Source organism: Delphinapterus leucas, chromosome 6, assembly GCF_059928025.1.
Source record: "Delphinapterus leucas isolate spDelLeu-1000000601 "Yukka" chromosome 6, BTC_Dleu_Yukka2, whole genome shotgun sequence".
Lineage (NCBI taxonomy): Eukaryota > Metazoa > Chordata > Mammalia > Artiodactyla > Monodontidae > Delphinapterus > Delphinapterus leucas.
In genome coordinates, this window is record NC_143134.1 from 23,663,515 (window position 1) to 23,803,259 (window position 139,745).

Here is a 139,745-nt window from a genome sequence, read left to right on the forward strand (position 1 = left end):
TTAATTTATTTATTATTTAATTTATTTATTTTTGGCTGTGTTGGGTCTTGGTCGCTGCGCGTGGGCTTTCTCTAGTCGCGGAGAGCGGGGGCTACTCTTCGTTGCGGTGCGCGGGCTTCTCATCGCGGTGGCTTCTCTTGTTGCAGAACACGGGCTCTAGAGCGCAGGCTCAGTAGTCCTGGAGCACGGGCTTAGTTGCTCCGCGGCATGGGGGATCTTCCCGGAACAGGGCTCGAACCCATGTCTCCTGCACTGGCAGGCGGATTGTTAACCACTGCGCCACCGGGGAAGCCATGCTGGGTTTCCTTCTGTAAAAATTTATTGTGATCGGGCTTCCCTGGTGGCGCAGTGGTTGGGAGTGCGCCTGCCGGTGCGGGAGACACGGGTTCGTGCCGCGGAGCGGCTGGGCCCGATGAGCCATGGCCGCTGAGCCTGCGCGTCCGGAGCCTGTGCTCCGCAACGGGAGAGGCCACAACAGTGAGAGGCCCGCGTACCGCAAAAAAAAAAATGTATTGTGATCATTTCCCGGGTTGCTATCTAACCTTTACTTTAAATGGCTGCGTATATTCCCTTAAGTGGCTTGGCAGTGATTTCCATAAACATCTCTCATTTTTAAAAAAGTTAGGTTTCTTCATTGTTTACAAAGCTAGGTTATTTTCATTTTTTCCACGGGATAGGAAAAAAAGCAAAAAGAAAAAATTAAGGAACTACTGCACTTTATGTGCCAGGGATCTCACTGAATCCCTTATCACAACTTTGGGATCGATATTACTTATTTCCATTTTACAGAAGAGGAAACAGGCAGGCCGGGGTTAAGTGTGTCACCCAAGGTCACACAGCAATTTTAGTGGCAGAACTGGGACTTGAACCAAGTTTCCTGACTTAAGCCGCCTCATTTACATTACAGTCTTCGCGTTTAATGGATTTTGCAGATGGGCTTGCTGTCCCCTCTGTCCTCCTCCTTCCGGTACATGCACTTCAGAGCTGATCACGTTCCAAGTGGCACGGAGTGACCCATCCTTACCTACACTTCACCTTGTATAGCCGTGTCCTGATGTCACCCCAGAACCCCAAACACGGTGTCCTTCCTGAGGGAAGATGGCGATGGCCCCGGGACAGGCCCTCTCTCCCCTCCAGGCCTCTTTGAGGCCTCCCCTTTCATGGCAGGTCACAGCACCCTTGAGGGCATATTGGGTCTGGCTCCTAGCGAGCAGCAGGTGGACCAAATGTTTCAGAACTCGACCTGGGAATAAAACCGGTCCAGGTAGGGACTGACCCTGAGACAGCTTGGGGCACTTTGTGGCCCTCTTCCTCAAGGAGGTTCAGCAGGCCACCCCTCAGTCCAGCCCTGCACTTTGGGCCTCTGCTTCCCTGTATCCCACTGTCCACCTGCTCCAGCCCTGCTCACTGGCTCGGATATCACAGAGGCACAACCTCAGAGCTGGAAGTGACCTCAGGGTGTGTATATCCAATGCTGCCTTTTTTTTCTTATCAAGTACTTTTTTTTTTTTTTTTTTTTTGCGGTACGCGGGCCTCTCACTGTTGTGGCCTCTCCCGTTGCGGAGCACAGGCTCCGGACGTGCAGGCTCAGAGGCCATGGCTTACGGGCCCAGCCACTCCACGGCATGTGGGATCCCGGACCGGGGCACGAACCTGTGTCCCCTGCATCGGCAGGAGGACTCTCAACCACTGCGTCATCAGGGAAGCCCTCAAGTACATTTTTTAGACTTTTTTTTTTGGGCCGTGCCATGCGGCTTGCAGGATCTTAGTTCCCTGACCAGGGATTGAATCCGGGACCTGGGCAGTGAGAGCACAAAGTCTTAATCACTGGATCGCTAGGGAAGTCCTATTTTTTTTTTTTTTAGACTTTTAATTTTGAAATGATTTGAGGTTTCCAGTTGAGTCACAAAGATACTACAGAGAGTTCCCAGTTACCTTCATCCGTAACATCTTATAGAACTGTGGCACAATGATCGAAACGTAAGAAATTGATATTAACACTACCATTAGCTAAACAACAGATTTTATTGGGATTTCACCAGTTTTCTGTTTTAGGATCCACCCAACCACCTTACAGATGGCCTAGAGAGTAGATGTGGCTCCTGCAAGGTCACCCAGCAAGCTAGTGGCAGGGCACAGGCTGAAGCCAGACCTCCTCCTCCCCGTACTCTGGGCTACTGTCCTTCTCACCCTTCCTGCTTTGTCCAGGGCCAGGGCTGCTGCTCCTTTAGCCTCACAGACACCCTTGCCCCACCCTGCCTGCCCGGCCTGTTTCCGAGGTTGCCTGAGCTGCCTTCCTGTTCACATGCATGTGTGTCCACAGGCCCCAAAATGGCTGGTTCAGGCCTGGCTCCTGTGGGTGCTGGGAGCACTGCACCGCGGGGCCAACCAGTTCAGCCACTTCCGTCCACTGTGCTGCTCATCCACCCACACCCGCCAGTGCTCTGCCCTCTGTGGGCACGGAGGATGCAGAGCAAACCTGATGGAGACCTACCTTTGTTTCAGATTCTGGAAGTTTCTATCTCAGCCCCCCTCCCTCCCTTGGCTTTTCCAGTTCTGTCTTGGGGTCTCTCCTGACTCAGTCTGGTGTGTGCTCTGTCTCCCAACACCTTGAGAAAGTCTACTTTCTGTTGTCCCTCTCAGAATCTGCCAAGGCCTGGGTACACTCCCTCAAGGGCCTTCTGCCCGTGGGGCCCTTCACAGTTTACAACTGGTTTTCAAGTTTCTCATGTGCTCTTCATCACAGGGGTGACTAGGTCCACTTAACAGGAGAGGAGCGCTTTTCCCAGTGATAATGGGGGGAGTGGAGACACGGTCTGCTGCAACCTTTGCTCTTCCGGTCAGTTAGGACATCTGGTATTTATCTTCAGCTGCCTCTGAGACTCTCAGAGCCCTGCCCAGACATGACCTCACTCTCTCTCAAATCATCCCTGGGAGGCAGAAAGGAGTCTGGGACTAACACTGTCCCCACTTCACAGATGGGAAAATCAAGGTCTAAACACACACACGCACACGCACGCACGCACGCATGTATGTGCGGCAAATACATCGTCAAGTTGCTCTGCAGCCCTGCGGGCCTGACTTCAGCCCTGTGAGTTCAGTTGTTTGGGACGTGACAGGTCTTGGATAGGGGTAGGGGCAGCAGCGTTCACCAACTGCCTCAAAAGATTGCGGGTCCCCCGGGGATACTCCACAGCCTAATCCAGCACCCTGCCTCCAGGGACCTTGCAGTAAGTTCAGTATGTGAGAAGGGCCTGAGGAGGCTGATCTGGTGTGGCTGGAATTCCCGAGAGTAAGGTCTAGTTCACGGTGGCCCTGGAGGCACATTTCATGAAAATGAGCCTTTGTGTGGTAGCAAGAAGTGCTGTGGCCAGGGGGGCCCAGCCTGGAGGGTTGGTGGGCTGCCTGGTGGTGGTGACCCTCGCCAGACAGCCCACAGAGCTCCTCTCATGATGTCTCACCTTCCCGACAGCCCTGGGAAGGAAGAGCTGTTAGGAGCATACAGGATGAGTGAACAGGCCCACAACTTACTCAGGGTACAGAGCCAGCCAGGGAGCAGTGGCTGGGCATCCAGCTCCAAGTCCAGCGCTTTGTCTGCTCCACCAAGCTACTGTTCCCCCAAAAGGGACATGCCCAAAGCCAGCAGGAGGGAAAGGGGAGCCTTCACTGGGGCTGAAGAGCTCAGACTTGGCTGATTTCAGCTTCATTCCAGCTGGCCCTGCCTTCCTGTCCTGAGAGGAGGTTAAAGGAAGCTCTGAGGAGGAAAGATCAGGCTGCGGGGGAAGCAGGAGCTCCCCAAATCAACCCACACACCATCTCTCAATATTCCAGGGCTCCGTTTACTGCGGGGGCGGGGGGCGGGGGACAACAAAGAGCAGGACGCGGCCCCTGCAGGAGAGAGGGCCCTGACCCTGCGAGGGAAATGCGGCAGGCAGGGCGCCGGGAGAATACTGAGGGCTGGGCAGGCTGATCTCTGCCCCAAATCCCGCCTTCCATCGCCAGGCACACCTTGAGCATCCCAGCTCTGCTCCCTCACTCCTCTGAGCGCCTGTAGCATCTCATGCCCAAACCAATCTTTTAGTCCTTGGCTTATAAATCAGTTGACTTTCCATTATATGTCTATGTCCACGTCTCCAACTAGATCAAAATCCCCTCCAAGGCAGGAGCTCGTGTCCTCCCTGCCACGTGACAGCCAAGTCCATTTTTAGTGAAGAAAGGTTATCTGGGAAGTGTCATTTCGGGCAAGGCCATGGTTTGTTTACGACAAAAGCTGGACAGTGGGTCCAAGCCTCGGGCCCGGGGACGTCCTCGGGCTTGTAACGTCACCGTCGCTGGCCGCTGCGGCGCTCCGCAGCCTGCGGGCAGGATGACATCATCGTCGGAACCGGTGCAGACAAGTGCGCGCGGGAGGAATTAGCTTGGCTGGCGGCTGGCTGCGCCGGGAAAGAGAGAGGAGAAACCAATACAGAGGCAGAAGCGGGGCGGGGTCCGCACTGCCAGGGCGCGGTGCCCAGCCCACTTACGGACTGTCCCCGCCCCTTTACGGACTGGCCCCGCCCCACCGTGACAGATGCGAGCCAGCCAATCCGGGCCGGTCGCGGTGACGCGCAGCCTATCAGCGGCCAGGGCTCGCCGGGCGCTTCCGCTTTGCGAGCGCGTCTGGCCCGAGTTCGCAGGGGGAGGGTGTGAGGGCGACGCGTTCCACGGTCACCCAAGTTCATCCCACCCGGCTTGGCCGGTCTGCGGGGGGCCCGCCTTCTCCCTGGGGACCCGATGGCCTCGGAAGACCTGGCAGGGACACTGGCGGCCGTTCTGGGGGGCCGGGGGCTGCGCGTGCAGAGCTATGACTCGGGGCCGGCCGGGGAGACGCCGGCGCAGGTGCGGCTGCGGAAGAACGTCTGCTACGTGGTGCTGGCCGTGTTCCTCAACGAGCAGGTGAGCGTCCGCCCGTCAGGCCCACCGACCAGGCCTCCCGGGCTCGCAGGCAACCCCGGTGGGGACAGAGGACATACCGGCAACAGCTTCCTGGTGTGTGGCTCTTCCCAGTTTTGCAAAGCACTCTCACAGTTACATCTGAGCCTTGTGCAGCCCAACCCTGCCATTGTCCTGATGTACAAAGAAAGAAACTAAGGCCCAGGAGCCTGCCTGTCCCATCCCTCTAGGCCTCAGTTCCTTGAGGCTATCTTACGCCTCTTCCTTTCCCCAGAATCTAGCACAGTGCCCGCCGCGGAGTGGGCTCTCTTAAAAGACCTGTCCAGTGCTTCAGAGACCTCCCCTGGGTCCCGTGGGCAGTAACTGCACAACCTGCGCTTACACTCAGGCCTTCTGACCGCCCTGTGATGCTCTTTTTGGTGCTGATCCCTGTACAAGTGGCTGTGACAACAGCTAGAAGGGGCCGGAGCCATAGGTAGGAGTTGTACGGGGTGAGGGTTTGGGGTGTGTTTCAAAGTCTAGACTCCAGTGTGAGGACTGGCGACAAGCAGTTTATAAACCACAAGGGGAGGTGAGAGATATGCAGTGACTTATGCAGACACGAATCAGTGCAGGACACATGGCAGCCCTCGCTGGGAGGCCTAATGTCCAGCCCCTGAAGCAGCTCCCAGGAATCTTAGCCCCTTTCTGAAATGGAAACTTGAGTGCAAAGAAGGATGAATTGCAGAGGCAGCTGCAGTCCCCAGACACACAAGGGCCAGTCGTCTGGAGAGCGCAACAATTTCAGGGTGTCCCCCAGAATGTGGGTATTGAGCAGCTATAGCTGAGATTTGTTAGGGACCCAGGGCAAGCAAAGGCTGCTGGCTGTGCTGCTCCCCAGGAGCTCCCATCCCGGCTGTGGTGGGTGAGGATCCTTCCTCTCCCCTCAGGATGAGGTGCTACTGATCCAGGAGGCCAAGAAGGAGTGCCGTGGGTCGTGGTACCTTCCCGCGGGGAGGATGGAGCCCAGGGAGACCATTGTGGAGGCGCTGCAGCGGGAGGTGAAGGAGGAGGCCGGGCTGCAGTGTGAGCCTTTGACGTTGCTATCTGTGGAGGAGCGGGGCCCCTCCTGGATCCGCTTTGTGTTTCTCGCTCGCCCCACAGGTATGGCCCAGTGGATGGCAGTGTGGGCAGAGGGCAGTTGACACCGTTTCCCCAGCTTGTCCTCAGGTGAGATGAGCCCCCGTTCTGGCTGGTACAAACCTGGCATCTCCAGATTCCAGCCTGAGGACTTGACTCGGGCCCCCCCCTGGGTCAGGGCTAGATCCCTGGGTGGCCCTTTACTCTGCCGGGCCCAGCACTTCCCTCAACATAATACCTTTCCCCCTACCCTGTCACCTACATCACCCCCAGGTGGAATTCTCAAGACTCCCAAGGAGGCAGATGCGGAGTCCTTGCAGGCTGGCTGGTACCCACGAACCTCGCTGCCCACCCCGCTGCGAGCCCATGACATTCTGCATCTGATAGAGCTAGCCGCCCAGTATCGCCAGCGAGCCGGGCACCCTCTCCTTCTGCCCCAAGAGCTTCCCTGCAGTCTGGTCTGCCAGCGGCTCGTAGCCACCTTTACCAGTGTCCAGACAGTGTGGGTGTTGGTGGGCACAGTGGGGATGCCTCACTTGCCCATCACCGCCTGTGGCTTTGCTCCCATAGAGCAGAGGGGTGGCATCAAGATGGCCGTCCTGCGTCTGCTACAGGAGTGTCTGACCCTGCACCACTTGGCAGTGGAGACCAAGGGGTTGCTTGGACTGCAGCACCTGGGCAAAGACCAAACCGATGGCATCTGCCTGAACGTGCTGGTGACGGTGGCTTTTCGGAATCCAGGTATCCAAAATGAGCCCCCGAAGGTTCGGGGCGAGAACTTCTTTTGGTGGAAGGTGGTGGAGGAAGACCTACAAAGCCAGCTCTTACAGAGGCTTCAGGAATCATCTGTTGTCCCAATCAACCGATAGGAGGCTGCCGTCAGTGGGCCAGGAGCTGGGTTCCCATGGGCAGTAATTGCACAACCTGCGCTTACACTCAGGCCGTCTGACCCCCTGTATGATGGCGTCTGTGCTTCAGAGGAGGCTTTGCCTCTGAGAGGCACAGGGGGTTGGTAGAGATCTTGTTGCATGGGGAGCAGGGCAGTTCTGGTTCCCAGGGGGACTTCCATCTCTTGTTGCCATGGAGCAGGTCCCTGCACTGCATCAGAAGGGACAGTGCCTTCATCCAAGCAAGGAGTCCAGAGCTCGAGGACCCAGTTGCCCTGAGGACACAATGAGGGCACGACTCCCTAAGGGGATGTGAGGACTTTCTGGACCTGAGGTGGCACCTCCTCATCGTTTTCCGTGCCCGCCTCAGTAAGGGCCTCATCCAGATTCTCAGGCACTTAGAACGTGGAAGGGGTGCTGGGGGAGGTCATTGCAGGGGAGTGGGTCCCTGGCTGAGTAAATAGGTGTTGTTTACTTTGCCTTCCCGCCTAAATGTCTCTGTGGGTTGGAAGTGAGCAGGAAAGGGGGGCTGCCATCAAGAGAAGCTCCTTCCCTCATCCTGCTGATACCACCCAGGCCTTCCCAGACAGCAGGCGACACTGCAGGTGACCGGCTGGCAGGCTTCCTTTGTCTACCACAGCCTGTCTTGGGCCCGCTGGGGATCCTTCATCTGCCTGCCAGGTGGGATGTGACTACATCCCCTCCAAGGTTTGAGCAGTGAGAAGGCCAGGAGAAGCTTCAGGTGGGCGAGGAGCTGAGAGAGCTGCCCCTGCCTCTCTCCCCCAGTCTTTCTGCCTGAGCTTCTCCGACAGATCCCTCCCGACCTCGCTCTGCCCCCCAGGCTCCTGCCTCTGCCTTGGTACAACTCCAGCCCAAAGCCAGACCAAAACCCTCTCTTCATTTCCCCTCAGCTCAGCTGAATCATGGTAGGAATTATTTTTAAAAAGAATTTTACTAAAGTTTAAGGGAAAACCAAAGGAAATGAGGAAAATATTTCACGCTACTTACTGCTATACACTCACCACTAACATACAGGTTTTGTTCTGAGCAGAGAAATACTTGACTGGGTTTCCCTTCTGAAGTAACTCCACTCTGACACCGAAGGACCAGGATAACCTCAAAGCCCCCCTTCCCTGCCTCTCTGGGCTGCCATCTTGTTTTTCTGGCCTCTGGGGCTGTGGTAGGAATACTCTTGTTCCCTCTACAGACAGACGTTTTCCAAATGAGGGAGACAAACCCTTTCATTCTGGTTTCCCTTCTCTCAGCGTCTGAGAGACCCGCCGGTCCACATCCACATTGAAAGACAGTGATCTTCCATTATTTAGCCTATAGTAGTTTTCGACCCTGGGTGCCCATTAGAATCACCTGGAGAGCTTTAAAAACAACTGTGGGCCCACCCTCAGAGACGTGATTAACTGGTGGAGGGCGGGATTGGAGCACTGGTATTTTTAAAGGCAACCCACAGCGGGATGCTTTTAAAAAGCAACGAGGCGAAAGCCACGGATCAGGCCTCACTCTGCATCTTCATCTTCCCTGCCTTGGAGTACTCTTGGGTACCCCCCCTCAGAGGGTCGCCACACGCATACACTTAGGGACAAGATCTTTTAAAGTATCATCAGGCCCACTGTTCACCACTAAAGCAGTCATACCGCTCACAACATAAACACTAAAAAGGAGACTTGCATACAGATGCCTCAGGTGGCCCATTCCCTCGTGGCGTCTCCAGGGCTGCCGGCTCTCAGCTGTAGGCAAGCCGCGCAAAAATAGTGCTGCTTGGCCAAGAGAGGCTGGTTCCTGGTAGGTGCCGGGGAACATCAGATCTGCACTGCCAGAGCCTGTCTCTGTTTACCACTCCCCCTCCGGCCCCCAACACACACACACACTGCCCCCTTACACCCCTGTGCTGGAAAAGGAATTTAATTCGCCTCCCTTAGGAAGATGGGCCTGAATCAGCAGTGGAGCCCTGGGCAGAAGGACACAAAGGGTGCAGAAGAACAGGGCAGCTGTGTCCACACAACCACACCATTTATTGCCGTGCTGTCCAGCGGGGGACACGGTGCGAATGCCCGAGTGCATTGGGGAGCGGAGTGTCTGACTCCCAGACGCTCAAACGTTTTCTGAATCGAAGAGTCCAGACCCAATCCGCCCGTTGAGCTCGGCTCCCCTGTCCCACACCAACGCCCACGTGCGCACACACGCGTGCAGGCACGTGCACAGTGTCCTCCGGGGCAGCAGTTAAATCTTCCTCCGCTTGGAGGGATGCAGGAGAGGTAGAGGTCACTGAGTTTCCTCCTCTTTCACGTCGCCTCTTGGCAACCTGTGGACGGCTTCTAGAAGCAGCATGGGCAGGAAAATGAAGCGAGTGGGGCTCTGGCCTGCTCCTCCTTGCCCAGGAGTGAAGCCAGCAAGTGCAGTTTGCTGTGAGGTAATGCCTGGCGCCGCCTGGGTGCTCCTGCAGGTTGAGACAGATTCGGGCCGGGCCGGGTGGCGGCCCCAGCCGTGGATGTCATGCAGGGAGAACCACACCATGACCGGCTGGCTGCCTGTACCCCAGCCCCACTCCCCGGCCAAGCCTTGGGGTGGGGCCTACGGTCCGGTGGGCATCTTGGCCTCACCCGGATCCAGAGCTTCCAGCACCGCTGGGATTGAATTCCATGGAGAACCCTGGCAGGATGCTAAGGGCAAGGCCTGGCCTCCCCCGGTCTCTGAGCCCCTCTGCCCAGGTGTCGGGGACCTGCCGAGACAAGTTCAGAAGGCGCCAGAGAGAAACCAGCTGGAGCTGGAGCCTGGCATCCAGCCCCCCGGGCTCCCCAGGCCCTCTCCCACCCTGGCTGCAGCTGCATCAAGCTTCTCATAAGCGGCTGCCCCCAGCTGGGTGCGGAGCATGCTTTGGGCATTTGCCACGAGGCTGTTGGCAATTGTGCAACAGTCCAGGAGGGCTGAGCGGGAAGAGGGGCTTCCCCTGCTGTCCACTGCCGCTTCCCCAAGGGTTAAGCCAAGGCGGGAGAGAAAACGTCAAGTCTCGGCAGCATTTATGGTACTTGGTGTGGCAGAGACAGGGTCGTGCCCGCATCTCTCTGGCCTGTGGTCCTGACCAGCCTCAGAGCCATCAGCTCACTCCCCCTCGTGCCCCTGGAATGAGTCTCAGGTCTTGGCCTTCGCCACAGATGGCCCACAGAGACAGGTGACAGGCACAGGACACATGAAGCTCTGGGTCTGGGGGCTCACCTGGCCGTCACCCAGCTCCCCAGAGAAGGCCCCGAGGACACCATGCTGCCCAGAAAGCCACCTCTTTTGCTACTTGGCTTCTGATACCTCGGAGACCCACTCCTTGAAACCCAGTCTGGTGGAGCCAACAGGCCAAGGTCGTCTTGAGTTAACCCGAGAGTGGAAGCCCAGACCTCCACCCAGGCGGAGGTCCCCGGGATGTGAAGGAGACGGAGCCAAGCCCCCACCCCGGGAGGACAGTGGTGGCGGCAGTGCCAGGCGGGAGGCAGCTCTCGGGCAGAGGTGTCGTGTTGCTGGTTCAGACGTGCCCTTCCGGGGGTTCAGAGAGGCGCAGGTGAGGACCATGTGGGGGGAACTTGACGAAAGCGATGGCAGCCAGCTCTTTGCAGAATTCCTCAAGGACTATCACGCCCTGGAGGAGGGTCTGGTGGTCCAGCCTGAAGGAGACAGCATGGCGGGGGTCACGGCTGGGAGGTGTGGGGAGCGTGCCAGCGTGGTATCCCAGTGTCTGTGAGGGATCACCCGGCGGCAGCCACCTCTGTCCGTGAGGAACCACAGGCCTCAGCAACGGGCCCTCCTCTGTCCCCGGCCTGGCGCCTCCCGCACCCGGAAGCCCTGGATCTCCCACCCCAGGGCTCTTCCTTGGGCACCCGCTTCCCTCCGTTACTTACTGCCGCCCGGGGGCCTGGCCCATCAGGTGCCTGCGCACCAGCAGCAGTTTGCCTGGGAGCTGGGGCAGCCTCTGAACTCTCTGCATCAAGTCCCCGATCACCTAGAGCGGGAGCAGAGGGGACTGAGGAGGAGACCGGCGACACCGCCGCAGGGCCCCTCGCTCTGTCGCACCATGGGAGGGGGGTGGTACCAGTGCTTTCCCCCGGAGCTGGCAAGGGTGCCCACTCCTGCAGCCCCCAGCACCCCTGTCCTGTCCCCCTCGTTCCTGTCCTCAGCACTGGCATGCTCCCTCTGGCCTGGGCATCCTTACCCTGACGAGCACAGAGAACAGGCTCCGGCAGCCAGGGGCCAGGTTGATGTAGGGATCCAGGAGGTACTCGTGGATAAGGGGGTGGGGGAAGAGGGCGAGCCGGGACAAGACTGAGGTCACTTGCAGGTTCAGGCTGTACGGCTGTGGGGAGCACGGTGGACGAGCAAGGGTTGGCACAGGCGGTGAGCACTTCTGCGCCCCCCACCCCCCAGCAAGGCGCCTGGCCAGTGTGAACGCGCGCGGGGGTTGGAGATGCATGTGATGTGTGTGTCACGGGTTCCCTGGGGCTGAGGACCAGGGCACGTCAGGGCATGTGGAGCAGAGGCGAGACGGGGCTTCCCGCCTGGGGAAAGGTGGCGCTTGAGGAGGGTCGTGGAGCCAGAGCAGAGAAGATGACTGGACCCCCACGGCTGGGCCCTGCTCTCCTGAAGGACTCCAGAGGCCCTCGCCCTGTGGCAGGGGCCCAGCCCTGTCGGGCACCTGTTCTAGAATCCGGGATATGCGGTCGAACAGCATTCGGAGGAAGTGACCCTCAAAGAAAGGCCGTTCGGGCTCATGGGGGTCCAGGGGTGGGGGAGCTGGTGGCCAGCCCCAGGGCGCCACTCGGGAGCTGCACTCCTGGAACTGAAACAGGAGGGGAGAGTTAAAAGAGGTGGACCCAGCGGTCAGGAGGCACCAGCAGACAGAGGGAGCCACGCAGGCGGGTGGGGCTCGGGCACTTGGCCGGAGCTGGGAGCACCTCGGGCGGGAGATCGCAGGAGCAGAGTGTATTAACCCCACGCTCTGAGCGGTGAGAACTGGGCGCGGGCAGAGGCCTTGACACTCACCAGTCCGTAAGCATCGTGGACGTACGTGTCATATCCGGTCTCCTCCAGGAAAGCCGAGGTCTTGGCTTCCTCAGGAACGAGGCAGAGGAAACTAAGAGACAGGACCCTAGGTGTGGAGGTGTCCCCGCCTGGGCCGCCCTGCTCTCCCCGCTCCACCTCCAGCCCCGAGGGAACACTCTCCCAGCTGCACCCCAGCAGGGCTGTGGCCAAAGACGGAACAAAACTCAGGCGGCTCAGACTTCCTGACCTGCTCCTACCTGTTGACAACCTCGGTCACCGCTGTTTTGCCATCGGGGTTGGTGACGGGGGCAGGGGGAGGCTTCATGGAGGGTTGAAAGCCAGAGTCAAGGAAGCCATCCGTGAAGTAGGGGTCTTCCTCCAGATCTCTGTGCCAGGGCAGACAAGCGAGGCACCAGTGAACGCAGGAATGGTGTGGGGTGCTGGGGGCCGGCGGGGGCGGGGTCCCGAATGGTCTGAGGCCTCCCCGAGGCACTGAGTTTCACTTACAGGGTGTCCTCGTAGCTCTCGGGCTCGGGCGAGCCCCGGGCCACGTAAGGGCGGCCCTCGAGGTGGCACAGGACCAGGCTGTGGATGATCCGCTCGTGGGGCTTCTGGAGCAGCTCCTCGAACAGCCGCAGCGTGGCGATGCTGATCTGGGACAAGAAGCGGTCAGCAGGACACCCCTTCCCCACCCCGGCCTCTAGGGGTGCCTGGGAAGTGGTCACCCAGATAAGAGGAGTCCCCCTAGGAGGGGGTCACCTCCTCCAGCCGGGGGCTAAGGTGGCAGGTTTTAAGGGGAGCAGATGGGTGTTGGCCCAGGAACCAGAAGTCTGGCTGGTCCCTGTCCCATTACTAATTTGAGGTGTGGTATCAGGCAAGCCCACTGGCTCCTCGGAGCCTTAGTTTCCATGTCTAACAAATGGCCCGGAGCTGTCAGCTTCAAACAAGCCAAATGAATATAAAAGCATTTTGTAAGATAAAGAGTGCCATCACAAGTATGTGATCACAGAAAATTAACTGTGTGACAAAAGCAGTTTGGCTACCAATCACTGGGTCACTGCCTTTTTCTGCCTTTTTTTGGCTGGGGGCGGGGGTGGGGGTGGGGGTGGGGAGTTGGATTTCAATGGCCTCAAAGGTAGAACCACCTGGAAAGCTAATGCAAATGGAAAGAAACTTCAGGAAGTCCCTTGGGCAGGGGTTGGGGGCCAGGGAGCGGTTAGAGAGGAGGGCCCGCCCGCCTCACCTCATCAGAGAGGTGGTCGCAGTGCCTGACGAGGTGGCCGCCCAGGGTGTGAGGGCTGTCCTCGGGGGCTGCAGGCTGCTGGTCCGTGCCCAGGAGGAAGGCCACGGCCTCCCGCAGCAGCGCAGGGGAGCGGAGCTGGCGCAGCATGGCGGTGAGCAGGGCGGTGGAGGTCAGGATGCTCTGTTCAGACCTACAGGCAGAGCGCGCTGAGCCAGGCGGGGCCCTTGAGACCAGAGTAGGGGCAGGGAGGGAAGGGGTGTAGGGGGCAGCACACTTTCCTGGTTCCCTTGCATTTTCGGCTGGTATTTCTCTGCTCACACCCCACCCCCTCCTGAGGTCCTATAGTCCAAGGGTGGGAGGCCTTTGTTAGCCCACGTAGCTCTGAGCCACGAGGGTGTCAGGGGAACAGGCAAACATCAACTGACGGAGCCCACAGACCCCCATGACCCTGGACAAGGAGGTCCCTGGTCTCAGGCGCAGGAAGGGGCTTGGTGGGGTGGGTGGTTCGCCCAGACTATGGCTACGCCCAAGGGAACTGCACAGAACTTACACATGCAGGAGCTGGGGCTGCAGAATCTCCACAAATAACTTCTCAGCCACAGACTTTGCCAAGGCATCCGAAACCACCTGGGCGCCAAAGAACACGTCTCAAACACATTTTACCTCCGATCGACAATTTTCCACTGAGAAACAGCTGTGTCCTTGCCCAGAGCCTAACAACAGGTAGAGGGTCTCTGCTGACCCCGGGCCCCACCCTGCTCCCAAGAGACCCCCTGGGGCCTTGAGGTAGAGACACAAACAGAGCACCATGAAGCGGGGGACACCCAAGGAGAGCCCTGCCATCGCCCACCCCGCTCACCGTGTGTGCCTCTGTGATGAGGTGGTCGCAGTAATCAAACCAGCCCAAAAAGGCAGCCAAGGTCTCCTTGCCGGGGAAGGAGACCTCATCAGACGGGGCACTGGGTAGCCTGAGGGAGAGCGAGGGAGGTCTGTGAGGCCTGCTTCAGCTCTGTCCAGGAAGCTGGGCCCTTTGGCCCTCTGCCCGAGAACCTCTGTTGCGGGGGGTCAGTTCTACTGGGGGCTCTGAGGGCAGAAGCCAAAGTGATGCTTTCCTGGGAAGGCAAGAAGGCCCTTGGGCATGGGCTGTAACCTCAGGAAGACGGTGGCCAGCAGGGGTCCCCATGCCCCCTGGAAAACAAGAAGAGCCGCTACCGGGAACATGACGGGCAGGGCTTCTGAAGATGCAGCCCAGCCTTCCCTGGCCGAGCGCCTACCTCCAGCTGATGCCCTCTAAAGTGGCAATGTCTGCGGGGTCCAGGAAGCTGGGCAGGGACTGGTACAGCTGGCAGAGGTGCTCGACGATGGCAGGGCAACAAGGGCTGCTCTGCACCAGGTAGGTGGCAGCTGCCTGGGAAGCCACGCTTACCAGGAGCAGCAGGTTCTCCTGGGCCTTCAGGGCCACCCGACCTCTCTAGGGGATAAGGGTACAACTTCAGTGACGTGCGGCGGATCCCCCAAGTGCCCTCCCAGCAACTCGCCCTCCCCATCCCTGCTCCCTGCGTCTCGGCAGCCGGCACCTTGCTCTTGCACAAGCCAATCAGCGAGGTGATGAGGTTGCTCTCCCCAGTGCCTCCATCTGGCTCCTCGGTCTCAGCAGGCAGCTGGGTGCTCAAGGCCCGGGCCCCCCGGGCACCCCTGTCAGGAGCTTTGCTGTGGGGCTGCTCCTCGTTCTTGACGCCAGCTGCCTCTCTCGGCAGGGCGGTGGCTTCTCTGGATGCCTCCTTCCTACCAACGGTCTTTCTACCCTGCAAGGGAGGCTGCGTGAGGCCAGGCTGTGGTGCAGACCACTCCCCATGATGGCCCCTTGGGAATACGGGGTGGGCGGCTTCAGCGTGGAGCTGGAGGGGAAGCTGCCTGAGTGCCTCCCCGGTTCCTGCTCCATCCTTCTGCTTCTTCAGAAGGGCCACGGGGGATTGCCCTGGGGTCTGGGCCCTCCCGCTCCTGTTCCCCAGAGGCGCTCACTTCTAGAATATAGGTGAGCAGGGCTGGATCCTGCTGGATCTTGGAGCAGAGGACAGTGGTGAACTGCACCTCCTCCTTTTCTGTGAGGGATCCAGGAACTGTCCCACCAAGTCGGAGAAGTTTCTGGAAGCGGAGCAGGACAGAGACAGAGGGGAATGGGGTGGCAGGGAAGAGAAGGAAGAATGGGGCGGCAGAAAAAAAAAACCCGTGCACGACCGTGGGTTCAGACTCAAACCTGCGGCACGGGTCCTGATGGAGAAGCTGGATTTGGGGGCTTTCTTAGAGTCTCAGAAGGTGTTTTTGTAGAGAAAGGTCCGGTGCTTTGGGACTGGCCTAGGAGCACCCCCTAGCTTTTCTTGAAAGCATAGGCCTCACCCCCAGACACCCCTTAGCTTCTGGGTCCCTCACCTGCACAGGCCTGTGGACGCTGAGGTAATGCAGGAGGGGATGCTGCACCTGGGCCAGAACCTTGCTGAAGAACTGGAGCACCTGCTGCCGCATGCCTGGCGGGTACTGCGGGTCGGGGGAGAGTGCCTGTCAGTCAGGCGGCGAGGCCACGCCCCCGCCCGGACCGCTCCGCCCCTCACTGCGCGGAGGGGCCTTCTCCGCCAGCCTCCCTCCCTCACGCTTGGAAACCGGCCTCCTCTACGCTGCCAAGCCCGCTTCCTGCTTTTTTCCTTTTTGGCCGCACATGCGGGATCTTAGTTGCGACCACGGATCCAGCCGTGCCCCCTGCATCAGGAGCGCGGAGTCTTAACCACTGGACCGCCAGGGAAGTCCCGCCCCCTTCCTGCTTTATTTTCGTCCATAACCTTGTCCTTATTGAACATACTATACGTGGGCTCCTTTGATTATTCTGCCTCTCCCCACTAGAGTTTTCGCCTGTTTCAATCACTGCCGGGTCCCCAGTACCCAGGACACAGACTGGCACACGGCTGGTCCTCAGTGCATCTTTGATGAACGAACGCGGACTGAACAAAAGGAAACACGTCCTCAACCCCGACGACAGCGAGAACACGCCACCAAAGCAAATAAGCAAGGGCCCGAAGCCTCGGGGTGTTCTGAGACAGCCTCAGTGCCCCGCCCCCAGTGTGGGCACCGGGAGGAGCACAGGTAGACCTGCCGGACACCGGCTCAGGTGGAAAGTTCCAGAGGCACCCGGGGTCCTGCCCACCTCGGCCTTGCCCAGCGTGCACAGGGTCTCCAGGATCTTGTGCTGCAGTAGGTACTCCAGACACGGCCCCGCCTCACCGGCCGCCGCCTGCTGCTTCTCCTCATACACCAAGATGTCCAGCATCTGTCTCAGCCGCCAGGGAATATCTGTTTTCTTGGCCGGGGTGTTTTCATCTAATCAAGATTCAGCAAACAAGGTGAATGGGGTGAAGAGGCGCACTCTGGCTGGATGGGGTCAAGCCCACAGGGCCTAGGGGGCGGAGGGAGGTGGAGGCCAACTTGGAGCAGGCCAGGTTAACACTTTTCGTCAAAGACCAGAGAAAAGGGGAGTTTACAGTTGATGCCTCTCTAGTTAAAAAGACAAAAGACCTCCTAGATGAAGCCCAGGATACAGCCCTCTGACGGAGCATGTGTGCAGGCCCCAGCACTTTATGAGAGGAAAGCAGCATCATTTTTTCTCTGAACCCTGGGGCCTACAGAAGGACACCTGCTAGGGCTTCAGGCCTGCTCTGGGCCTGAGTGAAAAGCTGTGGGCTCAGGGGTCTCTGTTATATTATTTAGAAGCCATCTTCGATCAGCTTCCAGACAGATAACCTCCTGGGGCCTGTTTATGTCTCTTTTATACTCAAGGAAGGCAATACTCTATTTTTTTTACAAAGCAAAAAAAAAAAAAAAAAAAAAATCCATGCATGACCATGGGTTCAGACTCAAACTCACTGCACAGTGCCCAGGTCCTGATGGAGAAGCTGAGTAGTGGGGTTTTCTTAGTCAGTCTCAGAGGGTAGAGTATTTTTATAAAGAACGTTTTGGTACTTTGGGACTGGCCTTGGAGCACACCCTAGCTTTTCTTGAAAGCATTGGCTTTTAAGCAGGGCAGCTCACCTCGCCCGCCCCTGCATCTCCGGTCCAGGGACCAGTCTGGAAATTAACGGATTGGGCCCAGGTGAAGCCCCAGGTGGACCCAAGGCAGTTCTAGATCTTTTCCTAGTCTCTGGTAGCTTGGGGCTCCCTGCCAAGAGATCTTCAGTCTAAAAGCTGCAAACTTCCAGATGTAAAATAAGTCCTGGGGATGTAATGTACAGTATGGTGACTACAGTTGATAATACTTTACTGTATGTTTAAAAGTTGCTAACAGAGAAGATCTTAAAAGTTCTCATCATAAGAAAAAAAAATGTAGCTATGTGTGGTGACAGATGTTAACTAGGCTTATTGTGGGGATCATTTCTCCGTATTTCCATGTACTGAGTCAGTATATTCAATCGATTACAGCAATTATATTGGCTTGGCCAAAAAGTTCGTTCGGGCTTTCTTTCAGATGCTACAAAAACCCAAACGAACTTTGTGGCCAACCTAATGTGTCCATTATATCTCAGTTTAAAAAAAAAAAAAAAGGGATCTTCAGTCTAAAGCAATTGTTCTTAACTGGGGGTGATCCTGCCCCTGCTCACCAGGATATGTGGCAATGTTTGGAGAGCTATTTATGGTTATCACAATGGGGAAGGAAGGGGTGCTACTGGCCTTTAGTGGGTAGAGGTCAGAGTTGCTGCTAAACATACACTGTACCCCCCCCCAGCCCCCTACAACAAAGAATGATCCAGTCCAGGTGTCACCAGTGCCAAGACTGAGGAACCTGGTCTAACAGAACGCTCAGAGGGTCCCTCAGAGTGTCCAAAGGCCACTTTTAATTTCTTGGGTTGGCTCAGGCTGGAAAAAAAGCCTTTAGGAAAGGTGCAGGCTGGAATCAAACCCCAGTCTGAACTCCAGGCGGTGGAAGGCTAGGGATGCAGGAAAGGTTACCTGGCAACCAGTGCATCTCCACCAATCCCAGCATACTGACTACAAAGCAGCCAATGAGACGCTGCCCCCTCGGTGAGTGATCCTGATGGGCCCAGATGACCCAAGGCTTTGGCTTTTTAGAGTGTTGGCTTGGGGAGAAGGACCAGGTGTGCTACATGCCTTGCCAGGTCTCTACAAGAGAAATGCCCTGTAAGTTGGCTCACGGAAAAGAGGAATTTATTCCATTTCTTTTCTTTAATCAGTAAGCCCTAGGCACAGGGCCCAGGCACTTGGAGACTGAAGGCCTGGACATTCTGCCCAACTGGAAGCTGGGGGCAAGCGGCATTCAACCTCTGGGCTGCAGAGTCAGGCCAGTGAGACCTCAGCCTCCCTGTCCCCACTCCTACCTCACACAGGTCCCCTCCCAGAAGGTCAGGGTGGGGCAGCCCCCACTCTGAACTCGTGAGCAGCGGATGTCACCTTCCTCAGGACACCTGCATCTCTGAGCTGCAGGGTGACTCCACCCACACCTTCCTCCCTGCTCCCTCCAGGGATCCCTGCGCGGAAGGAGACCAGGCCCCACCTGTGCTTTCAATGTAGTAGTTCGTGATGCCCTTCCAGTGTTCCACGAAGGCCTCCAGCAGGTCAATGCTGGGCTCCCGCTGTGGAGAGAGCAGACACAACCTAAGTGGTCGCCGCACTCATGAGAAAGGACATTCCGGGGCTTCCCTGGTGGCGCAGTGGTTGAGAGTCCACCTGCCGATGCAGGGGACACGGGTTCGTGCCCCGGTCCGGGAAGATCCCACATGCCACGGAGTGGCTGGGCCCGTGAGCCATGGCCGCTGAGCCTGCGCGTCCAGAGCCTGTGCTCCGCAACGGGAGAGGCCACAACAGTGAGAGGCCCGCGTACCGCAAAAAAAAAAAAAAAAAAAAAAAAAGAAAGGACATTCCACCATCTGCTAAGTGTCGGATGTGTGCTAGGCCCTGGAGGAGGCACCGTGATCGTGGGTTCTCAAATTGAACAGGTAAACATTTTCTCCAGGACATTTGCACATTGTCTCCATATCTGCCAACAATCTCCTGGTTCCTTTCCTCAGACCTCCCTCTCCCTCCTGGAAATGCTGTGACATGAGCATGTGTCATGATTCTATATCCCCTGTCCCAGAGCAGCTAAGACTGATGGTAGGGGAAACAGACACAGAAACAGATCATTTCTATATATCGTGGTTATGCTACAAAAGAGATACATAGAGGGAAACAGGAGAGCACCACCAAAACAAAATCAAAATGATACAGATGGAAAATGTGGCAAAGACAAAGCTTTCAGGTCCCTCTTGGTCTGAGAGTCTGAAAATCCGGGTTGAAGGCCACGACAGCTCAGTTCAGCCAGATGGGTAACGTTAGCGGAATATTAAGAAAGTGCCTTACTTATAATGTGCTGCATCTTTTGTCCACGGCTACAGGCCGTGCACCCCTAGCTCCTCTCCGCTCTGCTCCTGTCCACATCTCCTCTGACTCCTTCGATCGCCCCGGGGGAATTCTGATCTGCTGTGAGCAACCCCCGAACCTCCTCCCTTTCCCAAAGTGCTCTCTCCATTTCCATGCCCCAGCTGGAACTAACCTTGAACTGGTAACAACCAGTTCCCCTAAAAACTTCTCCAAAAAAGCACATTTCTTCTCTTTTCTTGCAGGGTAAATTTTCGCTGGAGAAAAATGCATAGTCCCTACCTATATCCCTACCTCTTAGTCTTTGCTCCGACCACTCCTCTGTCCAGGAGGCCCCGTATCCCCCTATACCTGTCTAGGTCCTAGCAGTCCCCAGTGAGGTCCAGCTCAGGGCCACCACCTACCTAGCCATCTCTGCGGCCCCCAGATGCATCTCTAAATTCATGCTTTACTGCACCACAGGACCGGGTGTCTCCTCCTTCCATAACTCACTCAGTAGGTATCTGTTGAGTGCCTACCACGTACAAGACACCATGCCTGATGTTACAAGCCATACAAGGCTGTCTAAGAGCCAGTCCTCCAGAAACATGCCGTGGAGGAGAATATAAAACACGCTGAATAACTCAACTACTGAAGTAGTGTGAGAACATAGGAGAGGTGGAGAATGACCTTCGGGCGAAGAGGGGTCACTTCCAACAAATGGAACAAAGAGGCTTTACTGAGGTCGTGCGGAAACCAAAACCTGAAGAGCTGGGTCTGATTTCAACAATTAGAGAAACAGGAGAGACATTTCCTGCAGAAGGAACTTTGCAAAGCATGTCGGGGCCAAGGATGGATTGATGAGTGTGTGGGGCCTTGAATTTCTTGGCCAAACCAAGAAGTCTGATTTTATTTTTAATTAAAAAAAATTTTTTTTGCAGGCCGCCGGGTGCAGGTCAGTGACATCAGAGCTGTGTGAGGAAGAGTCATCTGGCGGGTGTGTAGGAGACACAGGATGAATGCTTAGAAGACCATTATGACAGGAGGAAGCAATCACACTGAATCAGAGGCCTTGAAGTATTCCCCCAGCCTTGGCGGCCCAGGCAGCCTTGTCTTCTCTCAAAGTTTGCTGTGGGGACCACGACTCTTACAGGAGTGGCACCTCGCACAGTCGTTCCAAACACACCATCCATATGGAGTGACTGCATCTTATCACATTCTACGTGATGCTATTGTTGTTGAGTGAGCAGTCATCTCTCTGGGAGACTGTGAGCTTCCTGAGGGCCAGGGTTCTGTTGCTGCCTGCCCCTAAAGGGCTCTGCACAGTGATTACTCATTGATATTTACTAAATATCTCAGCAAACTCCTTCAGCCCCTTCCACAGTTCCTTGTCTCTGGGAAAGCCCTCTGACCCTTGACCACGCTACAGTCATCGCACAAACCTGTGATGGGGTCTCATCTTGCCTTAAAATTCATTTATAGTCTCCTAAAGCCTTAAGCTGGACTTAAATCAAAAAACAACAATCCAGGGACTTCCCTGGTGGCACAGTGGTTAAGAATCCACCTGCCAATGCAGGGGACACGGGTTTGAGCCCAGGTCGTGGAAGATCCCACGTGCCGCAGAGCAACTAAGCCCATGCACTGCAACTGCTGAGCCTGCGCTCTAGAGCCTGCGAGCCACAACTACTGAGCCCGCGTGCCACAACTACTGAAGCCCGTGCGCCTAGAGCTGGTGCTCCGCAACAAGCCACCACAATGAGAAGCATGTGCACCGCCAATGAAGAGTAGCCCCCGCTCGCCACAACTAGAGAAAACCCGCACGCAGCAACAAAGACCCAACGCAGCCAAAAATAAAAAAATAAATTAAAAAAAAATCCAGCAAGAAAAGGAGAAACAGGAGAACAAAGGTTAGCCAAAACAGACCGTTAGAGCTAAGAAAGCAGGGGGGTAATCTTTACCTGAATCTGTTATTAGCTACTGTAACTCCAGCCCAAGGAAACTGCACCAAATGATTAATTTTTTAAGATAATATTATATTTACAAATAACACTAAAGATTGCTATTCTATTTTGTCAGAAGAGGGCAGGAAGGAGCACTCTTCCTCCTTAACTAGGAGTCAAGCAACTTGCTGGGGTTTTAACCTGGTGACCCAGCCCTGGGAAGATCTATGCTCAAGCTTGGGGGTGGGAGGGAGAGGGGTCCCCATCTCTCCTGATGGTCGCACGGGGACAGCCAAATTTCCAGGGCGTCATCTATATGTTGTTGTATACTGAGGGGCCTAAGATCACCTGCCTAAAAATATCCCCCTTGACCAGCAATACTCCTGCAGCCACTGACACTGAAATTTCCACATAGGAAGCATGAGAAATTCACTTCTCAGGGCTAGGGTCCTGTCTATCCAGTCCACCCACCTTGTGTATGGAGCTTTCCCAGAGAGGTATGAAGGAGTGTCAGATTACTTTCTAAAATGACAGTTATTTTGATTGGGGATGGGGAGGAAGGGAGGAGAGATCATTTTGGAACCCCCTCTGAGGTGGGATGGCCGGAGGCTCCTGAATGCCAGCAGGGCAGGCCTGGGGCGGGTGGGAGAGGAGAAGGAGCTGAAGCTTTTCACTTTCTTCACAAGTCTGCTTAAGGCTGAGACTGTTCTCACCCATTAACAAGCTCTGATTTGGTGTGTGTGTTGGGGAGGAAGGGGATGCAACCCAAGGGTGTTTCTCCTGAGAACATGTGATACACTCAACTGATCAATTAGGGGGAGGGTTTATACTGTGAGACAAAAGAATTGTTAACTTTACTGGCAGAATCTTGGCAGGGTTGCTTTAACTGGAGGGCATCCCGCCTACCCTATCTAAACGGCACTTTTATCTCGCTCAATGAAGAGAACAGCCGCCGTGGGCGCCTCTCACCAGCCTTCAACCCCAACAGAAAATGGCAGAAACACACACTCCTCGTCCCCGCTGGCCGCCCCAGGCCGCACCGCAGCTGGCCTCTCCTGACTCAAGGTCAGTGGGGCTCGGGCTGGCCTGGTGTTAAGACAGTATTCTGGAAACCGCGCTTGTACCCTGCAGACGGCTGTTTCCTGGGCCAGGCGACCCCCTCCCCGCCCCCCGACTGTATCTGTACCCTTCCTGGGGACTTGGCCAGTCCGGAGCCTGCACTTCCCAAGTCCAAGGTGAGAGGGCAGAGTGCGCCTGAGCGTGGTCTTGGAGGCGGCCGAGGGCTCGGAACCAGGGTAAGGGGCAGCTATTTTTTAAGGCCGGGTGACCAGGAAGGGAGGAGCGTGCGGGAGGAGGAAGGCACCCAAGCTGGGGGAGGGGCCTTGGGGGGAATTTTGGGAAGAAACTATTGGGTGACTAGGGATCACTCGGCACAGAGGAGTTTGGGAATTGGAAGAGACTTGGGGAGCAGGAGAAATAAACAGGAAGCAATCCGGGGAGAAGGGTTAGGGGCCGGAGCGACCTGGAGAGGAGCTGGGAACACGCACGATTCGGAAAGAAGCCACTGGAAGCGGGGAGCGCTCCGCGGGAGGGGCGCGGCGGGGGAGCGAGGAGGCCCGGGAAGGGGCACCACGGCCCGGGTGGGGGGGGTCCCTTCCTGGAGGCGGCCCGCGCCCTCCGCCCGCCCGCGTGCCGGCCGGCTCCTCCCCCGGCCCCGCGCCCGCCCTTCCGGCCCAGGCCCCGCGCGCCCCAGCGTCCCCGGCCTCACCGCCCCCATGGCCTCCTGCAGCAGCGCCCCGAGCCGGCTCAGCATGACGGCGGCCCTGCTCCCGGTTCCCGGGCGACGGCGGCGGCGGCGGCGGCGGCGGAGCTCCCGGGCGCAGGCGGCGACCCGGAGGCGCGGCGAGGGAGGCGGGGCCCCGGTTGCCCCGCCCCGCCGCCCCCGCCCGGCCTAGCTTGGGGTCGGAGAAGAGGCCGGCAGCGAACGTGGCCGGGCCGGGCAGCAAGGAAGGGTGCCGGGGTCGGGGGCGCCGGCAGCCGGGGCAGCGGAGGGGCAGGGTCAAGTCCGCCGGGGCCTCTTGGTGAACCAGGAGGCAGCGAGCGAACTACCCTTAGAGAAGGGCGAGTGGAACCAGACAGGTTTTTCCCATGAGGGATGAGAAGGTTTGTGGGTTCTGGAAGTCTCTAGACTTTCTTCGTGGGACCCCATAATGCCTTAGCCTCCCATCATGTGACGTCGAGGATCAGCAGAAATACATTTTGAACAGCTGACTGCCATGTGCTCAGGAAGAATTTCTTTCCATTCCTGGGGGAATGGGGGCGTGGAGCGGGGAGATGGGGAATGGGCTTTGAACTGGCAGAGCTGGCTGCTAGAAAGCCCCCTCCCTAAGGTCCCAGCTTTTGACATTCCAGGAAACCCCGCTCTGGTTGAGGGTTCTGCCTGTGTAATTCTTGGCCATAAGTTTCCCAGTGTGTCCCCCCCAACAAACACACACACACACACACACACACACAGGAGACACACCTGTTTCTTTCCTTGATACGTCTAGAAGGGCAAAACGGGGCCAGCGTGACTTCTTTCCCCCACCCCTGTCCAGCACAGTAGCCACTGGCCACTCGTGGCTATGGAGCTGAAACGGGCTAGTTCTAATTAACACGTGCTGAAGACATGTCAGACAAAGGAAAGAATGTAAAGTAGTCACTAATGATGTTTTATGTTGATTACAAGTTGAAACGTAATCTATTAGATAAATCGAGTTAACCAAATATAGTATAAAAATTATTTCACCGGTTGCTTGTTAATTTAAGTGGATACAGTGCTGGTCCAGAGGTCCTGCAGAGGAAGTCACACTGGCCTCGTTTTGCCCTTCTAGATGCACCAAGGAGAGAAACAGAAGGTGGGTCTCCGGTGTCGGGGACACACTGGGAAAGTTACACCCAAGAGTTAAACAGGCAGAACCCTCAACCAGAGCAGGGTTCCCCGGAATGTCAAAAGCTGGGACCTTAGGGAGGGGGCTTTCTAGCAGCCAGCTCTGCCAGTTCAAAGCCCATTCCCCATCTCCCTGCTCCCATCTCCCACCTCTACGCCCCAGGAATGGAAAGAGATTCTTCCTGAGGACAGGGCTGACATCTGTTCAAAATGTGTTCCTGCTGACCCCTGACACCATCTGATGAGAGGGTGAGGCACCAGGGGTCCCACGAGGGAAGGTGGGTAGCCCCTGTCACAGATCTGAGGACCTGGAGCTGTGGGGTACTAGGGTTTCACTGCACTGGCTCTGCCTTTGGGGCCCCTTTCACCAGTGGGACTAAGGCCCAGGAGGCAACGCCTGCCCAGAGTTGGCCATGTGCTGTGGAGTGGAGCCTGTAGTCCAGACCGAGTCACGGGGAGGCCAGGGTTCGGCTGAGCTAGTATTTGGATCTCAGTTCACTGGCAGCTGCTTAGGGAAAACAGATGTTTCAAACAGCTCGTCTACAATTGGTCCCAGGTGAGGAGCCTGCGGGAAATGAGAGGAGGCTTTTAGGCCGAAAAGTATAAGAACAAAGGGAAGAAACAAGCCTATTTTGTGTATCAAGAAGCGATCTAGGGGACTTCCCTTGCGGTCCAGTGGTTCGATCCCTGGTCGGGGAACTAAGATCCCGCATGCTGCATGGCTTGGCCAGAAAAAAATTTTTAATAATAAAAAAAAAGCAATCTGGAGTCAGTCCAACACTGTTCTTCTCTGGGTCTTCTTCCTCATAGGTAAAGGAAGCAGGCTGGATGGATTAAATCTACTTGTTTTCCTTCAAGATATTTCAAGGAACTGTAGAATATAGGGGAAGTGTATAAAAAATTTATAACCTTTTATTTGGTTTAACTTTTAAAATTTTATTTCAAAAGCTCTAATAAAAGTCAGTGGACATACTTGTATATATGATACAGCCCACCGATGTATTTAAATTCTGTTGCCAGTTTAGCTCATTGGGAAGAAGATGTTTGAATAAACCCTTCCCTCCTGTCAGCGTAAATGAAGGTAGAAGGCTGTTGCAGAATAAACAGTTTGAAAGAGCAAGGCACTAAGCCCAGATTCAAAGAGATGGGGCTTAGCTGCTGCCGCTCAACAACGTGAGGAATGTGACCGTTCACATTTGCATGCATTTTTAAACCACCGCAACTTTGTAACTACTTATCTGTGTGAATCAGAATTCTCTCCTACTGTGCAACCAAATACAAGAATAAATTAGATCCTGTGCTTGGTGAAAGGGCGGCTGTCATATACAACGCTTGACTTAAAATTGTTATATCCATCAAATAGCTTCCTTGTTCTCATTGATTGATTTCATTAATAATTAACATTTCAACTTACAGGGAATTCCCCGGCGGTCCAGTGGTTAGGATTCTGTGCCTCCACTGCAAGGGCCACAGGTTCTATCCCTGGTCAGGGAACTAAGATCCCGCATGCCGCGTGGCGTGGCCAAAAAAATAAATAAATAAAATCAATTTATAAATGTATTCTAATTGCTAATAGTAAGATCTAATTTTTTAAAAGATTGACTACTAAAAAGGTTTGGAAACCAATGGACTAAATAATCACCAAGGTTTTATTTTAGGACCGACCTCCACTTTGAGCCGCTCTAAATTCTCAGGAACTTCAGATCCTTTAGGACTTCGAGTCCAGTCTGCTCGCACCACAAACATTTCCCAGTGCACTGTGATCAAACACTCCTCACACCCCTTGGTGCTCAAGAGCTTGGGAGCTCCGTGGACAGGGGGGTGCTGGCCTCGTCACCCGTTTCGCTCATGCCGGAACGGGATAAGCCTTCCAAATCTTTGCTGAACACCTAATCCTGGGTACGTGTGTGCGGGTACCATTCCTCTTTTCGCTGCCCCTGGAGAGGTAACTGTGTCGATACTGGGAATGACCCAGGTTAGCGGTGAAAAAACTGGGATGTGTTTCCAGTCTGCAATCCTTAGTTGCTTGTAGCTTCAGGCTGGTGGAATGTCTCCCTTCCACGGTTTTCTCATTCTCGAGGAGGATGAAAACAACCTGTGCTCTTGACCTTGCAAGTTTGTTAAGACGATCAATGTTGTGCATGTAGCAGAACTCCTACAGTTTAATCATTCACACTTGAGCAGTTCTTATCCACTTTGCTTTTGTTTCAGCCAGAGGGGCTAGAAACTCCTCCAAGGGCAGGAGAGTTGATTCAGGTGCCAGGTCCAGTCTTGGGTTCACACGCAGGGCCCCCTCCAACTCACCGGGTCCTCTGGACTGCGTACCTCTTCAGGTGCCCAAACCCAGGTTCTGTTCCCCGCAGGTGAGCCGGCCCCATCCCCGCCGGCCCTCACACCCAAAGTCCTTCTGATCTTCCAGTCCCGTCTTCACCCCCTCCACCCACTGCAGCAGGCCCGTTCCATGTCTACTGCCCCTGGGCGGTCCTGCCAAGTCATCCAGGACCAAGCTACTCCTGCTCCCTTGGCCTCCACTTGACCCTTGCTCCTGCTGGATTTCCCCCATCATTTCTCCACCCCTTAGTTTTCCCCGCCTGACCCTCGACAATTAGCTCACTGCCCACTCCTACACAGTTGACCTTTACTGGGTGTTTGGCCTCCCCATTGAACTGTGAGTATCATAGACCTGGAGGGGTACAACCATGTCAGCTGTTGGTGAGCCTGACCGCCAAGGGGGTGCATTTAGGGGCCCAGTGAAGGGCAGAGCCTTTTCTCCCAGCTGGCTCTATATTCATGCTCCAGAGTGTGAGTTTCTGTCCCCTCATCCATGTCACCATTGCACAGCCCCTGAAGGAGAGGAGGCAGACAGGACCTGCTAGACTGCCCCCGCTTTTCTGGCCCAGGGATGGGGGAGGGTAGGATGTGTGCCATCGCTCTCTCTCCTCCAACTCTGTGTACCCCGCCATTCGAACCCTCGCTCCGTGGCTTTTCTCAGCCTGGCATCACCTGTCCCTCTCACTCATATCTGGTGGCTCATAAAGAACAAATAGATTTGGGGCCCCGATGCAACCTTTTAATTCCAAGCAGAGTCCCCCTCCCCCAGCATTATCACACACACACGGCGGAAAGGGATGTCGGGGTCTGGGCAGGAACAAAACCCAGACCCCGGCAAAAATATATATATATAATTATATACACGTGTATTTGGAGAGGAGAAAAGCTGGGAGCGTGATTAAGGTAGGGCAGAGAGTTAGGTGAGGAAAGCAGCTGGGGGGTGCCCCAATAAATTACATTCTTTAGAGAGCATGGTGGGGGATGCAGGGGTGTGGGTGGGACCTGGTAGCCAGGACTCTCAGCCTGGCTCCTCATCCCGTCCAGGGGAGCCCAAAGGCCTGGGCTCTGCCCGGGCCCTGGATGCTAGAAGGTAGCATTCTAGCCGACTCAGCCTGAAGGCTGATGTTGGGCTGGGGGTCTGTATAGGCGACATCTCCACTCTAAGCCAAGGCTTCTAGGGAAGCCTCAGGGCTGGAGCAAGAGGCTTTGAAGCTTGGGGGTCACAAGGAGAGGACAGGGTGAGCTAGAGGGCTGGGTGGCCTCCCTGCTGGAGGCTGAGAGGCGGGAGGCCCAGGTGCAGGGGAACCCGTCCCAGGTGAGCTGCGGAGGAGTGCTTGGGTGCACCCAGGGTCCTGGGCGCTCCCTGCCTGCGTGGCTGCTTCCCACCCTCACGTGCCTCCTACCAGGCCCGAGGGTTCTTCCCACCCATTGGTCAGGACAGCAGACAGGCCTGACCACTAAGTGTCATGTTCGTGTCTCATCACTCCCTTCTGGGGACCTTCACATGGGGGTGGGGGCAGGGAGAGGGTGCAGACACTAACTCTGCGTGTGCTGGAGTGCACGCTGGGTTTGCCCGGTGCAGCGAGGACCAGGGATGAGAGAAGGGGCCCCCACCCCTAGCTCATCATGGGGAAGGAGGTCCACGTCCCCAAGCCCCAGCACTGCAGAGGCCTTGCTCTCCCTCGACCTCGGCAACGGAGCCAACCCCACCTCTGCCCCACCACCCTGCTCCCCCCAGAGATGATGCTTTGGGGTCTAGTGACCCCAGCTCCAGAGCCCTGAAGCAGCAAGGGTGAGGGTCAGTCACAGAGCAGGTGGGGGCCATCAGAAGAGAGAGGCCTTTTTCTTGAGTTCGTTTCGCTTCCATAGAGCCAGCTTGCCAAACTCTTCGGGAGACATAGAAAAGACCCTTGAGAAGTCCTCTGCTGACAGGTGCCTCTGCAAGGGGGACACACAGCGGCAGTGTAGGGACAGGAGGCACAGGGTGGGGCTGGGCCACCTTCCCCCACACCGGGCAGGGGAGGCTGCCCCGTCAGTAGCCCCTCACCCACCCAGCACATTCTCCCTGCGTACCTCAAGCCTCATCCTATCCACACCTGGAGGCAACTTGGTTCGCCCCCTGTTGGTCACCACCAGCATTTCGTAAGGATAGATCTGGCGGGGAGGGGAGGCGGGCAGTAAGTATCAGGCTCTTCGAGGTCCCTGTCAGCGTAACCCCCTCCATTCCCCAGGCCCCGTTATCAGCCTGCAGGGGCCATGGGGGCTCATGCCATCTTGCCATCCAACTCCCCCAACTTCCGTGCTGCCCCTCCCATCATCAGCCAGGAGGACCCCTCAGTGCATTCACTTCCCTGGCTTCTCCCCAAGCTGGCCAGCCCCCGATAGAGACGGTTCTGTCCCCTGCCCACCATCCCCTGCCTCTGCCCCTGCCCCTCACCTTCTGCTCCAGCACACAGGGAAGGGAGATCCCCCGGTCCATCCTCCCCCTCTGGCCCTCTCCGTTCTGGGGAGACCAAAGCCGCAGTGAGCCAGAGTGGGGCAGGGAGGCCTCCCCAGCCTTACCCTAGGCTTCTTATGTCCTCACCAGGTGACTCCGTAGCCCCGCACCCCTCCCCCAACGCTGCCAGTCCCCCGTCCTTCCGTCCTTCCGTGGCTTCCGCGCTCCACGTGTCTCCCTCCAGAAGGCACTCACCTGCAGGCCTGTGGGAGAGAAGAGCCATTGTTCAGAGGCAGCTCTGAGGTCAGCAGGCTTCCAAACCCGCCAGCTCAGCCTCCCCAACCTCCAGCCACAGAGCCCTGCCCACATCGCAGACACGGGCTGCCCCAGGGGCCTCCTGAGCCCCTTTCCCAGCATCAGGTCGGCCCTGCCTCTCACCTGGGCTTTCGGTCTCACTCCCGGATGGGCTGAAGTCTGTGGACTGAAGCTGGAAAGGACACCAAGGAATCAGAGGAAGCTGGAGCGTTCCACATCGTCTCCCTTCACTGTAAGGGTCTGGCCGCCCCCCCCCCCCGGGTGCCCACGTAGCTCAGTCCCTCACAGGCCCCACACGCACACTCTTCCCACGAGGCCTGTGACCTCCGTCCTGGGACCTTACCCGGCTCAGGGTGGTCCTGCCGTAGGCGGGGAGGGAAGAAGACTTCGATGTTCCCACGTGCAAGGCTGGAAGAGAGTAGGAGGCCCTGTCTCAGACCCTTTGGCCTGACAGTCATTCCGGAGGGTCATTCCCTGGCCTTCCCTGCCAGGAGCAGGGCAGTGGAGGGGGGACTTGGGGGAAGCCAGTGGGCCTCTGTTGGCTTCCAGCTCCTGCCCATAACCTTCAGCAGGTGACGTCGTGCTGGCAGCTCTGAACTATCCCTAATGCCTCCCCTCTCTCTAACAGATGTGCACAAAATAGACATTTGGGCCAAATGTCCGAGTGTTCAAATTGATAGTCAGCCAGTGATAGGTGATGAGGCTCACCATCATAAGATGGACCTCTGGAATATGAAAATAAATCTAAAGTTTAGTCAAAACAATCGAATTATTACAATTTTATGTTTAGCAACGTTGGTAATCAAATTTCAAATGCCTGATGTTATAAAACAGATGCTGCAGTTTTCCCAGCACCTTCCGCTGCTAGATGGCACCGCAGTCACTGGACTTGACATTCGCATGACCAGATGTCACTTTCAACTTGACGTCCAATAATATCACTAAGCTTTCAAGCACTGCAGATTGTAATTCAAGAAAATTGGTTTTCGGTAACAGGTTTTCCTAGAAGGATTCTTAGTTTGCACTCATCTCAAAATTCCTTCATCTCCAATGACTAGAAATTGCTGGATGGTATAGCAATTGTTTTGACTGGTGTTTTTTTGTATGAAGGTTTAGCCTGGACAGACTCAAAAGTATAAGGAAGAATTGTTTTCTTCAAACGTTTTAATAAAATATGTTATTTGGAAGTTTGGTGAGAACAAAATGTGTTTTGGGGACCCTCGTGGTTTTTTTTTCCTTAATGCTTCTTATTTTTGTGTAGAGAATTGTCTACTTTCACAGCCCTCATTGTTGAAGCACTTCTCTTTTGTGATAAGTACACACTTCTCCCTCAACTGACTGAAAAGATTGTTTTTTGGAAAAATTTTTGGCCATGCTGCATGGCATCCCCAACCAGGAATTGAACCCGTGCCCCCTGCATTGGAAGCACGGAGTCTTAACTACTGGACCGTGAGGGAAATCCCTAAAGTGTATAAGATTTTCACTCTAATGACTTCTAGACTGCTTATTTACGTTCGAAAGTGACCGTTAATTCCAATGTTACCCTTAAGTCAGAATGACACGCCTGTCCGTAATTCTGAAATTGTTCAGGTTGATCAGCTATGAGAGTAATCTACACAATCATATGACCATTGATCCCATACGAGTTCAAGGATGCCAACAGTGACACTGAGGCAGACATTTTGCTACTCAACTTTGCAAGGCCAAATGCACATTAAAGAGCTAATTTTGCCAAACTAGCAAATCCTGGTGGAGCATGAAGACTGAATCCAACCTTCGGGGCATCTCTCTCTCTCTGCCTCCTTCTTCGGGCCTTAACTATTTATTCCACATTCTCTAAAAAGACCTATTAGAAGCTCTTCCCACCCACAATGAAATATCATCCTGGTGAAATATCATTTCGATGACCCTATGGATGTCCCAGCCATATATGAGCCTTAACGGTTCCTTGAGTCCCCCAGCCCAGTGGCTTTCACCTCCACTCTACAGCATGCAACCCCTTCCGGTGGCCGGCCCCTGGATCTTGTCGTCCACAACCGCTTCGCTTTGACACTGAAGCCTGGGTATCACACTTTGCGGGCACAGCGCCCTTTTTTTTTTTTTTTTTTTTTTTTTTACGGTAAGCAGGCCTCTCACTGTTGTGGCCTCTCCTGTTGCAGAGCACAGGCTCCGGACGCGCAGGCTCAGCGGCCGTGGCTCACGGGCCCAGCCGCTCCACGGCATGTGTGATCTTCCCGGACCAGGGCACGAACCCGTGTCCCCTGCGTCGGCAGGCGGACTCTCAACCACTGTGCCACCAGGGAAGCCAACACAGCGCCCTTTTTTGTTCGCAGCTTTCCCTCAGCCACATTCCTGGCACATCTGCCGGTCAATATCATGGGGAACCTCCAGTGTCTTGATCCCCCACTTCCCCCTGACCTTTCACCCATAGGTGGGTACATAACCACTTTCACCCACACTCAGCAGCACCCAAACTCTAACCCTGCATCAGCCCAGGGCTCCCCTTTTGCCCGCAGGCTATGGAGATGAAGCCCACAACGTGTACCTTAGCATCACTAGAGACCCTAAAGCCTCTCATCACTTCCCTTTCCCAGCAGAAGCTGTTCCGAACCTTCGCCACTCTCACCAAGCCTCCCCCTCTGTGTGCTCACAGACGACATCAACTTCTCTTTTTTTTTTTTTTGGCCTAGCCACGCAGCATGCAGGATCTTAGTTCTCCCCGACCAGGGATCGAACCCGTGCCCTCTGCGTCGGAAGTGCAGAGTCTTAACTACTGGACCATCAAGGAAGTCCCTAAAGTGTATAAGATTTTCACTCCTAATGATTTCTAGATTGCCTTTTTATGTTTGAAAGTGACCATTAATTTCAATGTTACCCTTACGTCAGAATGACACGCCTGTCCGTACTTCTGAAATTGTTCAGGTTGGAGCTTGGATTCTTAACCACTGGACCACCAGGGAAGTCCCGAACCTCAACTTCTGATGTGGGCTGCTCCCAAAGCCAAGTCCCCGACCCTTTCAAGGCCAGCCTCCTGCATCCTGAGGCTGGGTCTCACTTCTGACCTCCTCCCAGCCAACCTTCCAAGGGGATTGTAGTGTGAGGGCTCTCCAAGGAACAGCCCTCGGCACCCTGCCCTTCCCTCCCCTTTTTCTACACAACTGGATTTTTTCTCATGGTCCCACTACCACGTATAAGCTGAAGATTCTGCTTGAACCCTGACTTGCGCCTCAAGCTTGCAACTCAGTCAAACTCAGCTCCCACCTACATGCACTTAAAACCCAACACATCCCAAAACAGTTTCTTCATCTTTCCCCCGAAACCTGCCTCTTTCATGATCTCAGCCCCAGGTCTGTCATCACCCAGCACCCAAGACAAAAACCCCAACTCGTCTCTCCTTCACCACCCATATTCAATCAGCCACTAAGTCCAGTTGATTCCATCTCCTCTACAGATCTTCCTCGACCTACGATGGGGTCACGCCCCAATAAACCCATCGTTAAGTCAAAACTGCATTTAGGGCTTCCCTGGTGGCGCAGTGGCTGAGAGTCCGCCTGCCGATGCTAGGGGACATGGGTTCGTGCCCCGGTCTGGAAAGATCCCACATGCTGCGGAGCGGCTGGGCCCATGGGCCATGGCCACTGAGCCTGCGCGTCCGGAGGCTGTGCTCCGCAACGGGAGAGGCCACAACAGTGAGAGGCCCGCGTACCGCAAAAAAAAGAAAAAAAAAAATGCATTTAATACGCCAAACCTACTGAACATCAGAGCTCAGCCCAGCCTACCTTAAACGTGCTCAGGACACTTCCATGAGCCTACAGCTGGGCAAAGCCTATTTTACAATGACGTGTTGAACCTCTCATGTAATTTTCTGCATACTGTACTGAAAGTGGATAACAGAATGGTGGTTTGGGTACAGAACGGTTGTAAGTGTATGGGCTGTTTCCCGTTGTGATGATGTGGCTGGCGGAGAGCTGAGGCTCGCTGCCGCTGCCCAGCATCTCAAGAGAGCATCGTGGCACTTCCCTGGCTGTCCCGTGGTTAAGACTCTGCGCTTTCACTGCAGGGGGCGCGTGTTCAATCCCTGGTCAGGGAACTAAGATCCTGCATGCCACACGGTGTGGCCAAAAAAAAAAGAAGAAAAAAAAAAAGCCAAGAGAGCATCATACCGCACATCACTAGCCTGGGAAAAGGTCAAAATTCAAAACTGGACATACAGTTTCCACTGAAGGCATATTGCTTTCGCACCATCGTAAAGATGAAAAATTGTAATTCCGGGGCTATTTCTATACAGACTGTGCCTGTATAGTTCTCAAACCCATTCCGTCTTCTCTGGACCTATGTATATTTTTAGCCCTTACCCAGATGATTGGAAAGTGTGGTAGACTGTCTCTGAAGATGGCCCGCAACATTACCTCCCAGCCTGTGTGCCCTTGGGTGGTTCCTCTCAGCAGGAAGCAGAATCTCTTTCCTCTCCCTTGTGTCTGGGCGGCCTGGGAGCTGCTCTGACCGTCAGAAGGCAGTAGAAGGATGCCCTATGGCTTCCGAGGCCAGGCTCTTAGAGGCCTTGTAGCTTCCAGTTTGGGCTTCTCAGATCTGCCCCCCTCCTCTGCAGCCATCATGCTCGAAGGAAGCCCAGGTTAGCCTCAGTGATGTGCAGCATGGCACCAAAGCCCCAGCCACCACAGAGCACGCTCTGTGCGCTGTAATTCCAGGCTCCTGGAGGTCCTCTCTGCTGGCTGGACGTTTGCTGCTCCTGGCCTTTGCTCCAACACTGTCCCTGGGGTCTGTGCTGCCCTTCTCCCTCACTCACTTTGTCTTGTCCTTCAAGACCCCAACTCTGGGACCCAGGCCCTATCAGCGTCCTCTCAAAGCACTTGAAGTGTACCTCTCACCTGCTATGCTGCACTGACACCCCAGTGTCCACGTCACTTTCCCCGTGACCAGAAGCTACTGGAAGGCAGCACTATGGTGTTTTACTCTTTATATCCTCAGGGCCAAGAGCATGGTAGACACCCAATAATGTTTGTTGAATTAAACAAAATGTGCTAATTCTGCTTTAGCTGATGCCATCCTTTGTCATCTCATCTTGTTCCATGACTGGAACATGGCGCCAGAGCCTTGAGCCAGCAACCGAAACTTCTATGTCTCTTATACCCACAGTAGCACAGCGCTGGGCGTGTGACAGACAAACTCAGCAGACTACTTGATTCTGGCCTCAGGGTCTGGCCAGGTGATTCTGAGCCCCCTTGGTGACACTCACAGGTATGGAAGGGTGTCCGGTCAGGCAGAGAGCGGGTTTTCCGTCGGATAGGCAATGACTTTTCCATCTCTTCCTTCAAGATCATCTTTCCCAAGTTAGAAGTAACCTGGCAAGGAGAAAGGAAGATGGATCCAAGGCGTCGATACCTGTTTCTCATCTCCAAAAGGTTCAGAGCTGGGTCCATCCCAGGCAGAAGTGGGGACAGAGTTCCTGAGGGGCTGTGTGGTGCCTGGAGCCCATGGAGCCTGTCCTGGTCAGACGCTCTACCACATTGGGTCTGGCCACCCTCGAAAGCAAGGAGTCAGAGCCTCTCAGTGTAACTCTGCCCCAGGGGCTTCTGCAAACCAGGTCACAAGGCCCAGAGCACAAGCCCATGCCACCATCAGTGGCCTTTCCGTGACTCTCTACACCCTCTCTCCTCCCCTGGAGGCCAGCAGCCTACTCTCTCCTTTCTCCTCGTCCCATGAACTACTCCGCCTGCTGAAGCCTGGCACTGGCGGGACCACCCTTTTCTGTGCTTTTGGCCCTAACAGTAAGCGGTGTCCCCCTAAAGCAATATGCAATCCTAGTGTCCCTTCAAAAGCAGCAGCCTGACATCCTGGCAAAGAAAGGGAATTCCTCACATGTTCTCACCAGGACGCTCTTCAGACATGTACCCATTTAGATCAGAATGGAACTTCTGTCCCCAGGGTGGCCCAGGGATGCGGGTGGGGCAGCGAGATGCTACCTTACTGAGTTCCTCTCTCTGACGCTCCCTGAGAGCCTTCATCTCCTCCCCGGAGTCATCGTCGTCGTCTTCTTCCTCCTCCTCTGCCCCCCTCCTCGACGCCTTCCGCTTCCTCCACTCTGTCTCTGGGAAATACGGACCAAAGTGGGCACATCAGTCAATCAACCGCGCGCTCAACGAGCATCTGTCAGGGGCTGCTTTGTGCATGTCCCGGGGCTGCAACCTTGAAGGGAACACCGCAAATTATTATTATAAAATAAAAGCAACGTTTTCTAGCCTTGCGGTGAAGCTGGGTGGGCAACACACGCCCACACGACTGAAAGCGATTGGGGGCCAAGACCTCATCTCATTCCTCTTTCTCTTTCCAGAGCTCCCATCACAGAGCCTGGGACACAGTAGAAATTCGACGAATGTCTGTTGAGCGGCCAAAGAAATGAACGGAAAGCGGTTAATGACTAACAAGCAGGGCCGCTTACGCCAAGAGCGATGGGGTTGCAGGGACGGGGGAAGCAGGAGCCTGGAGGGTTCATACAGGTCGGGGGGTGGGGGGTTCCTGGGGCTTCAGCAGGGCCTCTCTCGCCTACCCACAACGGCCAGCGACGGGGGGCATGGCCAGTAGTCTGTTTCGATCTTGGCTGGCTGGTTGGGGTCTGGAGGCTGCGCTGCAGGGAACTTGGATGACTCGATGATGAGGTCTTCAATGAGGTGCTTGCTCTGAGGGCTGCCTCCTGTGGACTCTGCGGGGGGAGGTCAAGGTCAGCCCGGGCACACCCTCCCCCCCGGAGGCCACCTCCCACCTTAGCCCCACACTCCCTCCTCTCTCCCTCTTCACACCTGTGAGCTCCTGGGTGTAAAAGCAATGCACAAGGAAGAGCACAGGGCAGTTTACATGCTGTTATGAACATCTGTTTTCCCATCACCCCCCCACCCTCAGGACAACCTCCCGGCACGTGGCGAAAAGGGGGCTCTGGTCGGTCAGGGGAACCCTCACCTCTCTGCTTGTAGATGGGTGGCTTCTTGTAGATGTTGGAATCTGGGCGGGTGGTCTCTGTGGAGAGGGAGCAAGAATGGATGAGAAGGAGGCTATGAGGATGGCGGGGAGGCTGGGTCAGAGGAGGGAATAGAGACATGGATTGGGAGAAGGCAGGAAACTCAGGGGCTCCTGCCAAGAGTCAAGACAGAACCAGAGATCCTGAAATTACCCCTCAGGGGTTGGGATTTTTGCACTTCTCTGTTTGGGTGGGAGGGAGGATGCAGCAGGGCCCACCATCTCTGGGAGCTCTGCCTGGGGTCCGGCATCTGGGGGTCTGGCCAGTTCTGTGGTGTGCATATACTCCAGAGAGTGGGGGACTAAGAGTAAGGGGCTTGGGTTCCTGAAGGAAAAAAAGAGGACCTAGGGCAAGGATGCAGCCATGCTGACACCAAAACCTACCAGGATGGTGGAAATGGGGCAGGCTGGTCCGGGGCGTGCCAGTGGTTCTTGGGGCTGAAGCCTGAGAGAGGGTTCCAGGGGACCGGCTCTCCGCCCACACCTGCAGAGCAGAAGTACGGTTCACTGCAGCTCCCAGGTCCGCCACCCCACCCCCTCCACCATCTCCATCCTCCCACCCTAGCACATACCCCCCCAACCCCAGGGCAGAGGAAGGCTATCCAAGGACTCAACCTGCTGTTGCTGCCTGGCCCAGGAGAAAGGATTAAAAGAGATCCTGGGTCAGACGCAGATGCGCCCAGAGCTGGCCAGTGACAGCACAAGGTCCACTGATTCCATCACCCCCTAGGCTCTGCCAAGCCCAGTCTGGACGTGTGTGGGGAAGGGGGTTGAGCCCGGTCAGAGCAGGGCTGGGCAAGTGTCAGGTGCGGGGCAGACTCACCTCTGGGGATGGTGGGGGGGATGTGGATTTGGGTGACAGCGAGCGCTGTGAATGGAGAGGAGGCTGGTCAGAGCCACAAGGGTGGGATTAAACCCTTGTCCCTAGGACCCCAGGTGGGTCACTTCACCACCCCCCCCCACACTCAACTCTGCAATTGCCCAGCCAATTTCTGGGCCGCCTCTTCTCTCTTAGTCCTTGCCAGCTCCCAGGGCTGGCCCTCCGTCCTCTCTCTCCCTAGACAGGGTCCTAAGTCTTTCCCTAGGACCCACGAAGAAGCAGAAGAAGTCGAGGATCTTGGAGCAGTGTGCATGTGCTCTGAGGGCCAGCTGGAGGGGCTATGGCTCTGACCTCAGAGCCTATGAGCAACAGAGGGAAGGGACAAGACCCACAGCATCCAGGATGGAGTCCGGGCCCCTTGTCAGGCGTTTAAGTCTCCCCACAGCCTGGCCCTGTCTCTCTGCTCAGCCATGACACTGCCCCTTTCTCCACCACAGTGTACAAAGTACCTGTCCTGTGTTATCTCATGCATTTGACTACCTGGTGAGGTGGACGGGTAAAAGTATCACCTCTATTTTATAGGAAGGGAAACTGAGACCACACCGTCACACAGGTCACACTCAGCTAGGACTTCCGGCCTCCGAGCTCAGTGTTCCTGAGCGCTTTCCACAAATTTGCTCACTTTCTGCCCAGTCCCACCCCATTCCTACATGACCCCGCTCTGTGCTGCTACCATTCAAACATGGCCTCCCCTGCTCTCCACCTGGAGCTAGCCTCCAGCCGGCAGCCCATCTCTGCCTGCTCTGCAGGTGATTCCTGTGCACAGGTCCCCTTCTTGTTTTGAAGTCTGGCCTCCAGGAAAGAAAGCATGAGAGGGATTCTGCCTCCCACCCAGTGTGGCTGGGGGAGCCCTTCCCCCAAGTCCTGTCCAAGAGGAACCTCCCACCCTTTACCTCCCGGCTTCTGGGCAGCTCCACGTGTTCCAGCAGAGAATAGGTAAAGTGGGGCTCGTAGATCATGAGGTCAGGCCTCTCGATGTCCAGGATGGCCTTGTCCTTGGGGATGGCAGCCAAGTCCTTGTAGCCCATCACTTGATTGTCCATCTTGGCCTGAAGGGAAATGGTACACATGGAACAGAGGTGTCAAAAGCCTCCCTTAGAATACTGGCCCTACAAGCCAGACCTGCAATTTATTAGGAAGAAGATGGGCGGCCGTTTTAGATGTCAGCTCCTGTAAGTTAATATTTCTATTATTGTCATTTAAAAGGTTTAGAGTGTCACCTTAAAACAATGATAGTCCTTCACCTAGCCCTTTGGGTACAACGAGACAGTACCAGACCAGCAGGAGGGGGTGTGCAGAACCTTCTCTGGATCTGGGGTTCTCTCTGCCTGCCAGCCCTGGCAGGACCATCATCATTTGAGTGAAGCTGCCCGGCAGCCAGCGTGCGCCCCACCCCTCCCTCCTCCCAGCCTGAGGGTGCTGGTGGCCAAGAGGTACTCACCACGATGCTGGAGGGAGAGCCCGGAACACTGGAGCCTCGGGAGGAGCTGACGCTCCCAGGGGAGGTAAGTGGTTGCTGGGGAGAGCGAGAAGGCGGGCGGGTGGGAATGTGTGTGGGTGCCAGGGCCGGGCCGGAGGGAGGGGCTGGGGCAGGGGAGGGCCTCACTAGGCCTCTGGGGCCCCGGGGTGCGGCGCCGCGGGCAACCACCAGGTGGCATCCTCGACTCCCGACCTGACCCTCCGCGGGGAGCCTGGCCCCCACCGCGTGCCCCCGGCACCCCACTGCCCCGGCGTGGGTGTAGCCCCGCGCACCTTCTGCAGCCGTTCCATGCAGCAGGGAGCTGGCCGGCCGGATCACTCGCAGAGCCCTGTGCGCGAGGGGAGACGACAGGGCGTCAGGCTCTATCCGGCTCCTGGGCGCTGCGCGCTCGGGGCCGCGAGAGCAGAAAGGGCGGTCCCCCGGGCTGTGGCGTCCTCATCCCTCGGTGACTCTCCAGGCTGCTGGCCGAGTGCAGGGCCTGGAAGGGGAGGGAGAACGTGCCAGCCGGGGCTGTCGAGCCCCGCGATCTCAGAGGGCGGGGACAAGGGCAGCCCCCTCTGGCCCCGCGTGTCTCCCGGGAGCGAGGCTCCGGCTTTCCGTTCGCTCAGCCGCGGGGACCGGAGATCGCATGTGGCCCGCGGCGAGACGGGAAGGTGGACGGGCTGCGCTAGTTTTTGAGCCATTGTTCTCTGGCTGGAAGGGAAATGACGGCAGGGCTCAGCCGTTCCCGGGGCAGCCTACACATCCCTGCTTCCTCACACCTGCCCTGCCGGGGCTGCGGGTCAGTTTCAGGCCCAGGTTCTCACTCGCCTCGGCCTCTGCCGTGGCCTTTCCCTGACTCTGTGTTGGTGCCCTTGACCTCCCTCCCCTCAGTCTATGTCCACGGTGCCACCCCTCTCTCATAGCCCAAAAAAGGTTGAACACAGAGGGACTTAGTAATACTATGAGACGGCAATAGGGGGAGGGGAGGACAAAGCGAAGGCGATTTGGTGGGAAGCGCTCAGGTCATTGGCTGGGGGCAAGCGCTCAGGTCATTGGGTGGGGGCTGCCGCTCTCCCAGTGGAGAAGGGAGGGGGCGGCTGGAGGGAGCCACACCCCCATGTGCCTGTCCCTGTACAGCAGGCAATCCCACTTGCAGGCATCCGGTAAGACACCTTTGGGGCCAAGGCCACGTCCCAGCTCCCCACCATCTCGGAATCCTCGAGCTGAGGCTGCCCTCTGAAGTGCTACTTTGCTGCAAGTCAGGGCCCCCTAGTTCAGCAGGAAGGCCTCCAGGCTGGCACTGCCCTCTCTTGGTTCCTAAGAAGTTGAGTCCTGTCTGCAGCAGTAGAGTAGGAGTTCCCTGGGGTCACAGCCCAGGTCTCCTTCCTCAGTAACTCCCTTAGCAGCCCTCCCATCCTCCCCACACACACCTGGACCAGACACATAATAACCATTCAGTGGGACTTCCCTGGTGGCGCAGTGGTTAAGAATCCATCTGCCAATGCAGGGGACACGGGTTTGAGCCCTGGTCCGGGAAGATCCCACATGCCGCAGAGCAGCTAAGCCTGTGCGCCCCAACTACTGTAGCCTGCGCACCTAGAGCCCGTGCTCCACAAGAGAAGCCACAGCAATGAGAAGCCCGCGCACCGCAAGGAAGAGTAGCCCCCGCTCGCCACAACTAGAGAAAGCCCATGTGCAGCCGTGAAGACCTAACGCAGCCAAAAATAAATAAATAAAATAAATAAATGTATATAAATAAATAAAAATAACCATTCAATGAACGCCTGGCTGAGTTTCTGACGTGATGGTGGCAGTGGAACTGTCTTCCAACTGCTGGCAGTAAGCCATAGAGTGAAGAGAGCTGATGACTGCAGAACGTACAGGGAAGAGGCAGCAATAATGTAGTGGTTAAGAGCATGGACTCTGGACGCGAATGCCTGGGGAGAGGAGACTCTGCTACTCAGAAGCTGTGTGACCCTGGGCAAGTTACCCTCTTTGTGCCTCACCGTTCTCATCCATAAAATGGAAGGTGGTAATAGTATCTGTGTCATAGGGTTGCTCTGATTATTAGGTAGGTTACAACATGTGAAGTGTTTAAAACATAGATTTTATGTAGAGCGTTTATTATTTCTATCTCCCTGAGGACTGATAAACTTAGGTGGCTTTCTGTAGCCACTCTGCCACAGAAGGTCATGAAAGACTTGAGGTCATTGGTGCTCCCAATTTTATCACCTGTTACTTTGTATCAGGCCGCTTTTCTGCTGTGTCTCCACCACCTACTTGCTGCACCAGCAGCCCTTATTCCCACTTCCCTGCTTTTGCGCACGCTCTTGCACTATTCTCATCTCCCAGATGCCACCCATCCTTTAAGGGCCATGCTAAACCCTCCTCCTCTTGGAGGCCTCCCCTATTATTCTAGTCCGCATTGACAAACTCTTCTCTGAATTCCAGTGGGACTTAAAAAGAGAATCATATAACTTAGTCCTTGATTATGTTGCCTGACATGTTTTCTCGCTAACTAGAATGACTGCTAATTTCTACAACAATAATAATAGCTATCATGTTTTGAACGCTCATGCCGGGTACTTTGATAAGCACTTTACAAGGATTATTTTGTTTCATCCCCACAACAACCCTATAAGGTAGACCTATTTTACAGATGAGGAAAACCGAGGCTCGGAGAGGTTCAAAACGTGTCCAGAGTCGTGGAGGTGACAGTGACTATGTCTTCCGCATTGGCATGTTTCGTAGTGCCTCCGTAGTACCGTGTCAGGTTCACTGTGGGGATAGACTAGCATTTGCCACAGTTCTCAAGTCATTTTGGAATTCTAGAGCCAAGGCTTCTCCAAGACAAGACTCTGGCCATCAGAGTCACACTGGTGACTAGGTGCCAATGGAAGGGCTCCATTCCAGAGCTTCATCCTTCTCTTGCTTTCTTAACACTCCCTTTGTAATGCTTTTAACTAGATGTGTGAGGACTGGAATAAACTCTAGCACATACTCAAAGAGCTGTTAGCTCCCTCTCACTCCTATTTCGTCTTTACTTTGTTAACAGACATTGTCAAACTAGCTATACACTGGCTTAGCCAAGAGGCAAACACTCATTCATCCACCCATATACATCCACCCGCCCACCCAGTCATGTATTGTTTTATCCATTCATTCACTACTTTCTGAGCACCTGTTCTGCAATGACCACAGAGTGTTGTGGTGTTGTGGAGAACAGAAAGATGAGTCAAAGGAGCTAAGCCGTCCCTCCAGAAATGAGGCCATATGTATAGATAACGCCCATGCAAAGCAGAAAATTATGTGTGCCTGATAAGATAGTATAAAGGGCTGTGAGAGGTCACAGGAGAGAGGAATCACTCCTGCTGGGGTGTCAAGAGGGGAAAATAAAAAGGTTTTCTTAGAGGAGGAAGTGTTTAAGGCAGGCCTTGAAAGATGCCCGGTTTGAGATCATGCAAAAACTAAAAGAGGGATCCTTGAAAGAGACAGCAGCGTGAGGGAAACTGGAGACACGGGGAAGCACTGGGTCTGTCTGGAGACAGCAAATACGGCTGAACCGTGGAGCTCATGAGGTTGAGACTGGTTTGGGGCAGGAGGTTGGGGGCCAGATTTGTAGATGCCTTGAACTTAGACTAGGGGATTCCGAATGTATTCTGTGGGCAACTAGGGCTATGGAATGCTTAGAAACATTTAAAACAAAGAAGTGACGGATGCAAGCAGTGCTTTGGGAAAATGAATCAGGCTGCAGGCTGGGAGATGGAATAGACAGGAAGAGGCAGTCCACAGAGAGACCAGCCAGGAAGCTACGGCAGTAGTTCAAGCAGGGGATTGTGAGGCTCTAGACTTGGGCCTGGAGCCCAAGATGGAAAGGGCCAAGTGGGAGGAATCCTAGAGGCAGAATGTGCAAAACAGAACTTGATCTGGAGACAGCCCCCCCGCCCCCACCCCTCACCGCTGGGGAGGAACAGGTAGCAATGACAGGAGAAGGGGAAGCAATGAGTTCACTTCTTGCCAGTTGAGGCTGAGGTGGGGGCAGTAGCTGGCAACAGAAATTTGGGAGCCATTTGAGCTAGAGGTGGTAGTCTGCCCCATGAGGTTGCCGAGGGAGAAAGAAGGTCAAAACCCAGCATCCTGGGAAACGCTAGGGGACTAGAAGAAAAAGGGAGCTGGAGATGGCATGAAAGGGAGGGGGAAGACTAGATGGCCAGGTCCCCGAGGGGCTGGGAGTGTATCTAGTGATTCTTTGTATTTTTAGTAAAGGACCTAATACACAGTAAGTGTGCCAAAAACATTGAGAGAGAGCTGTGGGGAGGGATAGGGGGGTTGAGAAAGAATGTCATGAAGCCAGGAGTCCATCGCCCAGAGAAGGCAAGACATGCAGAAAGGAGTGACAGCTCGCCAGTTTGGATGTCAAGCCCTGGTGGCTTCTGAGAGCACCTGCAGAGGAATAGTGAGGCCTCCTTGTTAGGGATGGGGGTGGGGAGAGGTGGCCAGGGTGTACAGGCAGGGGGAGGGGCACTTCCAAGAAGTGTGACAGAAGGGCAGGAGGGGGTTAGGAGAGTTACTTTGCAGGAGGTGAGCTTGGCTGAAGGTTTTTTAGGAAAAGGGAGACCTGAACACGTTTGTAGGCAGTGGAGAGTGAAGAGTAGAAAAGAAATTGTGGCTGCAGGAGAGGGGGGGCACTTGAGGGAGGAAGGTCCCAGCAGGGGAAGGGGAGAGGGATTGGGTCCAGGCCCAAGTGAAGGTCTACCTTTGGAAAGAAAGCCCGAGCTTCCCTGAAAGGAGAGGAAAAGGAAAGCTGGGTAACTGCAATCTAGGGGCCTTTGGAGCAGGCCGATTGGGAGGCTTCTATTTTCCCAGGAAAAGTGAGAGATAAGGTCATATACAGACCCTACAGGTGGGTTAGGCAGAGACTGAAGAGTAGAAGGGACTGGAACGGTCGGGGGAGGGGTGGTGGTGCGGGGTGGGGGTGGGGGGAGTGTGGCACAGGGGGAGTGTGGCACGGGGGGAGTGTGGCGCGGGGGAGGGGTGGAGAATGGCGAGCTTCTACGTGTCCTGGAGCCTCAGGCTGAACCTGGAGGTGGTCCAGGCACCCTGCCCTCGAACACCAGTTGCGGGTGGGTACAGAGTGGGGTAATGACTGCCTCTCAGAGTGGTCACTGCCCAGGGAGGGAGAGGAGGGGTCCAAGATGAGCCAGGTCACAGGTTACAAGGTCTTGCACTGAGACCCCCCACTCGCCTGTGCACGACCACTGTCCCACAGAGGCAGCCACTCGGAAAGACGATTCAGAATAATCATGTCCCTGCTCTGTCCCCTGCCCCTTCTTCTCCACAGCTGTCCACAGCCCCGTGCCCATCCCCTAGGCTGGGTCTCCTCGCCTTCTGCCCTGAGCCACATTCCATCAGGAACCTGCACACCAGCGCCCGGTGCGTTAGAAAGCATGCTGCGGAAATTGTTAATGTCTTACCCTTCCAGGGACATGGCATTTTAATTTGGGGCTAACCTTGAGGAGTGAAGGTCTTACTCGTTAAATATTAAGCCATCAGGGAAAATGTTTTGGGGTGGAGTAGGAGTGTGGGGTGGGGGGAGAGGGAGAGAGGGAGAGAGGGAGGGGAGGAGGAAAGCGGGGAGGGGAAAGAAAGGGAGAGACTGTTCTTGCCTTCTCCCAAATCATATCACGCCCCGCAAACGCTTACTCCACCCACTCGTAGCCCCTCCCCCAAAGCCAATTTCCTCGCGCGTCCGCACCCGTGCACACCCCACGTTTCTGCATGTGCGCTCCCAGGCCCGGGCCGCCTCCCGTGGACAGACCGAGAGGGCAGACTGCAGTAGGAAGGGAGGGCGCAAAGAGAGGAAAGGGAAAGAGCTGCGGAGGAAGGCCAGCCCAGGTGGCGGAAGGGCCATCTCAGCTGCCCCGGCTGCGCCCAGTTCTTCCATCTCGGACCCACCCTACCCCAGCTGTGCAGCCGCGCCTTATCTGAGCCCCCAGCCGGGCCCCACCTCACACCGCCCGCCCCGTCTCCATGGCAACTGGAGCCGCTCGGCCCTGATGATAAGGCCCGCCCACCCATTCCCATGGGCGCCCGCTACAGGTAGGGGCTGAGCCGGCCTTGGCTCCCTCGACTTGTGGAAATGAAGGCTCAACCGGCAGAACCGCAGTCTGGTATCCTCTAGTCCAGCTTCCCGCCCTGTTCTAAACCAACCATCACTTGCTCTGGGCCAGGGACTTTCACCCATCCTCTCTAGCTTCACCAAAGCTCATGTCTCCCAATTAGGAGATGAAAATGTGGTTGAGAGACTGACCTGCCCCCCCCCATGCCCCCCACGCCTCGGCCCATTGAAGCCAACCTGGAATTCCTACCCAGGTCTGTCTCAGGTCAAAGCCAATGAATGCTCTTTTCAGTGGGTCCCCAAGGATCTCACTTGAATCTGAACTTGGGGTTTGGGGTCCCGTGTGCTAACCTTATACCGTGGAGCCACCAGAATCCTGCTTCGTTGGACTGGCCTGTGGACAAGAGCAGAGAGGCTGGGGGCCGCGGGCTCTGTGCCCTGGGGCGGGGACAAGCCGGGCTGGAGGCCGGCCCTGCAAATAGTAAACGAGCTGCGAAATGGCTGAGCCGGCCCAGTGGGCTGCGGGTCAGGTGGGCAAGCATTCCGCCGCTCTCCTTTTTCACCAGTTTCATTCAGAGTGTGCCCGCCTGCCTTGTGCCTCCGGGTCCCATCTCGCTATTTCTGCTTTCCATTCCCTTTTTCTTTCCTTTCTTCATCTTTCTTCCCTTGGCTCTGCTTCCCTTTCACCCTCTCTCCCTCCCAGCCCCACCCCCGCAGTTACTGTGGCAACAACTCAGTGCCAGAAATAAAGGCAGGATCCAGCTAGGTCACCAGTTCCCAAAACAGCATCCCAGGGTGGAGAGGGGGAAGGTGGGTGGGAGCAGACCAGCCCAACAGGGGAGGCCCCCCGGCATACGCTGAGGGTGGGGTCTGTGTCTGTGTGTGCGTGGCGAGGGGGCACCCACAATCGCCCCCAAAATCGCCCCGCCCCGGGCCGGTGGCTCATCAGAACATCTCTTAACCTCTGCCAAGCCTGCGCCTGCGCCTTTTCTAAGATTGATGAAGCTCCCACTCCCCTCCTCTCATTTTATCCTTCTCCCGCACCCCCAGTTTTAAGCCCTGCTCTACCTGCTAGGACTAGAGTTGGGGTTCCTCTAATGCTAACCCTGAACAGCACCCTCTCGCACTCTGGTGAAGCATCAGGCAGGGGCAGGTGAGCCCAGAATCAGGGTCCCAGCCTGGGAACCCACCTGCTCAAGGCCCTGCTCCCCGTTTGCTTCTGATGACAGCAGGAGCGGGCCCGGGCGCCCCCTTCCTTCCTTCCTCCCCCCGCACAAATATGCATCTCGTCACACAGTTTCTCTTAGCACTCTCGCTTGGGTTTCTGTATCCTCTCTCTACACACCCCTGAAGAAGGCCCTCTTTCTGTGTCCCCCCTCCCAGCCCCTTAGGTTTGCTTGGTCCTCAGCTTGTTCCTGCTCTGGTCTCTATTTATAGCTGGTCCTGTTGGCGGGTTGTGGTGTCACTTGTACAAGTTGATTGATAGGGCTGGGGGAGATGCAAGGGAGATTGCCTCCCAAATTCAGCTTTCTGAATCCTGGGGGCGTCCCTCTTCTGGTCGTTACACACACGCATGAGCTCTGAATGAGGAATTCCTCAGACCTGCACCCCCAGGTGGACAGGCTGACCCCGGCGTTGGACATGTGGCCATAGCGAGGCCAGCAGCGCGGAGGCCAGCCTCCCCCGTGGGCACAGGCACTTCACCCACACAGGCAGCCCCTGCCGAAACACGGTTGCAGAACGCACACCCCCGCTCTCCCAGTGAGGCACCCCCCACGCTGACACGCGGTGCCTGTGACACCCACTCACGCCACCCACCGATCCTCCCCTTGGCTCCGGTTCTCCACGCTCACAGCCACCCACCCCACGTGCTGACACCCCGTCCCTGGCACAGAGCGCCCACTTACCCATCCCGTGGGCGCTTTCTGGGCCCCACCCCTTCCCAAAGCAAGACTGCCTGCCTTCTCCTACACCCGTCCCCGCTCCCCTGCCTCTTGCAACTCGGCAACTCAGTGCCCTGGGAAAGAACCACCAGGTGTGCCTGCCCGGGAAAGGGCGCCTGGCCTGCCAGGCCAAGGGAGGGGCAGAGCTAGCAAGGGGGTGCCTCGATCCTTGGAGGCCTGCGTGTCTGCTCGGCCCTCAGCCCCTGCAAGCACTTCAACGGCCGGCACCAGGAGAGCATCGTGGTCAGGCCTGTGGCCATGCCCTGCCACCCAGCCTCATTCTGCATTTGGTCCTCACCCCAGCCTGGCCGGCTAAGGGCTAGAAGGAGGCTCCTCAGGCCCCTCCCCGCAAGGAGCAGTCCTCACACCGATGGCATTCAGGCCTCTGAGTGAACTGCTCCCCCCCACAACAGGAGCATCTGTGGCATGGTGGCGGGAGACGGGCAACGCCCCCTTCCCTTCCACCACTCAGCAAAGATGGCACAGCTCTCCAGCCTACTCAAGGCGGAGCCTCCACCCCCCAATCACTCGGACTTCTGACCAGCACAGCTAGGGGAAGGGGTCCCTGGGTGGCAGCATGTGACACCCCAGCCCCTCTTCCCCGAATCAGAAGGAGGTTGGGTCAGATCAAACCCAGCTAGTCCCAGGGTCCGGCCCATTCTCCCACTGAACAAGGGGCCATAGCTGACACCCCCACCCCCACCCCGGGATCCCTGCCACCACCCAGAGCCTCACTTCTAGGAAGGTGTTGTGGCCAAAGTGCCCACAGAGGGGAAGAGAGGTGGGAGACCCTGCCACCTACCTCTTCCCGGACAGGGTGGCCCAGATGCTCTGAGGCCCCAGGGTGGGGGCGGGGACAGGCGCGGATCCCGGGGCTGCGGCTTTTCCTGAAAGCCCAGGTAACAGGCGGCTCTTCCAGGAGCCCGGCGTGCTTTCCCAGAGCACAAATAACAAGAAAAAAGCTGGCTTGCGGTGGGTGAGTGGGTGGGCAGCCGGCGAAGGAGGGGACTTACCCTTCTAGGCCCCCACCCCCTCGCCGCCACCCTGCTTCTCCACCAGCCTAGCGCGCAATCCCAGGGCCGGGTGTGTGCGCCGGTGGGCAGGCCAGGCGGGGCGGGCGGGCGGCCAGGTGGGCGGGCCGCTGGCTCCCACCCACCCCTGCACCCTCCCCACCTCCAGCTGATAGCGTGTGGCCACTGGCCTGCGGGTGTGTGTTTGTGTGTCTGCTCTTCCACCTCGCTTGCTGCAGCTCAATCCGTTTCAAACAAGAGGACCATTAACTGGGCATCATGACGAAGCAGAATCGGAAGCAGGCTCTTGGCCAGCCGCTGGCCTTTTTCCCTTTCCCACACCCACCCCCAACCCTGCAACACAGGCTCACACACACAGCCCCTCCAGCCTCCTAAACAGCCAGAGTTTGAGTCAGGGGGAAGGGGCTCTACTGATAACAGAGGGGTGACAACACCCGCTTTCCCCAAGCACATCTGTCTCCCACTTATCATCTACCAGCACCACAGAGGCCTCTGGGGTCCCTGCCTCCCTGGGGCGCTAAAGCGCATAGATGGCGAGGGGCAGGGGTGTGGGCTAGATGCCAGAATTGGTTACCCAAGGATTAACCCTCTCCTGGGGAGGACAGGATGGGAGGATTCGAGAAAACAGGTGCTCAGCACAAGAGACCGGGTTGGCCCTTGGGTAACTCAAATCCCCCGGGGACAGAGCACAGTGGTGGTGAGTGGGACGGACCCCCAGTCTCTCTCCAAGTTGGGGTCTTCAAGAGAAGTTCTCACCAGGTGATGTCCAGGTCCCAGCACTGAACTACAGGAATGTCTCTGGGAAAACCTCCACGACTCCAGGCCCCTGTCATTGGCCTTTTCGTTTCCTCTGGGCTTAGAGCAGAGCCTGGTTCATTTGTGACCCCCGGGAGCAGGGGAGGGAGCCCGGCCAGCTGACCCTGGCCCCAGCACGGCCTCCTCTCCACCTCTGTGCAGACTTGCCTACCTAGGCAGCCCTTACTGTTGCCCTGGTAACTGCTGCCCACAGCTGGTCAGCTGATGGTATCAGCTGTCGTTGGGGAAATCTAGAATCTGGGGAGGGGGCTCTGGGGTATCTGAATGGAAAAACCACAGGGGGGAGGGTCTCGAGAGGACAGGTGAGGGTGTGCCCTGGGACCTCTTTCTCAAAGAGACGAGGACGGGTAGGGACAGGAAGGGGGGGATGTGTCTGGGTTAGTGGGAGACAGAGAAGAATGAATCCTGAAGGATGGGCTCCAGAAAGAAAGGAGAAATGAAAAAGGCAGGTAGCCGAGTGGCTGAGGAAGGGTGGAAAGAATCTGGGCTTAGCTGCTGCATGTACGGCAGAGGCGGGAGAGGGGCCCGTGGAAAGGTACTAGAAAGCCTGGGAGTGGGAGAGAAACACAGGATCCATCGACCCATGAAAAAAAGGCCAGGAGATGATGCAGGAGGAGGTGCACTTTTGATGTGGCAGGAGCGGGCCACAGCCTTAGCAGAGGGGAACCAGGCCTTTCTGGACAACCAGCCCGGCCTCTCAGCTTTCTGCCCCTTCAACCCCACCCTTATTGCCCTGTCCCCACCCTAGTGCTGCACAGCCTCCCTCCCCCTCTCCAGGAGACCAAGTGCCAGGTAGCCCTTTAGGATTCCTGATTTTTCCCCACTATCTCGGTTCCTTCCCTGTTTTCATGCGCCACCCACCCCCCAAGACCCCATTCCAGGATATTTGCCTTCCGGTGCAAGGGTCCCCAGAGGCAGGGCTGGAATGAGCGGTTGCCAGGAAGGACAGCTGTGGACAGGGGCCTGGAATGAGGTGGCTCAGGAGGAATGGATGGGAGTCGCTGGGCTGGGAGGAGGGGGGCATTCCTCAGGGAAACAAGCACTCTGGATAGAGTGGGGAAGCCTAGGGGAGAGGGCAGGGGGAGGGGGAAGGGAGGGGGTCTGCGGTACCTTCAAGGGCCTGGGGCGTGGGGCTCGGCAGCTTCCTCGGTGACATACACCTCCATCCCTCAGCGCATCTCCTCTCCGCCTCCCGTTGCCAAGACAACCTGCCGGCTCAGCCGAGGAGGCAGCAGCGGCAGGGAGGGGGGAGGAGGCGGCTGTAGCTCCTACTGCCTCTTCTTCAGCAATGGAGGGAGGGGGCCTCGGTGCCGGGGTGGGGGTGGGGGAGCTTCAGGAGCCGGGGCTCCCACTGAGCCCCCCCAACTCTCCCGTTTCCTCTCCTTCCGTAACGCTCTGGGATTGGCTCCTGGGGCGGCCGAAGGAGAACCTTAATTCAGGGCCAGATAGCAGGCCGGTCTTGGGAGGCACTTGGCCACGTCCCCCATTCCAGAAAGCTCAGCGTGGAGCTGGGAAGAGCGATAGGAACAAGGGAGGGATGGCTTATGTTGCAGGGTCGTAGGGTGGTTTCTGGCAGGAAGGAGAGGCCCCGGGTGTGGCTAGGGTGGGCATGTGGGCCATGGGCTGAGAAGGTCAGAGCCTGGGACAGCACACTTCCAGTCCCGAAAGGCCCATTCCCACTGCCTCTCACTCCATAGGCATGTCCCTCCAGGGGCGGGAGAGCACCTTGGGCAGAATAGTTCCCCTCAAGCCAGCCCTGGAACCAAGGGGACTGCAGAGTTAGGGCTCCCTCTGTCGACCTGAGGCTTGGTAGCTGTCAAGGTCATTCCTTGCTGAGGGATCCTGGGGTGGGGGGAGGGTGTTGGGAGGGACGTGGGAGGGCACAGCCAGGCCAGAAGACCCTTCCCTCGCCTGCCAGGCTCTGCCTCCTCCTCATCTTTGGCCTCGCCCTAGGAGGAGACTTACTCTGCCTCTAGCCCCCTCCTCCTGGGAAGACCCCAGACTCCTCAAGGCCAGCTGAACGGTCGGTCTTCCCGCACTGCTTGCCTGCCACTCCAATAGGCTGGGAGGACAGGGTAGGCACAAGCTTCCCCCCAGAAGCAGGCAACACTGAATACCAGGTGCCTGTGAGCCCAGGCCCCGGGGTGGGCTTCCTGGGCACGGCTTGGCCGCGCCCAACCCAGCAGGCTGCTAACAGGGCAAGCGTACCTTTAGGCTCAGGAGCGCCTTCAGGCTCGAGGATGGGCAAGTGCGTCCACAGCAGGGGGCTGGGGCTCCTGCCCCTCTCAGGCGGGTGGTCCCAGGCCCAGGATACCTAGTTCTTGGCTCTTTTCCCCAGCAAGGTCACTGCTGCCAGATGTCCTGACCAGACGCTGGCCCTGCCGCCTGTCCCCTCCCCAGGGGCTGTGCGTAGGTTTCTCTGTCCTCTCTCCGTCTCACTCCATTGCCCCTGCCCCACCCCCTGCACCGACCTGCCCGGGGAGGTCTAAACATTAACTCCCGGAGAGGCTGACTGGGCACCTGTGCACCTAAGAAGGGACAATGACAGAGAACTGGGCCAGCAGAACAAAAGAAAGGACGAGGGCCTCCAAGTGACCCTTTCCCATCAGTCTGGATGACACGTCCCCCACCTCCGATCACTGGACTGTCTGACTCCTGGACCCCAGAGCCTCAGCCCCAGCAGCTGCACCAGACCAGCCTCTCCCCTGAACCCCAGCCCCACAATCGCGTCTGGTCACTCCCCTTCTTGAAGGCCCTCACAGTCTCCTCCTGTCACAGCAGAGACCCAGCTCTTCATAACGTGGCCCAATCCTTTCCTGCCACTTCTGGCTGCAAACTTTCAGTGCTAGCCAAGCCGATCGACTGCTCGCCCTCCCACTCCCGCAACAGACCTCGCATTTTCCTGCCTTGAAGCCCTTCTTCCCATGCTGTTTTCACTCCCAATATTGCCCCCTGGTGGGTCTTCTTCGCTGACGGAAATCCTGCTCCCATCTTCAAAGTCAAGCAAACCCCAGCCCTTCCCAGTGCCCCTGCCCCCCGTACATCCCAGAACCCACCGTGCCTGGCTGAGGAGTGGAGAACATCCCGCTCGAGGTGTTAAAAGACAGGTGAGAGGGCTTCCCTGGTGGCGCGGTGGTTAAGAACCCGCCTGCCAATGTAGGGGACACAGGTTCGAGCCCTGGTCCAGGAAGATCCCACGTGCTGCGGAGCAATTAAGCCCGTGCGCCATGACTGCTGACCCTGCGCTCTAGAGCCTGCGTGCCACAACTACTGAGCCTGCATACCGCAACGACTGAAGCCCGAGGGCCTAGAGGACATGCTCCGCAGCAAAAGAAGCCACCGCAATGAGAAGCCTGCGTGCGCACCGCAAGGAAGAGTAGCCCCTGCTCGCCGCAACTAGAGAAAGCCCGCACTCAGCAACGAAGACCCAATGCAGCAAACAAAAAAAAAACAAAACAAAACAGAGACAGGCGAGAATCTGGACTGTGAGCTTGGATGAGTTAACATCTCTCCATCTAAGCCTGCCCACACACAACATGGGAACAATCTCACCCCGCAAAATGAGGGGCTGAATGCGAGCACGCCTTGCACACTGCCTGGCACATCTCTGGAGCTCAGTACACAGCAGTGTCCTTATTTTCTCCCCTTTCACTCTTTGAGGATGTACCAAATGCTGCTTTGCTATCTTAGGGGTAAGAGACAGATTTCCAAAACTCCTCAAAAGAACTGCCTTTTTATGGGTTGGTCCCCCCCAATTAAATTTCAAGTGTCTTGAGAGCTTGACAGGGGATGACACACTATCTTGTCCATCTTTTTTTATTAACTGAAGGGTTAGCACATCGTCATACATTGTAGGGAATACACAGATATTTGGATTAACTGCTTAGGACCCCTCCTGCCCAAGTCCTCCTAAGGATGGAGCTTGGAGGCAGGATTCTGGCTTCTCATCCTACCTCTACCTTCAGGGACCACAGGGTGCTGGGCCAATGGCCAACGACTTCTTTCTCGGTCTTCAGTTGGGTTATTTCCTCAAGAAATACTTATTCTGTGTAACGTACTGTGCTGGGTGCTATGGGGGATGCAAAGACTGACTAGTTCTACATCTGAGGCCTTTGCTGTCCAGCGGAACCATGACACGAGCATAGATAAGTACAGTTCTGGACGAGCTGTGATATGTGCCTTAAGGCCAGGGCAAGTCAATGGCCGGAGGGGCTGGGGGCAGCAGAGACGGCCACTGCCCCTGGGAGAGTGAGGGGCGTCTGTAGAGCCGAGGACATGGCTGTGGTCTGGATGTGCCAGCATTCTGGAGAAGGGCATGCAAGGCAGTGGGAAACTCATGAGCAAAGATGGGCCCTACTAGAGAATGGACTTGAGGATATGGGGAGGGGGAAGGGTAAGCTGTGACAAAGCGAGAGAGAGGCATGGACGTATATGCACTACCAAACGTAAGGTAGATAGCTAGTGGGAAGCAGCCACATAGCACAGGGAGATCAGCTCGGTGCTTTGTGACCGCCTGGAGGGGTGGGATAGGGAGGGTGGGAGGGAGGGAGACGCAAGAGGGAAGAGATATGGGGACATATGTATATGTATAACTGATTCACTTTGTTATAAAGCAGAAACTAACACACCATTGTAAAGCAATTATACTCCAATAAAGATGTAAAAAAGATGGGCCCAGCAGGAATTCCCTGGTGGTCCAGTGGTTAGGACTCCGCGCTTCCACTGCAGGGGGCAGGGGTTTGATCCCTGGTTGGGGAACTAAGATCCCACAAGCTGCGTGGTGTGGCCAGAAAAAAAAAAAAAAAGATGGGCCCAGAGTGTCTTTTGGACTGCAAGCGTTGCAGTTTTTTCTTTCTTTCTTTTTTTGCAGTACGCGGCCTCTCGCTGTTGTGGCCTCTCCCGTTGCGGAGCACAGGCTCTGGACGCACAGGCCCAGCGGCCATGGCTCACGGGCTCAGGCATGTGGGATCCTCCCAGACCGGGGCACGAACCCGTGTCCTCTGCATCGGACCCCTGCATCGGCAGGCGGACTCCCAACAACTGCGCCACCAGGGAAGCCCCAATGGTTGCAGTTTTGCCAGCGTTCTTGAGGGGAGCTGGAGGGACAGGGCTAGCGGGGGGCCTTGGCACGGCTGGGCAGGGGTTTGAAAGCCATGCTGAGTCTGTTAGTGACGGTGTGACTCGGGCAGAGCTGTGGTAAGGTAAGGTGAGCTGAACAAACTATGTGATGTGCTGAGGAGTGTATGTGTGCGTGTGTGTGTCAGGAGGGAGAAAGACTGCTGAGAGAGCTACCGCATTCATTGAGACAGATCCCAGTGAGGTCCGGCCGTGGTGCAGTGTTCCAGAGTTTGGAGGAGAAAGCAGTCGTGTGAAAGGGGGTGACAGCTGACATGCTGGTTTGCTCAGGGAGAGGAGAGAGTGACAGAGATCTCGGGGCATGTTCCTGTGAAGAGGGGCCAGGAAAGAGAAGAGTCCGCGAGCCAGAGAGAAGGAAGAAAGGACCGCCTAGGGCAGGTGAGGGAGGAAAGAGCTTCAAGGACAGGTGGTCCTCGTAGCTGTCCAGGGCTGTGAGGCTGAGGCTGGGTGACTGGGAAGTCACAGCCAGCGGAGTCTGAGGGACAGGGTTGACTAGAGAGACGCGGCGAGGGCTAAAATATGAATGGATTCCCGCCCCCTGCCACCGCCCCGACTTCCTGCTTCGGCTCCCCTCTGCCTCATCTGGCCGTTTGGAGGACAGGACAGAGAAGCCAGGATCTATATGTAGGCTATTCTTAGCCAGAGTTCTTGGTAATCCTAAACAGGCATAGGATTTGAGGCACGCTGCCGCCGCCGCCGCCCTCCCCCTGTCACACCCTCCCTGAAACGGTTGTGTTCGACTCACCCTAAATCTTCCTGCGCTGTGTCCATCCCTACCCGCCCGCCTCCTTGGAGCTTCAGGGCGCCCAGAAGCAACCAGGGTTGCTGTAGCCGTCAGAGGTCCACGGGAAGCCTCCTTGCTGCCACACACACAGATACTTTAAATCCCGCCCCCCCATCCCGTTATTAGAGACCCATTCCTTTGCCTTCTTCCTTTTAGCATCTTCGAAATCACCACCAGGTAGGAGGGATGGGGAGACTTCCCCAGAGCATGAAGAGGCACCCTGGCTATGGAGCCTGGAAGCACCAACAACTGGGGGACCCAAGGCCACAAGCGGGCGTCAGAGCTGCTGGGCCCTGGCTGGGGTTGGGGCAAGGGCCCCGTCTGAGATGGCACAGGCCTCCAGAGCGGCCTTCCTCTCTCACCCTTCCCCGTCCTCTGTCCCTCCCTGCCAGGTCTCACCTCAGAAAGCAAGAAAGGAAACAGTGAGGGCTTTCTGGAGCCGTCCCCCAGAGGCCTGTCTGTGCTGGGGAGGTCAAAGAGAGGGAGGGAGGGGCCGGAGAAAGGCAGAGAAGAAAGGGGAGGCGAGACAAAGGGCCCCATCCACCTTTGAAGCTGTCTCTAACCCGAGCCGGTGGGGGGGGTGGGGTGGGCCTGAGCTTTAAAGAATGTCTCAAATTCCTGCGGAAATCAGAGGGCTTGTAAGAGCTCCCCCTCCCCGGCACACCTCCTTCCCAGCCCCCCAAGTCCAGTCCTCCACACCTGGGGGCCCCGACCCTTTGTCCTCAGGTAATTGCTGGGCGTTGCCCCTGCGTGGAAAATCCCATTGAACTCGCCAGTTATCAGCTGTGGCTCCAGACCACCTCCCTACACTCTCCCCACCTCCCCCGAAAACGACCCCCAACACGTTTCCCGCAGTCTTCAGCAGGATTAAGACTCTTTGTGATTTGGGGGGGAGAGGAAAAAGCAACCTGGTGAAAAGTGATTATGACAAGCCGGAGGGAGAATGGCCTGGGGCCTGGGGACCTCCCTCTTGGCTGCCGCTGTCTAAATTGCCTCGAGTTGGGGGTGTCAGCCTTGGCTCCGGTCCTCACCCAGGGAGAGGTGAGTGACCCCCCCGCGTCCCCCAACTTGGACTACGCGCCACTCGCCTCCCCTTTTGACTAAACCAGCCCCCCCCCCCACAGCTTCCCATTCTTTCTTCATTTTTAGGCCACTGTTGGGAGAAACGGGAAGAGATGTCGTTCATCCTCCTTCTTCTCTCTCCAAAATCCCCCTCCCCAACATTTTCTCAGAAAGAGGAGGGAGGGGAAACTGAGGCTGGGGGTCCGTCCGCAGAAGAGCGGGCTCAGTGAGGTGTTCCCCGTGAAGAGCAGAGGAGGGGCGCTGCCAGGAAGGGCCTCCCCAGTGGACAAAATTAAGAACCGTGGCAAAGGAGGAAAGAGGCGGGTTTTATGGCCTCTTAGTTCCACTCCCCAAACGCACACCTGGAGCCGTCCGGAAAGCCCCCCAGAGGAGCTCTGGGCGGGGAGGGGGAGGGGGAGGGAAGAGGATTGCCCCTCCCCCCCCGCCCGCGCCCACACCCACACCCACACCCCGGGCCGCCGCCTCTAATCGCCTTGTCCCCCCAGGTGTGGCCCCCGCCCCGCCCCCCCGCGGGGACCTGGGCGCACTGTACGCGGTCTCGCCCTCCCTCCGCTTCCGCCCGTCCGCGCCTCCTCCCCCACCCGACCTCCTCACCGGAAAAAAGTAATCTGGCTCCCGGCGAGGAGGCTGCAGCGCCCGCGGCTGCCCGGCCAGCGGCCCCGGCCCCGGCCCCGGAGGCTCGGACCGGCCCCAGGATTGGGGTTTCTGCGCCCCAGCAGGTAGCACGGGACGCGCGGTGCCAGCCAGGAAACCTGAGCCCGCGGAGGAGGGGCGCGCCCCGGGCCGCCAGCCTCCCGCGGGGCGGAGGTGCGGGCCTGCCAGGCCATCCCTTGCCGCTGCTCCTGCCCCCCTGTCCTCTGCCCCTGCGGGGACGTGCGGGGCCCGGCCTGGCCTCCACCTGCCGCGCCACCCCCGGGCCTGCGCGCCGGCCTCCTCTTCTCTCGGAGGAGCAAGTTTGTCCCCAGTTCAGCTTTGCAGTTGTTTCCCCCACCCCCCCCACCCCGCTTCAGATAACCCGTTTGCAGGAAAATGGTTTTATTCCGGGGCTGGGAGTTGGGGGAGAGGGTGCAGGCCTGGGCAGTGGAATGTGAAGAATGGCCAGCCCTCTTTTTTTTCTTCTCCCTCTTTTTTTTCCTGAAACCAAAACAAAAGTCCCTTCCTACAGTCTGGCCAGGAGGAATTTGGAGGCTGGGGGGCAGACTGAGGGAGACAGGGGCAGCAGAGTTCGAGGAGAGCCACCTCCAGACCGTGTCTGCAGAGCCTTGAATCCGCTGACTTTGCCCACTTGGTTCAGGGGAGCCTGACCTCGGGTTATTCTACCTTCCCCTTCTGGGGGGCCTGCCCCGCCCCCAGGGCGCCACGCCAGGGTGGGGCCCTGAGGAGCCAGCCCTGGTTAGTGGCAGTCCTCCGCCTTTCCGGTGGGGGGGCTCTGATGCTCGGTGGTCCTCAGCATCCTCCTTGGGGGCTCTGGCTCCCCTGCCTCCACCCCAGCCCTGTCTTTGGATTAGGAAGGGAAGGGGATGGGAAGGCCCATGAGTGAGGGGCGGCTGCCCCCCCCGGGGGTGTCCCTGACTATGTCAGGGGCTGTGGCCTCCGAGTGCGCTTGGTCCGGCGGGTGGGGGCTGAGCCCACAAACTCGAACTGCTTCTGCCTCTCGGCATGGTTGGGGAAGGGCAGCTGGCCCTGGTAGAGGCGCTTGATGAAGTGAGCCTCTCGCTGGTTCTGGCGGCTGCGGGAGGCCTGGCGGGGCCGGCCCTGCCGCGTGAAGGCCATGAACCAGCCCTCGTGCCGTGCATTCTGGAAGGCTGTGTAGTTGTTCTCCAGCACGATCTCTGTGAACACGCAGTCTTTGCTCTTCCCGCTGGGCTGCAGGGGAAGGAAGGGGAGTTTGTCCGCCTACCCTGGCTGGCTAGTCTGCCTTATGGACCTATGTTGTAGGACCGAGGAGGGAGCGACAGGGGCTGTGAGCCCAAGAATTCCTGCCCGGTGAGATGGGCACCCTGCCCGGTGAGACGGGCACCCTTGTTGGAGAGGCAAAGGAGGGGGCAAGGAACAAGCTTTGTTGGAGTCAGATCTGAACTTAAATACAGCTTTGTCATTTGGAGGTTGTACACATTGAACAAGGTATTTAGCCAGGCTGAGCCTCAGTTTACCCAGCTGTTTCATAAAGATCAAGGTAACTGTGCAGTTCAGTGCATACCCAGTGGGCACTCGTATATAGGAGAACGTTCCTTGGTCTGCGTGAATGGTGTTGCTGGGTGGAGGGGAGGGACGCGACAGTCTGATGGAAAGAAGGGGAAAACGTCTGTAGAACACCAACTGTGTAAAGAGCCAGGCAGCCACCCATCTGGCTCTACAGATAATCTTGACACCGTGCCCATTTTACAGATGAGAAGCCTGAGACTTGACAAAAATAAGCAAATATTTGAAAACAGCCAGAATCAGAAGCCAGGATTGGCTGATGCCAAAGGAAATGGAATTCCCCCTGCACAGCAACTCCGGACCCACCACTGTGGAGGGTGTAACTAGTGGTTACACTAGTAGGCAGTTAGCACGAATCTTGTTACTTGGAGCCCGAGGACCCCACTGACCTGAGGGGGCGTGGCTTCTGGCCTCTCAACCCTGATCAGCTCTTAGCCCTCAACACAGAGGCTGTGACATGATGTAGGTGCTAAAATTCTTCCTCATTGTTGCTGGGAAAGTACCTCATACATCAGAGCCAAGGATTCTTATGGATCAGCCAATGTCCTCAGAGGGCTTCTAGACCCACAGGGACTGGAGAGACCAGAGAGAGGCCGAGTGGTGGGGTGAGAGCAGGAGAAGTCAGAGCCCTGGGTGGGGCCCTGCATGCTGCAACCCCGGGAAGACGGATTCGTTCATGACTCCCTGCCCTCCAGGCCTCACCTTCCCGATGAGCTTGCCCCTCTTGTTCATACAGATGTATTTCTCGCTCTCAGCTCCCTTGATGCGCACTCGGCTTCCGAAGGTGTCTGTCTCCACTATGAGCTTGGCTGGGGGGGGGGGCGGGGGAGAAAGACCTCTGTCCCTCGGGGCTGCTGGCCCAGGGGTGTGCAGGGAACCCCTACCAGCCTGCCCTCTGAATTTGGGTGGGGGGCCCTCGGGGCCTCTCCTCCTAGAGGCTTCTCCCTGCTCTCCCCCTGCAGCCTCCACCCTGACCTGTCTGGGGATGGACCAGGCAAGGCTGGGTAGGGGTGTGGGTGGCCTCCGGTGAGGGCTGGGCCTCACCAAACTTGTTGCCGTCCTCAGCGGTGGCGGAGATGCGACGCCCAGTGACCTGCACGTGCTTGCCGCTGGTCCGGCTGTAGAGCTGGTACTCGCGGATCTGCCGCCGGCTCAGCTGGTCGGTCATGGCACCCTGGTCCCTCACGTACTGGTTAAAATTAGGAGACGGGTGATTCTCCCCCTTTGCGGTTACCAAGGGAAAAATAGTGTCAATTTGCTTTGGGTGACACCACCGCAGGTCCGTCCAGGGGAGGGGTGCGGAGGCGAGTGTGGTGGGGCAGGCCATTGCCCTGAGAAGTTGAGGTGCAGGGGGCATCTGGCCATGACCTTCCCAGGCCAGTGTGTGAGCCAGTCATTGTGACTTGGCTTTTCGTCTGCCCTGGAGCACAGGACTGGTAGCTGCCCAGCTCTGGGGACACTTGGTGATACAGCTCAGGCCTGGAATCACGACTCTGGGAGCTGGAAGGAACATTCAAGCTGCTGGTATCTAATCCCCATGGTCTAGGGAGGAAGCTGCTGGTATCTAATCACCATAGTCTAGGGAGGAAGCTGCTGGTATCTAATCCCCGTGGTCCGGGGAGGAAGCTGCTGGTACCTAATCCCCGTGGTCCGGGGAGGAAGCTGCTGGTACCTAGTCCCCGTGGTCCGGGGAGGAAGCTGCTGGTACCTAATCCCCGTGGTCCGGGGAGGAAGCTGCTGGTACCTAATCCCCGTGGTCCGGGGAGGAAGCTGCTGGTACCTAATCCCCGTGGTCCGGGGAGGAAGCTGCTGGTACCTAATCCCCGTGGTCCGGGGAGGAAACTGCTGGTACCTAATCCCCGTGGTCCGGGGAGGAAGCTGCTGGTACCTAATCCCCGTGGTCCGGGGAGGAAGCTGCTGGTATCTAATCCCCGTGGTCCGGGGAGGAAGCTGCTGGTATCTAATCCCCGTGGTCTAGGGAGGAAGCTGCTGGTATCTAATCCCCGTGGTCCGGGGAGGAAGCTGCTGGTGTCTAATCCCCGTGGTCTAGGGAGGAAGCTGCTGGTACCTAATCCCCGTGGTCTAGGGAGGAAGCTGCTGGTATCTAATCCCCGTGGTCCGGGGAGGAAGCTGCTGGTATCTAATCCCCGTGGTCTAGGGAGGAAGCTGCTGGTACCTAATCCCCGTGGTCTAGGGAGGAAGCTGCTGGTGTCTAATCCCCGTGGTCTGGGGAGGAAGCTGCTGGTGTCTAATCCCCGTGGTCTGGGGAGGAAGCTGCTGGTACCTAATCCCCGTGGTCCGGGGAGGAAGCTGCTGGTATCTAATCCCCGTGGTCTGGGGAGGAAGCTGCTGGTACCTAGTCCCCGTGGTCGGGGAGGAAGCTGCTGGTACCTAATCCCCGTGGTCCGGGGAGGAAGCTGCTGGTACCTAATCCCCGTGGTCCGGGGAGGAAGCTGCTGGTGTCTAATCCCCGTGGTCGGGGAGGAAGCTGCTGGTACCTAATCCCCATGGTCCGGGGAGGAAGCTGCTGGTGTCTAATCCCCGGGGAGGAAGTGCACAGGGCCGCACAGCTGATTAGTGACAGACGCCTGTCCCGCCTCTAGGACGGAAGCTTGTCTCCTCTCCAAAACTCCAGGGGCTTGGCTCTGTTAGCCAGGGTGACCAGATGTCTCCCCAGTCCTCCGCACTGGCCTCAAAGGAGCCCACGCCCAGCACATGCACACACACATGTGTGCACGGTCACGCACACACATACGTGCACACACAGCAGCTGGTCTGTTAGAGTCACTGGAGACCTTTTTGGGGGCTCTAAGACCCTTCTCTGTAGGCTCCTGCAGGGCCCCTGGAAGCATTTCTTTATAGCACTAAGGAAGGACTCCTGAGCTCACGCCCATCTCCCCTGCCGCTCCCCCTGGGTGCTCAGGGCCCTCAGAGAAGCCAGTGCCCCTTCCAGCGTTCCTCCCCCTCTAGGGGTGAGGCGCCTCCTTAGCTGAGGGCGGTGGAGGCGGTGGTGAGAGGTGCCCTCAGTGGTGGCCCCGTGGCTGCCCTGTGAGGCCACCTGCATGTGCCACAGTGTAACAGAGGCTCGTGGCCAGCCGGGGGTGATGCTACCGCCCACTGCTTCCAGGGGAGTGGAGAGGGGACGTTTCCATCCGCACACGATACGAAGCCAGGACGAGTACCTCCTCCGGGCCTGGTGTCTCCTTACCCATCGGCAGTGCTGAGTAGGAGAGAAACAGACCGCTTCCTGCCCTCTCTCTCCAGCAAGGTGCAAACCGGGATGACGTTTCCCAGCCGCTGGTGACAGCCCCAGCTCTAGAACTAAAACGTTCCTCCGCCTGGATCCTGCTGGCCTGTGCTGGGACAGCCTTTCCCTGCCCCACATCCCCAAGTCCGCCGTTATCCCAGGCCCAATCGCGACCATCCGGACAGAGCTAGACCCAGACCAGCATCTGTGAGGGGCCTCTCTCTCCTGGAGGGAGGGGTGGGAAGGTGAGGGAGCAGCTCCAGGCTATCATTCAGCAGAACCTGCTCAGGGTTAACCCTTCCCGGGTGTCACTGCCCAGGTCCGACCCTGGCTCATCCACAGCCTGGATTCCCAGCCTATGAGGGCAGGGTCTGCCCACCCCACATCCCGCCCTGGGAAAACCTGAGGCCAGCATTTTGGGTGGGGGACCTGCCTCCCTGCCAGGGGGTGGGGTCCGGCCTGTCCCCAGCCCCGCCCCCCCCCCCGCCGAGCCTCCTGGCCCAGGTTCAGGCCCTCCGCCCCTCTTGGCGGGCAGCCTCCTTCTGGCTGTCTGTTCCAGGTCGGGAGCAGAGAGGGCCCCCCCGAAGCCCCCTCCTCTACTCGTCCCCCTTCAAGCCCTGCACAAAAGCAGTCCCACGCCCCCCCCAGCCCACAGTCCACAAGTCGCTCTCCCCGCGGGACCTTGCTTGTCCCTTTCATGTTCCCGCTGCAGGGGGACCTCCCCTTCCACTGCCGCAGACAGCTGCTTGTCAGACGGCCCCTCAAGCATGGCTGCGGTCCGGCCTGCTGGCCCCCCCTCCGAGGGGGGGCGAGGGGGCGCTTCAAGGGGGAAAGGACAGCTTTGCCACCTTCCCCGGGTCCTGAATGGGGCCTCAGCCAGGCCATAAACGCCGGCCCGCCGCACCATTGTGCTAATTCCCCCTCCAGAACAGGTTGGGCCCACCCCCAGACCCCTCCCGGCCAGGCTGGGGGCTTTCTTCTTGCTCTCCCTGGATGTGTGAAGCAAAAGGCCTGGAACGGGGGCTAGAGCAAAAGGGGGAAGGAAAGGGGGGGTTGTCTCTCCCTCTCTCCCTCCCACCCCCCCACTGCTTCAAAGGCAGCCCCTTTCCCTCTCCCAGAGAAAAGGCATTTACCTTCAAAAAAAGTCCCCACTGGATATGAAGAGAAGCGGGCCTCTGGCCTGGGAAAGCCAAGGGATCTCTCCCCAGAGCGGTTCTGGACCAGTGCATTTTAATAGCTGCACTTTTATGGAGGATCACAAAAAGGGACCGAGCCTCACATAGGGGGCTGAGGCTGGGGCGGGGGGGGGGGCGGGCGCTGACTTGGGGTGGGGGGTGTGGAGAAGCAAACCCTGAATCTCATCCCATACAAACCTCTTCGGGCTTGACCTCATTGCCCTGTAGGTAAGGAGTCGCCCACCCTGGCTGGGCATTCTGACTGCCCACGCGATCACCCAGGACCGCGACCCACAGGACCTCCGTGTTGGTGGGAGCGGGGTGGTGAGTGGAACAGACAGGCGGTTTTGCGTGGAAACCTGTCCTTTCAGGTACTTGCAAGTACAAGCCTCACCTGAGCCATCACCTCCGCCCTCTTCCGACCACTCCCGGGCTCCATCCCTCAGGCTTGGCTGCCCCATGCGCTTAGCCTTGGGGGGGAACACAGTGTGGAGGGATGGAGGGAGCAGAAGAGACCCCAGGGCAACACAGGAGGGGTGTCAGAAGGAGGGCTGAAATAAAAACTTCCGTCAATCCCCCAATCTGCTGTGGCCCCTTCTCCTACCCCATCCCACCGCCCCCCCAAACCTCAGAGTCTTCTGGACTCAGGGAGAGGCCAGGATCTGCCTCTGTCCACGGAAAGGAGACTGACCGCCCCCATCGGTAGTGTGGGAGGAACGGGGAGAAGCTAGCGGGGGCGCCGGCCTACCTGAGTTTGACAGCAGAGAATCAGGAGCTGCAGGCACCTGTGCGGGAGACGAGGCGGCCCGGGTGTGGGTACCAGCAGCCAGCCCCAGGGCGCAACAGGCACCCACCCCTGCCCCACGCGGTCCGTGTGCCAGTCCCAGGAAGATTGGGTCTGCCCCCGGGCTGGAAATGGCAACAAGACGGCAGTCCGAGAGGTAGCGCACTTACAGCGTGAGGTTGGGCAGGCGGGCGGCTCCCATCGCCGGAGAGATTTCTTGGGGCCGTTGCCCTCCTGCCCCCAGAGTCAGGAGCAGATGTGGGCAGTCCCTGGGGGCAGAGTCCCAGAGAAGCCAAGGTCTCCTCCAAGCCACAGGTTTTCAGTGGGGAGAGGAGAGAGACGGGAGGAGGAGGAGAGAGGAGAGAAGGGAGGAGGGCGAGGGGGGAGGAGGGCGTAATTGGGAGACTGAGGTGTGAGGAGGCCACCTTCCTGGCCAGTGAGACTGCAAAGCAGCTGCTGGCGGGGGTCGGTGGGGGGTGCTGTCAGCCTCTCTCTGGGATACCCCAGCGCAGAGGATGGAGCTGCTGGAGGCTTCTAGACCCAGAGGCTGGCTCCTGCGTTCTTACTGACCCTCACGGACCCCACGGCAGGGCCCCTCCTCCCCTCTCAGGGCCAGCTTCTCCTGCCCCACCTCCCCTAGGGTGAGCTGCAGGTATCATTCCAGGCCTGGGGTCGCTGGGTCGGGGTCTGGGGGTGGAAATTCCCAGCAGCAGCCTTAAAAGGAGGAGCCTCCCTCCGGGGGGCAGGAGGTGGGCTTGGCTAGGAGCATAGCTTCCACTGCCTCTGTCATCCCTTACTCCCTCTGTCTGCTGTCTGGCCACCGGGAAGGAGGGGTTAAGGCTGTCCCGACGGGTATCAAACAGTGGGCGCCACAGCTTGGGGACCAGGGGTAGGGAGGCAGGTGCGGGTGGGGCCGTAGAAGGACCCCATGGCATCGAGGAGAGCGGGTGCACTGGTACCAGCCGCTTTCCTCCAGGCCTTGGCCGTTTCCTCTGGGAGATGGGCACAGTAGTGCCTCGGGATGTTGGAGGACCCAGTGAGATGGCCGCACTGAGGCAGAAGTCAAAGGTATATGTTCTGGGACTCACTTGTCATCCCCCCCACGACAGCAGCCATCCCTAGAACCTCCGGGAGCTGGGAGGAACCCAGGGCCTCCTCCCTGCGGCCCCTCAGCAGCGGTCTGGGATGAAGTGCCCAGCGGCCTCTTCTTTTTCTAACCTCCGGTCCCACGCTGCTCTGTACCACACCAGGTATCACCCCATTCTACAGAGGAGGAAACTGAGGCACACGGTAGGTCGTTTGCTCAGGATCACCCAGCTAGTGAACGGCGTAGCCGGGTTTCCAAAGTCCATGCTCTTTCTCTCCCACACAGATTCCTTCTACTGTGCCCACGCCTGCCGGGGCCAGCATAGCGCCCACCCATGATGTCCCAATATCCCTGGTCCTGGAAGCTGATGACCAGGAACTCTACGCGATTCCTTCCCCGAAGAAGGTGGCTGATGGTGACTGTGGAAGGGGGCTAGTGCGCAGGGGGGGAGTCTCTGAGGGAAGCTTACACCTCAGCTCTGGGCTCCCTGGAGGTCTCAGTGTCTCCAGGATGGGAAGAGAAGGCGAAATGCTGGCTGTGGATTTATTTACCTAAAGAGATGAGTGGGAGGGCGAAACTCTCACCTCCAGGCCTCCTTCTCACCTTCCTGAGCCAGATCAATCCACAAAGTTGTCTGCCACCCCTCCCCACCCACCGACAAGCAGGGACACCTCCAGCCCACCCGGTCAAGCTCCACACTTGGCTCCCAGCTCCGCCCCAGGTGCCCTGCTGGGGGCTCAAGGGTGAGTTGAGCCCGAGCTGGCCTGGGGAATGCAGTGTTGGCTCCGGCCCTGACCTTTGTAACTAGGGGTGTCCCGGGTTGGAATCAGTTGGAAAGAATGTCAAAACTGGAAGGGAGGGCTTCCCAGGTGGCGCAGTGGTTGAGGGTCCGCCTGCCCATTCAGGGGACACGGGTTCGTGCCCCGGTCCGGGAGGATCCCACGTGCCGCGGAGCGGCTGAGCCCGTGAGCCATGGCCGCTGAGCCTGCGCGTCCGGAGCCTGTGCTCCGCAACGGGAGAGGCCACAACAGTGAGAGGCCCGCGTACCACAAAAGAAAAACTGGAAGGGAATCTTAGAGATTCTTCATCTGGTCCAGACTCCTCATTCACCAATGAGGTCCAGAGAGGGTCTCACAGCTAGTTAGTAGCATAGTTGGAACAAGGTACCAATCATTTCCATTTTCCACATTCGCACCACCATTTGGGGCCCCATTTAAACTCTCCCTCTTCCATGGAAACATCTGGAATCTACCTCTCCACTGTGATCGGTGCTGGTTCTGTCTCTATTCTCTGGGAAGACCTTGTCCTCATGCCCACATGCTCACCAGCTCCTAGCTCCCTGGTAGGGTATTAAAAGCTATCTCCTCCGGACCTCAATCCCCAGGAGTCACAGGTAAGAGCAGAGAGGCATGGAGGAGACAGATCAGGCTTGGGGTTCAGGGGTGGAGGGGTCAGATGGGAGACGGAAGGCAGTGAGGAGAGGCAGGTGTGGGGAGTTCCATCTGGGCCCAAGGTCTCTGAGCCCGAGAACCTGGTTCCTATCAGTGGGGGAAGGGCCTGCTGTCACTGGCCAGCCCCCAGCCCAGCCTGGGCCTCCATGGTAACAGATGCCCACAGTCAAGCTTGGCCTTGGGGCTCAGACAGGGGGCTGGTGCCAGGGGGCTCAGGGGCACAGCTGGGTAGCCCATTCTGCACCTGCAGGCCTGGCTTTCTGGCTCCGTTTTCTACTTTACCCCCATGGGAAGGCCGGTGGTGGGCCCCAAGTGGGGAGTGTTCCAGTCCCAGACTCTGAATTTTATCCCCATTCCCTGACCCCGGCCCTTACAGGCTATGTGACCTGTGGCAAGTCCCTTCACCTCTCTGGTCTCAGCTTCCTAATTTATAAAAAGGAAATGGCCACTACTGATGCTGCTAAAACTGCCATCTTGTCAACTGAGAGGAAGGACACTTCCTGAAAAGTGTCAAGTGCCACAAGAAAGAGGGAGAGGGGCAGAGACCCTCTTACGTGGCCCAGCCTCAGTTTGCCTAAACTTTGACTTTCTCCCCTCACCAGAGGGACCTGGGAGCGGGGGAGGGGGGCGGTGGGGGGAGAAGGGTAGTGTTCATTACCATTTATGGGGGGTGGCAGGAGGTGATAAGGGGAGTGAGGAGTAGTCAAGGCCGCGGTGGTTAATCCCATCCCACAGTGCCAAGTTCAACACCTCCCCCCACAAAGGGGGCGTCTCACGCCTGCTCCTAGCAGCCCAGCTTGTGCAGACCCAGAGTCCACCTGCATGCCGGTCACTTGTCACCACCTGCTTTGACCCCAGCCCACCCTTTTCCTGTTGACAAACAGAAGGGCTAGGGCTGGGGAAGGGTGAAGGGCAAAGAGCACTGTAGCAATGCGGACAGACCTCCCCCCATCTTTGCTATCTGATCCCCACCGCCTGCCGGCACGTGGAAATCAAATTGCCAGACGTCTAGCTGTTAAGTGCCCTTCTGTGCAGTCCTGCTGCGGAGCCAGAGAACAGGGGTGCTTGCCTGGGGCTGGTGGAGCGGAGAAGTACCTGCGACAACACAGGCTTTGCAATAACTTGGCTCCGGAGCTGCCCCTCCTGGGCTCCAGTTGTACCGTGGCCTCAATTCTAACTCCTACTCTCAGTTTGAGGCTTCCTGGCACCCTCAAACTTCCACGTCCCCCTCTCACCCACAGAGTGGTTAAAAACAGGGCCCTAGTGCCAGACTACCTGGGTGTGAATCCTGGCTGTGTGACCTTGGGGGGCAAGTTGTTTAACCTCTCTGTGCCTCACTTTCCACATCTGAGAAATGGGGCTAATAACACCCACCTCTAGGCATGGTTGTGAGGATTAAAAGTGTGAATCCATGGAAGGCACTTAGAGCAGCACCCAGCTCACAGGGTTATCACTGCAATCACATCAGCCTTCTTTCTGTCCAAACCACTGTGCTTGTTCTGCCTCAGGCCCTTTGCACCCTCTGTTCCTGCTCCTAGGAATGTCCTTCTGTCAGCTCTACATGTAGCCACCACTCCCTTTTTGTCAATCGTCTCCTCTGAAGGACCTTCTCAGATCCAACTAAACAGTACTTCCCGGGACTTCCCTGGTGGTCCGGTGGTTAGGACTCCGCACTTCCACTGCTGGGGGTGTGGGTTTGATCCCTGATTGGGGAACTAAGATCCCACAAGCCATGCGTCATGGCCAAATCCCCCACCCCCCCAAAAAAAACCCCACCAGCACTTCCCCACCCTGGAAATTAGCCTGTTTTACGTCCTCCAAAGCGCTGGACAGTAATTGAAATTATGTTGTTGGCTCCTGTGTTTCCACTAGACTGTAGGCAACTTGAAGGGAGGACTTTGTCTTGCCCACCCTGTATCGCGGTGGCATGAAGCCATGGTCAATGCCAGCTGCCTACCTGGAACCAGACCTGAACTGATGTCCCTTGTCGCTCTGGGGGACTGAGGTCAGTAGCATGTTCTCCTTTGTTAGAGGGTGGGGCAAAGCCCACATCTGCCTTGTGGGGTGTAGAAAGCAGAAGCAAGAATGCCAGCCCTGCCTTCCTCTATCTCTTCTGGCATCGAGAGAAGCTGAATGGGGAGACTCAAGCCTGCCTGCTGCCCTTCCCATGCAGGTGTTCAGAGACCTCCAACTTTCTGGGACCCATACCTGGGGGTCCTGGGGAGAGAGGGCAGGGCCAGTTCCCCACTGGCCCACTTCAGTCCTGGCCAATGGGGGTGCTGGTTAGGGGCAGGGAGAAGCCCAGCAGAGGCCCTGCAAGTAGACCCCGAGGGGGGCGGCCACCTGCACGTCACCATGGGTGAACCCGGCTTCAAAGTGGCTCTGCAGGCTGGGAGGGGGCAGAAGGTCAGAGCCATGCGATGGGTCATTCACCCCCCTTTCAATCCTCTGTTGGATCTCACCCCAACAATTTACTGAACCCCGTTCCTGTGGCTCTGACTGCTGCCCTTGGGGAATGCTAGCCCAGGAGTTGTTCACCTGTCCACCTCCTGAAGAGATACTTTATAGCTTCCAGGAAGCCTGCCTGTCTCCCCACTTGGGAGGTTTCCTTGAAGGTGCAGGCCTCTGGGCTCCTGCCTGACACAGATCACACCAGTGACGTCCCTGTGAGCAGCTCACCTAACAGGACGCAAGCCTGGGAGAGCAGAGCTAGGCCCGGCCCTTGAGATGCAGACCCTCAGGCTGGTCCCTTCCTGGTAGGGGCGGCGGGCAGCTGTCACCCTTCAGTTCTGTATCTGGAGAGCCAGGCCCTGTCAGAAGGGAGTGTGGACGCAGGAAGACCCACCCCAGCTCTAGCTCCCTCCCTCAGGCCTGAGGGTTGAAGGTCGAAGCTGGGAAAGGGGCTGAGACACTTGGTCCTTCCCCCAAAGCTGGGGATGGGGTGGTGGTGCCGGGCGTGGGGCGGGGGGGCGGTGGGGGCGGTGGGGGGAGAGGGAGATAAAGAGCAGAACACAGCTGGCTGGCTGGCAGGCAGGCAGGCCAGGGTGTGCTGGCACACGGCTGCCCTCTGCCGGGCTCACGGGCTCACTGCAGCCGGCAAGGACAGCTCCCGGGGAAGGGAGAGACAGCTGCTGCAACAAGGTCCTAGCAAAGCAAACTTTATTGTGGGTCTGAGAGGTCGGGGCTCTTCCCTCCAGGTCCTGCTGCAACCGATAGTTGGGGTGAGGAGCTCTTGTGTCGCCCCCAACACGTCCATGACATTCAGACTCAGCACGGTGGTCTCACGGGCCCTCCCTCTGTCACTGTGGCCAGGCCACTCCTGGCTCCTCATTTCTTAAATCCTGGCTTTTTAGGTCTGGGTGTGGTTTTGGCCTGTGAGAGAAGGCGTTGCTCCAGTGTCCCACCCTCTCCCCATCCTGGCACCTTCCCAGAGAACATCCCTCCTCCCCCAGGAGGACCAGCCCCTTCTTATCAGTACTCACCTTTCCCACAGGGCTCCTGTCTTTAGGATGGTATCTGGAACGGGGTGGGGTTGGGCAAGGAGTGGGGATGTGGGAAAGAGAGAGCTCAGTCTGATGCCAGTAGCCCCGGGCCCTCCTACTAGTGCCCAGGCTGCAGAGCTGGGCCCTGGGCACTTCCAGGAAGCAGGGGGCTGTGACCTGGAGAGGTTTGCCTCTCCACCTGTCACCTGCCAGGGACCACTCTGACTCTCTTTTATTTTTTAAATTTTTAAATTTTTAAATTAAAATTATTTATTTATTTATTGGCCCACCACGCGGCATGCAGGATCTTAGTTCGCTGACCAGGGATTGAACATGTGGCCCCTGCAGTGGAAGCCCAGAGTCTTAACCACTGGACCGCCAGGGAAGTCCCTGACTCTCTCTTTTTAAACAAGATGTTTTTTCTTCTTAAGCTTCTATCTGCTTTCCTTTATTTGTGTATAAGACACAAATGTTTCTTATCATAAAAGTAATGTTAACCACATTGAGCAAAATATAGCAAATAGAGAATAAATTGCCTATACTTTTCTTTACCTCCTACTAATATTAACATTTTGTTTCCTTTCAGAACTTTTTTGTTTGTGAAATAAAATGAAAATAATTTGGGACTTCCCTGGTGGTCCAGTGGTTAAGAATCCACCTTCCAATGCAGGGGACGTGACTCCTGGTCGGGGAACTAAGATCCCACATGCCGCAACTAAGACCCAATGCAGCCAAAAATTAAATAACTAAATATTAAGGTGAAAATAATTTAATATCCTGCTCTTTGAATTCTAGAAACATTTTCCAGTTTGCTATATTCTTCATGGGCATTATGTCACATGCCATTGAGAAGACGTGACATAGTTTAAGCAACTGGTATATTGATGGACATTTACAATGCTTCCATTTTATACTATTATTTGAATAATGCAGTGATATAAGTTTCTTAGTGCATATATTTCCCTCATATCTTGGATGGGATTCTTTGGAAGGAACTGCCGTAAGTGGGATGAAGTCAGAAGATAAGAACTGTTAAATGCTTTTCAAAAAGACTGTGCCAACCGACAGTGGCAGCACACCTGTGCACCTGTGTCTCCGTGTACCACACACCTGCACACACACGTGCATCATCCTCTTTCAAGCACGATGTACCTCAACTGAAAGATTTTGGCTCATTTAATAGATGGAAAGAGTTACCTCACTGCCACCTCCTCTTTTTCCACCTTTTTTTTCTGGAAACCAAACACAAGCATTATTGGGAGTTCTGGCAAGGCCCAGGGGCAGAGCAGACTCCCGCCGGGCACCTGGCAGGTGTTGCCCTGGGCCTCAGCGCACTCAACTGGGGAGGCCTGGTCCAGGTTTCTGAGGAGCCTTTGCGGGGGGGTGGGTGTCCCTCCCTCACCTTGGCAACGCTTGTGTGCTTCTGGGGCGCCAGCCTCTTGACTTGTTTGACAGGGGTCTCCTTCTCCAGGGACACATCTGTGTCTTCGTCGTCATCATCTTCTTCCTCCTCCTCCTCTTCTTCCTCCTCCTCTTCTTCCTCCTCCTCCCCCTCCTCTTCCTCCCAGGATTGGTCTGAAGTGTCAGCGATGGTGTGGGAGGAAGGCAGGGCCTCTGAGCCCGAGGGTCTCTGCCAGGCTCCCCTTCCCAGATCTACCTGCCCAAAGTGCGGCTGGCGGGGTCGGGAGGGGAGGGCAGTGAGGGCTGAGGCCGCGGCAGAAGGGCAGGGGAAGTGGTAAGCTGCAGCTCTGGCCGGGCCGGAGGGGGATGCACACTGGGAAGGAGAGTGTGAGGGGAAGGAGGGAGAGGGTGGGGACACAGCAGCGGAGGAACTCAGGCCTCATCCTGAGGCAGGTGGAACCTGCCCGGGGTTTGGAGCAGGAGAGAACCCTGATGGAAGAGGCACCACTGGACAGAGAAGAAGGCAGTTAAAGGTCTGTCAAAAGAGTCAAAAGCACAGCGAATTGCCAGGGTCCATGTTACTGCTACAGCTACATACTTCATAGCAGGTAATGTTTTGAGTGTGCTCTGGTACCAGGCGTTATGTTAAGTGCTTTTTCTGAATATGCCATCTATTCCTCACAACTAGGAGGAATACACTTGAAGATGGAACCAAGTATAACCCCACCCCCGTGTTATGGCTGGAGGGCTGCAGCCCACAGAGGACGTGGCGGAGAGGTAAAGGAGAACTGGGGCTAGGACGCGTGCCCATAGCCTCCTGGTCCAGGCTGCTGGTGATTCTGTTGCCTTTGGGGATCTTCTCCAATAATTCAAGAATCCCTCAAGTGTTTGAGTACCTATTATGTCCTTGGCCCTGTGCTGAGCACTGTACCGGCAGACCTTTCTCGGGTCCAAGCTTGGACTTACCATAACATTCCTGGCCACAGAGGAACACGGGTCCAGAGCCAGCCCGGAGCTGGAACGTGACAGGAGGAGAAAGCTCCAATCCCGCCAGGACAACCTGCAGGGGTAGGGGGTAGAGGGTAGGGGCAGGAGTAGAGAGGACAGGCCACTCGGGCCTGGTACTTGGCTGGGGGTGGGGGATGGGGGCTGGCCTCAGGCAGAAATACTCAGTTTATTCCCTCCCCTCAACCACACATGCTTCAGGGCTTCCCTGGACCTCTCTGCACTCTCAGCCCCCTGGACCTTCCTGCTGAGGTGGACTCTGTTGGAGAAGAGCATGGATCTGATAATCTCATTCCTGCCAAGATCACAGATGGTCTTCGAAGCTGAGGTGCAGCCGTTAAATAGTCTGATAGCTATGGACTGAACTATGTCCCCTCAAATTCTTACATTGAAGCCCCTAACCTCCAATGTGCTGGTATCTGGGGATGGAGCCATTGGGACCATAACTAGGGTTAGTTGAGGTCATGAGGGTGGGGACCTTGTGATGGGATTAGTGCCCTTAGAAGACGAGACCAGACAGTTTGCTTTCTCTCTAGGCCATGTGAAGACACAAAAAGAAGGTAGCCATCTGCAAGCCAGGAAGAGGGCCCTTACCAAAACCCGACTGTGCTGGCACCCTGATCTCAGACTTCTAGCCTCCAGAACTGTGAGGAAGAAATGTCTGTTGTTTAAACCACTCACTCCATGGTATTTTGTTATGTCAGCCCAAGCTGACTAAGGCATTGATCAAATGAGAAAAGCAGATGCAAAGTTGTATTACAGTCTTCCTATCATCTTATAAGTAATGTGCGAATATTCATAGGAATAAAGGTTAGAAATATATTACAGTGCTAACCATAATTTTCAGTGGACAGTACCACATTTATTTTCTTTACACTTTTCCAAACTTTGCAAATTTTCTAGAGTAACAATGATGATACTTAAATTTCTTGAGTTCTTACCATGTGCCAGGCCCCATGCTACATATTTTACCTGGTTTATCTCATTTAAATCTTCACAAGAAGCCCACAAAGGAGGTGTTGTTATTTTACAGAGGAGGAAACTGAGGCTTAGAGAGATTAACTTAGAGTTTCTGGTTCAGAGAGGAAGCAGATAAGTGAAAACTGATCACAAACACCTAGAAATGCTGGATAAAATGTAATTCAATGTTTTTACTGCTTGGTTGAATGGTAAGACAGAAAGAAGTGTCCCTGTGCCTCAGAAAGAAGAGCAGCCTGTGCAGAGGCTGATGCCACAGCTGAAGGGAGGATGTCCTTGAAAACAGGAAGGACTTTGGGTTGTGACGCTCATGTGGACAGGAGACAAACCCTTGGGGAGGGGACCTTCAAAGGGCTACATCTCAGTAAAAAGCCCCATGGTAAGGGTTGAGGAGAAGGGACTGAAGGACCCTAAGCCATCTAACTAGAAAGGACCCACCATAAAAGGAGGGAAACAAGAACCTGTGGGTGAGATAACAGAGTCTCCTGTGAGAAGCTAACAGCTGTGGTTGTACCTCTCACTTAGAGCAAATCTGAATTTACTCGGTGGGCACTGCCAAGCCAAGAGATCTGTATAAAATCCCAGGCTTGCGATATTCCTGGGGCAAATGGCAGATGCAAACACAAAACCAGTCTCTAGGGACACTCTGAATTCTTTTCACACAGAATTCTTTCACAAAACAGAACCAAACCAAACTGGAAGAGGTTTGAAACAACCCTGCCAGAGTCTGGCAGCAGAACAAAACAAAATGTACAACCAGGAACCTGAGATAAGAGAATAACAACCTAAACCACATGAAATGTTTGATGAAGATCAAGTAAATATAAGAGTAGGAATCAAAATAATAAGAACAAGATATTACAAAAACTAAAAAGAGGGCGTCCCTGGTGGCGCAGTGGTTGAGAGTCCGCCTGCCGACGCAGGGGACACGGGTTCGTGCCCCGGTCCGGGAAGATCCCACATGCCGCGGAGCGGCTGGGCCCGTGAGCCATGGCCGCTGAGCCTGCGTGTCCGGAGCCTGTGCTCCGCAACGGGAGAGGCCACAACAGTGAGAGGCCCGTGTACTGCAAAAAAAATAAATAAATAAAATAAAAATAAAAAGAACCAAAAGCAGCTTCTAGACATCAAAAACATTAGCATTGAAGTAAAGTGAACAAATGGTTAAAAAGCAGAGTGAAGCAGCTGAAGGAAGAATCAGTAAATTGGAGAAGTGCTGGGAAGAAATTACCCAGTATGAAGCACAGAGAGAAATGAACAAAATATGAGAGAGAAGCTGGACGTGGAGGACAGGTGAGAAGGTCCAACATGCATCCAATCAGAGGTAGGGACTGGAGAGAATGGAGTCAGTGTTCCAAGTGATAACGACCAAGAGTTCTCCAGAAATGATCCAAGACAGATCCTCATATGCAGGAAACCTCATCCCTGAAAAGATAAATAAAAATAAATCCACACCTGAACATACTATGGTGAAATGACAGATGAGAACAAAGAGATGAACTTAAAATCAACCAGAGAGGCCAGATTTCCAAAAAAGGAACAATAACCAGGCAGACTGAGGATTTCAACAGCAACATCAGGAATCAGAAAGAGGTCAGGAATCAGACCTCTTACCTAGAAGTATATACACAGCCAAACTATCATGAAGGAATGAGGGTAAAAGAAAGGTATTTCTGAGCAAAGCCCAAGTAAGTTTACTACTCCCAGGTCTACAAAAGGATGTTCAAAAAGATGGCAATTAAATTGAGAAGTAGGTGCAAGAAGCAGTGATGAGAAAAAAAATTGGTATAAATAAATAAATAAATAAATAAATAAAGACCTAGGGAAACATTGCTGTAAAATAAAACAACACTAGTCATGACTAGTGTTGAGCTGGTTTAAAACACGTTGGAGCTAAAATGCTACATGATGACAATATGTATGTTAAAATGAAAGTAATTAGAATCCCCTGGTTTGGGAGGAAGAAAACATTAATTTTCGACTTTGATCATGCATGACTGTTAAAAAATTAAAGAGAACAAATAAAGATTAGAATGAGATTCTATAGCTTCTAAACCAGTAGAAGAGAAAACGGGAAAAGAAACTTTAATCAATCTAATAAAAGACAGGAAAACTAGAAAAAAGAAACAAAAAAATTTAAAAGGCAAGGAAAATAGAAGCACAGACTACATGCTACAAGTAAACCCAAGTATATTGGCAAGTCACAATCAATATAAACAGACTATACTGGCTGGATAGATTAAAACAAGGTCTAGCTACATACTGCTTATAAGAAACCTTATAAGGACAGAGAAATGCTGGAGCAAAGAGATGGAAATATACATACCAGGTGCAGCAGAGGCTTCCAGTTGCTTATCCAATAGCCATTCTTTCCTTCCATAATAACAGCACCCTGATATTACTGAAATACTATACCCAGCCAAAAACTGCATTCTTCAGTTTCCTTTGCAGTTGTGACTATGTTACTAATTTCTGGATCAATGAGCTATAAGCAGAATTTGGAAGGTGGTACTTGTGGGAAGACTCCTTAAAAGGTGGACAGAGAACTGAGAGAAGTCCCTGTGGTCTTCCCTTGCTTCTTTCCTATTGCATTAATTGTAGAAGTGAGGGCTAGAGCTGCAGCAGCCTTCCTAGACTGTAAGGTGATTTTGAGGATGGTAGGTCTGCACTAAAGACAGGAGAAAGATACGAGGAGACTTGGTCTTTGGTGACCATGCAGTCATCTCATCAGCTCTGGACTGCCCATCTCTGGACTTTTATGCAATACAGAAATAAATCTTAAGCCCCTGTAGTTGGGTCTCTGTTATGGCAGCCACACATGACTAAAATGAAAATGAAGCTAGTTGTACTTTCTGGTGAGTGATGTTGATAATGGGGGAGGCTATGTATGTGTAGGGGTAGGTGGTATATAGGAAATCTCTGTAACTTCCTCTCGATTTTATTGTAAACCTAAAACTGCTCTTAAAAAATAAAGTCCCTAAAAAATGAAGCTAGTAGTGTTTGTTACGATTAGGTTTGGTAATAAGTGACAGAAAACTCCATAACAGTGGCTTACACAGGTAGAAACTCACTTCTTTGTCACATAAACTAAGTCCATACATAAGCTATGGGTATACCACTCCTCAATCACCAGGGATCCAGGCTCTTTGTACCGTGTTGCTCTACCATTCTCAATACACGGCTCCCACCTCGCCCAGGATGGCTGCTCTTGTTCTAGTCATCACACCTACACTCCAGAAAGGGACAAAAAAGTGGTCACATGATCTCTCTTTAAGGACATTTTTCAGATGTTGTAGATCCCACTTCTGCTTACATCGCATTGGCCAGAGCTTCATGGTTATGCCAAACTTAGAGGGAATATAGTTTTTATTCTCAGTAGCCTTGTGACCAGCTAAAAGTCATGAATCCATTACTAAAGAATAAAGGAATAATGGAGATTGAGGGACATCTGGGAAACAAATTAATATCAGACGATATAAGCTTTAATTCAATAAGTATTTTAGGGATAAAGAAGGTCACCACATAATGAAAAAATTTAGACAAGGAAGATATTTACAATACAAGGAAAGTAAAAATTTTACAAGAAAGCTAAACCTGTAAATTATATGCATCAACAACACAGTCTGAACATACATAAACTATAGCCACAGTAATCAAGACAGTGTGATATTAGAGGGATAGACACATAGATTGACAGAAGACCTAGAAATAGACACACACAAATACCTGCAACTGATTTTTGACAAAGGTGCAAACTCAATTAAATGGAGGAAGCTTTTTCAACAAATGGAGCTGGAGCAATTGGACGTCCATAGGCAAAGAAATGAACCTTCACCTAAACCTCATAGCTTATACAACAGTGAACTCAAAATGGATCATGGACTTAAGTGTAAAACATAAAACTATATGACTTTTGGACAAAAAACATAGAAAACCTTCATGATCTCAGACTAGGCAATGTGTCCTTAGACTTAACATCAAAAGTCATAAAAGGAAGAACACAATGGACCTCATCAAAATTAAAAACGTTTGTTCCATGTGAAGCTCATGTGAAGAGGATGAAAAGACAAGTTATAAACTGGGGAGAAAATATTTGCAAGCCATATATTTGACAAAGGACTAGTGTCTAGAATATATAAAAAATTAACAAAATTCAACAGTAACAAAACAATTAGAAAATGAGCAAAAGACATGAACACTTAACTGAACATACATATGGCAAAAACCGCATGAAAAGATGTTCAACATCATTAGCCATCAGGAAAATGCAAACTAAAAGCACAATGAGACACCACTACACACACATTAGAATGGCTAAAATAAAAGAGATAGTGACAACATGAAATGTCGATGAGGGTGCAAAGAAACTTGATCACTTATGCATTGCTGATAGAAATGCAAAATGCTATAGCCACTTTAGAAAACAGTCTGGCAGTTTAAGAAACTAAATGTGTAACCACCCTCATATGGCCCAGCAATTGCACTCCTGGACATTTAACCCAGGAGAAATGAAAACTTAGCTTACGCAAAAACCTATACACAAATGTTCACAGCAGCTTTATTTGTAAGAGCCCCAGATGGGAATCAGCCCAGTTTTTCCACAGATGAATTGTTGAACTGTGGTACAACTATACCACAGAATACCAGTCAGCAGTAAAATGAATGAATCTCCAGGGAATTATGCTGAGAAAAAAAAGCCAGTTCCCAAAAAGTTACATACGTCTGATTCTATTTCAATGACCAAATTTTAGAAATGGAGGACAGATTGGTGGTTGCCAGGGGTTAGGGGGAGGTGAGGAAGCAGGAGGGAGGTGAGTGTGGTTATAAAAGGGCAACATGAGGGATGCCTGGGGTGTTGGAACTGTTCAGTATCTTGGCTGTGGTGGTGGATATAGGAACTTAGGTGATAAAATTGTATAAATAGATCCCTGCATTGTATCAATGTCAATATCCTGGTTTTGATATTATATTACAGTTTTGCAAAATGTTACCATTGGAGAAAACTGGGCAAAACATACAGGGATCTCTCAGTATTATTTCTTACAGCTGCATGTGAATCTACAATTATCTAAAATGATTTTCAATTAAAAAAATAAACATATATAAAGTAAACAAAATGATAAGAAGAACCCGAAGATCCACAATCATAACAGGAAATTTTAACACATTTCTTTTGCTAATTGATACACCAGGAGACAAAAAATATATAGGTTTGAACACAATTAATACACCTAATTTAATGGACACACATAGAATTCTATAATACTACCATGTAGTAAGCCACAAATTGAGTCTCAACAAATAACCAAAGAATTGATATGGTATATATATATATATATATATATATATATATATATACACACACACACACACACACACATATACACTCACACACACACACGCCATATTTTCTGATGCAATTACACTAAGAAAAAGGGTGATGACTCAACCCACCCATACCTTTGGGAATTAAAACATTTGAAGTAACTCATTCATCAAATAAGAAATCATAATGGAAATTAGAAAATATTTAAACTAAGATAAAGTGAAAATACCACAAATCCCAAATTAAGGGATGCAGTTAAAAACATCTTCAGAGGGAAATGTGTAGTATTTAAAATAAATAAATATAACTTACTTGGAAAAAATAAACTATAACATGAATGGGCTAAATATCTAACTAAGGAAGTAAGAAAATGGAACAAAGAAAGCAGAAAATCAGATAACCAGAGAAATTAATAAAATAAAAAATAAGGAAACAATAGAAAGCATCAACAAAATCAAAAGCTTTTTCTTTGAAAAAAAAGAAAAAGACTAATATCCAGTGATTGAAATGAAGGGAAAAAAGGAAAGATGATAAACACTACTGGGAATTTTAAAAAGAGGAATATAATAACAGATATAGTCATGATGAAAAATATTATTAGCAAATAGCATGAACAATATCTAGAAAAATATAAATAATCATAATTGACTCAGGAGATGTTTGGTTCAGGCCAAGTAACAGGGACTGAATTTACTCTCCAGCTTGACACAACTAAAAAACTATAATACAGGCATACCTCAAAGATATTGCAGGCTTAGCTCCAGACTACTGCAATAAAGCGATTATCACAGTAAAGTGAGTCACATGAAATTTTTGGTTTCCTAGTGCATATAATTACACTATACTGTATTCTATTAAGTGTACAACAGCATTATGTCTAAATAATGTACGTGCCTTAATTTAAAAATACTTTATTGCTAAAAGTGCTGTTCATCATCTGACAGTGCAGGGCTGCTACAAACCTTCATTTGTAAAAAACAAAAACAAATGAACAAAAAAGCAAAACTCCCGCAATATCTGTGAAGTACCATAGAACCAGGTATGCCTGTGTAGGAAACAACAGCTCTCAAGACACTGGATACAAGTCAAGGAAGAACAGTGATCTCTGAGAGATGGGACAGAGATGAGATGAGCCCTATGGTTGCCCAAGCTTACTTCCTGGACAGTGCAGGGAGGGGGAACCCAGACAAAGCCTAGTGGTCTCTCTGAGTTTAGGAAATAGAACTGGAGCCCAGAGAAGCCAAGGCACCTAGAGTTCACAAGAAAGGAAAAAGCTGCAAAGACAGCACTCCAGAGGTCTGTAGAAGGCCCCCTTGAGTATTCAGTTAAGTAGTAATCAGAACATCCATGCAAGGAAACTACCTGAGGCTGGAAAAAGAATCATCCTAAAGGTGTCTGGAGCTCACAGAGGGGAAAATCTCATAATTTATGGGGCATCTATTGGAGTACTAAGAAGGGTCTTGCTACAGTAGTGGGGCAAAATTAGACTAAATTCAGCTTAAATCCCTAACAAAGCTTAAAAACAAGACACAAAAGGATCAAATGGTATGTAAGTAACTTCACTGCATCCCAGAACAAAATTCAAGAATACTTATAAAACTGTAAAAATATCCAGCATCCAAATAGTAAAATTCATGTCTAGCATCCACTCAAAAATTACCAGACATGACTTCCCTGGTGGCGCAGTGGTTAAGAATCTGCCTGACAATGCAGGGGACGTGGGCTTGATCCCTGGTCTGGGAAGATCCCACAAGCCATGGAGCAACTAAGCCCGTGTGCCACAACTACTGAGCCTGCACTCTAAAGCCCACAAGCCACAACTACTGAGCCTGTGTGCCGCAACTACTGAAGCCTGTGCGCCTAGAGCCCATGCTCCACAACAAGAGAAGCCACCGCAATGAGAAGCCCGTGCACCGCAACGAAGAGTAGCCCCCACTCACCGCAACTAGAGAAAGTCTGCATGCAGCAACAAAGGCCCAACGCAGCCAGAAATAAATAAATAAATAAATAAAATGTTAAAAAAAACTTATGTTCATACAAAAATTTGTACATTAATATTAATAACAGCATTCCTAATAGCCAAGTGGTAGAAACAATCCAAATGTCCACCAACTGAACAGATAAAGAAAATGTGGTATATCAATACAATGGAATATTATTTGGCAATAAAAAGGAGTCAAGTACTGATACATGCAACAACATGGATAAACCTTAAAAACATTATGCTAAGTGAAAGAAAGTGGTCACAAAAGACCATACAGTTTATGATTCCATTTATATGATTTGCCAGAATAGGCAAATCTATAGACATAAAGTAAATTAGTGGTTGCCTAAGGCTGGGGGTAAGTGAATGTGGGAAATGGGAAGTGACCACTGGTAGGTATGGAGTTTCTTTTTGGGTTGATGAAAATGTTCTAAACCTAGATTGTGATTGTTGCACAACTCTGAATTTACTAAAAATCACTGAACTATATACTCTAATGAGTGAAGCTTATGGTATGTGAATTTTCTTCCAGTAAATATGCTAATCTCATTTTTAATAGCACCCCAAATCATGAAATACGTAGGGGTAAACTTTACAAAGTACGTAGGGGACCAGGACCCTGAAAGTTACAAAACGTTCCTGGGAAAAGCTAAAGATGTAAACAAATGGAGAAATATATCATGTTCAATTATCGATGACTCAAAATTGTCAAGATGGCAATTCCTCCCAAAGTAATCTATAGATTCAATACAATCTCAATCAAAATCCCATCAGACTGATTTTTAAAGAAAGCTGATTCTGAAACTTATATGGAAATGCTAAGGACCTAGACTTGTCAACCCAATTTTGGAAAAGAATAACAAAATTGGAGGACTCACACGATCTCATTTTAAGACTTATTATAAAAGCACAATAATCAAATTAGTCTGGTATGGAATGAGGGTAAACATAAATCAATGAAACAGAATAGTGTATAGACATATATGCATACACATATGGTCAACCAATTTTTGGCAAATGCCAAGGTAATTGTATCAGTGAAAGAGCAGTCTTTTCAAAGAATGGTACTGGAGCACTGGATATCAATTTGGAAAAAAATGTCCTTCTATCCTCACTTCATACCATACAAGAAACTTATCTTGAAACGGATCATAGACTTAAATATAAGAGCTAAAACAAGAGCATTTCTAGAAGAAAACATAAAAGGAAACCTTTGTGACCTTAGTTTAAGCAATGATTTCTTCGGACACCAAAAGGATGAACCATAAGAGAAAAAAATGTTAAGTTGAACTTTATCAAAATTAAAAACTTGTGCTCTTCGAAAAACATTATTACAAAAATGAAAAGGCAAGCCACACATTAGGAGAAAATATTTGTAATAAAGGACTTATATCCAAAATATATTAAAAAAACTCCTACAAGTCAATAAGAATAACTCAATTATTTAAAAATGGGCAAAACATCTAAACAGGTATTTTGCAGAAGAAGATATACAAAAGACCAAAACCCAAATAAGAAGACAGTTAATATCACCAACCCTCAAGGAAAAATAAAAACCACAATGAGGTGCCACTGTATGTGTATTAGATTGGCTAAAATTAAGAAGACTGACAATGCCAAGTGTTGGTGAGGATGTGGACCAACTGGAATTCTCATAGATTGCTGGTAGAAATGCAGAATGGTACAGCAATTTGGAAAATAGTTTAGCAGTTTTGTATAAAGTTTAACATATGCTTACTATGTGATCCAGCAATATCACTCCTAGGTATTTACCTAAGAGAAATGAAAACACGTCTATACAAATACACTCAAACATTCCTAACAGCTTGATTGACAATAGTCCAAAAACTGGAAACTACCCAAAATGTCCATATGTCCATTAACAGGTGAATGAACAAATTTTATATAAATTGTAGAGTGGCATATTACTCAGATATAAAAAAGGAGCATATTACTGTTTTATCAACAATGGGGATAAATCTCAAAAGCATTGTGCTACGTGAAAAAAGCCAGCACAAGAGACTACATATTGTATGGTTCCATTTAAATGAAATTATAGAAAAGGCAAAACTATAGTGACAGAAAGTAGATCAGTGGTTGCCAGAGGCAGTGGTAGGTGGAAGGGACAGACTGCGTGAGGCATGAGGAACTGGGGGCAGGGCGGTGGAAATTCTCTACCTTGATGTTGGTGGCTATTGCACAGTTTGTCAAATGCATCGAGCTGCACACTTAACACTAGTGAATCTTACTGTATATAAATTATATCTCAATACAGCTAATAAAAGAACTGACTCAGAAATAGAAACATCTGAGAAGATCTAAACCTATTAAATAAATCACAATAGTTTAAAAATCAAACCAGTCCCACACAGTTCATTCACTTATTTACTCACTCATTCATTATATATTGAGTTCCTACAACATACCAGACACTAGTATAGGGGCTGTATGGATAATGCAGCAAAGCAGGCAAAATCCTTGCTCTCTTGGAGTCTATATCCTGGTTGGGGGGAAAAGACAATGCACAAATGAAACCTCAGGTCAGTAATGGGTCCTATGGGGGAAAAAGTGATCATGGGTGGGGTAGAAATGGGGGTGCTGTTTGTGGCCAGGGAATACCCTTCAATGAGATGACATTTGAACAAAGACCAGATTGAAGTCGGGGGCGAGTGTGTCCCTGGCATGGGGGGACATGAAATTGACTAAAGGGGACCAACGATGAAGGCAGGTATATCTCCTGGGAGGCCCTGCAATAAACCTGAGCAAGAGGTCAGCTGGTCACCTGGACCAGAGTGTAGCAGGGAGGTGGTGAGATGAGGTTAGATGAAGGTGGAGCCAACAGGATTTGCTGGTGGGTCAGATATGGGGTGTTAGAGAAAGAGGGTTTTATCCTGGCTAATTGGAGGAATAGCTATTTACTGGGAGAGGATCAGGTCTGGGGATGGGGGAAGAGATTATAGATAGAAATCAAGAATTTGGATTTAGACATGCTAAGTTTGGAATATCTATTAGATACCTGTTAAGTGTTTTGAGTTGGACAGAGGATCTGGAGCACAACAGAGAGGCTGGGTTTACAGAATAAATGTCAGAGTCTTCATTTGTATAGGTGGTCTTTAAAACTATGGGAATGGATGAGATTTAGGGAGATCTCATAGATAGAGAAAAAAAATAGGTTTGAGGGCAGTTTTACAGATCAGCCTCCCAGGTCTTTAAGGGCAGATAATCCTGGTCTCATATTCACTGTTCTGCTGCATGGAAGGAGGGAACACGCCATGCCTCGGTTCATGAGGCTAATATGCCTTGACATCCAAATAAGGTATGGAATTTATAGGCCAACCTCACTTATGAGTATATAAGTTTTTTAAAAAAGTCTTATTAACAAAGCAAATCTAGAAGTTTATAATACAATCAGTAATGTTTATCTCAGGAATGCAAAGTTGATTGAATATTATTCTATTAGTATAACTTACCACATTATCAGATTAAAGAAGAGAGGGCCCCTGATAATATGAATAGGAAAGCATTTGATAACCAATTTGATAATCATGATTAAAAAGAATTCAATTTTTCAAAGTAGAGTAGAATCAGACGGAGACTTCCTTAACCTGACAAAGGGTATCTACCAAACACTTCATACTTAATGGAGAAACATTAGAAGCATTCCTTTTAAAAAATATTAGGTATGGGGGGGACTTCCCTGGTGGCGCAGTGGTTACGAATCTGCCTGCCAATGCAGGGGACATGGGTTCGAGCCCTAGTCAGTGAAGATCCCACATGCCGCAGAGCAACTAAGCCCGTGTGCTGCAACTACTGAACCTGCGCTCTAGAGCCCGTGAGCCACAACTACTGAGCCTGCGTGCCACAACTACTGAAGCCCGTGTGCCTAGAGGACATGCTTCGCAGCAAGAGAAGCCACTGCAATGAGAAGCCCTTGCACTGCAACGAAGAGTAGTTCCCGCTCGCCGCAACTAGAGAGAGCCCGCAAGCAGCAACGAAGACCCAACGCAGCCAAAAATAAATAAATCAGGAATGAAACGAGGACATCTACCATTATCATTTTATCCAGTATTATACTGGAGGTCCTAGCCAGTGTACCTGGATTTAAAAGAAACAACAACAACAACAAAAAACAACACAAAGACTGCCATTACTCACAAAGAAGATCTGCGTAGAAAACTCAAAATAAATTATTTGAGTGAGACTTTCTGGATACACAATCTGGATACACAGGCAGTATGTAAATCATCAACACTGGTCTCCAGCAGTAAACAGTTGAAAAATGTGATTTGGAGAGACGTTATTTAACTTGCCCAAAGTCACACGGCTGGTAAAGAGTCGACTAGGAGGGAGTTCCCTGGCGGTCCAGTGGTTGGGACTCAGCCGGCCGCCCCGCCCCCGGCCCACCAAAAAAAAAAAATTGTGGACTAGGATGGAAATGGGGCTCCCTGCCTCCTGGGTCCAAGCTTTTAGTCCTGGGCTATATGCCTCTCTAGCACTGGCTGTACTTGTGCAGGAGCCTGTACCCCACCTTTGGGTCCGTTCCCACGCAGCGGGTGAGGCCTGAGCAGGGCCTCCTAGGGCTGGAGCCAGGGTGTCCTAGGCCCGCAGGGAAAGGCTCACCATGGGGAGGACGGAGGCCCGAAGAGAGGCCAGGGTGATGGGCTTCCTCTTTCTGTCGTCCTGGCTTGCTGGGGGCAGGATCTCCACGAGGTTCATCTCCTCTTTGGCTTTCTCCCCCAGGCAAATCTGAGAGGGGTGGAAAACGAGCAGGGCTCCTCTTCACCCAGAGGGCAGAGGAGGCAAACCCTGTTCCAGCTGCGGGCACCGGACAATCCCACCTGCCGCTCTGTGGCTGTCCAAGTCCCTCCCTGCTCCGTCCTTCCTCCCCTCCTTGGGGCTGGGGGGTACCCACCGTACTAAGGAGCAGCATACAGTCCTGCTCCCCCACCTTCCGGGGTCTGAAGGTCCAAGTCGGCTTCTCCTGGCTCAGCTCACAGCCTGCGAAGGGAGACGGAGGGCGGAAGGCGTGGCGTGGGGCGGGCAGCCTCCAGGGAGGCGCGCCTCTCTGCCTCCAGCCCTAACCGCGCCCCAGCCCCCCGGGTGCTCCGAGAACAGCCTGGAGCCTCACTCACCCCAGAGCAAGGCCAGTGTCGCCTTTTCGGAGGTGCTGCTAGTGCGGCTGCGATTCATGATGCGGGGCGGGGGCCGAGCAGCTGCGAGGAAGGGCGCGTTACAACCCCCGGCCGACAAGGCAGCCCACACCCGAGCTGGGGACACCCCGGCGGAGCGCTCCGCCAAAGGACGGTGCTTAGATCGCCCAGAGCGGGAGAGGTGAGCGAGGGGCCCGGCTGCCCCGCCGGCCCTCCCAGCACTCCGGGGGTGCAGCGCCGGTCAGCCGCGGGCAAGGCGGCTCGGTGCCCGGTCTCATGTCCACTCGGCCCCGGGCCCCGGCCCTCTCGCAACCCCTCCTCCACCTCACCGTCGCTACTCCGCGTGCGAGGCTCACGCCATAGGCTCCTCCTCGGATCGCTTCCCTCTTGGGCTCCCTCCCTCCGGCCTCATCCCGGCCTCACCTGAGGGCCGGCCGCCCACAGCGGGCGGTTATGAAGCCTGGGAAGGGGCAACGGGAGGTGTCTCATCAGCCCCATTCCGTTCCTCCACTCTTTCCTCCTCTTCGCTCCTCAGAAGCACCTGGAGAGCTCGTTAAAACACAAAGCGCTAGGCCTCACCCACCTCCATCGTTTCCCACGGGGAGGTCTGGGTGTGACCCAGAGAATTAGCATTTCTAACAGGTGCCCAGGTGAGGCGGACGCTGCTGGTCCAGGACCGCACCGTGAGAACCACGGTCCTGACCAATAGGGACTGACTGAGGTCTGCTGCCGGAGCCCGCCCAGCGCCCAGCGTGGAGATGCTTTGCTACCAGGTAGGAAGCGCAGCCTTGTCGGCCCTTCGTGCTCATCGCCTTTCTTCTTTCTTCTTGTCCTTTCCTTACCCTCTAAGTGTGGGCCTCTTGCCAGGCCCAGAGGGCCTGACCCTCAGGGCTATGGTCCTCGGAGAGGAAGAGCCCTGTTTCCAGAAGGATGACTTCTCCCAAGGCTAGGAAGGGGTGGAATACACCACGGGGCACTGCGAGTGACCTTACGAGGGCGTCATTTCACAAACAGCAGTTCACACAGCACAGTGATGCCCTTAAATGTTTGTTTGGGTGGGGGGTAGTGAAGAGGAGGAAGGTTTTCAGCTGACCACCGCCCTCAAGTAACACCTCTGTTTGGGAGACAGAAATAACCAGGAATCTCTCTCATTGCATTCATATCCATCACTCCCATCCTGGAAACTTCTCACCTGCATATAAGGTTCACTGATTTTCAACAAAGGTGTCAAGGGAAAGGATAGTCTTTTCCAAAAATGGTGCTGGAGGAACTGGATTTATCTTTCTGCAACCCTAATTGGAGCTTCTGCTGTGCAGGAATCAGTTTTTTTTTTCTTTTTAAAATACCAGCTTTATTGAGCAATAATTCATACACAAAAATGTACCAGCTTAAAGTGTATAATTTGAATTTTGACAGATGTATACACCGTGTGGCCATCACCACAGCCAAGTTACAATTTCTGTTACTCCCCCAAATTTTCTCGTTTCCCTTTGCAGTGAATATCCTCCCCTTACTGTCTACTTGGCATCAGACACCTGTTTTCTGACACTGTAGATTAGTACAGACTGTCCTAGAAGTTCATGTAAGTAGAAGCATACAGGGTCTTTTGGTCTGCCCTCTTTTGCTGAGCAGAATGTTTGAGATTTATTTATCCATAGTTGTTGTATCAGTAGTTTGTTTCTGTGTATTGTTGAGTAGTGCTCCACACTTGTATATCCAGATACCTGCTAGTCATGTTTTGCATGTGGTCTGCAGCTTCAGCTCCTGCCAGAGAGCTTCCAGCCTGCTCTTCCTGACAACCTGTCCTACCGATCTCAGACTTGCCTAGCCACCTCTTATGATTGCATTAGCCAGTTCCTTGTGCTACGTCCCTGACTGATAACACCTGTTGATGGATATTTGGGTAGTTTCCAGTTGTGGACTATTATGAATAAAAATGCTATGAACATTTGAGAGCAAGTCTTTGCATGGATATATGTTTTAGTTTTTCTAGGATAAATACCTAGGAGTGGAATTGCTGGATCATTTGGTGTGCATTGAACTTTATGTGAAACTGTAAAACTATTTAAAAAAATCCTGTACCAGTTTGCATTTCTACCAGAAATGTATGAAAATTCCAGTTGCTTTACATCTTTGTCAGCAATATTGTCAGTCTTCTTAATCTTAGCCATTCTAGTGGATGTATATAGTGACATGTGGTTTTTATTTATCTTTTTTTGATGACAAATGATGTTGAGTATTTTTTCAAATGTTTATTGGTCATTTGTGTATCTTCTTTTGCAAAAATACCTGTTCAAATATTTTGTTCATTTTAAAATTGAGTTATTCTTATTGAATTGTGGTTCTTTATATATATTTGGATGCCTGTTCTGTGTCAAGTATATGTATTCCAAAGATTTTTCACTCCCATCTATGGCTTGTCTTTTCATTTAAAAAAAATGGTATCATTTGGAGAGTAGAAATTTAAAAATTTGATGAAGTCAAATATTTCTTTCTTTTATGCCTTATGCTTTTGGTATTTTAAGAAATCTTTGCTTAACCCATTAAAATTTTTCCTGTTTCCTTCTAGAAGCCTTGTAGTTTTAGTTTTTACTTTTACAACTGTGATCCATTTGAAGTTAATTTTTGTGCATAGTGTTTGGTAAGGGTCAAGGTTCCTTGTTTTCCTCCTAAGTGGTTATCTAATTCCTCTAGCACCATTTTTGGAAAAGACTCTTTCTCTATTGAACTACCTTGGCATTTTTGTCAAAAATCAATTAACCATATATGTTGGTCTATTTCTGGATTTTATTGTTACATTGGTCTGTCTACCCTAGTGCTGATACCACACTGTCTTGACTACTGTAGCATTATAATAAATCTTGAAATCAGATAGTTGAGTCCTTCAACTCTGTTCTTCTATTTCAAAACTGTTTTGGCTCTTCCAGAGTCTTTGCATTTTCTTATAAATTTTAGAATCAGCTTGCCAGTTTCTAAAAAAAAAAAAAAAAAAAAGCCTAAAAGCCTTCTGGGATTTTATTGGGATCCTGTTGCATGCATAGTTCAATTTTGGGAGAATTGTCATCCCGATTTTGAGACATCCAATGCATGAACACGTTGTAATCTCTTCATTTATTTAGATCTTTAATTTTCTCAGCGATGTTTTACAGATTTTAGTGTTCAGATCCAGCACATCTCTTATTAAATTTATTCCTATGTATTTCATGTTTTCAGATGCTATACCGAATAGTATATACTTCAAAATTTCATGTCCTAATAATTTGTTTTTAATATATAGAAATACAGTTGGCTTTCATATACTGACCTTGTATTCTGATTTTGCTAAATTCATTTATTAGTTCCAGTAGCTTTTTTGTACCCCAAATCACAACATCTGTGAATAAAGACAGTTTTACTTCTTCCTTTTTGATCTGTGTGCCTTCTATTTGTATATTTATTTATTTTTGTGCCTATTTGCTCTAGTTAGGACCTCAGGTACAATGTTGAACAGAAGTGGTAACAGTGGGCATCCTTTCCTTGTTTCCATCTTAGGGAAAACATTCAGTCTTTTGCCTTTATGTTGTTGGTGGTAGGTTTTTCATGGATGTCTTCTTAAGAATGTTTCTTTCTAATCCTAGTTTGCTGAGAATTTTTTTTTTATTATGAATGAGTATTGAATTTTGCCATATGCTTTTTATCTATTGAGAGGACCAGCTTTTTTGCCTTTGTTTATATGGTGAATTAGTTACTGGTTTTTTGAATGTTTTAAACCAACCTGGCATTTCTAGGACCAATCCACTTGGTCACGACATATTATGCTTTTTTATATATTCCTGGATTTGATTTGTTTATATTTTGTTAAGTATTTTTGCATTCACGTTCATGAGGATATCAGCCTGAAGTTTTCTTTTTTCTTCTATAATGTCTTTGGTTTTGGTATGAGGGAGTGCTTGTTTCATAAAATGACTGGGAGTGTTCCCTCTTCTATTTTCTGATTTTTTGTTGAATTCCAGGTGCTCTGCTTGCAAAAGCAGAAGCATACTACAATTGAATCATACTACAATCCACTTTCCTGTACCCTCCCAAAGTCCTGTGGATTCCACCCCTTGACCCCAGTATTTCCCAGCTCTCTCTCCACAGCCCTTGTCTTGGTTCAAATCTTTATTACTCACTAGTTGGTGAGTTACAGATTGGTCACTAGGCTGCTTTCAAACTTAATGGCTTTTAGGATGAAATCCCAACCTCTTGTGCCCCACCCTTCATCCAGACACGTAGAGGACTGCACTCTCCCTCCAGTCATACTGTTTTTGCAGCTCCTAAAAAGGTACAGGATGTTTCATGCCTCAGGGTTTTTGAGCTGCTTGAGTGTTCTTCCCTGTCTTCTTCCGATTAGCTCGTTCCTGCGTTAACGCTCCTCTTGGTGTCTCCTCAGTTATCCCAGAGCAAACAGAGCGCGCAATGATCAACCTCTTCAGCTTGTTTGCCCACTCCCCTGAGTTCTTCCCATCCAGGGATCAAGTCCTTGAACAGTGCCTCTGCGACTATCACCGTGGATACCCCCACCGGGCACACGGCCCAACTCTGGCCTTGCCCAAGAAGAACGCCCCGGCAACCAAAGAGGATACCAGCCTTAAGGAGTCATGACTGCGCCTGCGCACAGCGGCGGAAGTGGGGTGAGCGTCGACGCGGAGAGGACGCGCCTGGGGAGAGTGCGCAGGCGCGGCGGGGACGGAAGGAACGCCCCGAAACGCCTCCGGGGCGCGGAGGCTTGTTCGGAAGTTGTGCCGGGTTGGGGGTGAGTTCTTTCTCTTTCCTTCGCAGCGCGTGCGGCTGGTGTCAGAGGCTTCTGCTCTTTTCCTTTTGGTAGAGGCCTGTGGTAACGATGTGAATGTAACCCGCTCAACGCAGGCAGCCCAGGGCTCGCTCTGCAGGGGCTTCACCCAAATGAAGGTGCGGTTACTCTCCAACTCCCACTTCCCATCTTCTGCAGACTCTCCCACGCCCCAGATACACATCCTTTCACTCATTATGATCTTTTCCGTGTGGCCCCGGCTCCTGAGGAGCACGTTTTGGTTGCTGGGACGAGGAGGGAGTGGGGTTAGCAATAACTCAGATAAACCCGTGAGACTTAGGGACAGTAGGGGGAGACTTCACAGAGGAAGTGGGACTCTACTTTGGGTTTGTAAAGGTGAGCAAAGGGCAAGAAAGTTTAGACCGAGAGGAGAGGGCCCTGCAGACGGGGTTAGAGGCACGAGGTAGGATGTGGAGGAAGATACGGCAGTGGCAGCGGCCTAGTTGGGTGGAAGCGTTCTCCTGCACCCAACTCCTCGGCTGGTAGTTTATGACTTGTTTGCTTTGTGACACGTCCCAGACTGCAAGGTGTTAAAGGGTGGGGAACTGGTTTCCTGGTAAATAGAAATGAGAATGGCCTGTTACATACTTAAACTGAAAAGTGATTTCATTGCCACTAATTTTCCAGGTGAACTAATTCAGCCTCGAGGAGGCTTTGCTCTCTCTGCAGTGTCATCAGTCTTTAAGAGCTGAGGAGGTGTGGTGTGGGCTCTGGCTTCGAAGGTACTGCTCTTACCTTTGCCCATCCTTTAACTCTGTCACACGCGGGAAGAGTGGCCCCTCCGAGCTTTACCTAAGGCCAAATCCATTGTCCAGTTAATCAGTTTTCATCCTGGGTTTGGTTGTCCTCCAGACCTTGAATCCAGATATGCATGGACTTGCTTAATTTGTTATCCAGTAGCAGGGGTTAGGAGATTCCCCACTTGTCACTCTTCATTCTTTTGTAACCCAATAATGGGATGGTTTGGGCCATACAGGCGATGCTGTTATGCTTAACATTTATTATGTCTGTCTTCATGATTGTCGAGCAGAATTTAAGGTATAACTGTGTACGGTGCTTGTGTAAGTATTGTTCACTGCACTGTTTTGGAATCAGTTTGTACTGCTGGGGATCTCACACAGAAGAGTGGCAATGAATTTGCCTTTTGCAAATGATGTTTTTTGCTTTTCTGTTTAGTTTCCTTTTCTGTTGCTGACCCTCGAAAAGATACTTGGCTTATAGTGGATGCTGACGAATGAACAGACAGCAGCAGTCAGGCAGTCCTGAGAACCATAAGGGTTTTCTGAGGAAGGGGGCATAATATTGCAAGCTTGATTTCATCCTCCATTCTGATCATTTGATGTCCCACTGTCTGGCAGCTGATTTGTTTAGTGACCCATTGACCTGAAATACACAAAAGTGGCTGACCAGTGAATTCCAGGGTATCTAAGAAACCCAAAGTAGATGTGATGGACCCAGGAGACATGCTACGGAGGCAAGAATCCTCTTAGACGTTATTTACCACCTAATTGGTTGTTGTATTAATTATGGCTGGTGAGTACATTTTTATCCTTTCAAGTTTACTTTAAAAATATTTAAAGAACTAGGACTTTAAAATAGTTACAGTCATTTACATTTTCCCAGGCCCTCTTAATGAGTTATGGCTTTTGCAGTTTCCCTGTAATTATCTTTGCTTTCCTTTTCTGCTTTGGCACTTGGGTAGCTGCACATGGCAACTTAACGTTTGTAGATCTAGCTAAAAATCTTGGGTGGCGGGAGGGTTGGCTGGTGGTAGATAGGATATAGAGAGGTGTTTGGGCTCTCTGGAGTTAAGTCATCTTACCCCATGACCATGGCTATTTTGAAAAGTGGTCTGTTTTTCAACTTGGTTGAAACTTCATAAGGTATTAGAGTATTTTTCCACTTGGGGGGAAGAAAACAAGTTCTGGAGAATAAGTTTGTGTTTGCAGAATACAAAACTATTATTTCTTAGTAGGTTGTCATTTGTCATTAGAAAAATGATACTTGGCTGAAAGTCCTTGCTTCTTAAAATCTAAAAACCTAAAATTTGATCCTTCATCCTTTGTCTGATTTATACTTTAGTGGGAATAAATAACCCTATTTGTTGGCAGAGCCAGCAAACCAATATATACATACATACATAATACAGTTTAATAATCCACAGTCAAGACTTTAGGTGTTTTGTCAATGTACAGTTTGTGTCAGGAAACACTGTCAAAAGACACTTGACTTGATGCCCAGGATAGCCTAGAAAGTAATAGACTCATGCTTCAACTGAATAAACCCTCCACAAGATTTCTTGAGGAAACCAAGGTTTAAAGATAACTGGCTTTCACATTTACTAGGTTGACTCATGTGAAATTGCTGATAACTGATCAGAAAGAAAGGCTGTTTTCTGGGTAACCCTCTTACAACTGTCAATTAAGAAAGGAGCAGCTTCACTGTTTAAAAAGTTTGATGTGGCTGGGGAAGATTTTACCTGTGGCAGTTAGTCATGACGGGACTGTGCTTAGGGCTGCACTGAGGAGACACCAGCTCTGGTGAGTTCCTTCTGAAATTGTTTTTGTGGAAGGAAAGGGAGGGGTATGGGGTTTTGCTGGTCCATCAGCAGCTCAGGATAGCTGGGGGAGAGGGTTTCTTCTTCAAGTACCCGTGAGAAAGTTATTTTTTTGTCTTATTTACTGCAGAATTAGAATTCCAGGTCACTGGAACGTGTGACTGGTGTGTTCTACATATTAATGCAGCCTGACCATTTTCTTTTCGGTTTAGAGAGAGACTTGGCTAAGATGAGTCAATTCTATTTGCCTTCCAGCTATTAGAATACGTTTTTTTGGGGGGGGGTGCTGTGAAATAACTTTGGGCCAGAGACCGAAACAGCAGACAAAGGTAGCAGTATGTCTAGTGGACAAGAGTGGCTCTCTAGAGTCTGTGATTATTGAATACAACTCTGAATTAAGGTACAGGTAGGTATCGCAGAACCTTAATACTTTTCAATGTTCCTGGCAACTAAATTCTTTAACACCTAGGCACTACATTAGCATGGGGGATGAGGAACAGTCCCTGTTCCTGGTAGTGTTCTTCATTTGACAGTTCTGGCTCGTGAGGTCTGCCAAGTATTTTGGGGGATAACACTTATCCTTGAACTTGTCGGGGTCTAATGAGTGAAACCCAGCCCACATTGAGGAGCATATGTCAGAACATTAACTAAACTGGGATTTCTGCAATTACTACTTCTTTCTTGGTTACCACCTGGAAGCTCGTAAAGGGGCTTCACTTTTATAACTGTGGACCCAGCACATTTTTTATATACAGATATATATCAACTAAATGAACCCTATTTTTAAATGACATTGAGTCAGAGTTAGTCCAATGAGAAGCTAATTTCACAAGGTTGAGGGGTGCCTGTCACCCACTGGCTTTTAGGAATGCATGCTCCAAACATCTTCATGAGTTCAGAGTGAGACATGTCCCTGCAGACACACTAGACTTGATTGCTGAAACCAGGTCAGTAGAAACCATTGAAGTTTATTGGCGGTCACAATGCTTACACTGTATGCAGCAAACACCCTCACAAGTCTATCCGCAACCTGATCACGCAAGAAAGGATTCACCACACAGTCGCCAGAGGAGAAGGAAAAAAAAATCAACAGGCTTGTTTCTGGGGGTAGAGGAGAGAAATAAAAAAAAAAAAACCTAATTGATGAGTGTCCCATGGGCAAGAGCTGAACTAGAGATGCGTACAACTAGCAGCAACAATTGTGGAAAAAGTACAAGGCAAATAGCTTTCTCCATTAATTTTCCTCCGTAGGTTAATTTTTTTTAATATTCAAAACATTTATTATGGTTTTCATTTTATAAAAATGTATATTTTTAAAGGGGTGGGAGAATGTTAAATACTTCATGCTAGGTAGACCTTGTTATTAAGAACCCCTCCGCTGTAGTAAATTCCTCCAGTTCATACATTCACGAGTGCAGGGTACATATATAAATATCCACACGCACACATCCACACACACTGCCTCGAGGGCTGGGGAAGACTGAAAGTTATCGGCCACACACGACTGGGCCTCTGGTGGACTCATCCAAATTGCTCAACAGGAGAGCAACTGGCTCAATTCCTTCTCTCTGGTCTCCGCCTTCACAGAGACCGAGAACCCTACATCATAGAGTTACATCTGGCTTTTAAAAGCAAGAGGCGTATGTCTGAGGATGGGGATAAGCAGAGTGGGAAAGAGGATGAAGCTAAGAACACCAAACACTTTTAGCTGGAGTTGTCTGTCACCGCAAGAGGCCAAGGGACCTAGGGCAGCATCTGGGTTGAAGGGGGAGGGATGGTGCTCCGCATGGCTTAGAGTTCCTAATAACAAGGGTGATACAGTAACAGGAAGTGATAATTTGCGGGGCAAGGAAAGGGTAATAAGAAAAAATATACATTTGGAATTTTTACTTTTTTTTTTCTTTTTTTTCTTTTTTTGCCTCTCTACACTGTGTCACTAAATATATCTCTGCACGTTCACACATCCTCGTCCAGTAAAGCTTCAGGCCACCAGAATACACATTTTTTCCTCACTCGCATACATAACCCCTCACATCAGCATTGGTGCACTAGACTCTGTAAAAATTTTTCAGTCACACTTTGTTTTTAAACTTGAGTCAATATAAACCTTGTTCAAAATGTTATGAAAAAATGTACATGTTTATACAAGGCAGGTTGTGACAGGACACTGGGGTTCTTTCCCCGTGGGCGGCCCCAGGAGGAGGGGGCTGGAGTCTCACACATTTGTGTCTCTATCTCCTCCCACCACCCTTCCCACCCAATCCCCCAGGAACCAGCAGCGCCCTGCCCCCCCCAGTGAGTGCACTCACACCCCTATTCCCTGGGGAAGAAGCTAGTTGACCTTTGCCATTTTCCCCACACCCCTGGAGGAGGGGGCCGGGATCAGCCAGGCCCTCTCCATTGTCATTGTTCGCCCCTCTGGGCCAGACCAAAGGGACGCTGCTCTGTACAGGTAGAGTCCAAGGAGGTGTCAGCTCATCATATCATTGCTATTCACGCCGTAAGTGGAATTCTTCATCGAGTCGTTGACTTCTCGACGGAATGCTGACAGATTCTGGGTGAACCTACAGAGAGGATGCATGTAGGTTGGGGGAGCAGGGTGGAAGGGAAAGATCTTTGCCTAAAATGTTTCTAGCAGACAAGTGGCTACTGAGAGGCAGAACGTATGAATCGGTTGTTTCTAAGGTCAGTTGATCTCAGTCTTAAGACTTTAAGGGAAAGTTTGGGCTAGTTTTGCACCCCTTTCTACCTGACAACTTCATGGCAGGCCTCGAGATCTGGTCAAATCTGGGGCTCTGAGGATCACCTTGGGTTCATGGCAGCACAAAAGGAATCTCACTGACAGAGACGGGAAGTAACCCTCACGAAGTGAGAGCTGGGAGAGGATGAAGCTGTCTCATTTCTTAATGCCAAGAGACCTGTGCTGTCCAGTATGGCAGCCATTAGCCACACGTGGCTGTAGACCACCTGAACTGTGCTCAGTGCAACTGAATCCAATTAAAAGAAATTTAAAATTCAGTTCCCCAATCGCACCTTAATTAAAATGCCATATTTTAAATTAATTAAAGAAAATTAAAAAATCAATTTAGAAAAACCTGACGTTCAATTCAGTTATTGGACAACTTCTAAGTATGTTTGGAACAACTTGAGTATGGGAATCTAATTGCAACTGTAAGTTTTATGAAATCTAAATACAAATCAAGTATTTCCGATGAAAATGTAGCATATGGGGCTTCCCTGGTGGTGCAGTGGTTGAGAGTCCGCCTGCCGATGGAAGGGACGCGGGTTCGTGCCCCGGTCCGGGAAGATCCCACATGCCGTGGAGCGGCTAGGCCCGTGAGCCATGGCCGCTGAGCCTGTGCTCCGCAACGGGAGAGGCCGCAACAGTGAGAGGCCCGCGTACCGCAAAAAGTAAAAAAAAAAAAAAAAAAAAAGGTAGCATATGAATTGAGATGCCCTGTTAAGTGTAAAATACACAGGATCTTGAAGACTTAGTACAACAAAAAGAATCTTAAAATTCTCAATTTAAAAATATTGATTACACATGGACACGTTATTTTGGATACATGGGTTAAATAAAATATATTAAAATGAATGCTGTCTGTTTCTTTTTACCCTTTTTAGTTGTGGCAACTAGAAAATTTAAAATTACTTTGTGGCTTGCTTTTCTATTGGGCAGCACTGCTTTAGACGGCCTCTAAAAGACTTTTAAGGAGTTGCCCTCATTTCAGTGATTTGAAAAGTAACGCTTGCCTAGGGTTTCTTGCCAGAGCCTTCTACACTCACCTGTCTCTGTTTTTCGTTAGAAGATTTCGCTCAATGCCTTCCATCAGGTTTTCGAAACACAGATGCATAGCCTGCTGCTTCTCTGGTGGCTGGCTGTTCACGATACTGTTCCTTAGGTCAGAAAAATACTGTAGGGCAAAGTGGGGGGGGGGCAGTAAGGAGAGAAGGTGGGGAAAGGCTGACTAGCCCTCCCTCATCTGCAGAGTGGAAGGAATGTTCTCCTCCAAGAAATGGAATATCTATTAAAATTGGATACTTGGTTTTTTTTAAAGTTCAAGCAAGCACCTGTAGGATAATATATCTTTATCTTACTTAAAAATCTAGAATTTTAAATTTGTAAATGCTGTGAGGGTCATCTGATCCAGATTCTTTTATAGGAATCTCTAGACTTATTTATGTCTGTTTATGGCAGAGCTGGAACTAGAACTTAGGCCTTAGGTGCTCTGATCTCTAGGTATCTTCTCTCCTTGTCACACTTCCTCATCCTTTCCCTTTTGTCTGAACTGCCACAGGTGCTAACTTCTAACCGTTAAGTGATTATATGCTGTTCAGAGCATGAATAGGACATGCTCAGAGAATGGGCCACTTTCCCTCTTTCGCCACCGTAGGGTGTTGCTGTAAGTGTCTCTCAGTGCCCTGGACACCAGGAGCTGTTCTCTTACCTTTTCATTAAGTAGTATCAAGCCGAGTAGGGGTCGGGACATAGACCACTGGTTCCTACAGTCTTCGAAGATGATGATGTTCAGCACCGTTGACAGCATCTGGAAATGGAGAATCTGAGGCAGTGACCTAGTGTGTGGCTACTCAGGATAGAATTACAGATTCCAAACAGAGGTGTTTATTAGGTTGAAGGTCTTTTCTATCTAGAGTAAACCAGACGAATATTTCATGAAGCTTCACTTAAATCTTCTATTACAAGGTAAGTTTTGTTTCTAAGATGTTTCCTTTCTTGTTCTTTAAATTGGTTTGAAAATTCAATTAAAAATGGGCCTTTCCAGTTAACCTAGAGTTTTGTGGGTAATGGGATGGGTCAAGTAAATGATTATAATAGGCAAAATCACCTTGCACTATAGCTCCCAGGATCTTTTCTCAGAAGAGAGAGCTTTATAACATTTTGGGGATGTTCACTACTCCTTTAGAGAACAACGTAGACAAAGATGAGATTGGTTAAAATATTATTGGCTAAAAGTCTACTTCCACTGATTCTTTTTCCTTATGTATTTTTATCTGGTATATTCCTGCAAATCTTATTTTTGAAAAGATGTTGCATACAAATAAAATAATGGTAAGCATATAGTTTGATCTCCACGTGGTCAGTTATGTCTTTTTGTCCTGCACTTTTTTTTTTTTTTTTTTTTTTGCAGTACGCGGGCCTCTCACTGTTGTGGCCTCTCCCGTTGCGGAGCACAGGTTCCGGACGCGCATGCTCAGCGGCCATGGCTCACGGGCCCAGCCGCTCCGCGGCACGTGGGATCTTCCCGGACCGGGGCACGAACCCGTGTCCCCTGCATCGGCAGGCGGACTCCCAACCACTGCACCACCAGGGAAGCCCCTCTTTTTTTTTTTTTTTTTTTTTAAATTGAAAGCAAAGGTGGTACAGTCTTTTTTTGGCCGTGCCATGAGGATTGCGGGGATCTTAGTTCCCCAATCAGGGAACGAGCCCACGCCCTTGGCAGTTAAGGCTTGGACTCCTAACCACTGGACCGCCAGGAAATTCCCTGTCCTGCACTCTTGTTTCTGTTTTGCAAGTGGCAGTACAAGTTTTACAGCTGGATACTGCTAACTCATGCTCCATTTACAGCAATGGATGAGCAAAGTCACTGTCACGGAAGGAGGATAGTGCTCATGGGACAGGCCCAAGGCATGGGGGTTACTGTGACACTCGGAGAACAATTTAGAATTTGATTTTTTCAGATTTTCTATATCCATATCCAGTGATTACTCAGGTAACTGAAAATCCACTGCAATTTTAAGGTGTAAAATTCACCTTGGCAGCATTAACCAGGTGAGATGTTAGTCAGCCTCTTTATCTTGCTTGGCCTCTCCTCTCTCACAGAGAGGTTCTCCCACCGTGGGACACCCGCACTGCCTCCTAGCCCTCATGCTCCTTACCTGCTGGATCATCTCTGGATGCTGCTGCATGATATGCAGAAAGCGGTCACTCTCCTGGTTCAGGGGCGTTGTCCTCTTCTTGGTGCTACGTGAAAGCTGCTTGAAGAGGTATGTCACAATGTGGTCCAGGCAGGAGCAGCAGCCTGTGCATACCATGGTGTCTGGAGGAAAGAGGGGGAGGGGTGGAACAGAGCAGAGATACTGAGCTGCTCATGGTGACTTGGGTGAACATGAGTTGCCCTTAGCTGAGATCCCACAGAGGTCCCCAGTCAGACTGGGAACTGTGGTCAGTGCAGCCAAGACCACGGCTTGGGATGCTGCCTATTAACCTCTCACCCTCATCATACAGCAAGGTCCAATTCTAAGTTTGAAAATGAGCCTGTCATAATAGATAACAGTATAAACAATATTGAAATTATTGACTCAACATGATGTGGATTTATGTCTTATGCTTCATAAAAAATATCAAATAGCTTACAATATAGCAAGTATTTTTATTGTGCCAGACATTGTGCCAAGGACTTTACAGGTTATCATCTCTATTTTATCCTCTTGAGAACTCCAGGAGGTAGGTGTTCCATTTTACCAATGAGTAAACTGAAGTTTGGAGAGGTTATGTGACTTGCCTCCAGGTCACACTGCTAGTCACTGGAAGAGCTGTGATTAGAATCCAAGTCTGAGGTGTGAGCCCATATTCTGAGTTACCTGGGGGACTGTCACTAAACTAATACAGCCTATCAACACCTACAGTTCGTTGCAGTGGGGCGCTGTACTATTTGTTTATCTGTAGCATCTCCGGGGGAGTGTGCGGTGGGAAGCTGCAGACTTGTCTATTCATTTTATTAAGGGGACACTGCAGCACAGCCTGCAGACAGAGCTGACTAGGTGAGGCACAGGCCACAGGCCTAAAAGAGTAAAGCATGCTGCTTCCGTTCATGCAGAGGTCCCTCTATTTTCAAGAAGCTAAAAAACAGCCTTCCAAAGCAGGGTCTGATACCCTGGCTACGTTCTAGATACGGCTAGATACGTTCTGGATACGGCTACGCCCCCTGCTGGAGGTAAGTGCGTATCAAAGAAGTGGCCCAGAGCAGAGGTGTGGCTAACTCACCAGAGCAGACAATCCAAAGTCATTCTCTGTGCGTTTGCAATATTTCGTGATTATTTTGCAGTTGACTTAATCTTCCTATTTATGTTTTGCTCAGCCTAAGATAAAAATGTACTGTATTCTCTGAACACATACACACTGACTAAGACTGCTGGAATGCAGCTTGGTAACAAAATGGTTGACAAGAACCAGGCAGAACAGGATGAAAAAACTTATGGAGCTAGCTGTGTAAAACCTTCCACTGCCCTAAGGATAGAACCCAAACATACTGATATGGCTTAAGGGCAGCCTTTGTGATCTCCAGATTTGCCCCTGCTTCTCTCTCTCCCTCCGGCTTCACTTCATTCCCCCTCTTCTCTTCTGCACGAGTGTGCCAGCCATCTGGATTTCCTGGGTTTTTTTTTTGCCAACAGGTGCTAGTACTTGCGGTTCCTGCTGCTAGGAAGCGTCTTCCTCCACTAATCTGATAATGCCGGTTCACCTGTTAGGTTTACGCTTTGATGCCAACTCTTTCAGCCAGCCTTGCAGGACCCTACCTCCTCAAAGCCAGGAGTTTAGGTATTCTTCCCGAGCCCTCCCACAGCACTCCGTACTTACCCTACTGCTGTGTGTACACAGGTAAGGGTGGTAAACAGGCAGTTGTCCATTTACATGTCTATTTCATCTACCAGATAAAAAGCTCCTAAAGGACAAGGACTGATTACTGTACCCTTAGTGCCAAGCACAGTGCCTGGTCCACAGGAGGGCACCACTAAGTATTTGCTGCCTGAGAACGTACCCGTGAAAACTATACACTCTGTTGTTAGGATGCGCTCCCCAAAGCAGTAATCCTTTTGGATGCTGGGGCAAGACTCTCCCTTCTGTTTAGCTAAGTGGTAAAAACCAACCAACCAACTCACCCGCCCGCCCACCCAGGTGCTTACCAAGTGCAGTAAGTCCTTCAGAAATGGAAGAGAGAATATACATGATGACATGAGGTTCCAGGCTTGCAATAAAGTTCATGTGGTCCTGGGTCAGGACTTCCAGTAGTGAATAGTAAGACTGGCTGAGCTTGGGGTAATCCTGTGGGAGAAGGAGGATGAAGATCGGCTTAGCTGCTGTGTACCTCAGCATGTGTGGTGCAAGATCTTCAATAAAATAGCTTAGCTCCCTTCAGACGGGAAGACAGAAGGCCTAGGTGGAGCCAGCTTCTAGTTCTTCAGAGAAACATTCAATCATGGTCTCAGCAGAAAAAAAAAAAAAAAAAAAAAAGTGACATGACGTAGGGCTCGGATCCCGTCAACGACGCTTAGGGCTTACCAGGAGGTCGCTGTGGGGAATAGAGAGAAGCAGCTTGATGAAGGTCTGTAGAGCATTGTCCAGGGCGTCATCCCCATAGAGACGGAAGACTCCAAAATTGACGTAACTCCCACTGAGAGCAGCCTTCAGCATGGAGAAGCAGATGGAGATGCCCTTGAGCTTCAGTGCATAGACCTGATCCTTCGGGACCTCTCCTAGTGTCAGGATGCGATTGCCTGAGTAGACAAGATACAGATTTACTCAATCACGTGGTCACTGACAGCTCACATACTGCCTCAAGCCTCTTGGCACCAGCTGGCGCTGTGACACGAGCGTATGAGACCCACACTGCGGAGTGGTGACTGAGCTGGAACTCACTTCCAGGGTTCTGCTCCTCTTAAGCACTTACCATACATTGTTATCATCTTGCTGGTTTCTCTGAAGAGCAAGATGCCATTGGGGGAAGAGACATCAAACTGGAGTCGCTGGGATCTGAGCAGAGAACACAGAGGAGACAAAGTCAGAGGTATGTTGCCGGAAGACTAGGCCACTTCAGGCTCTCCCCCGAGTACGTCAGGTGATACTTTTTGCACGAAGACATGCAGATTACTTATCCTAATGTGAAATAACCAAGTTAACCCAAGATAACCAGTGATGTAGCTTGTATCTTGAAGACCAACATACTAGATTCAAGTTCTGCTGCTCAAGCTGAAAACGTTTAAAAGAAACAAAGAAAATGAGGCAGTAGATAAAATTATTCTCTTAAAATTCTCAATTTGCTTAAAGTTTAGCTTTTATCACAGTCACTTCTGGGTCGTACTAACTCACATCCCTTCGGACTTTAATCTACGTTCACCTTTACAGCTTCAGTAGCAACTGAAGGAGGGGTACGAGCGTCGTGTCCCCTTTAGAAGAGGAAAAGCTGTAAAGGAACTGAGAATGTTACAAGGGGAGTGAGGTCAGGAGGGCAGACAATGTCAACCACCTGAGTTTTGGGTTCCTGACTGTGCCCTAGACCAGAGCTCCTCCTCCTTGGTTTGTTCCACTGCTTAATGAGCGTGAGGACCTCATGGCTGCTAAGGTCTCAAACCCAGAAGTCCTCTTGATTCTTTCTTCCTCCCCTCCCTACATAGAATCCATCAAGATCCAGCTCTACAATATGCCCTGAACCCACCCGTCTCCTGTGTGGTCCTTCTGCTTCCACTCCTGCCCCTGTAGTCTCATTCTCCACATGTAGCCAGAATGAGACCTTTAAATAATGTCAATGATATCATTTTGATTCCTGCTTAATATACTCCAGTAGCTTCCCGTGTAATGAGAGGACACGCCATTCTTCACTCCTGCTGTACTGAGTCACCACGCGATCTGTCTGACTCGTCGCCTACCTCGACCTCCCCTCCTTCACCAGGCTCCAGCCAGTGGCATTCTGCTGTCTCAAGTCCCAGCAAGTTCATCCCATCTTGGGACCTCTGCAGTTGTTTTCTGTTTAGAATGCTTTTCCCCCTTATCCTTGCAGGGATACCAGAATCTTTCTGCTCATTCATATTACCTTCCTGAGAGGCCTTCTCTCCTTCCAATTCCCCTGTGTTTTATTACCTTATTTAACTTTTCATAGCATGTACCACTGTCTGAAATTATCTTCCACACTTTTTTTTTTTTACTGTCATCCCCCCAGAATGCAACATCTAAGTGGGCAGAGGTTTTGTCTGGCACAATCGATATGAAAGTACCTAAGCGGCAAAGAGTAGATGTTCTTAAATGTCTGTTGTATAAATGAATAAGTCTTAACTATAAGCCTCATGGGAGGCTATAGCTTCTATGAATATTACCCACTTCTTCACTAAGACAGTTTTAAAAATTATTAATTCTCAGGGTGCCTTAAGAGGCAGATACAGACCTGAAATCCTAGTGAAGTCAAGGTGCTAGAGTTTTCTTTCCTTTCCATCCCTAAGTTGCTGGGCAAATCTAAAATGTGGTATTTTGGAAATCTTTCTCACTTTTAAGATAAATCTTTACCAATCCAGCTGTAATCTGCCTAACAAATCCCTTTCTGCAGAAAGAGTGTTCTAACATGTCTGCATCCCTCTCAATAGTCTCTATGAAATGTGAACTATAGAATGTGATGGACGTGGCACCATCACTAAATGTTAACTTTTATACATGTGGGCAGGGAAATCAGAATTTTGGTTGCCAAATTCACTTCTCTTAAGAGTGGCTATCTTGAGACTTTTTTTTTTTTTTTTTTTTGCGGTACGCGGGCCTCTCACTGTTGCGGCCCCTCCCGTTGCGGAGCACAGGCTCCGGACGCGCAGGCTCAGCGGCCATGGCTCACGGGCCCAGCCGCTTCCATGAACCCGCGTCCCCTGCATCGGCAGGCGGACTCTCAACCTCCGCGCCACCAGGGAGGCCCCTTGAGACTCTTTTTAAAGTGACTTATTTCCTGCATGCAGCTATGGCATTGTGTGGTTGGGGACACCTTTCTTTCAAACAAATAAAAACATACACTATAATCTTTTAGAGGTTTTCAGATTTTGATAGCAGTGAATCTTAATATCTTCCACAATCTGCTGAAAACACTAGATAAAGCAAATTATCTTAGGGATCTCTCCGATAAAAGGGCAGCTGTACCCTTTGAAAATCTCCCTGCTTACCTATTATGAACCAATTCAGCCATTAGCTTGAGCACAGGTGTGGTACAGGCTGGATCATGGTACCATAGCTCAATTGCCCGTTGGAGAATTGGCATGTAGGATGGGTAGCTGTAAATGAAAAGCTAAGGAAGAATTCTGAATCCAGAAAGGTACAGAACTTACAGTAATTTCTCAGCACTGGTCAAGCACAATCTGCCAAATTACAGTTCTCTAATTTCCCGTCTCTTGCTTGCTAATCTTAAGAGTCTTTCTAACCAGAAGGTGCTAAAGCGATGTGTGTCCTTTAACTCGTAATAGGCATCTAATGACACATTGTAATTTACATAATGCCTTTCTTCTGAGGAGCACAATGTATTTCATATTGTTCTGTCCTCTTACCACTTCTGTAATGTGACAGGGAAGCAGCTAGTTCCTTTACCTAACTATCCGAGAGACAGAGGCACTTAGATTTGAGGTGATTTGTTCAAGGTTATGAAGTTAGTAAGGTCAGACTTTCTAATTCCTAGTACAGCTGTCTTTTTTTAGTAGATTGTAATGTCTCTCTTTTCTAAGTGTAGCAAAATTCCCATGCAACAATTCCACAGGCATTTATATAACTGGGACCCAAAAGAGAAACTGAGAAGCCACCTCACTCATTACCCAATCTCAGTGACCAAAGCAGGCGGCATCATATTATTGGACCACTGTGGAATGACAGCTTACAAGACATATGGCAGGCCTTCTGGATAACTCTTCACCTTCTTTTGCCTCACAACTCCTTCCCCCCACCTTCCCTGATGACTTCATCACCCATTCACACTCCAGTCAAGGCTTGCTGTGGTACGCTCCTAGTTTGAGTTAGGATACATCCATTCAAACAGCATCATGAAGCTGGTCTTGGCATTGAAGGCGAAAGCTATCCCTCTCAGGTCTCTTACTAGGCCAACTAGAGTTCGCTGTAGTAGAAGGCAAAAATATGTTAAGATACAAGAAAAACCAAACCTGTAACCACCTGATGGGGATTTCACATATCTGTAATCAAATTCTTCCTCCCATCATTCAACAAATACTCCTTCCCAAATATTCTCAATCGATCTCTTCCATACTAGAATGGAATCTCTTCACTTGGAAAATTAGTTTTGGAAGCTTTTTATACCAAGAGAAAGGGATGGTTCCTGGCCCATCATGGCAAAAATAGAGGCTGATAAAATTTTAAGACATTAATGTGATAAATCATATGTAAAAAGTAGAAAAGCAAAAAAGCTTATTCAAAAAGAATAAGGGAAAAAAAAGGCAAAAAAGTACATACGATAAGAGGGAGAAGAGGCATATTCCTAAAGGTCTGGTCCACATCTAATTACAAAGGTGCCAGTGCCACAGGAATGCAAATGTAGACTCCGCCAGAAGCAAGACAAGAGTCTACAGGTATCTGCCCTTTGGTTGGGGTGTCTGGAAATTAGACTGATGTGCCGGATCTTGGACCTATAAAAGTACTAATACTATACTTTTACAGAAAAAAGAGTGAGACCCAATGAGGTCAAATAATTTGCCCATAGTTGTGCTGGCAGGTGGCAAGAGGGCCAGGATTAGGACTTACAACACCAAGACTCCAAATCCAGTGCCCTCTTTCCCAGTAGAACTTTTACTAGTGGGCTCTGAACAGCAATAAAAGCACTTTCAAAAGCTAACAGTCATCAGTAGGCACAGTTGGGTATCCTGACTCATTTATCAAAAATGTCTGCACTTCTGCTAACAGTCTGCTTTAAGCAAACAGTTCTATTCCTGAACAGATAACCATAAGCTCAATTTTAAGTCTAAGACATGGGCAATCTAAAAGACTTGTTATATGAGGCATGACAGAGATATGGTGATGGTTGTAGTTCATGGCCAAGGTGGTTCTTTCATTAATTTTACTTGTTTTTTGATGGGGGAAAGGGCTGATATTCACTGATATCCCTCACTTATCCTTGACAGTGGTTGATATTCTATCCTGTTATTGATCTATTCCACATTAACCTTAGCTTTGAATGGTACCCATCTCAGACCCCAGCACGCTGGAGTAAAGAGGAGCGAGTTGGGCAAATGGTGTTGCTCTCTGACTTCCCTGCTAATCTGGAGAGAGAAAACTAAGAGGCTTTCTAAAGATGAAAAAGGAGAATTTTAGAATGTCAGGTAAAGTCTGGCATTTTGGGGGGCAATACCCCTGAGCTATTTGGTGGGTCTAAAATTCAGTATCAGTGTCATTATGAACACTGCAAAAAACTCCTACAAATATTAATAGTCTAGTGTTTTTTGGTTTTGGTACAGAGATCTATAGGTAAAGAGAGCAGGTGTGCATGAAGTAAAAAGATGAGGAAAGCAAAAAACCAAGAAATGACCATTCTGACAGCCAGAAATCAATAACTAAAGGTAACTTTAAAATTCCATTTGTATGGAAATTCACAAACCCTTCTAAATGACTCGTGGGTCAAAGAAGAAATCTTAATGGAAATTAGAAAACACAGAGAACTGAATGCTAATGGAAAATGTTACATATCAAAACTTGTGGATTCTGGAGACCTGTTCCACAACAATATGAATATACTTAATGCTACTAAACCATTCACTTAAAAATGGCTAAGACAGTAAGTTTTATGCCAATTAAAAAAACCAAAACCAAAACCAAAAAACACTTGTGGAATAATATACCTAGAGGGATATTTATAGTTTTAAATGATTACATTAGGAAAGAAGGGCTGAAAAGTTAAGAAGTTACAACCACAGAATAAACACCAAGGAAAAAGTATGAAGATAAAGAGTAGAAATGAATGAAATACAAAACACAGATAAAATGGAGCTAAAACAAAGCAAAAAGTAACAAATCTCTGGCAAGTCGTCTAGAAAAAAGAGAGAAAGCACTAATAAGCAGTATTGAAAATGAAAAGGGGGCATAACTAAATATACAACAGAGATTAAAAAGGCAATGAGAAAACATAAAATAACTTGATGCTAATACATTTAAAAACTTAGATAAAAAATCCTAAGGGCTGTTTAAGAACACACTTTAACATAAAAATAGAGTTTATAAACTTACCCTGGTTCTTCTATTTCAAAATCCTTGGAGTCCAAGAGATTGAGTAAAAAGCTAAATTAGTGGGACATTTATGGATAAGCACTATTTTCTGCAGTGCTGCCCAATCTAGTCTCTCTCAGGGACTGCCCTCAACCAGAAGCTGATCAGTCAGTGGGTGAAGGACTCACCTTTGCCTCTTGCTCGTTGAAACTATTAGTACTAAACATCTGGGCCACAGCCTCAAACGCTGCTGTGAGCGGCAGCATGAACTGCTCGTACTGATCTTCATCCTCTCCTGCAAGGAAAACAAGCCGGGGTGTGACCCCAATAGAAAAAAATGCAAGGCTGTGTATGCACGGAAAATAAGATGGTATGACAGATGAGCAGACCCAAGGATAATTCAGATGGGGTCCCTCGATAATCCCAATAGGTACTAGTAGCAATTTCAGAATAAAATGTATGTATAGAAATAATTTTTAAACTAGAAAAATCATCACGGCAGAAATCATCTAGTCCTGGAATGCCCCAATTTTTTTAATACTGAGATTCAATATCGGAGATTCTGATGTGTACAACGTACCATGTTGCTTATGTTTCCTTAATTGAGAACTACAGTCAGTTGAGAAGGGACTGAGGCTGGGGTATGCGAGCTAGATGAGACTTGAACTTGAATCAGGCGCTTGTGGAGGCCCTTCTTTTTATACCTTTCTTTTTGTTTTTTTAAGTAATCTTTTGTAAATATAGAAGGTTTTATAATGTAATTTTAGTAGGATTAAATTTAAATAGCTAAAAAATTATGATACTATTAAGCTTCAGTTTATAAGTTGAGCCCAAACTGCTAATATCACAACCAGAGCCAGAAAGGTGCCTAAGCCCTCCTGGTTCACATGTGCCAGTGAAGTGGGTACTGAGGAGTGCTGGCCGGCTCAGGTGGGTTGCACCTCAGTGTGGGAGGAGGGGATTATCTGGCTAACAAGATGCATTTAGGAATTCTCAATTCCCTTATTTTATAGATGAGAATTATGAATAGAATTTTAGAACCACTGCACATCAAATGAAAGCTTCAGACTCATACTGTTTTTCTCTTCCAGTTACAGGGACCATGATAGCATGATCAGTTCTTGGTGAAATCAGACTGTTATTTCAGCTAGTTTTGTTACTGTTGAAACAACAAAAAAGACCTCCCCCACATCTAGTTTTCTAGCCTCAAGTGAAAATTTAGAACCATGCCAGATTACTTCACGAGCCTCTAGGACTTATTGCAGTACCTAAATCCACCATGAGGAGACGCCCAAGTGCTGTGTAGAAGGTAGTTCGACACCGCATGTCTGTCAGGTTGGACTGATTGTTAATACCCAAAAATGAAAAGTGCTCGCTCTATTGAAAAAAAGAAAACAAGTTAAAAAGATAAAAACATGGGTCAGAGGTAGAATGCTAGCCAGTAATTTCAGAATTACTGAGCCCTTTCAAGCTAATGGCTCTATTATCATTCCTTAAGGGTGTAAGGGGTATTAAAATTTTTTTTTAAAAAAACTATTGTTATTGTTACCTACAACTAACTTATCTCCATATGAGTAACAGTCGGTGACTTCACCATAACTCAGGTTATCTGGATCCCAAACAGCAGCTCTCACGACAGTAAGTGTAACCTGGCAGTGTGACAGGAGTCAGGGCACAGCCTTTGGCGGCAGCAGCGCGGACGAGCTCAACTTAAACATCTCCCTTGTTTGCTGAGAGAGTGTGTGTGTGTGGCTGGAGAGCAGAACCAGGAAGAGGGGCTCAACCACTCACCGTGTGATTGTTCAGCATGAACTGTACCGCACTCAGCTTCACTAGTTTCCTTACACTACTGTATGTAAAGACAAAGGGAGAGGGTCAAGGAAAGTGTGATGCAAACTAAGAGTCTTTAACGCAGGATGAGCACTTTCCAGGTTAGAGTACTATGAATTCCATACCCAGCTATCTTATTTTTCGTAACCATCTGAGTATAACACTGCCAAATGGGAAAAACAGGTGTTCTCTTTTAAGCAGAATTTAACTGACTAGTGAGAGAATACCCACACCAAAGTCCTATCTGTAAGAAAAGAGATAAAACTCAGCAGTTTCCCCCAAGAATCATCATATCCTAGAGTAGCTTTTCTCAATGGGGCTTCTAAGAGAGAATTAAGCCCTAAAGCCCACGTCAGGCATCCACTGTGTGGTGAATTAACCTCTCTCCTATGCATTTAGAATGAGACTAGCTATGTATGATCTTTGGGAGAACTGAGAAAAAAGTCACTCAGATCATTTTTATAGGGTTTACTTCTCTTGCAGACCCCTGGTTGTGAAAGGCTGTCTTAGAGCAATTCAACCTTTACAGCAGACTGAGTCCAAGTCAAGAGGAAGTGCAGTGGCTACTTTTATTGCAAAGTTTGTAATCAGGCGGCTTCTACCTATAAGCTGATAGAAAAATTCAGATGGACTTTGCTGCCACCTATGCTAAAACCTTGTTTACAAAGAGTGTGTACCTATCAGACAGACCTGTTGGGTATTTCTGGATCTTAGAGATAGACAGGAATAAATCTGTGGTAGACTATTAGCTTGTCGGTTGGCTCATTTTTTAGGGTCTGGAATTATTCCTGGATTCTGTTTGGGTATTGTCTTTGGTTCCTATGAGAATGGAAGATACTTAAGTACACATACAGCTAAATTAAAAGAGAAATGGAGGAGGCCATGATTTCTAAGACTGTGGCACTCCACAGTTCCTGTTTCGCCCAGAAGCCAGCTTAGAAAAGGATATCCAATCGAGAGGTCATTGAGAAGCTGTAGTGTCTTGGAGGTGATTGGTTCACAACGGCCCCAGTACTTCAGGTTGGTGATGCTGGAGGACAAAAAGAAAAAAAAAGCAGGAGACACTTTTGATATGCCTGGTATCTTTGAGAGTTGGGAGAAGAAGAAAATCATCCATCAAGAATCACCACACATCTGCATCACCAATTCACAGACATCACAACCACAAAAAATGGGTATAAAATCTCCGTACTTACATTTGGTTGACTAGAAAAATTATCCTTCAGATAATCTTCACTACTTGGTTCCAAAGCTACACTGGCCCATACCCAGGCCCTTGGAATTCTGGGGCACTCCAGGGCTGATTTCTGCAGCAAGGGTAAGAGATTTCTGCGGCAGTGATAACATGCAGACGTATGCAATTCTGCACCTGCACCATCCACTGTCAGCTGCAGAATTCTAGTAGCCCTTGCTTCTGGGTTCTTGGCTGGCAGAGTCCTTTAGGCCCCTTTTGCTTTTTTCATCTTAAATGATTAACCAGCTCATGGGTACGAGTGTTTAGGATTGGGATGGCTGGAAGGAGGCAAAACGTCACATTGCACACAGCCCTGGGTAATATATTTATTTGGCTCCTAATGTGTGCTTTGAGAAATTGAGCTCCGAAAAAGGGGGAAATGTAAACAAAGGGGCATAACTTAAAAAACAAACAAACAAACAAACAAAAAAAACAAAAAAGGGCCAATCAGGAGCTCCAACTTTGATGACAATCCAAACAATAGCACTAGATTTTGGAGATTCAAGACTCTCGAAGGGTGTTATGCTTCTTGAGAGGAGTAAGCCTTGTTTTAGAGTGGGGCTCTGCTCCTGGGGGCACACCTAGTGGAAATCAGTGCCAGAAAGTGAAAGCCCACTCTGGGCATCCTGGCAGCAGGGTGATCTGGTGAGGAGCTGAGCACCAATCGCTGGGGAGGAAGGTCTGTTTTGCTAATGCCATGGCAGGGCTTCCCCCGTGATTCCAGAGGCTGTAGATGAGATTCCGTGTGAACAAAATGAAATCCTTGCCTGTACAAGCCTGGAATGCTCTGGGGCCGGGCCATATCTCTAAGCACAGCTTGTCACACACTCAAATGCACAATTTTCTGACGCAAACGATCAATGCTGGAATACCAAGGCACTGGCAGCACAATGCCAAGATCACATTTTACAGTTGCAACAGGATTGCAAGGGACTCTTGCTGATGGCAAGCCAAAACACTTACATTTTTCCTATGAAGACGCTTAGGACCATGGTCTCATCATTCAAGCCCAGAACTTCTGAGAGTCGGCGGTACAGCTGGTCGTGTGTTTAGGGAAGAGAAAGTAACCAGAAAATATGGATTAGAAAAATCATATCCCAGTATTGTTTTGTCCTCATTCAGGAGCCTAAGATATAAGAAGAAAATGGACAACAATGCTGGGGAAGTCTTTACTGAAGGAATGAGCTAGTTTCTAAGTATTACTAAATACTGGATAGATGCTGAGTTATCTTCAACCCTGAAATTACAAAAAGACTGTCAAAACCTTTTGTTGTTCTGAACATCAACTCATGTACAGAGACTGAGAATTGCCAATTTGGGGGAGACCAACAGATGTTTTGACTGGTCATTTATTAAGCACATGAAGTACTAGAAAAATGGACCCAATTTTTTGATGAGTCTCCCCAAATTCTACAGACCAAGAGGAACTATTTGGTTTATCCCGATACATGAAATCTGGAGATTGTATCTAAACTGCTCTCTGTCATTTCTCTTAGTCAGAAATGCCACAACCAGAAGTGAGAACTAAATGGAGCCAACTGAGAGTCTGTTACCTTAGAGGATTTCTGCACCTGGTCCCCAATGTAGATCTTACGAAACTGTTCAAAAAAGCTCAGCATGGCCAATTCTAGTTTCTCGTTACCCGCCTGAGCCAAGCGAGAGTCTGTTAGGTTCATCAGCTGGAGCACCCTAGAGGTGGAAGAGCAATGATTCTCTCAACAGCAGGATATCCTGGTCACTGCAGAAAACCAACCTCCCCTGAAACAGGCACACGTCCCCTCTCCTCACCCAACCTATTGGAAAGGCATTCTCTGCAGGCTCTAAGCTCCACTGAGGGAACAAAATTCTCCATTTCTGACCTACAGGAACCTCAGCCGAGGAGTATGAATGACCAGTTACATGTTTAAAACTTCCAGTCGCCTGAGACTGTAGATGGAGGCAGAACTCATAATTGCTTAAAAATAGTGGAAAAAACACTAGTACCAGGGTAATGGTCATCCTTGAAACTTCTGTGAGACCTTGAGTAAAGCAATTTATTTTCTGAGCCCCACTTCCTCATTTATAAAATGAGGTCAATTGGACTAAATACCAGTGGCTCTCAATCTTTTTTCTCATGGAGCCATAAAAGGAACGAGACACATGAAGGACGATGTTCACAGGCAGGTAACACTTCCAGGGACCAAGAGCAGATATGCTACCTGTGACTTCATCCCTCTTCCCTGCACCCATCCCCTCAAAAGAAAGCATACTGGAATGCTGGGATGAATAAGAATGATGCGATTACAAGTGAGTCATTTGGCATTTTGATAGTGAAAATAGGTAACAAACTATTTGTGACATCATGAGCGAACTGGACTCATTCATCGTGTTGGAACACTCAAGTTGAGAACCAGAATATGAGACACTGTCTAAACTCAATCTATATTATGACACACAGTATCCCAGCAGGCTACAGAATCAGAAAGGTATTGGATTTCATCTTTATTAAATCTTTGATCAACTCTTCAAAAAATGCCAGTGTGATATGCCGTGGAGACTTTAGTCAGGATTAAGGCACCTAAGGGCAGATAGGCATCTGATAGATAAAGTGGGGGTGGAAAGAGACCAATGGGGATTTTCAGAATAAGAATAAAAATTATGGATTGAAATGTCTGGGGACCAATAAATTCTAAGGCGTCATGTTAAAATGTGTTTATCTCTAAGGAGAGCATCTGAAAGTTTAGAACCCTTCAGGGTAGCAGTTCTCTGCAAGGTAACAAAACCACTTTCATAAAAATACTAAAACATTATTTGCCCTTTCACTCGCATTCTCACATGAGGGGTGCAGTGAGGTTTTCCAGAGGCTGTAAGACATGTGATATCACAACAGACTGAATGCAGAAGCAGAGAGGAGAATCCAGCTGACTTCTACTATGCCAGACATTAAAACAAAGCCAGTTTTCTCATTCACTTCTTCTGAAAAAATAGTTATTAAAAACAACATATGGGGCTTCCCTGGTGGCGCAGTGGTTGAGAGTCTGCCTGCCTGATGCAGGGTACACGGGTTCGTGCCCCGGTCCGGGAAGATCCCACATGCCGCGGAGCGGCTGGGCCCGTGAGCCATGGCCGCTGAGCCTGCGCGTCCGGAGCCTGTGCTCCGCAACGGGAGAGGCCACAACAGTGAGAGGCCCGCGTAACGCAAAAAACAAACAAACAACAACAACAAAAAAACATGTTGACATGAAATGGGCTTATTGTTATTTTTAAACAAATTCATAAATATTTTAAAAACTTCTCAGTTTTACTTTCTAATACAATAAGTATCGATAGATATAGCTTACATAAACAGAAGCTCTTTGAGGGCCTCCATACTTTTTAAGAAGGTAAAGAGTCCTGAAGAAAAGGTTTGAAAACCTCTGCAGGCTGTTAAAAAGTCCTGCCTTTTTATTTCTATGTTAAGTAAAGTTTCAGAAATCACTAAATGCTCGTTTACAGGTTTTTAGTAAGATTAGAATCACAGACACGAAGTAACTTGAGATTCTGTATGAGGGAAAGTGTATGGTCAAGAGATCTGAAAGGCTGTAGAAATTCTGTAATTCCATCTTTGGGGATAGCTGAAGACCCACAGCTTCCTATTAGACTTACTCGGGTAAGGCAAAAGCAGTCCACATTTCATTAACTCTGAGATGCTGCACTTAAACAGAACTAAAAGCAACTCTCCACTCTGTATCCAATATGCTTAATTCTATGTCCATCATTTCCTTTGCTGAATTACTGCAGATGGTTTTTTAGTAAGGACTGCAGGCATAGTTGTTGCTGTACTTAATAAAAGGTTTGAATTTGAACTTGTAACAGTTCTTCATGGGCAATCAGCTTCATGAGATTATATTTATATTCTATAAATGGGGAGAAATGCACTAACAGAAGCATGTCAAGTTCCCTGGTCTCACAACCCAAAAGGGGGTGAGAGGGTCATAGCAGTGAAATAGGAAGCCTCCATGGGAGCACTTACCGACAGACAAGCTCACCGTCCATAGCATCTTGCTCATCAGTGCTGGCAAAAGAGACCCGGCCACCAATCACTGCACCAATGATATAAACCAGCCACGTCAGCCTTCCTGCAACAGGAAGAAGACCCATTAGTGTCACCACCAGTGATCATTTCATGAAGAAATTCCACACTGTGAGGTTCATTTCTTACTATGAGATTCCTTAATCTCAAGAAACTGAAAAAGTCATAAAGTTTAACTTTTCTTCCAGAGAACAGCTAACTCCTCTGCTCCGGTAAGGGTGATGCCAAGGGCGAAATTCATTAGATAACCAAGGCTCCCCTATCAGACAGGGTCGTTATTTTTACAGTGCAGTACTTTCTTAAACATACCCGCTGCAGGTATGATTTCAGGTGCTCCTCCCTAGTTCCCTGTGGCATTTATTATCAAATATTCTTTTGTGTGTATGGAGCTAACTGATGATGGAAGAATTCTGGGGGGAAAGGTGAAAGAGAGGTAGCGACGAGCGAAAGCGTGCTGACAGCACCTTCTGCCAGGCCCAGCCCACTGTCCACTCACCCTCCTGCACTGCAATGTCCATGGGGCTGGCGCTGGCACTCTGGAGCAGCTCCTGATAGGACTGGGCAGACTGGTCAAACAACTGCACGAGGAGTGCACACGTCTTCTCATATTCACAGCGCCCGATTGTAGACAGCTGGTCCAACTGCTGCTGGACCAGACCTGTATCCTCCAGGGGGTCTTCCAGTCCATCTCTACTCCCAAGGGAAGAAGGAAGGCGCTCTCTTAAAATATGCCTACTGATCTCTCCGTCACAGCAGTTCTCCTTCTCCATTTATCCACCCCGTGCAGCTGTAGAGGCCCAGATCCCAACCCCACTTTTTACCAAGGAAGGAAGGTTAAGAACAGGTGGAAGGCAGGTGTCTCAACCTAGCATCAGTCTCCCGTAGGTATGCTCTGCCCATTGGTGTCCAGTCTTCCAATTCCCAGTCGCTTAACATTTGTCTGCCATGATCCTCTCAGTCCTATGCTTCTCACCCCTAAAAGCTCTTGGTTCTCAGCCTGTTGTTTGTTCCTGACTATAGTAAACTTTGTGACTACAAGTAACCTGTCCCTTGTGTGAGGCCATTGTGACCAGATGTGTTTTGGAATTCAGAAATCTTCAGATTTTAGGGAGGCATTATGATGCTTCTACCATGTAATATGAACCCTCCCTGGGCTGTGGCATGTCAAATACAATATTCCTGTAGCAAAATGTATAAATATTATGAATAGTCAAACGAAGTAGAGTTAAAAAAAAATGACTATAGGGCTTCCCTGGTGGTGCAGTGGTTGAGAGTCTGCCTGCCGATGCAGGGGACGCGGGTTCGTGCCCCAGTCCGGGAAGATCCCACATGCCGCAGAGCGGCTAGGCCCGTGAGCCATGGCCGATGAGCCTAAGCGTCCGAAGCCTGTACTCCGCAACGGGAGAGGTCACAACAGTGAGAGGCCCACATACCGCAAAAAAAAAAAGACTATAAATGGTCTTGTATCAGAACATGTCAAGTTTTGCCACCAAATGAGTTTTGTGCCAAACTTATGAGAAAAATTAATTTTCACATCTTAAATTTCAGAAATGCAGATGAGGCACTGTGGCTCTATACTAGGTCTTGCCTTATCCACTGGTTCCCAGACTTGAAAGTCTTACCATAAGTTCGCCATGTACTGTTACATCATCGTATGACAGCCCAGCAGCAGCAGCACCACAGCAGCAAGCAGTTCAGAGCTGTGCGTTTACCATGACCCACACACGAGGCCGGGACACAGTAATTTAATCCTCATTACAACTGTGCCCAAGAGTACACAGCTATTAACCGGCTACGTGGGCCCAGAGCCCATACATGTAACCCTCCCCAGCATGGCCTTGCTGAAACTAGCTGAGTCCTCAGGAATAGAAACTATGAAGCTAACAGAACAGTGCTTTCCAACGGGCTTCACAAATACTCAGATTTTGAAATGATTCAAGTCATAAACAGTTGAGACTATAATTCTTATGACAATTAAATGTACTTGGGGCTTCCCTGGTGGCGCAGTGGTTGAGAGTCCGCCTGCCAATGCAGGGGACACGGGTTCGTGCCCCGGTCCGGGAAGATCCCACATGCCGCGGAGAGGCTGGGCCCATGAGCCATGGCCGCTGAGCCTGCGTGTCCTGAGCCTGTGCTCCGCAACGGGAGAGGCCACAGCAGTGAGAGGCCCGCGTACCGCAAAAAAAAAAAAAAAAAAAAGTATTTGATTCTGAACAAATTAAGAATCTGAGTTAAAAAAAAACCAAAACACCCCAAACCTTCAGAGTCCAAGTAAATTCCCCTGAGAAATAGCCAATGAAAAAAGTATACCAGATAAGTCCCTACACAAAGAATAGCCTCATTCTTTTTTTTTTTTGGCCACGCCATGCAGCAGGTGGGATCTCAGTTCCCTGACCAGGGATCGAACCCATGCCCCCTGCAGGAAGCTCAGAGTCTTAAACCATTCCCCGCCAGGGAAGTCTCTAGAATAACTCCATTTTACATAGGTCATTTCTAAAGGGTCTGACATTTCTTTACTATAGATTTCTGGTCCAGTTAGTAGTCAAGGAAGACAGAAACCATGTGTCAGTATAACGCAGTCAGTGATCGGCTGCCTGGAATTCTTACATCTTCTAGTAAGCTCTGGATTGTGTAGCTTATTTATCTACTTATTTCTTTAGAAGTTCACATTAAGCACCTATATTTTACACTGTTGTCATCTATAGCTTATCAATGCTTCTCTCATGTTTAAAGGAAATCACTGGCAAGGACAAACATTATACTGATATACTTTGTATTCAAAGATACTGCTATGGTTGGTGAAGAAGGGACATGAATAGGATATTAAAGAGAAAGACTCTTCTTTTGGACTTTATGCTCTCCTCAGCTATTGTGCTAACGTGAAAAAAATACCCATTATGGTGTTAGCTCCATTATGACTCATATCAAGTACGCTTTTGCCAAATGGGTGTCTGATCTCTGGCAAGTCGGACGCCAGGATACCTGTGGGGAAAGAGGGAGGCTGGCCCAGTTTCCTTACCTCAGTATGATGTGCACAGATTCCAGACGGGATGTGATGTAGGCTTTGGTGACCTCAGGAGTGTAAGTCTCCAGCATGTGTGGCTCTGTGGCTTTCACGTATGGCACGGAGGCTGCCAGCCGCTGCCAGAGGCTCAGGAGATAGTGCACGCTATTTGGGGCAAATTCCCAATGCTAAGGAAAACCAAGAGAGTAGGAGGCATAGTTCTCATTTTTGTACATAATACGTTAGTCCCATGCCATCTGACACAAAGGATAAAGAGTTATCTTAAAAAAAAAAAAAAAAAAGAGAGAGAGAATGAGGATAAACTTTGATGGGCTTTGTTCTGTGCATGGCAACTAGTCTAATGTGTTTAGTGGTATTTCAGAGATTAAACATCCAGTGACAAGAGCTGTTCTGAGCTGGCTGAGTAACTGGCTCTCAAACATCAGTAGCACGAGCATCTCGTGGACAGCTTGTTAGAAACAGAGACGCCAAGGCTCCAACCTGGACCTAGTGAGCCAGAAATTATGGGGGTAGGACCCAAGCACCTGCATTTCTCATCAAGCTCCCCAGATGATTTTGATGCAAGCCATCGCCTGTGAGAACCACTGCCTACACATAACTAAGAAAGAGAGGGCGCTGAGTCTCTCTTCACTCTTCTGCCCAGCTCCCTGTTCCAATCTTGCCTTTTTTGGGGGACTACAAGGGAATTCTCCCAGTCTTGAATCTAAATATCACTCTTGCAGTTCCCTCATGCTCCTCTGACCACACTCCTTGAACTTTTGTAATGTGAATGAGTAGGCTGCAATAGTAAGCGCTCTGTGCAGGGTTGCCCTATACTTACAGTCACTTCTGCCAAGGGAAAAAAATTCTTACAAGGTTAAGTAAGACCAGTGAGTAAGAGAAGAGGTTCCAATGTTTAGGAAGAAAGGGACAAGCAATCAAAGACAAACCTGTAGGCTGGTCACTGTGAAGTTAGCTATCAATCGGATGACCTCAGGGTAGTTTTCCACCTTTACTAGTTCTCCCAGTTGGTAGTTACTCTTCAATCGGGCCAGTAGTCTGCAAAACTCATGGTAATTGTTTGGGTCTGATAAACTCTGGTGACAGCACAGGGAGGAAAATAAAATGTAAAATGTGGTTCATTATACTTCTTCCCGAATGACATCTGGGATGGCATGAGGAGAGGGGGGAATCTGCTGCAGGTCATCATTCAGAATGACACATTTGTATAATGTTTAAAAGCAATTTTTAAAAAAGTCACTTTTAAAAGGGATTATTACATCTATTATCTCATCTGTCCATAATCATCATCCTGTGAGATGGGGTTATTAGCCTCAATTGGAAAAGCCTGAAACAGAAGCCCAGAAGGACAACACTACTTGCCCAGGGATGTAAAGTTGATTAATGGCAGAAAATGGGCACGATCTAAGATGTGACTGGTCTGTTTGCTTCCCACCAATCAAATGAAAAGTAATGAGATTTTTATTTTCACATCTGTCAAATCTGTCATTAAGCACAACTAAACTACAGTAGCAAAGTTACACAAATATTTCATATATTATATCATCTTTGCTACAATAAACATACTCCTATATTAGTATGTTTATGTATTTTATTATATACTTATATCGAACACTTTTCATCTGTTTGCATACTACACCAGCATACTTGTTTCCTTACATATGTCCTCCTCTATTAGAGAAGGAGGGCAGGTTTTGTTTTGCTACCACTGAATCCCTGGCACATGGTAGGTGGCTCCGTACAATTTGTTGATAGAATAAATGAATTTTTAAAAAGAGGGAGAGAACAGAGTATATTTAAAAGTGAACTGTTTTTATGATATTTTCTAGTGTGAAGAAGAAATACTTAAAAAAAGGAGGTGTTAGCTGAGTCTTTGGGACTGAAAAAGACAAAAAGGGCAACTGAGTTATGGAATAAATATTTGAACGAGAAATAACTCCCCTCCCACCTAAATGTAGCCCTATACACTTAGGTAAATAATGTACATTCAAAAAAATGGAAATGAAAACAAAAAACAAATTTTAGATTCTTAATTTCTTTGGGAAAGATGACTAGCTCTGTCCTTGTTCTCCTTCAAAGTGATCCCTTCCCTAAAATAATGCCATTTGCAGCAACATGGGTGGACCTAGAGATTGTCATACTGAGTGAAGTAAGTCAGACAAGGAAAGACAAATATCGTATATCGCTTACATGTGGAATCTAAAAAAAGGGTACAAATGAACTTACTTACAAAACAGAAGTAAAGTCACGGATGTAGAAAACAAACTTATGGTTACCAGGGGATAAGAGGGGGAGGGATAAATTGGGAGACTGGGATTGATATATACACACTACTATATATAAAATAGGTAATAAGAACTTGCTGTATAGCACAGGGAACTCTACTCAATACCTTGTAATGGACTATGTGGGAAAAGAATCTAAAAAAAAAAGAGTGGATATATGTATATGTATAACTGATGCACTTTGCTGTACACCTGAAACTAACACAACATTGTAAATCAACTATACGCCAATAAAAATGAACAACAACAACAACCAAAGGGGATCCCTTCCCACAATTCCTACATTCCTGAAGCTAGAGGATACAAGCTCCTCTTCTGGGTAAGTATTATTTAAATCTACAAATATACATTCACTTAAATCTTCTGAAGATTTAAACAGACTGAACTGTTTTCTATGATTTCTGCTAAGTGTGACCTCTAGATTGATTTTTCTTTGGAGCCATAACAGATAGGCATATACTAATCATACACACATATACACACACAAATAAAAATACATTCTCAAAAATCTTACCTGTGGGTTTTCCAGTATTCGTTTAACACCATCAACAAGATGAGAGAGAAACTTGGCCCTCTCTGCATTGTTAAACAGGGATCTTCTAACTGAGGCAATCTGTACTAAGCAGGATAATACCTAAAGCAGGGCACAACCCAAACACAAATGATCAAAAAGATTGTATAGCTATTTTCATTACCCTTTCCCCTGCTGTAAATATTCTTCTTTACATATGGCACTAATGCTGTTCTTTCAACCCCTGCTACCATTATAACGATATAAAAAAACGATCAAGGGGGATGTAGCTTAGGATATCTGAAACAGCTTTATTAAAAGAAAAATAAAAAGAGCATCAGATCCAGGTTGATTGTAACAACTAGTTAAATCCATAGTTTGGAAATTCATTTACGTTTTATTCTTTGACCACCCTGATGGCTTCTTTGATTTGTGTTTAAGATATATATTTAAAGCTTGAAAATACCAAGCAATTCATAGTTTAAATAATGCTTTAGATTTAGGTTTTTTTTCTGTTTCATTAAGGCCTTTTGGCTAATCAGCCTTTGCTCTGTAGTGCTATAATGAAATAACCAAGTCAATCTGTGCCCTAAAGAAAACAGATTTTATAATGAAAACATTTTCCCCTTTCCCCACTGTGCTAGATATTTATATTCTGTTTGCCCCTCCAGATCTATTTTCTGCCCTTCTCCTCCCTGCTCTGCTCCCTGGGAAGCCGACCTCTGTTGACTAACAACAGCCAAGTTCCCTTGCCTTCTTGCTTCTCACTGGCTTCAACCATTGGAAAGTACCAGCAGGAGATCAAGGGCAGGAAGAAACAGGAGCCCCCTCCCCATCCCCAGCTGGGCCATGGTTGGCAGAGCTTCTCTACCTCTGGTGAACAGCCCTCCCCTAAGTCACAGCTTCAGCTCTCTCCAGGGTTTCTTTCTCTTGCCCCTTGAGGCTCCCCACTATTGCTAGCCCCAGGGGGTGTACATCACCACCCCTTGTTGGATTCCCTTAATTTTGCCCACCCCTTTACAAACAGTCCTTTCATTAATTACCCTTCTTAAGTGTGTTACCTTTTCCTGAAGTAAACTTAACGATACAAAAAACATGAACTCATGTTTCTGCTAAAGTGAAGGTCCACATTAATTTCGAAAAGTACTACTACCAGGAAAGTAGTCTACTGCAGAAAAACTATGCAAAACACCCATTTACTTTACTGTATTTTCTTTGCATGTTTTGTACAATGGTATTTTATACCAACAATCTGAAATATCAGACCAACGCCTTTTAGGACCTGAATGAATTTTGAGATTTGAGGAGGTTAATTATTGCTTTGAAGGAGAAATGCAGCATTCCCAAGAGGTTTCAAATGTTATTCAGGATAAGTATGCAAGTATGCCTTCCCAATACAGCTTCCATTTAGCACTTATGTAACATATGCTTGAGGGATTTTCAGAAATTTTCTTAAGTCTTGACAATCTTCAAATAGACAATATAAGGTGAATTCCCCACATTCTAGCCTGTGTCAATTTGAGGTATAGTATAAAGTCAGATACAAAGGGAGACCGAAAGAGCTTGACATCTGCAGCAATCTGTCATTAATGACAGGAACAATTATTTTTGGCCGCACTGTGCGGCTTGCGGGATCTTAGTTCCCCAACCAGGGACTGAACCTGGGTCCCTGCAGTGAAAGTGTGAATTCCTAACCACTGGACCGCCAAGGAATTCCCAGGAACAATTTAGAAGGAATTAAGACTTTACTGTGAGAACCTTTAGGTGACAAGCTTTATCTCAAAAGGCTAGATAACTAACCCTAGTATTTCTATGCTTTACTCCTATGATTTTGTACAACAAAATGAACATAAGGCTCATTCACCATTGCTACGTTCTTGAAATAGAAATTGTGGTCCTGACTCACCAGAGGTGAAAACGAAGGAGGGATGGAATGATACAGGTCAAAAAACAGTTGCAGAGTTGAAGAATCTAAGAACGCTGAAAGACAAAAGAGCACTTTACTGAGCATGTCTGCACAATGCCGCTGGCACACTCTGGTGCTACACAGTCATCGGGGAGCATATCTTCCTGCTGGCTTGCTTTTTTTTTTTTGGTAGGAGAACCTTATTTTAATAAAAACGTCCTCTTTTTAACCTGGCCCCTTCCCCCACACCACTAGAAAGCAGCTTTATCGCTAAAAAGCAATCCATTTATTTGAGCGTACTTTTTTAAGGCAATTTTAACTTTTGCCACCGCCGTAACACCACTCTGTATTTCTCACTGCTGGTCTTCAAACACTTTTTCCAGGAGAATCCTCATCACTGTCTCTGTTTCTGCTTCTCTATCCTCTCCAATTAGAAGATCCAATGTATCTCCCATTTTCACCGTTCTGCTTTTCTTCCATAATTTTTCCCCGTTCAGCCTGAGTTCACCTTTGTAGAATGCATCTTCCACTTTGTTTCTCCCGATATCCAGGCCCGTCTTCAGGGTAACATCATATCGGAAAGACTGCACTACTTTGCCCAGGTCCCTATGCTCTCTGACCGCACTGGGGTCGTCCTCTGGCTCCTCTTCCTGCTCACTCATCTCATGATGCTCACTCTCTTCATCAGAGTCCCCTTCATCTTCCACTTTTTGCAGAGTCTTTTTAGTGGATTTTTTAGAGCTTACATTACTTTTGAGTCTTATGGAAAATGGGAAAATATATTCTTGAGATATTAAAAGCCCTGAGAGTCTCAGTGAGAAAATGTTATGGAAAAATGTTTTATAATTGGAAGCATTTAACTTGGTACTAGACAAATATAAGTATCGATTCCAGGAAGCACAGTGTTTATGTGAAGGTGTCCCTCGTAGCGCTCTGCAGAGCCCAATCCAGGCATCTGGCTTTCTTAAAACGCTGCTGGGCAATCTGACGCTAGTCATAGCCATGGCTCATACAACCTTCCCGGGTCCTCAAGGTCAAGGGAAACTGGACACCAGCGTCCTTGAGCTCGCGCCTGCAGCCAACAGGAACGGCCGGGCCCAGGGGAAGACGGCCTCGGCCCCGCCGGGTTCGCAAGGCCCCTAAGAGCCCCCGGATCCACGGGGCGTCCCGAGCTGGCCCAGCTGGGGCAGGACGCCGGAGACTCACGCGGAGACCTGGCAGGAGCGCGGGTGGGGGACCGGAGCTCGCCTTGCCCGTATTTCCCATGTGCTTGCTGTGAAGCAACAGAAGCGGGAGCGGACAGGGGGCACCGCACGCCGGGCAGGGGCGCAGTTACCTGTATGTCAGCGCCTCTCCCCCCTCCCCGCCCCCCCACCCCATGGCTTCGCCGAGTGCAGGACTCCACACCTCTTCCTGCTTTCTTATCTTACAGAATGTTTATTTCATTTGAAAGTGATAAGCTAATAGGGGCTTTTTGTTTTCCGTTCTTTTTTTTTTTTTTAAGCACTTGTTTTTAGCTCCTCTAAGAAATGGATTCATTCTTCTGATTCTCAAACAACTTAAGACAATCAGAACTCTGTTCATAGCAAGAATTTTTATCCTTAGGAATACAATACCAAGCATAAGCACAAGTTCTTTTATTTGATTTTGTTTTTAAAGTTAGAAATTCCCTCAAATGAGTAAGATAGCAGAAGTCTCTAGGTGATTAACATAAGGTCAAACTCACATCCGCCAGGAACCCAGTAATTAAAGAGTTCTCCCCGGCTGGAGGATCCTCCAACAGCCTCTCTCTGACTTTAAAAAGACCCATACTGACATCCTAAGTTTTCTCTAAGAGCAAGCAGGGGATTTGCCAGGGGTTCCTGAGACCACCCTGCAGACTCCAGGTAGAGTGGAGAGGCCACCTGTTTCAGAGGGCGCGACTGTATTACCTGATCGCCAGCTGGTGGGAATCTGTACCGTGCACAGGTCATCTGAGGACTCGTCAGTAGAAGTGCCAATGAAATCAAAGTTTAGGCAGTTATGAGTGAGTTTGAGCAGTTGCATCAGCAAGCCATGCTGACTTTCATCATTCAAGTTCAGATTCTTTCCAGAAGCCTGTAAAAATGACCACATAATGAGCCCCAAACAATCACTCCTCTCTTCCAAGCTTGCTACCAGACTGACTTACGAGGAGGCTGCTAAGCCAGAAAAGGAGGGCGGTATTCCAACAGTCAAGTGACGTTTCTCTCCCAAAAGATGCTGCACTTCCATCACCTTCAAAGTCCTTCCATCACTATGAAACTCCTAGCTCCTTATTTACTATGAAAACATATTTACTATAAAAACATGAAGCTGGTATTTAAAGAAATTCCCCCTTTGACACTTACTCTTTATATGCTGTAGGCATCGTGGCCACAGTGAATTCTGAAGCAATATGGGATGTTTGGTTACTTTATTTGAATTTTAGATCCTTATTATTTCTAGACAGGGCTGGGACTAAACTCTGGAGGGAGTTCTAGTAAATTTTACACCCTGCCCTATCTTCCTTCCTCTTTTTAACATTACCATAGCCAGCATCAACAAAAATCTTTCAAACCACAATCAGAACAAAATCACCACTGAGTTTTATTTATTCATCAGCAGTGTACCGGCCTACAGCTCAAGAGTGGTCCAGAGCTACGGTGACTATGAGATTCAAATTTCTACCAGCTGTGACCTCAGTGACTGGCTGGCTCATTGTTTTTGACAGAATCAGTATTAGAGGAGGTTTCAAGGCTCAATTTTCTCAAAAGCTTTTCCCCTCTAGAAACAGCTTTTGCGAGGCAGCTTGTGAGCTACAACAGCTTTTGCGAGGCAGCTTGCCCAAACTGAGAATTTTTTGGGAATTCTGAAGCAAAACTAGGTAACTGAAGGAAAAGATGGACATCATTAACTGGGACAAAAGAAAAATCCAAACCTGCTTCTAATACTACAATTGAGACACACTGGAAAATGAGAACAAGAACAAGAACAAGAAAACAAACAAACAAAAAACCCCCAAATGAACACAAAGCCAGAGGCTAATTCCATTTGGCTTTCTAGAGCGACAAAGCATCCAAACATGGTTATACGTGTGTAGAACTCACAAGTTAACATTTCTTCCTCAGTTCAAGTCTATCAATAAATGAAATACCAACTTGCTATTTTAAAACTGGTAATTTCCTTCTGTGATACTGTCTACCCCTTCAGGTTATGAAGTCTAAGTGGATGTTAAAAATTCAAAATCTACTTTTCCTTACAGATGTTGCTTGTTTATTTGTTGCCTGTAACTCAGCAGGGGACAGGGAAGCCAGCCTAGTTTTAGTATGCTAACAATGTAGTCTGAGACTGCTTTCAAAGCACTGAGAATCCAAACACCATAAAGTGAAGATGCTTTTACTCCACATAGGAAGATCTTATGTGGATATAAAAAAAGCAAACAAGAAAAACCTCAAACTTTGTGGTAAACTAGTTCCTTTAAAATAGGAGCATGGGATAAGTGTTCACATACTGCTCTTTACCTAGGGGAATAGATGTGAAATAGGGAAATCACAATTCTTTCTTTCAGTTTGGTAAGTTTCTTCAACAGCTCGGACATATGTATTACGTGAGACATGACGATGATTAAAGAGATGCATAAACTCTCATGGGGTCATAACAAGCCCCCACTTATTCTCATCCTTTCAAAAGGATCTGTGAAGCAGGTCCCAACATACAATCTCACCTGTTTTAGCAGATTGCAAGAAAGAGTGAAGATATCAAATAACGATGAATCTCGGAAAGAAGAGGCTATTTTTCTGTGCTTGGTTAAAGGATGGGTGGTGTCTGCCTGTGCAGAAAAACAAACCAACGCAAGTTTTAGAATTAGTTGCAAAAAAAAAATTTTCATGTAGACTTCAAGTAAACTAGAAGGATTTTCAATAAGACCAACGTAAATAACAAAATACATTTTAAACATTTAAGTTACTGTTAGACCATATTTACTGAGAGACTGCAGATGACAATAAGCTGCTAATAACAGCTAGCCAGGATATCATGTCTCTACTGCATACAGAGGGAAGACAGAAGGAGAGGTGAGTATCTCCACTGCAAAATTTTAATTTCCTCTGCACTCAGGGAGGTAAAATTTAACAAACTGTTGGAAGACATTGCTAATAATTTCTATCATGTTGTATTGTGGCTTAGTCTCAAAACCAGACAGTAGCAAGGCTTGGGTTTTGGTAAACAATCCAGTCAGGGCTGAAGTTACTACAAAATTTCTAAAACAGTCATTGACTAACAGCCATGAACTTAAGACAGACGATAGCCTGTAATACTCTCTTCCTTCTCTAACCTATTTCAACATGTAGTCTATACCACAGAAGTGAGTACTTAAGTGGTTGTATTCGTCTCTCATTCACTCCTCTGCTCTTGTCTCTTCGTCATATTTTAAAGGTTTTTGTGGTCAAGGATTAAGTCTTTTACTTCTTTAGTATGCCCTCTATTTCTGACACATAGTAGGTACTCAATGAGTGCAATAAAGGAATTTCAAGGTTGCCTAGAGTAATTTCAGTCCAACCATTTACTGTAAGCTTAAATCTCTTCTATATACTGTTCAATTCAACCAGGAGGGAGCTCATTTTGCTTTTGGCACATTAAAGAAAAAATGCAGCAAGATTTCTGATAGACAACCAAGTTATGGAATGCCCCCTTAATTTTATTTCTAAGTTCAAATAGGAATGGTAACAGAAATATGCTTTCTGATTTAAATGACAACCAAAAAAAAAAAAAAAAAAGCCAACAGAAAACTAAGTTACACAGAGGTTCAAAGTGTTCCAATTTTAGCTCCAGTGTCACTGTGTTATCATAAATGTCTTGGATAAAAAGGTGATGCTAGATTATATATCAGATGCTATATATAATCTGTTATACTGATCATAATACAGAGAATAATTACATCTTAAGTATGTCACACACATTTCTATTATTTTCTTAAAAAAGACAAAATTTCGAAGATTTTAAAAATACCAACACTGATGGATTTTCTGGAACCAAGCTTCAAAGGGGAGAGCATTAACCCCACAATCTCTGTACTTAGTTAACGCATGCTCTCTTACTACAGGGGTAATAGTGGGTAAATAATAAGTTAGTTGCTAAGAGCACAGGCTCTGCAGTAAGCCTATGTGGGTTTGAATTCATATACTGTTGCCAGGTAACTGTGACACTATAGGCAAATTATTCAACCTTTATGAGCCTCAGTTTCCTCATCTAGGAAATGGGATAACCAGAGTCCCTATCTCACAGGACTATTGTGAGAATAAAATTAATATAAGTGCTTACAACAGTGCCTGTCACATAGAAATCACTCAAAAGCGTGAGCCATTATTTCGATAATTACCAACCACAATGGGGATTGCATGTGACAGAGAACACAATATGGACTCCAGATTTTAACAGACTATAAGCTAGTGCATTTAAAATAGTACCAACTCACAGTTAAGATTTCTCAGGGTTAATAGAAATGTCTGCATAAATATGAGCAGTAGCAACAATGATGCCAATGTAATTAATAGCTGACAACTGAAGGGTGAGATGTTACAATTAATATTAATTCTGGCCTGTTCAATAATTATAACATTTTAGCTGGATACAGAAGTAAATGACTAAAAATAATAGCCAGAGCAGGAGAAAGCCACTGGTGTTTCCTCTGTAGTAATCTGTGACGTCAATGACTATTTAAAACAATTACCTGGTATTTAGCAGAATGTTTCGTGCATTCTGAAAAGATTATCAGCAAAATCTTTAATAATAGCACATGAGAACTGATTTTTGAATCTTTACAAACACATTAATTTATACAGCAGAAGGGGCACACCAATGATGCTGGTTTCCTAAGTTCTGACTTAGGACCATTGCTCTCATCTCTAACAAAGAACGTTAATACCACTGAGGAAAGCTGAGATGAGAGGAAAAAATATTCTGGAGACAGAAGGGGATCTGGATATTAAGAGTGAGGTAGACTGCACTTACAGAGGGAAACCCAATGGAACTATTTTGTTTCAAAAGGGCATTAATCACTTACCGCAAAAGCACACAACTGCCAAAAAAGATCATCCCACACACAGCAGAAAACACCAATACTAAGAAAAAATATGGCACTTACTTCAATGAGGAAGGCTGTAGCACTTACTTGATTAATTTCATTGGTTAGCTGAGATAAAATTGTGACACCAATGATGCAGTATTCAACACTATCCTGGTTTAAAAAAAAAAAAAAGGCGGAAAGAGTTGGCCTGTGCAGCTTGATTTCAGCATTTGGAATGCAGTCATACTTTTGAAATAACAGAGTCCTGTGCTGCTATTAAAACTGCCTAGACAATGTAGCAAGAAACTGTAGTTTAAAACTGCTGCTTTGCAGGACATAAAATCTAACCTGCCATAAAAGAAGACTGCTAAATCTGACTTCATCAAAATTGAAACCCTATGTATTTAAAAAATACCCTTAAGTATCATACCATACATATCACAGAAAGAGAAACTAACAAATCACATTTAAGATAAATGATGAAAGTGTAAGATAATTTACAAAGAGACTGTATACAAAAAAGGGCAAAGAACCCAATAAAAAAGTGTATGTAAGATATAAACAGGAAGTTCACAGAAAAACAAAAATAAGTCGTAAATCAGCATTTGAAAATTTGTTCTGTCTCATTTGTAACTCAAATGCTGAGCTACCAATTCTTTCTACCTACCAAACTGGAAAAATAAAAAAGCTGAGGTCACAGGGTGGAGGTACAGGGAAATAGGCATTCTTTTAATTGTGCAGGGAACAACTTTTTTTTGAGGGTAATTTGGAAATATCCTTGCAAACCCAAAATACACACATTCCTCTGATTGAATAATTCAAAGGCTGGGAATTCACACTATAAACACACAACTCAAAGTATAAAAAGATATATATATATATATATATATATATATATATATACACACACATGCACAGTAGGATATTCACTGAAGTATTTGTTTAAGTCAAGATATAGATACTAACTAAATGCCCACCTATAAGAGTTAAATGAATTATGGTATTTTAAACTGGAATGGTATGTAAGCATTAGAAAGAATGAAGCAGGTTTTGTGCTGACATCTAAACGTGTAAAGCTGAGACACAGGAAGAGTTAAAAAGACACAGAAGAATATATACCAAGTAATTCCACTTACAGATCAATATATAAGTAAGCATATATTGCTTCACCCATTTTTATTCCATGAAATACATAAATCATACCTGTAAAAACCTTGTGACATCTGTGATTGCATTTCTGAAGACATAGTCATCCTTCTGACAGTCAAACCAGCCCAGTTTTGTGATTCTGGCATATAACTGAATAAGTGCTTGTGTCACGAAAGTAGCCAACTTTGGCCGAGTGGCAAGGTAGTTGAGCACATAGTTCCCTATAAAACAAAAGTAATCTACGTCGTAGAAGGCTCTGCCAGGGAGGGGTGTACATCTTTAAATGTCTAAGAAGTGGTAAATTTAAACTATTTACCCTAAACTTCCCTAATTGTTCACACTACTGAGAAATGGGACTTGTAATTTAAGATTCACAGGCTTTCCAACTCAGAATATACAACGTGTCACAATGAAGAATCTGAGGTAAGGCAGCCTCGAATCTATCCCTCGATGGTTAAATAGCATGGTCTGCACAGAATTCAAAATCCTTAACAATGTTTTTCTTAGTTATTAGCGACAGTAAAGACTGAATGAAAGAAACCTTCTGAAAACCGAAGGGATAATGCAGGCTTTATCTAGAAGCAATTATATTGGGTCCTCTTCACTTTTAAGCCCAAATTCCGGAAAGAAACTGGATTCTAGATATTCTGTATGCTTAGCAATTTCAGAACATTATCAGACAAGCAACATAAATGTAACTATTACTAGAACATCACTAAACTAATTTCTTTAAGAGAAAAAAGACAACTCTCTACTTACGAATATCTATTCGTTGTTCCAATGGTAGAGGGTTATTTGTGCGCGATACAAGCTTTGTAAGGCATGTAGCTGCCAGTAACTGGGAGTAAGATGACTGTGAAAAGAGGGGGGAAAGGACTTAGAATTCAATTTTATTGAGTTAGTCAGTCATAAAGTTTTTAACTTGGAGATCTGTTCTCAAATTCAAGAAAATTAATCGGTTTTGCTATACTTAATCCTCAGGATTTTAAAGGGTCACATACTAAGGAAGAATGAGCCCCACAAAGCATATGTGCTCATTAAGCTGATTTCAATCATGAACAAAGGGCAGGATAAAGTGAATGGCTGATCAAACTGAATCTAATACAGGTATCTGTATCACTTTGAGGGGGCAGAAGTTAGAGGGGCTCTTTTCAGAAAAGAAGCTAAATCTCTTTCATTTAAATCAAGCAATCTTCTCCCTCCAACAGCCTTGTTATAATGATGTTTCAAAAAGTTTCACCTCATAATATTCCTATAGTATGGCATTAGAAAGAGGGGGGAAAAAAAAAAAGAAGACAAGAAGAAGTAGTTTTAGAAGGAACCACCACATTATGCTGGGTAGTTAATTCCCCAATTCTATCTTCCCATCAGCACAACTACCAATCAGCTACAGCTTTGGGGAATGTATATGCTGGTTTTAGTAGTAAATTCATAACAATTATTTATGAGAAAAAAAACTATGCCCTAAGCAATGGAATAGCATTATCATTCTCAAGTGTGGATTTTAATGAATTTTAACCTTACGGAGAATCAGAGTATTCTATCTGATCATAATGTATAAGGAGGAGCCGTGTGCAAATTCAGATACCCCCATGTGGCTATATTATATAATGTCACATAACAGGGACAGACTCAGAATCATCAAAATAATTTAATCAAGGGTCAAACATAATTTCCCATGAAACTATAAGTCCTTAAGACAGTAGGCTATCCATACGCATTACATCATCGCATCAGTTATAAAAATAACTTAAGTTTATGGAAAAAATCTATAAAAGCGACTTTGACATGTGACTACTAACCAGATTCAAAAATGAAGTCATCTAGAATTCTATACTCTCAACAAATTAACTGCTTTCCTCCTTTTCACATTTCCTTCTAGTCTGCTCTGCTGGATCCCGGTCTAGCTGGGATTCTAACTCTCTTGATGCCCTTTCATGATACCCTGGTTGGATGCTTACCCTTCCCAAGACCTCCATCTTGCCAAAAATATTAACTTAATCAAATCATGTCTCATTAAGAGCATTATTGATCATTGCATGCCATTTTTAAGCTGGAAGAGGTTCTAATTCCATTTTAAAAACTGTAACTTTCTGTAATTTTCATTGTCGAGGTAATTTCTTCCCCTACACTTCTAAGACAAGAAGCAGCTGTGGTACAGGGGAGGAAAAACAGAGAAGACTAGGGATCTTACAAGGTGACATGAACTTTGTGGATAAGAAATGTCAATTATATACAGCCCTGTCTTCTTTGTAAAGGATACGAAGTGGTACTTAAGTGTAAAAAACAGAAAAGGAGTCCCAGAAATTTGATTCAAGACGAAAAATTACAGGACAAAAATATACGCTCAATGACATTTTTTTTTTTCTCCTCAATGAGATTTTCCCTGATGAGTCTGTAAGGCCTTTTTTGCCAACCTGGCAGGTGTGGTGCGTTTTAAAAGTGAAATTAAGAAGGCAGAGGTACTTAGAAAAATCAAGGAACAGAAGTTATCCCAATCCACCCCTAAACTCAGAACCAGAATATATTTTCCTAAACCTGTTACCCTTTAGGATTTTTCAAATCTTACGTACACTTCCTCTTTCGAGGAGTAGCTGGCACTTGCTCAGGCAATCAGGGCTGTTGGTGAATTCAACCAAGGCTTTCTCTGCCTGGAGTCGAGTGGTTGTATCTGTTGTTTCATACAGCTGTTTGCACAGATTCTCTAGTTGGGCCAGGCTCTGGAAAAGATCAGTCAAAAAAGAAATCAGTCGAGCCTACTATAGATACAAGGTACTGTGCTCGAAATTACTGGATAAAGATAAATAGTAATCAATGAAGAGAGACTTGCTTCTCAACATGGAGGAGAATCTGGGTGACCTTTAATAATAACCATTTATAGCCTTCTTTATTTGATGCTTTAGAAGACAAAATGATAGAATGCCTAAAATATCTAGATACTTTTTCAGTCATTCCCTTAAAGATCAATCACAAATGACATATTTTTTTCCTTGCAAATACCCATCCTAAGCTTTTCCGAAAGGTTTTCAAATAAAAATTCAGAATTTACTTGCTCCGCCATCAATTTCAAGATTATGAATTCCAGAGTCATCACTGTACAATTAAGCACATAAACACACAATGTAAGCATCACACAGATCTTTACATAGGTTTAAGTATTCTCCCTTGGCCTAGCAGTTATCAGTTTACAATTATGTGTATGCACAAAGATGGCCAACCTCTATGAGAAAGCTTCCAAATGCAAGTACGTACCTTCCTCCCCGGATCTCTCATGTCTAAAGTTCAGCGGACTCTCTTCTGTTGCACTTTAAACTCTTGCTTTGGATCCAAATTTAAAACGCAGGGTCAAAATAAATTCAACCCTAGAATGTGCTCAGAGATAAGACATGGGAAACGCCCTCAAACAAACCCTTCTTTCCAAATCTTGAACCAGTTCCAGGGAGGCAGGAAGGAGGTGGGTACGTGCTTTGGTCAAAACCCCAAAGGGATGCAAATCCACTTCCACTTAATGTGTTCAAGAGCAAAGAGGAAAGGAATGTGTAAGGGTTCATGTAACTGTCGCCTTTCACTGACTGGAGAGAAGGGCAAACATCTGCTAGTTTTCAAAGGACCAGTTTGGACTTTACGAAGAAATTCTGAGCCTATTTTCTACAGTAGCGAGCAAGATCTGGTTTAAATAGTTTGATGGATCCTACTATTAGAAAAGACAATTCTGACAAGAACAACAACAACAAAAGAACAATTAGACAAACCAACCTGTGTAAATAGCCTAAAATACATTACACAGTCTGCCCAAGGCTTTTCATTATCACTTTATTTCATTACGCTGTGACTTTATAAATCACAGCTTTTCTACTAAGCAGTAAAGCCCTTAGGGCAGGATACCTATTTTATTCAATCTGATTAATAAATTTCAAACATTAACCTAAAGAAAACAAGAAAGACAAATACTGACCCACGAAGATCACCAGTCTCACTTCAGGGAGCCCTCTAAAAACCAACCACCTGCACTCCAAAACAAGATAAACAAACCACCCTTCAGAACATCTTGGGACTCTGATTAGGCTCCTGTTTAATCTGTTCCTCTCTGACTTCCAGAGGTCCCCCTTAATACCCTCCTCAATTCAAAAGCACAGAGAAAACTGTACTTGCAAAGCCAGATCTCAAGTAATCAAAGTTCTATAAGCAATAGCTGATTTTTTTCATATAGCATATAAATACAAGGAATACAGAATAAGGCTAATTAACTACATTTATTCCATAAAACACATGTGAAAGTCAGTGTTACGCCTGCCAGTACTGGCCAAACATCCAATGAATCAGTTTAATTATAAATCCCCACATTCCTAAGCAAGGGATTAAATCTCTTTCACAACGTTTTTGTTTCAACCCAGCAGGCTGGTTCCCCCCTCCCCGCCCCCATGAAATGACTAATTTAAAAGGGGACAAATTATTTTCAAAATAGGTAACACAGAAGACATCGATAGAGAGATACCCTAACTGAAACTGAAGGATAGCTATGCAGTCTGCTATTAGGTGTCAGGAAGCAGCAGCAGCCTCCTAACCGCCACAGCTACCACGCGCTGCGAGCTCCCCAATATCCTCAACAGACGCTCCCTAAACAGCCCGACTGCTTAAGGTATAGACTCTCCTTGACGTCTGGTCAGTCAGTTCCGGTAGCTCCCCCAGCGCAACGCTTGTTTTCGTTTACTACAACAAAGTCGTTCACAAGACGATGGCTAAACACCTGTCACTGGCAGCTCCTTACTGCTAAAGAACTGCATGCAGGTTATGGTGGGCTTTTTGGTTGTTGCTTTGTTTTGATTTGCTTTAATTTAGCAGACAAAAACATACTGCAGGGTAAGTCTGTTAATGAGTTCTCAGCTTAGGAAACAAGACCGTTTAAAAAACAAAAGAGTAATTTGACCATTTACACAAACAGCTGGAAGAACCGAAGCTCTGTTTCTTTGTTTCCAGAAGAACAAATGGGAAACAATCTTGTTTTCCCAAACAATTAGTGAAAACATCTAAAAACCAAGTCATTTTATTTGGGTTGCCAGTACTACGCATTGAAGGAGAGGGGAATGAGACATTTACATTTCTGTTCTCTTGGATCCTAATGTTTCGAAAGCAAATCTAATAGATTACTTTGAATCACCTTTCTTGGGGACCCAGAATAAAACAATTTATCCTACAATGTTTGATTAGCCATTGAAACTAGTTATTTCACATTTAGCAGCCAACACACCACCGTGTTTCCCCTTTGACGCAGTTCCTTCTTCCATTCAACCAGTTCTTAATAAGGAGATCTATTACATGATGCCGGTTCAGTCACAGAAGAGCCTCCAGAGAAGAATGTCTATTTTCTATTCCTGAGGCTGCCAAATTGATAATCCACAGAGAAACGTCCATCTGGTCCCACTGGAACATAAAAGCATGTCTGGGTGAAATACTTAACAGAACTGGAAAGTGATCTTCAACTAGCAAAGCACTACTTTAGTACAAGAAACTCAAGATAGTCAAACCTCCAAACCTAAACCACCTGGATTTCACCAACAATAGTTACCATGAAGGTATTAAATGAATATATCTTCCTTAATATTTAGCAACAACGTTATTTTATAGAGCTTTTTAAGCCTGGATAGAGAAAATGCAGCTCAATTATTCTCATTTCAATATAAGGTGCAACCAGTTGAGACTACAGACCTCAGAATTTAATGATTTATCTGGAGAGTTGCCTGTACGTTACAGGAAAATGAAGACTTTGTTTCTGCATTAGATGTTATACTACACCAGAAAGCAGAATACCTTGGAATTTATTTTAATTTGTCACATATTGCTTTAAAAAGCCCGACAGTATACACTTTTAGCCTCACTGCTTGGAAAAAAAAATCCACTTGGAGATTTCCAATCAGACACCAGGATACTTGCTTTTAGGAAGGATTTGATGACATTCCCAATAATGCTGAGTAGTGAACTAGAAAACAAGCATAACCCTTGGATGACTAGGTTCTCTACAAAGTACATCCTTGATCTGACAGCCACCCAAACCACCTGAAATGATCAGAAGCACCACCCTATTACAAAGTGAAAAGTACAGGTTCAACCCAGAGAAGTTCTCACGAAGAATATGTAGTCAGAATTATCAATTTGGTAGCTGAATTTTCATGATTAGGATGCCTGAAATATAAAAAGAATTGCTGAAAAATCAAGCCACTTCCAACCTGTTCATAAACTCTATTAATTTAGATCTTCCTTAGTTGGAATTTTTCTGTGTATTCGGAAAAAAACTGTGTTGGGTAAATTAAAAGATGCATACTGAACCTGCCAGAAAATGAATGATTTAAGAGGTGTAAAAGGCTAATAAAATTGATATACTAATTAAATTTTATTTTTTATCTATTCAATAAGGCGTTCCTATTGTCAATAATGAATATCCAATTATCATAGATAATGTTTTTCAAAACTCCTAAAAATCCAGTAACAACAACTGCTGTTAGGTTAAAAAAGCAAGTGGCGGGTGTAGTGGTTAAGCATCCGCCTGTCAATGCAGGGGACACGGGTTCGAGCCCTGGGCCCAGAAGATCCCACATGCCGCAGAGCAACAAAGCCCATGCGCCACAACTACCGAGCCTGCACTCGAGAGCCCGCGAGCCACAACTATTGAGCCCACGTGCCACAACTCCTGAAGCCTGCACGCCTAGAACCCATGGTCCGCAACAAGAGAAGCCACCGCGATGAGAAGCCCGCGCACCGCAATGAAGAGTAGCCCCCGCTCGCCGCAACTAGAGAAAGCCAGCGTGCAGCAACGAAGACCCAACACAGCCAAAAATAAATTAAAAAAAAATTTATATGTATAAAAAAGCAAGTAGCAGAGAAAGACAAATATATGATATCGCTTATATGTGGAATCTAAAAAAATGGTACAAATGAACTTATTTACGAAACAGAAATACAGTCACAAATGTAAAAAACAAACTTATGGTTACCAGGGGGGAAAGCAGAGGGGATAAAAGTGAGTGATTGGGATCGACATATACACACTATTATATATAAAATAGATAACTAATAAGGACCTACTGTATAGCACAGGGAACTCTACTCAGTACTCTGTAATGACCGATATGGGAAAATAATCTAAAAAAGAGTGGATATATGTATATGTATAGCTGATTCACTTTGCTGTATAGCAGAAACTAACACAACAGTGTAAATCAACTATACTCTAAAAAAAAAGCAAGTGGGAAAACAGTATGTAGAGTATATTATTTGTGATATATGTTAGCAAATTCATAAAGGAAAATCTGGATGAAAACACAGCAACAATTATCTCTGGGAACTGAGGTTATGGGAGACTTTTAATTTCTGTCATGTACTTCCATAACTTTAAAATTTTTGACCACAACCAGATATTACTTGTAAGCAGAAAAAAACCCCAACAATTATACAGATAAATATTTTTTAAAAGGAAAAATTTAAGCTACCTTCTTTTTCTAAATTAACTCCTCTAATTAGTAATATTACCAGCTGATTGTTTCCAATCAGAATTCATAAAACAAATCCATGAAACCAAAAAGGCAATATATTCTAATGGCTGAAGTTTTAAAAAGTTATGTCTGTATTTATTACTACTTTTATTTTGTTCTTTCTTACTAATAATAAATGCTGATAGTTTAAATGGCCTGAAAAGAACATTCCACGCAAGGTTTCTTCTTGTTTATAAAGTTACCTAGAAGGCAATCTTGTGGGCCAAATCCATTTTAGTTTTATACATATATCAGCAGATCTCTAAGATGTTAACAACTGCAGTGGAGTCAATGCGGGGGGGGGGGATATTCTCATTTTTTGAATGAGAATATTTATATAGGCAGACTATTTATTTTTAAAAAGTTAAAAAAAAAAAGTTTACAAAGCCAGTGCAGGAGACCTGAATCTGTACTTTACGAGAAAATATCCAAAGGGCCAATAAGTGAAAGGTGCTCAACTCGATGATCATCAGGAAATGTAAATCCAAACCACAAGGAGATATCCATTAGAATGACTAAAATGAAAAGGCCAACATCAAGCACTGGTTAGGATGCTGGAACTGTCACACAGTGCCAGTCGAGTCGGAATTGGTTCAAACACATTGGAAAACTGGCAGGATCTATTAAAGCTAAACATATAAATACCCTATGACCCAGCTATTCCACTCCTATGTATATACCCAACAGAGATACATGCTAAGTTTACCAAAACACTCGTATAGGAATGTTCATGGCAGCACTACATGTAATAGTTCCCAAATGTGAAAGCCAAATGTCCATCAATAGCAATACGGGTAAATGTGTCATTCCTTAATTTGGGTGCTGATTACAGAGGCACGTCCGTTTTGAGAAAATTCATTGAGGTGTACATTTATAATTTGTGTATTTTTCTATAAGTATGTTATACTTCAATACGTTTTTAAAAAAGATGGAAGAATGACACAGTTCTCCCCAAATTCTTCAGGTATTTACTCTCATCTATTTCTTTCTGATACTAATGGAAAAGAAGTTCATCAATAACTGACAATTGCACATTAGGTTTAGAATGCTTTAGTTTTACACCAATTCCTGCTTTTAAAACTGTAACTCCCATTATTTGCTCAGGAAATAAATAAGGTAAGATTTTTGGATGTATGTGGGGACATTCTATTTCTGAGGGTACTAAGAGGGTGAGTAAAGCTTTTTGGCTGCAGATGCTATGTAATGTCTACTGTCGTAAAACTAGATAAAATACGTATTTTCAGTAGGTGATAATGCAGTGCCAGAGCCTTGCGTGCATTAGATAAGGACAGCAAGTCTGCTAATATATGAGACTGCAAAATTCTACACTTAACTTCAAAATATGTATCAATCCTAACTTGTAATAAACACATATGATGTTTGCACTGTGGGTAACACATAGCCAAAACACATGTAAAAAAATTATTTCATGAGGTAAACAGCCAGACTAACTGTGCCTGGCTTATTGACTTATAAATTTAACTCAAGAGTTTCCATTTAACATGTCACTAGAACCCAGTTTTGGTTCCTTCTCATAGTCACTAATGGTGCAGAGAAATGAAAGCTGCAGTATGAGCTGAATCCTCTAAAGTACAGGTTTCAAACTGGTAGCCTCAAACTGGCCCACAGACATTTTTGTTTTTTGTCTTACAGTGTCGCTTTAAAGTCTGACATAGCTGCCAATATTTCATAGTGATATCTGGTTTTCTAGCTTTCCACGAAAAATTAGAAGATCTGATTACACTGGACCTGCACTTTCAAGTGTCACTAATCAAATGACAGTAAGAGCACAGTGCTTCCCAGGGGGCAGGCTCTCTCTCGTTGACTCAGTTCCTAAGCGTCTGGCCCCTGTAGACAGCGGGGTTTTCTCCACCTGCTGTAATGCAATTTTGTCTCATATCAGTGGTTCACTCCCGGATGTCAAAGTTAAAAAGTAGTGAGCACATCGTATTACAATAGATTTTGACTTAACTTTGGGTACTAACTCTTTGTCAAACTTGGTTAAAACAATCTTTTGAGTACACGGGGCTACATAAAGCTTAGGCAGAGAAAAGAATTAGATTGAGAGTTAAGCAATGTGGATACTGGTCTTAGTAACTAACGGTGTGACTTTGGGCAAGTTTATTTCCTGAAGCTTCAGTTTTCTCATGGGTAAAGTAAGTGGATTTTATTATGTTACTGAACAAAGATACTCCCGGTTCTAAATTCTATACATTTTTTTTGCGGTACGCGGGCCTCTCACAGCTGTGGCCTCTCCCGTTGCGGAGCACAGGCTCTGGACGCGCAGGCTCAGCGGCCATGACTCACGGGCCCAGCCGCTCCGCGGCATGTGGGATCTTCCCAGACCGGGGCACGAACCCGTGTCCCCTGCATCGGCAGGTGGACTCTCAATCACTGCGCCATCAGGGAAGCCCCTACATTCTATACTTTTTAATTATACAAGTAAATCAGATTTAAAAGTAAGCAAATACTAAAATTAAAAAGATCATGAAAACAATCAGGCAAATTTTTTTTTTTTTTTTTTTTTTGTTGCGGTACGCGGGCCTCTCACTGTTGTGGCCTCTCCCATTGCAGAGCACAGGCTCCGGACGCACAGGCTCAGCGGCCATGGCTCACGGGCCCAGCCGCTCCGCGGCATGTGGGATCTTCCCGGACAGGGGCACGAACCCGTTTTCCCCTGCATCGGCATGCGGACTCTCAACCACTGCACCACCAGGGAAGCCCCAGGCAAATATTTTTAAAAGAGAGAATTCAACAAAAAATAAACCAGGTGAACACTCCCACACATCCCGTGACCTAGCAGCAGGAACAAGGATCCTTTTGGAGTGGAGGTTCAGTACAATCTGAGTTAAGACCTCAGATGTCAGGCAAATCCCCACTCCCCTCAAATCTTTCAAACTAGTTTTCATTTCTTTTAAGTAGAAATAATATCTATTTCACAAATCAATGTAAAAGTCAATGAGGTAAGTTATGTAAACTTGATTACTGCGTTTATTACTTGCTCATATGGCATACACTGGTTACTAACAACTGGAGAACAGCAGCTTTTTAAGCACGTGCATAAGTGCATATAAAATCTGCAGTTTCTTCTAGAGGGGTTATAGATGCCTTTCCCTGCAGGGCTAGGGGACAGGATATACAATTGACCCTTATTGTTTATGGGTCCCCTATTTGCAAATTTACCTACCTGCTAAAATTTATTTGTAATCCCCAAATCAAAACTCTCAGCAATTGTGCAGTCATTTGTAGACACGCACAGAATGGTGAAAATTTTGAGTGGCCAGACACACATGTTCCCAGCTGAGGTGGAACAAGGCAATGCTCTGTGTTCTTGCTTCAGCTCTCATACTGTAAACAATGAGAGTATAAGTGTCCTTTTTGTAGTTTACTTAATGCCACGTTTTTTTGCGGCTTTGTGCTTTTTGTTGCCGATTTTGCCATTTAAAATGGCCCCAAGCACAGTGCTGCAGTGCTGTCTAGTGCTCCTAAGCTCAAGGAGGCTGTGTGAAAAAACGTGTTAGATAAGCTTCATTCAGGTGTGTTAAAAAGGTGTCTGTAAATAGAAATATAAATAAAACAAGGTTATAGGTTGTCTGATGAAAATGTGACCAGAGGTTGGCAGGAACTTAACCCTATATATCCTATAGGAGAAAGGGTTCAGTATTTGCTAATTCAGTGTTCTCAGCGACTTTA

At 49.4% G+C, this 139,745-nt stretch overlaps 6 protein-coding genes and 1 pseudogene across 13 annotated transcripts; 1 reads left to right on the top strand and 6 right to left on the bottom strand.

The window, feature by feature from the left end:
- The first annotated feature begins 315 nt into the window (after positions 1-315).
- Positions 316-7,417, top strand: NUDT18 (nudix hydrolase 18). Its single transcript, XM_022562858.3, has 3 exons — positions 316-4,935; positions 5,862-6,075; positions 6,325-7,417. Exons 1-3 carry the CDS (start codon positions 4,774-4,776, stop codon positions 6,918-6,920), a joined length of 972 nt encoding a protein of 323 aa, XP_022418566.1. The 5' UTR covers positions 316-4,773; the 3' UTR covers positions 6,921-7,417.
- Positions 7,418-8,946: 1,529 nt separating this feature from the next.
- FHIP2B (FHF complex subunit HOOK interacting protein 2B) lies at positions 8,947-23,462 on the bottom strand. Of its 6 annotated transcripts, none has more exons than XM_022562855.3 (17): positions 23,323-23,461; positions 18,773-18,851; positions 16,415-16,587; positions 15,649-15,753; positions 15,241-15,363; positions 14,796-15,023; positions 14,493-14,689; positions 14,078-14,186; positions 13,769-13,845; positions 13,219-13,441; positions 12,483-12,628; positions 12,233-12,361; positions 11,976-12,066; positions 11,629-11,772; positions 11,149-11,289; positions 10,838-10,938; positions 8,947-10,603 (listed from the first exon to the last, which is right to left on the bottom strand). In XM_022562855.3, exons 1-17 carry the CDS (start codon positions 23,365-23,367, stop codon positions 10,465-10,467), a joined length of 2,250 nt encoding a protein of 749 aa, XP_022418563.1. In that variant the 5' UTR covers positions 23,368-23,461; the 3' UTR covers positions 8,947-10,464. The 6 variants fall into 6 exon arrangements, with proteins under 6 accessions (XP_022418563.1, XP_022418564.1, XP_089769011.1 ...); XM_022562856.3 differs by having other exon boundaries at positions 13,219-13,408; positions 23,323-23,460; XM_089912885.1 differs by lacking the exon at positions 23,323-23,461 and adding an exon at positions 22,741-22,856.
- Positions 23,463-27,531: 4,069 nt separating this feature from the next.
- Positions 27,532-48,052, bottom strand: DMTN (dematin actin binding protein). Its single transcript, XM_089912886.1, is given in 15 exon segments — positions 27,532-28,752; positions 28,888-28,968; positions 29,252-29,514; positions 29,690-29,738; positions 29,910-29,974; positions 34,824-34,929; positions 35,551-35,675; positions 36,135-36,287; positions 36,542-36,598; positions 36,983-37,082; positions 37,422-37,466; positions 38,372-38,527; positions 38,920-38,994; positions 39,231-39,286; positions 47,804-48,052. Coding segments are annotated over 14 exon segments (1,407 nt in total). The 5' UTR covers positions 39,249-39,286; positions 47,804-48,052; the 3' UTR covers positions 27,532-28,638.
- An 8,816-nt stretch (positions 48,053-56,868) lies between these two features.
- On the bottom strand, positions 56,869-59,305 carry FGF17 (fibroblast growth factor 17). Its single transcript, XM_022562892.2, has 3 exons — positions 59,098-59,305; positions 58,756-58,862; positions 56,869-57,717 (listed from the first exon to the last, which is right to left on the bottom strand). The coding sequence occupies exons 1-3, from the start codon at positions 59,219-59,221 to the stop codon at positions 57,424-57,426; spliced, it is 525 nt and encodes a 174-aa protein (XP_022418600.2). The 5' UTR covers positions 59,222-59,305; the 3' UTR covers positions 56,869-57,423.
- A 9,478-nt stretch (positions 59,306-68,783) lies between these two features.
- Positions 68,784-85,244, bottom strand: NPM2 (nucleophosmin/nucleoplasmin 2). 2 transcript variants are annotated; one of them, XM_030760211.2, is made up of 8 exons: positions 85,103-85,244; positions 84,883-84,968; positions 84,591-84,716; positions 71,647-71,740; positions 70,682-70,854; positions 70,477-70,511; positions 69,280-69,313; positions 68,784-69,169 (listed from the first exon to the last, which is right to left on the bottom strand). In XM_030760211.2, the coding sequence occupies exons 1-8, from the start codon at positions 85,158-85,160 to the stop codon at positions 69,125-69,127; spliced, it is 651 nt and encodes a 216-aa protein (XP_030616071.1). In that variant the 5' UTR covers positions 85,161-85,244; the 3' UTR covers positions 68,784-69,124. The 2 variants fall into 2 exon arrangements, with proteins under 2 accessions (XP_030616071.1, XP_022418618.1); XM_022562910.3 differs by lacking the exon at positions 70,477-70,511 and having other exon boundaries at positions 68,794-69,169.
- An 8,212-nt stretch (positions 85,245-93,456) lies between these two features.
- On the bottom strand, positions 93,457-132,908 carry XPO7 (exportin 7). Of its 2 annotated transcripts, none has more exons than XM_089912891.1 (28): positions 131,779-132,908; positions 131,100-131,246; positions 129,286-129,379; positions 128,581-128,747; positions 127,456-127,548; positions 125,038-125,142; positions 123,245-123,410; positions 121,314-121,387; positions 119,411-119,530; positions 117,541-117,687; positions 116,606-116,778; positions 114,083-114,276; positions 113,527-113,632; positions 111,089-111,224; positions 110,499-110,572; positions 109,248-109,331; positions 108,263-108,323; positions 107,740-107,848; positions 106,660-106,766; positions 104,287-104,375; positions 103,441-103,548; positions 101,199-101,281; positions 100,811-101,025; positions 100,435-100,573; positions 98,407-98,567; positions 96,957-97,055; positions 96,295-96,405; positions 93,457-95,072 (listed from the first exon to the last, which is right to left on the bottom strand). In XM_089912891.1, exons 1-27 carry the CDS (start codon positions 131,797-131,799, stop codon positions 96,325-96,327), a joined length of 3,153 nt encoding a protein of 1,050 aa, XP_089769017.1. In that variant the 5' UTR covers positions 131,800-132,908; the 3' UTR covers positions 93,457-95,072; positions 96,295-96,324. The 2 variants fall into 2 exon arrangements, with proteins under 2 accessions (XP_089769017.1, XP_089769016.1); XM_089912890.1 differs by having other exon boundaries at positions 96,295-96,422.
- Positions 121,394-123,237, bottom strand: LOC111169027 (mitochondrial transcription rescue factor 1 pseudogene; annotated as a pseudogene).
- Positions 132,909-139,745: the final 6,837 nt, after the last annotated feature.

What these genes read in the sequence shown, in the direction of transcription:
- NPM2 (XM_030760211.2), bottom strand. Translation starts at nt 85,160, where the DNA reads ATGAATCGCAGCCGCACTAGCAGCACCTCCGAAAAGGCGACACTGGCC. An exon ending in CTGTGGCCAGGAATGTTATG is followed by an intron (nt 70,855 to 71,646) that starts GTAAGTCCAAGC and finishes CTGACACTTCAG; the next exon opens with ACCAATCCTGGGAGGAAGAG. An exon ending in AAAGAGGAGGTGGCAGTGAG is followed by an intron (nt 69,314 to 70,476) that starts GTAACTCTTTCC and finishes ACCCCGTTCCAG; the next exon opens with ATACCATCCTAAAGACAGGA.
- NUDT18 (XM_022562858.3), top strand. Translation starts at nt 4,774, where the DNA reads ATGGCCTCGGAAGACCTGGCAGGGACACTGGCGGCCGTTCTGGGGGGC. An exon ending in CCGTGTTCCTCAACGAGCAG is followed by an intron (nt 4,936 to 5,861) that starts GTGAGCGTCCGC and finishes CTCTCCCCTCAG; the next exon opens with GATGAGGTGCTACTGATCCA. An exon ending in GTTTCTCGCTCGCCCCACAG is followed by an intron (nt 6,076 to 6,324) that starts GTATGGCCCAGT and finishes CATCACCCCCAG; the next exon opens with GTGGAATTCTCAAGACTCCC.
- XPO7 (XM_089912890.1), bottom strand. Translation starts at nt 131,799, where the DNA reads ATGAGAGATCCGGGGAGGAAG. An exon ending in AATGACCTCTCGATTGGATA is followed by an intron (nt 108,324 to 109,247) that starts TCCTTTTCTAAG and finishes TGTCTTTACATA; the next exon opens with CAGTAGTGTAAGGAAACTAG. An exon ending in CTAACGAAAAACAGAGACAG is followed by an intron (nt 95,073 to 96,294) that starts GTGAGTGTAGAA and finishes TCCTCTCTGTAG; the next exon opens with GTTCACCCAGAATCTGTCAG.
- FGF17 (XM_022562892.2), bottom strand. Translation starts at nt 59,221, where the DNA reads ATGACCGACCAGCTGAGCCGGCGGCAGATCCGCGAGTACCAGCTCTAC. An exon ending in TGAGGACGGCAACAAGTTTG is followed by an intron (nt 58,863 to 59,097) that starts GTGAGGCCCAGC and finishes CCCCCCCCCCAG; the next exon opens with CCAAGCTCATAGTGGAGACA. An exon ending in GGGGCAAGCTCATCGGGAAG is followed by an intron (nt 57,718 to 58,755) that starts GTGAGGCCTGGA and finishes CTTCCCCTGCAG; the next exon opens with CCCAGCGGGAAGAGCAAAGA.
- FHIP2B (XM_022562855.3), bottom strand. Translation starts at nt 23,367, where the DNA reads ATGCTGAGCCGGCTCGGGGCGCTGCTGCAGGAGGCCATGGGGGCG. An exon ending in TTGGCTTGTGCAAGAGCAAG is followed by an intron (nt 14,690 to 14,795) that starts GTGCCGGCTGCC and finishes CTTATCCCCTAG; the next exon opens with AGAGGTCGGGTGGCCCTGAA. An exon ending in TATCCCGGATTCTAGAACAG is followed by an intron (nt 11,290 to 11,628) that starts GTGCCCGACAGG and finishes TGCTCCCCACAG; the next exon opens with CCGTACAGCCTGAACCTGCA.